Below are 141264 nucleotides of genomic sequence, written 5' to 3' on the forward strand. Positions count from 1 at the left end.
ACTCGCTACCTTTGTGGGAGGGACAGGGTGTCTCCAGCAACCGGAGTCAGGTGCCAAAGACACGGCGTCCAGGGGAGGGGAGATCCTATGGTTAAACCAAGAGATGCTCAGGAGTCTATTGCTTGGAGAAGACCGGCAGAGAGAGGCAGGAGGTCGTGTAAAGTTAGGAGAAGCAGACGGAACTGCTATTTTTCATCTCCAAATGGCAATACTGGTAAATGTCAGCTTCCAGTGAATTATGGCCAGGCCACAACCAAGTGCCCAACATGCAGCATCTCCCTTAACCATCACGCAGTTGGGTAGGATGAGCACCATTATTAGTCCCACTCTACAGATAAGGAAAATAGGCTCAGGGGAAGCCAGTCACTTATCTAACGTAAAATAAGGAACTTATCTACCAGACAACCAGTAAGCGGGAGAGACACAACAGGCCTCCAGGCATGCTGTCCCGGGGGACAGGGGCAGAAGCCCGTGCCGTCCCACGCAGCAGCCACGAGCTGCGTGTGGCCACCCAGCACTTGAACTGGTCCAAACTGAGATGTGCTATGAGTACAACACACAAAGTTCAGAGACTTGGCTGTATTTTTTAATTTTTTTAAGTTAAAAGATTATTTTCAACTGTAAAATATCTCAAATTTTTTAAGCTTCATTTTGAAATAATTAAATGTTCACAGGAAGTTCAAAGGCAGTACCCAGAGGCCCAAAGATGTAGTGACATCTTACATAATTATCGTGCAGTATCAAAACCAGGAAACTGCATGTGTGTGTGTGATAACTCCGTGTGCTTTTGTCACACGTGTGGATCCGTGTAACCACCACCACAGTCCAAGAACAGAACCAGCCCTCACCACAGGCATCTCCCTCCTGCCACCTCTTCATAATTTTAAAAGAGAGATGACATGTTGAAATAATATCTTGGCTATCTGAGGTTAATAAAATGTAGTATTGAGATTAATGTCACCCATTTCTTTGCCCTTTATAAGATTGAGAGTCATGTTTGGGGCTTTCCTCCTGTTCCCGCTGGACTGCCCTGGCCTGGAAGTGCAGCCCTGGCTCGGCCTTTGACACAGGTCACCTGACCTCCTGGAGCCTGGCTCCTCCGGAGTAGACGGGGCCTTCAGAGTCAGTGTGCAATTGTTCGTCCATTCAGTGCATCTATTGAGTGCCTGCTGTGTGCTGGGCATTGTGCTAAGGGCTAGGGTGCAGAAGCAAAGACTGCTGCTCAGAAACCTCAGTTGTCCGTGCTCCCAGAGCAGGGAAACCCGGCAGGGGACCCCAGAATCCTGCCCCCTTCCCAATACCTCCCCGAACCCACTCAGGGGCACACGGAAGGAAGGGACGGTGGCAGAAAAATTTAAAAAGTGCTGACACACGGAAGATGCTGATGCCTACAGCCATTGCTCCCAGTTAGAGAACTTGGGAGCCGGCCCTGGGACCTAACGTCCAGTTCATAAGTGTCCCCCATCCCCATCGTTCTGTCTGTCCTTCTGTCCATCTGTCTTTCCATCCATCCCAGAGGTACAGAAGGCTTTTTTAACATTTTTTATTAGGAAAATTTTCTAACAGAAGGAAAAGCAGACTAATAAAACCAACCCTCTTGTACCCACCACATAGATTTAATCAGTGTTAACATTTTTGCCATATTTCCTATTCATGGGACTATTTGGGGAAAAAAAAGATAGTCATCCTGACCTGTCAGCCTTACATCTGTCCGTCTGCATCTCTTGGTTAAAAAAAAGGCACTTTCTTACCCAACCACAATACCATTAACAGTCATTTTTTTATATAATCTGATCCTCAATCTCGGGCCTCTGGTTGGAAATGAGTCGCAGGCCTTTCCCAGACCCACTGAATCAGAGTCTGTGCCTCCTCAAGGTCCCAGAGTAGTTCAGGCTCACATCACAGTCTGAGAAGCAAACATTATACCCAGTCTGTTTGGGGTTGAATTCTGTCCCCCAAAATTCGAATGTTGAAGACCTAAACCCCAGGACCTCAGGACGTGACCTTATTTGGAAACAGGGCCATTGCAGACATCGTCGGTTCAGATGAGGTCATACGGGAGGAGGGCAGGCCCTAACCTGGTGTGACCGGGGTCCTTATTGTAAAATTTGGACATAGAGACACATGTGCATGGAGGGAGGACGATGTGAAAAGACAGAGAGAAGGCAGCCGTCTGCAAGCCAAGGAGAGAGGCCTGGAACGCGTCCCTCCCTCACAGCCCTCAGAGGGACCAGCCTGGCCGAGAGCCACCTTGGTTTTGGATGTCAGGCCTCCCGAGCTGGGAGAACACGTCTGTCGTTGTCAGCCACCCAGGTTGCGGTCCTGTGCTATGTCAGCCCCAGGATACTCATGCCCACAGCCTGCGCTCAGGCTCCCCCCAAAGCTGAGCCCACCCTGAAAGGTTCTGATGTAACCGGGCTGGGGTGGAGCTTAGGCGCCGATGCTCGTGACATTCCCGTGGGATTCTCGGCTGAGCACCGGTGGATCCCTGCTCCACTCTCCCGGTTAGCTGGGAAACAGCAGGCCGGGTGAAACCCCAGTGCTGCCTGGCGCTTTGTGGGGAAGGGCTGTAAGCTGTCCGGGGAGAGAAACACCAGCACTAGAGTGGGAACCCTCCAAGCTGTGGTCTTCAACGTGGAGTCCTGGACCAGCAGCGCCAGCATCCCTTGGGAGCTTTCGAGAAATACAGATGCTCAAGCCCCAGGCGGGCCTCTTGAATCAGAGACTGTGGGGTGGGGCCCTCCTGGCAATTCCGATGCCCGCTCAAGTGTGGGAACCAGAGCCTTAAAGGGGTGTGGGCCGCAAGCGCCCCGTGCATCTCATAGCCTCCATCCGTACCAGCCCACAGGGATTTTAAGAACGATTAGCTGTCTTTATGATGAGTTGTAAAGAAGCAAAATCCACTTGCATAGCCAAGCTTATGCCGGGTGTTTCCTTCCTGGACCTCCCAGCTAGCATCTGCATCCGACTGCGGTCCCCACACAGTCACTTTGTTAATCCACTTGTTTGTTGAAACATTAATAGAGGAACACAGTAACGACCTCAAACAGTCCCGAGAGGATTTAATGACAAGAGAATCTCTCCATCGCAGTCCGAGTCCTGCTCCCCAGAGGCGGCCACGGCCAGAACTCTTGTGGATTTTCCCAGAGCTCTTCTCTAAATCCATACTCAAGTCCACGAACATCCCTTGAACACGCACACCAGAAGCCGACCACAGCTTTACACAGTGTCTTTTTCCTGCACTTAGCAACATATCATGGAGCTCACACAGACCTCTGTTTTCGTAACCCGCTTGTCTGACTGTGTGTGATTAATTGAGCAAACCCCTACGGCTGAGTGCTTCGTGTGCTTCTCATCTTTTGCTTTTACGTGCAACAATCCTTGTGCATATATATCCTTACACAAATGGCCCAACGTTGGGGTTTCCAGATGTGTGAATTTCACAGGCCAATTAAAGTATCAAGGGGCTGGGGCCGGCCTGGTGGCACAGCGGTTAACTGCACACATTCGCTTCGGCAGCCCAGAGTTCACCGGTTCGGATCCCGGGTGCGGACATGGCACCACTTGGCAAGCCATGCTGTGGTAGGCGTCCCACATATAAAGTAGAGGAAAATGGGCATGGATGTTAGCTCAGGGCCAGTCTTCCTCAGCAAAAAGAGGAGGATTGGTGGCAGATGTTAGCTCAGGGCTAATCTTCCACAAAAAAAAAAGTTAATAAAAAAATATATATATCATTTAAAATATCAAGGGGCTGATCCAAAGCTGCCTGTTTATTTTAACAACTAAGGATAGTAAAAAAAAAAACAATAATGCCATTTATCATCTATTTTGTAAAGTAAAATAATTTAACACCTAAATCTTAGAAAGACAAGATTTTTTAAAAAGCAATAAATTAAACGCCTTGTCTTGTAGAACACTCGAGTTTCTTATGGTATTACAGATCTGCGGTGACTGGTTTTCAACAAGATTCTTCAAAGGATGAAGGGAGCTGGGATTATACACATGCACTCGCCCCGCCCTCCAAAATCCCAAGGGTGTCGTTTTGTAGCGGGCCTCCGCCAGCTTCTCCCCATTCTGCTTTTAATGACGCCGCCCTGCGGTCCCAGGTGTTCCCCGTGAAGAGCGAGCGCTTCCATTCTCGTTAGGTAGGGCGACTGATTTACTAGAAGGTAATTCCAAGCAGGTGCCTAATGAGATTAACGCGGCAACTGGACAGCTGCTTCACTTTCAAAGAAATCTGTTAGCAGGTGCTCGTGGGCTCTGCTCTATTAAAAGCCAATTGCTCTGTAATTCAATTGCGTGGCAGCCTCTATTATCCAGGAGTCCAAATGCCTGGAAAACAGGACGGCCCCTGCCTGCGGTCTGGCCCTGCCCCACTTCCCCAAGAGTGCCTGGTCTCTCATCCCTTCTGCGTATTTGCAGATGGCTCCTGCAGATGGCTCCTAAACTGAGCCTTGCGGAGGCCCTGTCTGAGGACGACGGCTTTGGCATCCCCCGGGAGCCAGAACCCACATTTTCACCAGGTGATTCACAGGCACGTTACAATCTGAGAAGGCCTGGCCTAAATAGAGCTAGCCCGAGACCCAGTGGCGGGGTGGGTGGGCAATGTGTTGTCAGACCGCTGGGTGGGGACCCGACTCTGCCAGATCTGCTTGTGGACATTGAATAAGAGGCTTGGCTCTCTGGGCCTCAGTTTGCTCACGTGTAAAGTGGGAGTAAGAATGGGAGGTGCCTCCAGGAGCTGTTTTGAGGATTAAATACACGAATGAACTGTAAGGCTCTCTCACAGGGCCTGGCACAGGAGAGGTGCTCCAACAGTGTGGGTGCTTTCTTCCCTGCCCCGATGAGAAAGGGACTCCGGGGCCACTGTCTCCCCAGCTCTGACCATCCCAGAAACCCACAGGGCCCTGTGGGCTCTAAATTCAGCGCTTGTCAGGCTGTCCTGGGGCAGTGGTCAAGGTGAGGTTCCAGGACTCGGTCCCAGAGAGTCTGTAGGTCAGGAGTGGTGCCCAGATGTTTGCACTCTTCCCTCTGCCTCCCAGGTGACCATGACACACGTGGTCCAGGGAGCACGCACAGAGAAACCATCCAGAGCCCTCGCTGCTCAGAGTGTGGTCTGCAGACCAGCAGCATCCCCTGGAGCCTGTTAGAAATGCGGGATGTCAGGCCTGCCCCGGACTGTCAGCCCAGGATCTGCATTTTAACCAGCTCCCCGGGAGACCAGGCATCGACCTAGGACTCAGTGCAGGCAAAATGCCAGCACACAGGAAGTGCGTGTGGCCTCTCAGGCTCAGCCTCCCAGCCCCCTCTTCTTCCGAGGACAAGGCTTAGCTGTCATCCTCCAATGTTGAAGCTTGATTTTTCTGGAAAGGGTCTCATACTATTTCCTGGCACTGCTGTAACAAAGTACCACAAACTGAGTGGCTCAAAACGACAGACATATATTCTCTCACAGTCCCAGAGGTCAGTGTCCAAACTCAGGTTCCCTCTGGGTACTCCAAGTGAGAATTCGCTCCAGGCCTCTCCCCCAGCTTCTGGTGGCGGCCAGCGACCCTCGGCGTCAGGACTTGTCGACGCATCACCCCCCTCTGCTCCATCGTCACACGGCCTTCCCTGTGTCTGTGACTTCTCCTCTTCTGTCTCTTATAAGCACATCAGACATCAGATTGAGGGCCCACCCTAATCCAGGATGATCTCCTCTCGAGATCCTTAATTACATCTGCAAAGACTATTTCCAAGGCAGGTCACATGCTCAGGCACCAGGAGTGAGGGCTTGGACGCATCTGTTTGGGGGGCCACCTTTCCACCCACCACAGGTCCACTTTGTGGCTTACACCTTTCAGTGTTTAAGTCGCTCTTCTCTGAGGGGCTTTACGTTTGTTAAATCTCTCATGTGGGCGGGAGAAAGGCCATGTCCTTTAAGAGATTTCAGTCCTCCGTAAGCCGGTGGGGGAGGCCTCATTCCGGTGACGGGTGCTGACGATCTCAATTACAGCACCACCAGCGGCTTTTGACACCCACCAGGGGCCAGAGAGGGGCAGCCAGGTGGCCATCAGGCCTGGCACCTCCACTGGGGGTGGGGATGTGGCCTTGAGGTGTGGCCCCACCCACCAGCCTACAAATGTCATGCAAGAAACTGGGGCACCAACTCCCAGGGGAGGCCACCAGGGAAGGATCCAGCCCCAGATAAAAGGATGTTTATCTGGTGGTGCTTCTAGAAACATCTAACACCCGCCAATAAAGGATCCCGGCGTGAGTTTAATGAGACCCCTGAATGGGAGTGTCCAAGTCCTTGGTGCCCAGCACTGGAGGTCCCCGGAGCTGGGACACAGGCACGGACACACACACTTGGACAGCACAGGCTGTTGGAGGCAATAGGAACGATCAAACTGCCCATCACTCTTGGTGTGGACGGGAGGCTCTCAGCCTGCTGCACGTGGGAATCTCGTTGGGAACTCACACAAGTCCTGGTGCCCAGCTGCTCCCAGACCAATGGGTCAGCAGCTCTGGGAGGCAGGCCTCAGCCACCCAGGGGATCCAACGCACAGCAGCACTGAGAACCGCGAGCGTGTGACCGCAAGCTGTTGCCACACCGACTGGGGCTTTGTGGGAAGATACGGGGCCTTGTGGCAGCCAGGGGCGTCTTAAGAACCCACAGGTGGAGGCAGTGGCAGGTGGAGGCAGTGGCCCACATGGCAGCCTGTCTGAAACCATGCTTCTGCTTCCATCCCATGGGGCCCCCGGGCCGTCATCCTGGGACCCTCCTTGCCTTCTACCCCTCACTCCCGCGGAGGACTTCTGCCGCCAGAACCCGCCCCCTTTGGGGCTGCTCTGTCCCTCCTCTCGAGTTTGTGGCCACTGTGGGGGTGCACTGCTCAGACCTCCCTCCTTTCTGTCCCCAGACAACAGTGGAGCAGGGCGGGGCTGCCAGAGCAGGCCATGCCGGCCCCAAGCCGGCTCCTCCAAAGGGTCATCTTCGCGCCGGGGCTCCCTGTCAGCTGGCCAAGACTTCCTGCTTGTTGCCCTGCAGGCTGAGCCTCTTTCTGCCCAACCCGCCTTCCTTCTGCTTCTCCTTTCTCGGGTGTCACATCCGCACTGTGGGCTGAAGCATCTCCCACCGCCTGCTCGGTCTCCCTCTCGTCCATCACAGGCATCATACCCAATAAGTCTCTTGCACATCTAATTCCAGCTGGGCCTCTGCTGCCCGTGGGACCTGAACTAGCTCAGGACTCAGCAGTGGGCGTGTCCCCATATACAGGAATGGGGTTCAGGAGACGTGGCTGGCCACAACATAAGTGTCCTCTGTGCTCGGACCTCTCCCCAAAGTCCCACCCCAAGCAGCAGCTGACCCAACCTCGCTCTCCCTAACAGCCCTTGCCCCCTCCTCTCTCCCCCCTTCCCTCGCCTTTAAGGTCTCTTCTCTTTGCTGCATGTTTTCACTGTGTCTTTGTCATGTAACTATAACCCATTCCCCTGACCAAAACTATAAAGATCGGAGAGCGTGTCAGTCAACCCATCCGTCCATCAACCCCGCTTAGAAGGGCAGAGAGGGACATGCATTGTTAATATTTTTTCCCTGTCCCATGGACCCCAACTTAATGATTATAACAGCTTAATAAGTTGCTTCTTGCTTCCCTTACTTGTATGTAAAGATGAAAGGCCGGAGAATTCCTGACCATTTGCAGGGAAGAACGTAAGGAAGGCCCCTCCTGACCAGCAGGTGGCCCCCAGGCCATGCTTTCAGGAGCTGTGCCTTAGAGGTGCCCCATTCCACCATTAGCCCTGGCCCCACCAACCCCTTTCTGGAGCCGGTCCTTGGAAACAAGACGGCAGCAGCAGGTGGGCAGGCCCCCGCCGCAGCCTGTGTGCAGAGGAGCATCTCCACGCCACGTGGCGGGAGGGTCCCTCCTGTGCTGCCATCCGCCCGCTCCTCCTCACCTCCCTGCAGCCTCCACAGCTCCGCTTCCATCCTTTGTTCGGCCGCGCCAGCCAACCTAAGAGCATAAGCAGATTCTGCGCAAATCCCCCTCACAAAGCACAATCCACCCTCGGCCAGTGCAGCCAAGACACCACCCAAGACGGTCCCTGATCCACGAGGAAGGGGGACTTTCCTCCAGCTCAGGCAAGTCATGTGACACTCCGGAACAGGGCCCCGGTATGTTTGTGATGGAGAGCACGGCCCTTGGAGAAGCACAGGCATATTGTTTTCTCTGTCGGGACCGAGAGCTCCCAACGCTCCTTCAATGCCGCCCCAGCCCCACTGTGGACAACACAGTTCCAGCCCCTCAGCGGCCCACGGTGGGAAACAGGAAAAGACAGTGAGGCTGTGTTATTAACGACTCCTCGGGCTTCTAATAGCGGCCTGTGCCGAGCTCAGAGAAACACGATCGCTGCCCTGATGTTCGATTGGCCTGTGTGGATCTTAGATTAATTGGCTGTAAAGAAGAGACTCAGGTTCAGCCACTTGAGCCAGGATTTCACTGAATGCTCACGGGAATCTCGTGAAGAAGGACCACAGCTGATTTCACACACATGTGAATTGGGGCTCAGAAAGATCCAGTAACTTTCCCCAAGTGACACAGCCAGTAAGGGCAGGGCCGAGGCTGGAGCTGGGGTCTCCTAGTTCTAAGCAGAGCGGACTGCTTGTTGGCCACCCAGGAACCGATTAAAAGAACTTTCCAACCAAAGTCTGTTCCTTGAGCAAATATGGTTTGTTGTTATTTGAAAATGCCAAGCACACAAGTTGCGCTTGCTCTGTGCCAGGCGCTGTTCTGAGCCCCTCCCGGCGTTGATTCACTTAATCATCTCCACAGTTCTGTGAGGCAGGTTCAGGCATCATCCAAGCTTACACTTGAGGAAACCGAGGCGCTGGGGGTTAACTGACTTGCTGGAAATCACACAAGAATGTCTGAGCTGGGATTTTCACTCGGCATTTGATTCTGGAGTCGCTGAACTTCACCACTGCCCCCTGCTACAGAGAAAAGAAAGGAAACGCAGAAAGGAGAAGTGCGTTTGGCTCATAAACAGGATCAAAACTCACTGAATTTAAGGGCAAAAATCCCCTTGGCCTGTTTCTTGGAACAGCTCATTGTGATGCGCCCACCATCAGCCAGAGACAGCAGAGGCTCCAGGTGAAGACAAAGAGCCACGCTCTGCAGATCCACTAGCTGTGCGACACGGGCCAGTTCTTCAGTTTCCCGTCTGTAAAGTGGGGGTGGCAATGCCTACCTCACATTCCAGGCATCAAACGAGTGGAGCTCCCAGAACCGCGCCTGGCTCCTCTTGAGTGGGGAACAAAGGTCACCCTTTGCTATTCCTGTTTTTCTGCTCAATTCCACACTCCCACCACCACCACCACCACCAGCACCATCACCTCACTGCTCTCTGAAAGTCGAGTGAATTTGCAGGAATAATGCAGCCACCCAGGCTAACTTAATGACATCCCGAGTGTGGGCCACATGGGCTTATGATTTATGACTATGACTTTTAAAAAGTCATAAAGGGGTCACACCCATGTCTATGGGTAATTTCTCCCATTTCAACACCAAAGCCCAGGACATGAACTCCCTCAAGGGGAATCCAGCGTCAGCTCCTCCCTGTGCTGACACGAGTTTTAAGTTTCAGGAGCTGGAGACTGAAGGGACCTATGGAGATCCTATCTCACTTACTCATTGGTTCATTCATTCATTCAGCAAATGTCCCTGGAGTGTCTGCTATATGCTAAGTACTGGCAGACAGTGGACATAGTTACTGACTCCTGGAACGTTCTAAGTCGACAAATACCAGCAAACAACATATCATGCACATAATCATTTAATTGCCAGCGCTGTGAAGGAAAATGCAACAGGGCCAGGACACGGTGTCACAGAAGGATGGGACCTGGTCAGGGAGGAAGTGGGAGTTAAGCTGAGACCTGAGAGATGCGTAGGAGGACATGGACGGGAGGGAGAGAGGAGGAATCAGTCCAGGCTACAGGAAGGCCCAGGGAAGGAGAGTGGGCTGAGTCTGGGGAATCGAAAGGAAACCAGTGGTAGTCGAGCAGAGCAGGCCAGGAGAGGCAGCCACAGATGTGAACAGCTGGCTCATGAGAGGCCTTTAGGACCACATTCTCAGAGCAATGGGAAGTGATTAAAAGCTTTCAACAGGACTGACATGCTAAGATTTGGGTTTCAAAAAGATCACCCTGGCAGCTGTATGGACAACAGATGGGAAGAGTGGAAAGCAGTGAGGAGGTGAAGGATGGCAGGGCTTGGACCAGAGTCATGAAAATGGAAGTGAGCTGCTTTTATGAAATCGACAGGACGTGGTGATGAGCAGGACATAGGGTGAAGGAATGGGGTCACGGATGCCTCCTGGGATTCTGGTATGTACACCTGGGAATGAGCTGGAGTCTTTCACTGAGGACAATGATGGGAACAAGCTGTGGAACAGACATTTTGCTGATTCTCCAACAGTCTTCACATAATATGCAGCCAAAGCCGCATAAAGTAACATTTTCATAGTCTCTGCATTTTATGTAAACCATCGAAATAGGGAGACAGTTGCCATGCTTCAGCATGGGGTGGTCATTCAGGGCTTGTTCAGGACTATATTATGAAGCTCCTGGAGGTCTTTTTATTTGGAAAAAAGGACTCCAGCTTGGGCTGCTGACACTTCCAGCCCAACTGCTATACCTTCAGCTCTTGGCATAAGAAAGGAAGCCTTTTTCTTTTCCCAAAGCTTCTGTCCTAATCAGCAGGGTTATTATAGGAAACAGGAATGTGCATTATTTTTTTCAATGTTTGGATAACTCTGGGAAAGTTACCATTACTCACCCCACTTTACAGTTACGGAAACCAAGGCTCAGAGATGGTAACTCTCTGGCCTGAGAGCACGCATCTAGTAAGCAGCAGATCTGTGATTCAAGGACATGCTGGTTATTCTCCAGATCCGCTCTCTGCCCTTCTCCTCTGTCCCAGGCCCAGGAAGCCGATCTCCATGCCCTTGTGCCTCTCCTGGTTTGGCCACTGGGAAGCACCAGCAGGAGATGAGAGCCTGGAAGGAGAGAGAGGCCAGGGTATTTATCACGCTCCCTACAGCTCCATCCACACTGGGCTTGCTTTTGGCAGTGGCTTCATTCTTTAGCCATGGCCACGGCTGCTGTTGGTCAGCATCTCTGTGATGCTGCCACGCTGGTAGAGTCCAGTGAAAGCCTTCTCTCACCTTCCCCGCTCAGCGTCCCTGCAGTGGCTCCCTGCTGTGGCTTCTGGGTGTCTTGCCATCCTGGTCTGGTTCCCTCCACTGCCCAAACCTCTGTCCAGAGCCCCTTAAAATGACACCCCCTTTGAGGAACACTTTGGGAACACCACCCTTTCCTGCCAATACCGACTCAAACAAATGCAGCTCACCTGCACACAACACTGCTTCATGACCCCCATTGTACCCCGAGTCTGCAAAACGCCCCCGCACCCATCCTCACCCACACACTCTGGGTCTACCATCAAAGCTTCACTGCATCCGCCCCCTTCCTATTCCCGCCCCTATTCCAGGACTGTATGACCTCCCACCCGAATTGCTTCAATAAGTTCCCGATCTGCACCCCTCTTCCATCCTCTTTGCATCAGATCCACGCTGCCCAATGCTGTCTGATTTATCTTCTTGTCATATGTCAACCAGAATGTCACCTGGCCACTGAGAAACCTTTAGCAGTACAAGAGAAAGAGCACGGCCTTTGGAGGCAGACACATCTGGGTTTCCTCACTGAACCTCTGTCTCCTCCTCTGTGCCATGGGCCCCGTAAGAGTTGCCTACCTTCTTGTCTTTCCAAGTGTGGTCATGGACCAGCAGCATCAGTGTGGTCTGAGGGTCTGTTAGACACATAGAATCTCAGCCCCCGCCCCCAGACCCGCTGAATCGGAATCCACATTTTCACAAGCTCCTCCGGGCGATTCGTGTGTACAGTAAATTTTGAAAAGCCCTGCCCTGCCTCAGCGGATTCTGGTTTGGAGGAAAGAAAAAGTCAATTTCCTGCTGGATTACTGACTGAGAGCAAGGATAGTGCCCTTCCTCGTCCTTCTTTTCTGCGGTAAGGAGGTAGAAGTCTGCCCTCCTCCAACGCTGGATCACCCCGCACCTGAGGGGCTAGCAGTTAGCACAGCACCTGCGCCCCTTACGCATAATCTCCTTTCCTCCTCGCAGTGCCCCTCTGAAGAAGAAACCATTGTCCCCATGGTACCGACGGGGAAACATGCTCAGGGAGGCCCTATGACTTGCCCAAGGTCGCTTTGCTCGAGGCAGGTGGGGGACCACGCCCGTCTGAGGCCCCCGCCCTTGTCTGACCTGCCATGCTTGCCCCCCTCTCTCAGCCTGCACCGCCGTGTGGGATCCTAGGTTTGGGGTCCTGCGTTTCTAAGAGCCACACCTGCTCCCGCTCTTATCCGTTTGCTCGTCCATCCACGACTTCCACAGGGGGAGGCAGCATCGTCCTGCGGACAAATTCTGAGTTCCCCTCCAGGGCCAGTCTGGAAACTCCTGACAAACACGTCCTCTGAGCAGACAGGCCAGAACCTGAACAAAGAAACACAGAAATGTTACCGACTTGCAAATTTATGGGCAATCCAGGCTGCCAGATTTGCATTTTTGGCCAACTGTCCTTTTGCTCACTCTGCTGAAATCACTCCGTTCCGGCTCCCTCATTCATGAGTGTAACCAGGAGGGCCGTCGGGACAGAGAGTGTGATGAAAGCAGTGACCTTTCCGGAACAGAATGGCCAGTGGCCCCAGCATTCCTGCGAGGAATGCCCCATTAGCAGCTGAGGGCCTTGGTGCTGTTTCTGGAAGCACCTTCTTCGGCAGCTGAAAATCTCATCTTTGTATCTGGCAGTTCTGGCTCTTCATTGCACGCACATTCGGTTCCCTCCCGGGGGCGAGGCCTTCCTCCGGGACACCCCAGCCGTTTCCTGCCTGCCACCAGCGGCTGAGGAGAGGTGGGGGTGAGTTCTGACAATCTCGTCATCGGGAGGGATGTTGGGGCCCTGGGGGCTGGGAGCAGGAAGGAAGCCACACAGCTGAGCAGCTGCCAGAAATTGTCGCTGCCGATACTGCGCAAAGAGCATGATCTTACTCCTGAAATAACGTCATGGCTGTGATTCATTCGACAAAATTTTAAAGCATATTTATTGTTCCTTATGAAAGTATTATAACTACCTTCCAGAAATGAAAAGCAAGAAATTACACACACACACACACACACACTCACAGACACACTCATTGTGTCAGGGGTCCCCAAGACCACCCCCATGTTCAGAGATTCCCTGGAAGGACTCACGGTTTTCAACATCTAGCTGTATCCGTGGCAAAGAGCGATTTCAGCCGTGGAGTCAGACACACCACTGCATCATAAGGGGAAAACCCACAGTGGGACGCAGCCGTCTGCAGGGCGCGAAACAGGCCCTCACCAGGAACCGAACCTGCCGGCACCTTTATCTCGTGCTTCCAGCCTCCAGAACTCTGAGAAGTAAATGTCTGTTGTTGAAAGCCCCGCGTCTGTGGTATTTCCTTACAGCAGCCTGAGCTGACTGAGACATGGAGTCTAGAAGAATCCGTACCCAGGCTTCCTGATGCTCCCTCTCCCAGGAAGGTGACACAGAGCACTCTCCTCCTGCAGCAGTGTCCCCGCCCCAGGCAGCCCGTGGGAGACTCCGTGCCCAAGGGTTTCCCTGGGGCTGGTCATGCAGGCATCCTCTGCCTGGCACGGACCAAAACACCAGATTCCCACAAAAAAAGCAAGGGTTCCGCATAAGCCGTACTGTTGTACAAACACACCAGGCACAGTGACGCGTCCTTGTCAGCTAGGGAATGCACAGAACGGGTCCAGTGCCCGGTTCCTGGATGCCACCCGTGAGCCAAGACGTAAGCAGGCCTTTCTAAGGAGAGCGTCTCCAGCCTGCCACGTCACCTCGGTTCTGCACCTCCACACACAAGCATAACACCACCGCTGCGAGCACTTCTACTCATTGCCATCTTCTCCACCCCGGGCAAGACTCTAGAATGGTTGACCCAGGAAACCCGGAAAAGAAGTAGTGTCTGCTAGGAACCCGTATGGAAGAACAATGACAGCAACGATAATAATAATCTGCCTCGCCACATGCCAGGTAACTCTACATTATCTCCTTTAATCCTCACGGCAACCTTGTGGGACAGGAAATATTATGATTCCCATTTTAAAGCTGAGGAAAACTGAGGTTCAGAGAGGTTACGTGACTTGCCAAGGTCACACAGCCCTTAAGTGGAGATGCTGTGATTCGAATCCAGACCTGTCCTCCACTAAGCCTGATCTCCAACCATTGCACTGGGAACGTCACGCCAGCTCACCTATTTCCTTTTCCGCCGGAATTCAGACAGTAAATCGGGAAAATGCAACAGACACGGTGAGGCTGGAGGTGAAAGAGATCTCTCACAACTTCCTGGACATTTAATCCACTCAGGTGGATTCCAAGTTGTTGCAGGATGGCCCTCAACGGGAACTGACTGATTCGTGGGCAGGACTGATGACCACTCGAGGGGGTGACACATCACAGGACTGTGGATGCAGCGTGGTCCTAGTCGGCTGATCCCCTGACCCCCTCGCACCCCGTCAGCAGCGGGCACAGTGCCTGGGATGTGTTGTGCACCCCAGGCAGCAGAGACGAGCTGGCTAAGGGAGGCCCCGTGACGGACACTGCCGACCTCTCCTGTCTGCTCCGAGCCCCAGGCTCGGGGCCACATGCAGGTGGGCCTCATCCAATCGGAAGAGCAAGGCGCGATAGTTCTTATGTTAACTGGAGATTTTACAAGGATCGGGTGGGAACATCAGAACCCACAGTGGAGAATAAGAACAGGACGCAGTCAGTTCCACGGTTAACTAAACGTAGCAATGGACACCAAAGGGCAGGTGTGCAGATATGCCCGGAGGGGCGCGGTGGTCTTCTGCAGCCCCCAGGCCCACGCCCCATACTGCTGATGGGCCGAGAGGAAGCTCTCGCTCTGCTCGGATCTGGTCCAGGCTCCCCTTCTCAGCTGTCATGCTCTTGTGCTAGTCCCCTCCGGGTTCTCGGGCTGCCCGGCCCTGCCCTGGGTGTGCCTTTTCTCTCATTTTAGTTAGTCATCCTGGACATTTTCTGTCCTCTACGTTTCCTTGGCCTGTGGCCACCCACTTTGATGCAATTCTAGAAAGAATTTTGAAATGCCTTTCCTTCCACTGGGGCAACCACCTTGCCAACAGAGTCTGTCTGTCTTGCTCAAAGTTCTTTGGGTTGCAGATAACACAAACCCAGGGCCGGCTCCGTGAGCACACAACCTGCCCAGTGGCAGAGGGCCCCGGCTTAGGAGGGGTCCCCACTTGGTTTCATGCTCTGCAGTTGCCACCTTAAAATTCCTAAAGGTGTTTGAAAAAGGGAACCCCCAGCTTCCTTTTGGGGCCAAGCCCCACACTGCATGTAGCTGGTCCTGCATAAAGCCATTCTGGAAATCTGAATTACCAAAGGAGACGACTGGAAGGACAAGCGGGCACCTCAGAGAACCCAGAGGCAAGGTTGCGATGGGGCCTCACAGAGCTGGAAGCAGGGCCTGGGGAACCTGAAGGAGCCCAGGAGGCCCCTCTCCTCCCCCCACCCCCCCCACCCCCCCCAGCTCTCACTTCTGCCCCCTGCCTTATTCTCCCTCTGAGCGAGACAACACGCTGCCGGCCCCTCCAAGATTCCCTCTCCTCTGTTCAGGGATCCTTCCTGGCAGCGACTTCACCGGACGGAGATCAGTGCCGGCCAAGGGGGCGGGCCCCACGGGACCGACACGGCTTCCCTCTGTTTGGGAAGCAGGAAACAGAGTCAGCTGTTGGCAGAGAGCGAGGCCGCCTTCCCGGGGAACACAGACCATGGCCCCCGGCCGCCGAGGCCCAGGATTTACGGCCTCGTCATCTCAGGCTCGCTCTCCCAGGAGCTGCCCTGCCTGGAATGAGGTCCACCGACGCGTGGGTGATGGATTAGGTGACCTTCGACCTTCAGTCCATTTCCAGCTGCGCTATTGATTCGGGGAAAAGCCTATGGCTTCTTTGTCATTTTCTTTCTCCTCCTGTTTAAAAACCAACCAACCAAAATAAACAGAACTTCACAAGGCGGCTGGGAGGGCAAACAATATACATATCTGTGAAGACGGCTGGTCTGGAAAGATGCTTCTCTCACACACACACACACACACACACACACACAACAGAATGAGCATTTTCTGACTCTGTAAGCAAGCTATATATCTTTGGCCCTTCATGGTCCGACCCTCAGTAGCTCCCTGCAAAGCATCCTCTGGGGGCAGTCGGAGTTCTGTGTGGGGCCCTCAGCAGCCTCGCCAAAGGCAGTTGATTAGACGCTGGGAGATAAATCTTCTTCGCTTCCTTCCTCTCCGAGATGATTACGAGGAAAGTGCTCCCACAGCCCCGCCGGGAACAAAGGCCCAGTGTCCGGCGGGGCACCCCGCCCCCGACCTCTCATGCATTATGAATCAAGACCTCATGATCGTTTCATAAAGCTTTCCACACTCTGAAACGGCCGCTGCCCCTCCTCGGGCTGCATGCTGCAGAAACCCCCTGGGCCCCTGCAGGCTGCTATCCCCCTGCTGTCCCCACGCCAGCCCCAGGGGACTGCCAGCCCCCAGCCACAAATGCCAGCCAGGCCTTCTGTGGATGCCACCCTGCCTGACGCCCGTGCCTGTTGGGTCCCTTCTCCACAGGGCTCTCCCGCTTCCCTGTCATGATCTTGGCCTGTCTGAGGGGGCCTGACCTGCAGCAGGGCTGGGGACCTTCAGGGAGTAATGAACACAGGCTTTAGGGTGGGCCCAGAAGCCTTCAAATTCACCCAGCACCCACTCCCCAGTGAGCCCTGGGAAGGCTGCTTCCAAGCTCCCTGCCTCTCCGCCTCCTTGTCTGCAAGAGGGATGTGATGACAATAAGGCGATTTCACAGGGGAGGTGAGAGGTTAACTGTGATCTCTGTGTAAAGTGCTTGGCAGAGGGCCTGGGCCACGGCGAGTGTGGGATCAGCTCTAGCCGGGTCTGTCTGTCTGTCTGTCTGTCTCTGTCTCACTCTGTCATGGTGTGTTTTTATTTTGTTATTTAACCACATGCTCCCATAGGCACAGGATACTCATGGGACGATGCTCATGGGGACCAGCAGTGGTTACCGTGGGGGGCAAGGGAGCAGGTGGCTGAAAATGCATTCTGGGAGGTAAGGAGGTAGCAGCAGGTGGGACCACCAAGCCCCTGGCACACGCTGCGTTGTCCCACGGCACTTCACTTCCAAAACACAAAAGCAAAGATAAAATTATCCAGAAGGTCCAGAAGGCCACTGCAGAGCGTTAATTCCCAGGCACAGGCCCGTGTGAGCACGAGGCCGTTCACCCGTGAGGCCAGCCCTGACTGCAGCTGGCGCTTCGATTTACCTGTCACCCTGATTCTCTGATTCGAGAAAGCCGCTCATTGAATATACATCTTCTACCCATTTGGGAGTATCTACCAGAGCTGAACACAGACACACGCCACAAGCCAGCAATTCCACTCCTCGGTGTACACCCAACAGGGCTGTGGGCACGTGCAAGAACTTGTACCAGAATGTTCTTAGCAACATTACTCACATTGGAAATGACCCAATGCCCACCAACAGTAGAATGGCTGGACAAAGGGGGCCCACGCATGTGATGGAAAACCACACAGAAGAAAGCTGGCTCACAGGTCCACACGACAACAAGGCTGGATCCCACGAATGCAACGCCGAGGGAGAGAAGCCAGACACAAACGAGCTCACGCATGTGGTTCCAAGCATAAAGGCAGGACGACGAATCTGTGCTGTTAGCAGTCAGGATAATGCTTACCCCTGGGCATGCGGGGGTCAAAGGGGACACAAGGCGGGCTAGGGGCTGGTAATGTGGGGTTTCTTGATCTCAATGCCGATCACGTGGTTGTGTTCAGAGTGTGAGCATTCGTGGAGCTGTGTGTTTCAAATTGTGCACTTCTCTGTATGTATTCTATCTCAATAGAAAGCGAAGTGTACAATAACTTTCCCAGGGACTAACCGAGGGGAAGATCGAGGGGGTGAAGGAGCCGACTCCGGCCCCTCCCCGGTGCAGCCCCGAGTCCTACGTTTCCTCTGCCCCTGCCGGTCTCCTTACACTAGATGTGATTTTGTGACACTCAGAACATTGCTTGAAGTCCAACAGAGATGACACGGAACCAGCAGGCTCAACGCCAGGAAATAGGGTTCCTCTGCATCCTCTTGGTTTTATTTATGAAAGATTGGCCCAAAGAGTGACAGAAAAGCAAGGGATGAGGGAATACTGCACAGCTGCCAGAAATAATGCTGGAGAAGGTCGTTGAGTGACTCTCAAGGCCCGTGAAGGAGAGAGGCTGCACCCTACGGGCAAGCCGACAAGTTAGCCTGCCACGGTTTCACAGCTGCTAGTAGAAGACACGAGTCTCCTGGATCAGAGACAAAGGACTTTATGACTCGCAGCACAGCAGGCAGCGTGAGCTTTAGCTTTGCATCAGTTCTCCTTTCCCCGAGTCCCAACGGGTCGATGTGATGGGACCCGGGTGGATGCCACACGCAGAGCATGTTCCTCCTCACTGAGGAATCCTGAGCTTAGGGAGCCCAGATCTCTCCTGCTGGGCAGGAAGCCTGCCTGACCTTTGTCCTGGAGGGAGATTCCATATTACATTGGGCAGAAAACTAACTGGCCCTTTGCTTGGTGGGAGACACTATGTCTAACCACCAAGGCCGTTTGCTACACAAACATCCTTGAAAAGACAGTCAATGCTTCTGCGTGCCAGACATGCAGAAACCTGAGACCCACGGAGAACAGTCTCCCCACAGCGACAGAGAAAGAAATTTGGGGATCACGGAGAAACAGGTTGCAAAACGGCCCATATCTTGAGTTCTGGGTCCACACACATGCATATCACATAAGCTAATACAAGCCTGGCGAAAGATACACACAAAGGCTCACGGGGCTTCTCTCTGAGTATTCTAAAGTTTCGATAGTCAACAAGCATTACTTTTATATGCAGAAAAATAAACATAAAAGATAGTTATCGTTGGGGCTAAGAATAAGTAGCTAGCCTTTGTCCTATGTTTCCAAAATGCCAAGCCGTCTTCTGAGCACGTTTTCTGTATCACCTCCTTTAACCTCACAACGACCTACGAGCCAGGTGCCGCTTACCATCCCCATTTTCCAGATGAGGCAAACCGAGGCCTGGAGAGGCCACACAGTGAGGAACCAGTCCAGCTGGACTCCGAGCCCACGGGGAGCGGCTGCCAACTTCAAGCTCTTAAAACCTCTTCCCTCTGCACCTCGCATAAAGCCTTACTATGACAGGAGAGAAAGCATCTTACCAGCAGCCTTTTATTTATAGACGTAATGATAAGTCTGAAAATAGACAAGAATTGTTTTCTCTCCACCCAGAAAATTAAAGGAATCTAAACCCCACCATAGTTGGATAGGAAGGCCGTGTAATAACACGCAGATGCTTATGATGAAGTCAGAAAGGCAGGGCAGATCATGTATGCTCACCAATACTGCAGATTTGTAAGAAAAAGACACGTAGACACACAAGGGGAAAAAAGAACCAGGATATGATATGCAAAGAAATTGCTGTGTTTGCTTTAGGGGGAAGAACTCCTGGGGATATTTTTTTCTTTTCTTCATTTTCTGAATTTTCTCCAACGTGGTTATAGTTCTTTTATATTGAAAAAGGTTATAAAATGCAAGAAGCGAGACAAACCACAAAGGAAGCGAATCATACGCTGTGAGGACTCCTGGAGAACGTCGGTTCATCAGCCAGAGCTGATGACCCGGCCGCCAGCAGCCAGCATCTGCCTGAGAATGTTTCACTTGGCTGAACCCTCGTTTAGACAAACACTCGTTGCTTTCTGTCTCTGTAAAATAGGGAGATTTCAGATAAAATCCATCTTTCTCTGAACACTTGCCTTCCTACGACCCAGCAATGCCACTCCTGGGATAGGTTCAATAGAAATGTGCATGTCCATACACCAAAGGCATCTTCTAGAATGTTCACAGCTGCTCTATTCACGATAGCCCCACACAAGAAACTCCCCAAATGCCCATCGTGGTAGATGAATAAATGAATTGCGGTACATTCGCGCCAGAAAACAAGGTACGGAAGCTGAGAGTGAACGATTTACAACGACGCCCAAAACTCGTATGCGTTACAGACACGATGTGAGGGAAGGAAGCCAGACAGAAAAGCACACCCTAGGGGCCAGCCTGGGGGTGCAGCGGTTGAGTGCACCCGTTCCGCTTCGGTGGCCCAGGGTTTACCGGTTCGGATCTCGAGCGCGGACATGGCACCGCTTGGCAAGCCACGCTGTGATAGGCGTCCCACATAGAAAGTGGAGGAAGATGGGCACGGATGTTAGCTCAGGGCCAGTCTTCCTCAAAAAAAAAAAAAGCACACCCTGTAGGTGAGGTATGAATATAGACCAGCACAGCTGATATCCGGCGTCAGCAGCTGGGACGGTGCTCAGCCCTGGGGACGGGGGTCATCAAGGCAGTGATGCTGGGGGGTGAGGGGGAAGGTGGGATTTTGGGGATGGACGTGCTCTTTCTTCATCTGGTTGCTGACCTGTGCGTTCAGTTTTCAAAAATCCATCCAGATGCACACTTTTGATTTGAACATCTTTTTTTGGCGTGAGTCCTATTTGTGGATCCCGACTCCTAGCGACCCTGTGGCCAGCACAGCGGGACCCTGCCCCGTCTTTTGCCCCATCCTCTCCCCTTCTGGCACCGCATCAGACAAGTTCTGCTGCTGTTCATAGGGTTTTCATGGCCAAGTTTTTTCAGAAGTGGGCCGAATCTTAACACTGGACCACCAGGACCAGCATGAATGTTATACTTTAATTAAAAGAAAGAAAGAAAACCTTAAAATGACAAAAGCAAGTATGATAAAATCTTGACATTAAAAAAAAAAATCCAGCGGCAGGCCCTGTGGCGCATTGGTTTAGTTCGTGTGCTCTGCTTTGGCAGCCCGGGGTTCACTGGTTCGGATCCCAGGTGCGGACCTATGCACAGCTTGTCAAGCCATGCTGTGGCAGGCGTCCCACATATAAAGTAGAGGAAGATGGGCACGGATGCCAGCTCAGGGCCAGTCTTCCTCAAAAAAAAAACAAAAAACAAAAAAAACTGAAGTTCTGGTGTCTCCTGAAAAATCAGAAGCTCTAGAAAGCTGAGTCCTCATGGGAAGCCAGCTTGGGTCTCCCACAACCTCATCCTGCTTCCCCCGCCCTCCGGCCCTGTGACACTGTGTCTGCAGTCTCCTGCTTCTGAGTGAAGGAAGCCAAGGCTCAGAGAGAGGCAGTGGCTTGCCTGGGTCCACACAGCAATGCGGGTGGCAGAGCAGTGGCTAGAACCAGGTTCCAAGGCCCTCAGGCTATCGCCCACTGCGGGTCAGGCTAACCTCATCTGGGCCAGACGTAGGACCTGTCACGCTCAAGGTTAAAGCTGACTTCTTGCCTTGACTTCAGCGCCTGGAGGCTGGCTGGCCCTTCCCTCTGGATTCTAAGTCCCTGGCTGCCTGGACGGGGCATTGTTTCAGGTCCTGCTGCCCTAGATTTTTCTCATTTTGAAAGCAACTGGGGCCCACTGGGAAAGGGGTGCTGACCCCTGGTGAGGCCGAGGGGTGACTTTGCAGAGAGCGGGAGCATTGGGGACCCTCCCAAGATCTGGAGACCCGCGGGGGTGAATGCAGGGGCGTGTCCCACGGACTAGTCCCAGTAAAACGGAAACGGGAAATCCTGAGTTCAACTCCTTCCACCGCCCAGATCCTCTTACTGCAGCCAGTTCTGGGGGGAGGGGGCAAGGAAAGTGGGGGCTTCAAGTATTCCCCCCAATTTGATGCCTGAAATTCCACCAGGAAGCTTCCCTCCCGTCATCACTTCCCTTCCCCTGGAAGGGCGCAGCTTCGCTCTCACCGGTCCTGCCACCTCACTGCGGCTTCCCGGGTGGCAGGAGCCCTCACAGAGGGCTAGCCCTGAGCGAGGAGGGCCGGGGGGCTGGGGAGCGGGGAGCAGGGAAGACACGAGTCCCCCGCACCCACGAACACGCCGTAAGCACCCTCTGTGTTCAGGTGATGTCCTTGCCCTCCAGCGAGGGCACCGGCTGGACAAAGAACCATAATGGAGCGGGGACAAATGTGCTGGGCAAACACACAGATGGAAGCGGGTCCAAGTCACTTCTTGTCATTAAGCCTCAGTTTCCTTGTCTGAAAAGCGGGGAAGATGCGAGCACCCACCCAGGAGGACTGTTGTGAAGCCTGGGTGAGTAGGTCAGGAAAGCTCTGAGCACAGTGCAGGCATGCAGCAGGTGCTCAATAAATGCCAGCGGCGCCACTGTCTCCCTTGGGGCCAGCCCGGCGCGGCAGTTCTCACCGACAGTCTTTCCCGCTGAGTCTTGTCGACCCAGATGCTGGCAGCTGGCTTCCCCTCATCCCCACCTGATGAATTCGGTTCCCGAGCCTGGCAGCTCTGGGAGGGGAGGGTGGCAACCTTGTTATTGAGCTCCGCCTGTATCCCCAGCAGCCAGAACAATGTCTGCACGCGGTTGACACTAAGTATCGGGTGACCGAATGAATGAATGAACGAATGCACCTTTCAAGGCCAGCTCAAACAGCGCCTCGTCTCTGACCTCTGACTGCTCCTTCCCCGGGCTCCTGCAGCCCCGGCACCCTGGCCCCCTCACACCACAGGGCTCTCTCAGCACCATGACGGCGGGTTTTCTCATCTGCCCAGTGCCCAGGGCTGAGTGTGGGCTTGGCAGTCCCTGCACGAACGAATCCATGAATGGCATGACTCAACGCTGATGTAGCGGGCGAGGCTGGGAGTGCGTGAGGAGCCAGCGGTAGAGGATGAGCCACGTGCTGCGCCTCCGGCTGGTGGCCACAGGGAAGCCTTGTTCCTATTTCCTCCCTTCCCCTCCTGTCCCCACTCCTGGCTCCTCACCCTGTTTAGGAGTCAGAGAAAACGAGAGGTGCGTCCTCCTTGCCTCTGGGCTTTGTGGGGATGAGTCCAGCTCAGAGGGGCCGTCTGAAAAGCTGACGGGACAACCTCTTCCTCTCCTGGGCCAGGGCAGGAGGGCGTCCCTCGGAGAGAGGCTGATAGGATGATGACAAAGCAAGCTGCCTGAGGCTTCCGTTCCTTAACTTCAGCCTGTGGGTGGGTCCTTGAAAGGGGTCTGCAAACCCACCAGCGAACAGAATTTAAAAACAGTTCCAGCATACATTTGCTATTTCACAAAGTCATGTAAACGCAGCTGTAAGGAATAAAACAGAGGCTCGACCACTGCTGTCTTAAAACTGCAGTAGCCTTTCATCCTTGGACATTTTCTGAATCACCAGATGATGGAAAGCACAGCTTGGGGCTCAGTCCTCGAGCCCACCCACCCCACCTCCCCAGGACTCTGCTCCCCTTCCTCCCAAGCAGGGACCCTGGCGGCCATATTTGCACCTGGCAAGTCAGCTGCTCTGACCAGAGCTGATGGGACCAGGGGTGGTCACCTGACTCGATCTGGGCCAATCAGATTCTTGCCCTGAGCACACGCCTCCACCAGGTTGTGTCCTGGGTTGGTGGCTCGTCATTTTAGACATTGAGGGGCAGCCGTCTACCACATGGACAGAGGAGAGCAAGCAGGTCGGCAGTGACAGAAGATGGAGAAAGGATATTTCCAGGGTCCCTGATGGCCTTCCCTCTGGTCGGACTCCCTCCTGAGGCCCTGCTGCCCTTGGTCAGCAGGAGTGACTGGTGCCTCTTCCAATAAGTACCCCATTGCCCGTTAAGCTCGCCCCGTTGCGGGGGTGGGTAGTTCTTAACAGCTCTAACAGCTCCCACACTTTCCGTTTTTGCATGAAGCAGAGGGCTTGCATTTGAAAGGACTCAGAACCAAGGGTGTAGGCTGCAGAGAATCCCAAACTTCTGTGATTAAAGTAATTGTGTGTTAAAGCAGCATCAGAGATCTGGCTTCTCTCCATAAGAGGCTTCTTGAAAAACAGACTAGGAAAAGGATATATTTACCCTCCTTCTCATGACAAGGTTTTACTAGCCTCCTTGTTTTGAAACAGAAGCCAGCCAGCAGCTTTCTTTAGTTGGGCCGGTCTCCCTAACAAAACCTCGAGAGCAGCTATGTGCCATGGCCTCTCCCACTCGACGGAGCATCTTGTTTCTTGTCAGTCCGTGGTGCCTGCGTTTGAGAAGAATCTGAGACCCTGCAATAGAAACAATGGATGCGGTGGCTAGGAGGAAGGGACCGCCCGCGTTTGGGCTGGGATGTGAGGGTCAGGGTCAGAAAAAGCTGGGATGGGTGACCTGTGGTGGTACACGGTTTGCTGTGTGGCCTCAGACAAGATTCTCCCATCTCTGTGCCTCTTTTGGGAAATGAGGACTTGGACTCGGGTGCCCAGCTCCCCTTCACCACGGGGGCTTTTAGACTCAGAGGCAGGCCGTCCTTGCCCTGTGGGCTCCCTCGTGGGCACCCAGAAGTGGCCCTGTCCCCCATCACACGCAGCCCGGAGGGCAAAATGTCAAAGGATGAATGGCTCTGCCCTGGGTCCTGTGTGCATCTTGCTCACCAAAGTTGTCACCTCTGACCTCTTTACGGGAGAAGCTGTCCCCATCACGCCCTGGACGCACACTATTGGGCCCACCCAGAGCTTTATAACTGTGGATTAATTCCAAACAACTAAATTTGGGAGATTTCACACAAAACCCAGGTTTCTGGCTCTTCTTAAAATATTAGATGATCTGGCAAAATCGAGCCACATTCGCAACATGACCAAGTTCACTCAGCAAGGTGGTGACTGTCACTTCAGAGGGAGCACCTGCTTTGCACGGTATCACGGTCCCCACTATAGGGGGGACCGACCACCCTGAATTACCTCGGATGTGTGGCTTTCAGTTTTAAAAGTGGACAGTCCTAGGGCAAAACAGACCGGTTGGTCACCCTGGTCCCCACCCAGACCATTTGCTCCTTTGTGATCCCCATCTGGCCCCAGAGCCTGAGTTTGTAACCCCCTTGTTAATCGTATGTTAATTGTATGTTAGCCACATGCCCCCCAGATCCTGTCTCTTTGCCTCTCTACGCCCCCCGACTCCCCTTGATCATGTGATGTCCCCCTGCCCTCCACCACCAGCACCCGTGTTTCTCTGCCTGGCAGCCCCTTTGGCCGGGACCCGCTTGGCCGTGGGAAGTGCTGAGGGCTGAGGTCCCTGAGCCGACATCTGAGGGAGCGGAGGGCAGCACTCAGCTGCCTGGATCTCGGGTGGGAAGACGCTCAAGTGTGTCCCGCAGGGCAGCCTCCCCAGGGGGACTGAGCCCCCGTTCCTGTGGGGGTCACTGACTCCACAACCGTGCCCGTTGTGGGCTGCTTCCCTCCCCTGTCGTCCCCCCCACCTCCACCCCGCACCCCTGCTTCCGTACCTCGGGCCACCTCCCAAATAAACCGCTCACATTCGAATACTTGCCTCGGGTTCTGCTGGTTGGGGGCCCAAACTAAGTCAGCCGCCACATCCCCAGCCCCCAGGGTCTGGCATGTAGGGCACTCAGAAACCATTTTGGAACCCGTGGGTGAAGCAGCAGTTTTCTAGGACGTCGAAGCTGCCCCCCTGCTGATCCACGGGCAGCACCCTGGGGGCTGAGAGTCGGGCTGTGGAGTCAGACCCGGATTCCAGTTGCATCTGTGTCACTTACCAGGGTCAGTTACTGCCCCCCGAGCCTCAGGCCCTCATCTGTGAAATGGGAACAACCGCCACTCGCCCCAGAGAGTGATGGTGAGGACGGCAGCAGAGGGAGGGCGGCTCACAGCAGTGTCGGGCCCAGGGCGAGGGCCCCCAAAAGGGGTGCGGTTCTTGGTGATGCTCCTGGTGTCTCCATCCGCCCAGAGCAGTCTCATGACAAGAGTGTCAGCACCTTGAGGGGCTGGGGCTCAGGCTGCCCCAGGACATGAGGCTAGAGCACATCCACCGGAATGAACCCGGATTCCTTTATGGTGAGACGTGCCTGGTGGACATCTGTCCGAAGCTGACTCAGTGTGAACATTTTCCAATGGCCAGAGCAGAAGCAGAGTTCTGAGAGGAGCCCAGGGAACATCCCCGGACAGTCTGGATCTCAGGGATGGGGCCAGGCAGGGAGGCGAGGGGGCCGTGTTTCATGGCCTGGTTCCAGAGGCCCCAGCTATCCATCTCCAGCAGGGCATGGCTGCCGGGGAAACTAGCCATCAGAGTCGGGTGACGAGTGCCCACCATGTCAGTGCTGGAGATGCTGTCCCTGTGTCCCCGTGGCTGGCAGACCCCCCCCCCCCAGCACTCTCTGTCTCCCAGCTACACTGACTTAGTGACAGCTGCCCGCCCATACCATGCCCTTCCTACCACGGGGCCTTTGCCCGGAACAGTGCTTTCCTGTTGCTGCTGCAAAGTTTGGGAGTCCCAAGACCACCTCCCCTCCTACACCAGCTGCACGTTTCCCAAGACCACCCTCAGGCTCGATCATTTGCTGGAAGGACTCACAGAACTCAGAAAAGCCAGCGTACTTACGGTTGCAGCTGACTAGAGGGCAGGGACGCAGGGTAACCTCAGCCACGGGAAGAGGTGCGTGGGGTGGAGTCTGGGCGACACCATGCCCTGGCCAGCGTCCGGGATCCCCTCCCAAAGGAGTCGTGTGGACAGCACTTATTTCTCCCAGCGCTGATGAGTGACAACACTCTCCGATACTGCCAAACAAGGAAGCTCCCCCCAGCCTTGATGTCCAGAGTCTTTACCAGGACTCAGTCCCGTAGACGTGGCTGACCAACCGCATGACTGACCTCAACCTCCAGCCCCTCCGGGGGTCCAGCTGACAGTGTAGGGCCCAGGCCCCCAGTGAAAGTCACATTGTTGGCATTGACCACACAGTGTGGCCAAGGCCCCAGGTAGACAAGGACACTCTTAGGCAGCGTATTCCAAGGGCTTTGAGGTCACCTCCCAGGACAAAGGGCAGGCAGGTCGAGGTTGATCCTTTACTGCACGCTGCTATAATGACCACAAATACAGTGGCTTTAAACAGCACAGATTTATTCTCAGCTCTGGAGCTCAGAAGCCTGAAATGAGTCTCACTCAGCTAAAATCAAGGTGTCGCAGGGCTGGTTCCTTCTGGAGGCTCCGGGAAGAATCGGCTCCTCACCTCTTCTGACTCCTTGCAGCTGACAACATCCCTTGGCTCGTGGCTGCATCATTCCAATCTCTTACATTCGTCATCACATCTACTTCCGTAGCCCAATATTGCTCTGCCTCCATTGGATAAGGGCACCTGCAATTACACATAGAGTCCACCTGGATAATCCAGGATAATGCCAAGCATCCCCCACGTCAAGAATCGCAACTTAATCACACCCACAAAGTCCCTTTGGCCATATAAAGTAACATTCACAGGTTCCAGACATTAGGATCTGGACATCTTAAGGGGCCATTATTCAGCCAGTCACATTTCTCCCCCAAATGCCCCAGATTTTCCGCGGAAAACGCCTCCTCAGCCTTCAGATTCTAGCCTAAACTTCATACCCACAGGGGCTTTTCAGGAATCTGAGGTCGGAGAGTCCCGATGGTGACTTCTGGATTTCTCTGTTATTTCTCTACTATTAGCTTCCCTGAGCCTCAGTCAGCAGACGTTTAATGCCTGTAATGTCATGTAAGCGATTAATGCCCACAAAGCGCCCAGCACCTCCAAGGCGTGCATTCAGCGCTAGGTCTGGTCCTGCTGTTCTGGTCCTGCTTTTACTTTCCCCACGAAAAGCCCACGGCCAGGTCCTCGCAAACCAGCAGCGCCGGCAGGACTCGGCCCACGGCATCTCACAGCCCTCTCCATTCAAGGCCTTCCTGACAGATTTTCCCACTGCCAGGCCCTACCTAGGGTGGATTTCTAAAATCTCCTTGGTTTTCCATTTTTACATTGATAAGATCTCAAAGGAATGTGCACAGATCCAAATTTTAGGACAAGTTTGAGCTTGCATCACTATTTAAAAGTCAAAGCCAGGGGCCAGCCCAGTGGCACAGCAGGTAAGCTCTCATGCTCTGCTTTGGCCGCCCGGGGTTCGCCATTTCGGATCCCGGGTGCAGACATGGCACCGCTTGTCAAGCCATGTTGTGTTAGGCATCCCACATATAAAGTGGAGGAAGATGGGCACGGATGTTAGCTCAGGGCCAGTCTTCTTCAACAAAAAGAGGAGGATTGGCGGCGAACATTAGCTCAGGGTTAGTCTTCCTCACACAAAAAAAGTCAAAGCCATAATGCTCATCTCATCTAGAAACATCATCTGAACTCATTGATCCTCAAGAGCCCCCTGCTTGTCGAGCACAGGCCTCTGCCACCAGCCCCGCTCATCCACGGGTGTGAACTCTCCCCACTGTGGAAGTGTTCTGGCTCCTTTTCTCCAAAGGAGGGCACGGCTTCCCTTATAAACAAGCCCGGGAAAGCCCACCTGCCATCTGAGCTAACTCTGTTGTCTGCAACACAGCAGTACTAATATTTAGTGCATATTTTTAAGAATCAACCCGCCGTGGTTTCTTTTTTCTTGGCCTTCCCAGAGGCAATATCCATGCAACAGGGTCCTGAGGAGCCGTGGAGCTCAGTCATTAATAACACACGCAGCAGGTCCAGAAGGTCCGGGCTCCTGAGTCCTCTACAGCTGTGTGACCCTGGGCAAGTTACTTAAACTTCCTGGGCCCCCGTTTCCACCTCTAGAACGGGAATAACGGTAGCATGGACTGCATAGGGTGGTCGAAAGGATAAAGTGAGCAGACATATGTGAAGTGCTTAGAACAGGCCTGGGCCCGCAGTGCGAGCTGGTAGATGGTTATCAGCTGGTTCTGAGGGGCGCCCCGATGGGCAGTCTTTGCCGATTTCCCACTTACCATGTAAATGCTTGCATCACGGCTGATTTCAAGCTATAAACGTGGAGCTGGGAAGGGACCAGTGCAAGTGGCTCCTGTAAGCCGGTTCTAGCTGGCTCCAGCACACCATTGAGCACACAGCAGCTGGGGAGTATGATGTTACCCAGCCATTTTCAAGGTGGGTCCCCAGACCAGCAGCATCAGCACCACCTGAGGCCTTGTGGGAAAGGCAGATCCTCGGGCCCCACCCAGCCCCACTGCATCAGAAGTGCTGGGAGGGGGCCCAGCAATCTGCATTTTGACACGCTTTCCAGGTGGTTCTGTGCTTAATCGTCAGAACTGCTGATGGAAGTGTTAGCCTCTGCTACTGTGTGTTTCAACACAGGAAAATGGTGACATAGCAATTAACATAACGACTGTTCCTCTGTGTGCCCTGAAGTCACCGCACAAACCGCCAGTCTCATACACGTCACCTTTGGGAAGATTGACCAAATCTCAGGGGACACTGAGAGCCCTAGAAGCAGGGGGACAGCCCCAGGGCCACACAGCTCGTCCACAGCAGAACCAGGACCGGAGCCAGGACCCTCACTTGGGCCGCGTTCTCTCCAGTGACCGCATGGGGTCCGTCTGACACCTGTGGCTTTCTGACTTTTCTTGTTTGGTGGGGCCTGTTGATTCTCAAAAGCCCCTCAGGTGAAGGGAACAGGATTTCACATGAGGAAGCACAGGTTTTGGGGTGCTGGGGTCCCCACCTGTTCAAGCATCAGTTCTACCACGTCCGGCTGTGTGACGGTGGCCCGGCGGCCTGGCCCTTCCCAGCGTGCACTCCTCAGCGGCAGATGGGGACGTGGGGCCACCTTGCTCGTCCATGACAGGCTGCACCAACCCCTGGCACCTGAAGGCCAAGGGGTCGCAGGGTCATCGCAGGGTTGAAATCACAGATCTGAAACCAGAACCCAGAGTGGGTTTCAGAGTGGAACCCGAGGATGCCGCAAAAATGGCCGCTGGTATTAGCTTTTCTTTTCTAAACTGAGATAAAGTGCGAATCATGAATAATTAAAAAGCTCTCTTGTCTGGTCCTCGTGGTGGATTCCCAGAGCATGTAGGGGATGTGTGGATTGGGTCGTCTCTGCTGGGGTCCCTGGGGGGACATCGATTACAAGCAGTGTTTGCACCATCCTCCCCGCCCCCCACCCCTTCAGGTTGATTAAAGCTCCTCTTCACCGCCGTACCAGGAACTAGTGAAGTCGCCGGTTTGGCCTTTGGGGAAATCTATACACAACCCATTTCAACTTTCCCCAGTTTTTGTGTCACAAACCTAAGCAAGAGACAGTTTGACATCGTTCCCACGCTCGCTCCCAGTCCCCGTGACACTGCTGATACTTCAGGACAGACCGTAGCCCTGTTTCCTGCCCATCTGCACCTGCTATGGCCCCGGTGCCCTCCCAGGTGCTGGGCCCCGAGAAGGGAAGGGGCGGACGGAGCCGCCACCCCAGACATTGGACAGGGAGGCAGACGGCGGGCAAGCTGGCCCAGGACCATCATTTCCCTGCAGCCTGAGATGCTCCCGGGAGGAGAGGAAAGCCGACTGACGGACAGAGAGGCCAGGGGGCCACACACACCTCCTCCCGCCCACCCATTCCAGGCCTTTCCTCTGGCGGAGTCCCAGAATCATTCTTTTTAATGAGCAAAAATAAAACTTTCTTTCTCTATAACTGCACGCCATTTGCGGGTGAGGTGGCAAGTAGAACATTCTCAATCTTGGCACTTCAGGATAATTAACCCTGCTACGGACTGAGTGCATGTATCTCCCCAGAATTCATACGCTGAAGCCCCGCCCCCACTGTATGTCTGTTTGGAGATGCAGCCTAGTAAAGGGGGTGATGAAGGTTAAATGAGGTCATGAAGTGGGGTCTCGATCTGAAAGGCCTGGTGTCCTTACGAGAAGGGACACCAGGAGCTCGCATGCGCGCTCTCTCCACGCGCACACACCGAGGAAGAGACCCATGGACAGAGTAAGACGGCGGCCGCCTGCAAGCCGGGAGAGAGCCCTCGCCAGGAAGCCCTGATCTTGGACCTCCCGCCTCCAGAGCTGCGAGAAGGAAACGCCTGTTCTTGAAGCTCCATCTCTGGTTTTCGTTCCGGCAACCCGAGCAGGACCACGACAGAGCTGACGCCGGGCTCGCAGACTCCGTGGGGGCGCCCCATAAAGCACTCGGTGTTTCCCCTACGGCGGGACATCTGGCTGCTTCCAGCTGTTCAGCTTTATAAATAATGCCAACAGCTGTCCTTAAAGGACCGACACAGGAAGAGCCCATGTTCGGGGAGCGCTAGCAGCCCGGAGGGTCTTTGTTAACAGTTACCAGTCATAACTAATTTCATCCCCAACACTCCTCGAGCTGGGACTGCTCTGATTAGCTAGACTTTACACATGGAGAAACTGAGGCACAGAGGGGGAAGCGGCTTGCCCAGCTCGCAGAGCTGATAAGTAGCAGAGCTGAGCTCTGTGCTCCCACAGAGAGGCGTGGGGAGGAGCTGGCCCCAAAAGGGAAAGAGCCAAAGTGGCCCCCTTGGCTCTGTTCTCGGCACAAGCCTCGTCTCCCTCCGGTGGGTGCACTGTGCCATGATTCCTCTAGAACAGGCGCGGACACGGGTGCCCGCAGCACAGGTGGGCATCGGTGCCCGCCCATGCTGGGCCAGATGTGCACTGGCACGACCTATGTGCAGGGCGACTTGGCAGGGCCCTCCCCATTGCAAAGGGGTGTGTCCTCCTTTGACCCTCTGCTCTTTCTCTGTCCTCAGGAGATACCTGCACAGGTGCCCAGGGAGGCCCGCACAAGACGCTCCCTGCAGTGTGGTTGACAGGGGTAAGGAACTGGAAATAGCCTCACCGTTCATCGGGATGCAAGTGTGACATAAATTATGGTACATTTATTCTGTGGACTGTGCTGTCATAGAGAAGAATGCCACATCTACATTAGGGCTTCTCAGTCTTGGCACTGGTGACATTCGGGGCTGGGTCATTCTTTGTGGTGGGCCTGGCCTGTGCACTGGAGGGGTTTAACAGCATCCCTGGCCTCCACCCGCCAGATGCCGAGTATCACCCCCTCCGTCGCCCGGCGAGATCATCACAGACGTCTCCTGACGTTGCCAGACGTCTCCTGGGGCACAAATCGCCTGCAGCTAAGAACTGCTGGTCTATCTACAAGGAAGCTAAGAGCCAGCACAGAGCAAGAGGTGAGACCGAGTTACAGAAGAGGGTGCATTTGTTTAAAACCACCCTAAGCTATTTATCTATATAGATACACATACAGACAGACACCCACACAGATACAGATACAGCAGAGAGACACAGACACAGAAACAGCTATAGAGACAGATATGGACACAGACAGATGCAGACGGAGACACGTTCACGAAGCAAGTTTCTGGAGCCCACTCTACAGCCAGAACTGCTCCTGGTGCCGGGGAACAGCATGAAGTCCCTACTCTCCTGGGGGTCCTCTCTGGAGGGGAGAGGCCGGCCACGAACAAACAAATACACAGCTGGTCAGGAGGTGATCAGTGCTCTGAAAACTCACTGGGCCTGGAGCCGAGAGGGGACACAGGGGGCTGAACAGAACAAGGGGCAGGGCAGGGCCCTCTGATAAGGCGACACTGAGCAGAAGGAGGTGTTTGAAGGAGGGAGTGAGCATGAGGACGTGGAGGAGAGGGTAATTGTTCTCCAGGCAGAGGGAGGGAGTCGTGCAAAGGCCCTGAGGCAGACTGTGCCACGTGAGTGTGAAGCACATGAAGGAGGCCTGTGTGCCCAGACCAGAGAGAGTGGGTGTGTGGCAGGTGATGAGGTCTTGAGACATCGGGGTCCCCATCACGGTTGGCCTTGCTGCCATTGTAATGACTCCTGGTTTTGCTCTGTGTGAACAGAAAGCCATGCAGGGTCTGAGCAGATGTAATCCGTCTTAGATCTTAAAAGCATCCCTTGGGCTGGTGGCTGAGAGGAAACAGACCATGGGGACAAGGAGGGAAGCCGCAGACTGTGACAATAATCCACACAAGGGCTGGTGGCAGCTCAGACCACCTCCACCAGTTAAGCTAGAGAGGCTGGTGGAATACCCAGCTTGGAATGTAAAGAGGCCATGAGATGGGTGATTCTGGAGGTGACGAGGAGGGAGGGAGGGAAAGACGTCAGCATGGACTTTGTTGCCAACAGACCTGGGCTCAAATCCCAGCTCTGCCACTTCCTAGCTTTGTGATCTTAGGTCAGTAGCTTCACCTCTCTGAGCCTCAGTTTCCTCATCTGTAAAATGGTTAACAGCATCGCCTCCCTCATAGATGAGAATGACGTATGCTTGTCACGTAGCAGGACCTCAATTAAAACGGTGGCTTCCCCTGCACGGGAGGGGTTCTTTCTCCCCTCCCCCAAACCACCCAGCCCACCTCTCAGCTCAGTCCAGAGGCTCCTGGGAGGCCCAGAGCTCAGCCTTCCCAGATGCAGATGAAACCTGAGACCCTGGGTTAATGTGGCTACGACCTTGGGGCCGATGGCTGTTGTCAAGAAGAGCCCTTTAGAAGAACTTCCAAGCAGGAGCCAGGTTTTAAGGCCCCTAAGGGCTTGTGGGAGCCAGCGTTCCCCCCACAGCCAAGCAGCCCTAGGGAGGGCCGCCTGCGCCCCCGGAACTCTCCAGCACTCCCCCGGCACCCACAGCCCGCCCCGACAGCTGGTGCATCCCCGGCCTGCCCCCAAGCCTGGGCCTTGTGGTTGGGGTTTTCTTTGTCTCTTTCTCTCAGCCGGTAATAGCCCAGCCCCCAACGCCACCTCAGCACAATTCCCGGGGTGGGAAGGGCAGAGCCTCCCACAGCATCTGCTCTGGGGGCTCGTAAATCCAGTGGAACCACCCCACCCGGGGCATCTCCGTGTCACACGGGTGGGGGTGCCGGGCCCACGGGGGACCTCAAGATGCTCCAGGAAAGTGACACACAGGCTTGCTTTTTCCCAGACTCTCTGCTGCACTAAGGGGAGAGCCGCGGTCACACAGGCAGCTGGAGAGAATGTTCTAGAGTCTTTAAAGGGCCTGGCAGGAGTACGCTGGGCCTGGAGGCAGAGCCGGGGGTGTCTGTCTGGGGCTTTTGAAGCCTCCAGCAAGCTGGGACCTGCTGTCCCCACACCTCTTGTTCTTTGGCAAAGGAGCCAGGCCCTGGGGCAAAATGGCTCTCTGCTGCACACCGCACCCTCCTGCACACCACCCCCTGCTCCAGGTTGCTCAGAGCAAGAATGTGCTTTCTGAATGGGATGCCCATCGCTTTCCTATAAATACCCAAAGCTGGGGCTTCTTTGGAAAATCAGAAGACCTGGGAACACGGCCACCACAGTGTGAGGTGAGAGCCGCCCTCTTTGGGAAGGACCGACCCTTCCCTTGGCCACACTCCCCACCTCTCCCTGCCGTCTCCTCCGCACTCAGCCCCGTCCCTGCACCCTGCCCAGAGAGGCCTCTGGGAGGCCAGCCCCGAGCCTGGGGGATGTCGGGGGGCAGGACAAGGCACAGGTGGCTTCCCCAGTTAGAATCAACAGACCTGGAACACGGAAGCGAGAGAAGACAGCTGAGGCCTGGGGCTGGAGAGGTGGGGCTGAGAGGAGACGGGGCTGACAGAGATGGGGAGCGCGGGCAGGTGGGGAGGGGCAAAGACGCCCCGTTTGTTTGTGCCTTGAGCCCCTCGCCACGGGGCTGGTCAGTCCGCACTCATACACACGCGTGTGAGCTGGAGTAGGGCACGGGAGCCCGTTGTAAGAGCAGCTTGAAATAAACACCCCTATTTGCACATCCGATTGGCAAGAATGAAAAGATTAATGATGAGGGACAGAAAGCAGATTGGTGGCTGCCGGGGGATGGGGGATGGAGGCTCAGGGAGAGACTGCTTCTGGATATGAGGTGTCCTTTTGTGGTGATGGAAAGTTCTGGAACTAGAGAGTGGTGATGGCCGCATAACACCACTGAATGGTTCACTTTAAAATGGTTAAAAGGGTAGATGCTATGCTCTGTGTGTTTCACCACAATAAAAAGAGGCAGATAACATCCAGCATTGGCGAGGACACAGGGAGACGGGGTGGAGCCTGTCAGCCCGGGGCTGCAGGAGGGCGGCTGGGTTGCTCGTGTCGCTGTTTAAACGATTCACCCAAAAATCTTTCAGAAGCCCTGGATTAAAGATGAGTGTGCAAAGAGGTTCAAGACAGAGAGGTTAACGGAAAACAAACAAAAGCTGGAAACAAGCTAAATACCACCTTTCTATTGTTGCCAAACAAACTGCCACCCACTTGGCAACTTACAACAAGCCCTCTCCCCTCCAAAGCCCCTCCTTATGATGTCACACGGGCATCTCTGCTCAGGGCATCAAGGCCGGAATCAAGACGTCAGCAAGCTGCAGTCCCACCTGGACCTCAGGCTCCTCTTCTAAGCTCGTTCAGGGTGGTGACGGAATTCATTTGCTTGTGGCGCTGTGACTGAGTCCTGCTTTCTTGCGGACCATCAGCCAGGAGTCGCTCTCAGTGCCTGGGGGCCTCTCTCAGGCCCTCACTCCTCTCACGCTTTGAATCTTTAAGGGATTTTTAAGGGATCGCCTGATTAGGTCAGGCCCACAGAGGATAATCTCCCTTTCTCACTGTCTTAATTCGACAGTGCCATATAACATCTCCTAGGCACAGGAGTGACACCCCATCACGTCCATATCTTCCTCCCACACTCAAGGGGAGGGGCTCTCCAAGGGTGTGGGTCCCTGGGGGTCATCATAGAATTCTGCCTGCCACAGTGCCCATGAGTGAGGGCCTGGTTCAGTAAACTGTGACACTTCCAGGATCTCAAAAACTAAAGAGAATTTAAATGAGATGTATCTACATGAACCGACGGGGAACATTTTCCTTGATGCATCGTTAAGTGAAAGTAGCACATTGCAAAACTATACATCTGTGCATTTTATGTGCATATATAATTTCACTTAGAAATAATTTCATTTTAATGTATGCACGCCTGTATGCGTGTGTGTGTGTGTGTGCTTGTGTGCACACAAAGAAAAGAAAAGTCTGGAAGAACACAGATTGAGGTACCCACTCTTTATAGTTTCGTTTGTATTCTTCCCGACTTTTCTTTTTATTTTATACACTTCTGTATTATTGGAATTAGTTACATTGGATATCTATTATTTTTGTAGCTGAAAAAGATGAAACATTAATAAGGAAAAGCTCACGACTTAGTCACTAAGTACCGAATTTTTAAGGCACATTAAACTGTCCGCCTCCACAGGCCTTTTCATGTAATGAGGCGGGGAGTCATTTTCAAGCCAGACCCCTCACGGTTAGTTTTGAAATATTCCTCAGCGACTCTTGAACTCACTCACTGCTGAACGAGAGCCCAGAACTCAGAGTGTAGTGCAAACCTGGAACAGCACCCCCGGTACGCTGTTCTTCTCCAGGAGGGGGCCCCAGTGCCTCCGTGCAGGTGAGCCACAGTCTGAAGCGGGTTGTCTACACTGCAGGTAAGCAGCACCCGCTGAGGTCTGAGTCAGGCTGAGAGCCAGACCCAGCCGGGGATGGAAGGTCAAGGTGGGCACACGTGCCGGGCAGCCAGCAGGGATGGAGCACCCAGGGAGGTGGCGTGAGTCAGGCTAGACACGGAAAGGAGAACCGACTCTAAGTATTTCTGGCCGAAAGCAATTCAGCACAAGGTACTGGGTGCCCACAAAGCCGATGGCTGGCTGGAGAGCAGCTCCAGGCCGAGCCCGAGATGCTGCAGAACTGACCCACCAGAGGAGATGCCACAGTCAGAGGAGGGAGAATCAGAAAGCGGCTGAGGGGCCTGTTGGGTCAAGAACACACCCGTGGAGACACAGTCAGGGGTCAGAGCCCCCACTGCTGTCCTGCACCTGCACGATCGACCCCACAGAGCTGGAGACTGGACGCCAGCATCACTTGCCAAGAGGAAACAGACTGCAGAGAGACAGCTCCCCCTCCTCCTGCCTTCCAGATTGCTCGTGAACGCATCTGACTGGCATCGCCAAACTTGCACCCGGAACCCCAGCTCCGAGAGGGTCCGAGGACTTCAGCCTCGGCAGCGTTAGAAGGAGGGAGCAGTGAAGGCTGAGTACCAGGGCTCCTCACCCAGGAGAGCGACGCTGCCACAGCAGGTCGAGGACACAGACGGGCCCTGGGAGCCAGCGCAGAACCCGCTCCAGGGCCCAACCGCACGTGCACGGTCCCAGCAGCCTTGACGTGGCCCCAGGCTGGGTTCCTTGGATGACCCAGTGGTCCTTAAACCTGGCAATGGGGGTCAGCTTTCTCTGTTTTAACCTCAATGTGGCTACACAGATTGAGTCCCGCTAAGCTCGCACTCTGATGGCTATTGATAATCAAAATCTTAGCGGCCACTCTGTGTGGAGGAGCCGCTGTGTCAGCCAAGCCCCGCGTGGAGGGCTTCACGCACGACCACGCATCGGATACTTTACAACAACCTTATGAGATGGGGACTGTTGTTGTTATTATTGTTACTTAAAAGTTGATAAAACTGAGTCTCAGAGGGGTTTGTAACTTGCCCAAGGTTGCACAGCAAGTGAACGGCAGAGCCAGGATTAGAGCCCATTTGCCTCGGCAGGGCATGGCACGGGGCTACCACTGTTCACCTCTGATTTTCTTCTTCAATGAGAAAATGAATCTGTGCTTCAGAAAGGCAGTTGGTCTGGCAGACATTCGCTCCAAGACGCGGTATTCGTGGGGAGGTAAACAATAGGAGGAATCGTTTGTCGGGGAGGCACGGGGATCACAGTGCCAGGTGGAACCGTGACCCTCTCAGGGCCAACAGTCAGCTCTAAAAGCGATCCTATCAGACAATGATCGCAACTACAGCCACGCTGGAAGTGGCTCCCCAGGGGGTCGCCGAGGGGTGGGGGGTGCTTCTTCTAGGAGCATCGTCTGTCATCATCCCTGAAGCAATCTACACTATGGTCCCAGCGTTGCCATAGCAACTCCCCATCTGGGCCATTTCAATGAAACAAGGGAAGCATCTTCTGTCTCTAAGCTTTGAAGAGTGACTCCTTCATTCAACAAATATTTAAAAGTGTCATCCAAGGGTGGCAACTCAAATGCTGTTAACATGAAGGAGTTCATGTCAAAGGATGGCAAGGGGATTCACTGGAGAGCGTGCCCCCCACCCCCCACCCCGTATCTCAGTCCCAGCCCCCATTGCTCTGCAGGAATGTAATCCTAGTGTTATTGGATATTCAGATTTGTCAAGAAAAGTTGAGATCTGGGTTTTTACGTGAAATCTTTCCACTTTTAAACATTGGCAACCATTCAAAATTTGGGATGGGGGCCTCTGAGTACTGTTGTACAGGTTGTGCACTGCACAACTCTGGGGGCAGCAGTCTCAAGTAAGTTCAAATGAACAGTGCCGTCTTGCAGTTGTGCGTTGGCAAATTGTGCAGCTATATACGTGCAGTCCAACAACATCAGGGGGCCAAATCTGGCTTGTGGGTCACCAGCTTGCCAATTCCAAGTCTAAATATCCAGCCATAGAGGTTTAGCTAAATTAATAATTGCCCAACCATCCAGTACAAGCTACAAAAAAATGACTACGGTAACACTCACTGGTGCGAAAAAGCGTTCACCATATATTGATAAGTGGAAAGAGCAGGTTACAAAAACACAAACAGAGCAGAATCTCAATTTTTTAAAATAAAAATGCATATGCTGCACGAAAAAGTCTAGAAGACTGCACCCCCAAAGGTGACAGTGGTTCCCTCTGGGAGGCAGAGTATTAGATCGTTTTTATCTTTATCTTCTTCGGCTGTTTTCTAAACATTTTTATGATGGCAAGTAATACTTATAAAGCGAAAAAATGTGTTTATTCTAAAACTTCTTCTAAAATGGAATCAAAGTTTCTTTTCTACCAAAAGAGAGGACAATGGGGCTGTGCTCAAAAACAGTGGTTCTGGAACTCACCTGCGTCTATATCCCCTGGGGGTCGTGTTTAAACGCAGACTTCCGTCCAGCCCCTGCGTGCGGCTCAGCAGGCCAGGGACCGGGCTGTGGAGTTGCCTGTCACCAGGTTCCCAGGCGATGCTGACGCAGACCTGGCCCAGCCCTTCAGAACCACTGGGGAAGAGCATCTTTAGGCTCTGCCCTCGGCAGCGGCCTTCTCATTCGAGCATCTAAGAATCACTGGATAAACTCGCTGAAAATGCAGATTCTGGGCTGATCCCTGAGGATCATGACTCCCTGGGTCTGCGATGGGGCCCTGGGGGGATCGGCATTTCAGCAAATATGCCAGGAGGTTCGTCTGGCGACACCCTTGGAGGAGCACAGCACCTCCTCGTGGTGCAAGCCCATTTAGTGGTGTCCATTAAGTGAGCATTAATTGGGCTCCTACTGTGTGCCGGGCACTGTGCCAGAAGCTGGAGGAGCCAGACAGACAAGGAAGACACGCCCTGCCGTCCAGGGGTGACAGTCGGGGCAGAGCCAGAAGCAGCCAGCACCGGTGGAAGGCTTCTGGGAATGCTGCTGAGACGGGGTGCAGGGACCCGGGAGGTGGGGGCCTGGGCGATGGGCGCCCCTGGTCCTGAGGGAGGAAGCCAGGAGGAGCATGCGGGGGCGTCTGGAGACACTCTTCCTCTTGATCTTCCACACCAACAACCTGGTTCTCAGCAGCCCCTGGCCCCATTTCCGTCGCTGTTTCAATCTTCACGCTGAGAACCCCGCCGTTGAGCAGCAGTCCGTCTGTTCCCTTCTCGGCTGCTCCTCCGTAAGATCGCGCTCGCTTTTCTTAGCTTCATCTCGACTCTTCCATCAGTTCAGACAAGTCACCTGTCCCAGGTGAGCAGACTGACACGCCTCTCTGCTGGCCGCGCTGTGTGAATTCTTGTTCGTTTTTAAAATTTTTCTAAAATTCTATATTAACCAAACAGACAGGAAAATGGAGAAAACCTGACAAATTCCACATGCCCATTACACTGATGCTTCCATTTTATTGTGTATATTTCTTTCCACTCTTTTAAAAATGAATGAGACCGGGGCCAGCCTGGTGGCTCAGCAGTTAAGTGTGCATGGTCTGCTTCTCAGCAGCCCCGGGTTCACCAGTTCGGATCCCTGGTGTGGACATGGTACTGCTTGTCAAGCCATGCTGTGGTAGGCGTCCCACATATAAAGGTGAGGAAGATGGGCATGGATGTTAGCTCAGGGCCAGTCTTCCTCAGCGAAAAGAGGAGGATTGGCAGTAGTGAGCTCAGGGCTAATCTTCCTCAAAGAAAAAATTAAATTAAAAACGAAAAATGAATGAGACCAACACACGCAGCTGGGGTCCCACTCGGACGCTTTCTCCCCCAACCCCACCCCCTTACAGGGCTCACGGCTCATTCTCACGCATCTGATGTGTTTCTGCTCACATGCACACATTCATGACCAATACGTCCTGTGATTTTGTCTGAATATTTAGCTCCAGTGTTAGCAATCTGTGCCTTTATCATTTTGCAAAGTGCCTTTTACACCCACCTTTATGCTTTGGGATTTATCGGAAGAATCGAAGTTTCTCTTGCCTCTGTGCGCCACCCGTGGCTTAGGATGTCCTCGGCCACGACACCAGACGCGGGAACTGCTGTGGGACGGGACAACGTGCGAAGAGCAATATGTGGATGTCTGCTCTAGTTCTCAGGGACTTAGCCATGGCAGACTGTTCACCCTCAGTTCAAAGGGGCCTCTTTGCTCCCTTTCCCCCAGCGGCAGGAAGCTCCCCAAACCAGGGACGGAGAGGGGCTCCCCGGCGCAGGTCCCCGGCACGGGCAGACAGAACAGACCCTCCCCAGGCTCCCACGGCAGCAGGTGCCACCATCTCAAGGGGATCTGTAAGCCCCGCAGGCCGAGTGGTCCCCAGAGCCTCAGACTCCCTGGTGTGGGTCTTGACCTCACGGCAACACCTGTCCCCCTGGTCCCAACCAGAGGGAGCCGAGATCCCACACCTGCCCCAGCCTTGGAAGCAGCCTTCCTGTGGTCCCTAAGGCTCCTCCAGAGACAATTAAAAGGGAGGAGCAGTCAGCGTAATGACTTCAAGCCTCTGGAGGTGGAGGAGCCAGACAGGTGCACGAGACAGGTGGACAGGTAGACAGGTACACAGGTACACGAGATACGAGCCTGCCTCCAGGGGCGGGATGGGGGCAGAGCCAGAGGTGGGAGCCAGCTCCCAGGTGGGGGAAGCCCAGGAGCCCCCAGCCCCTTTGCCTGGTTCAGCACCACACGGGGTTCCCTGTGCATCTTGGAGAGCAGGGCAGGGCCTCCTCACCCATTGTTCCCTGAGCACCTGCTCTGTGCGAGGCGATGGGGACACTGGCCCTGCTCTGGAGAGGTTCCCAGTGGGTGGCAGAGAGAGAAGCAAATGACAGAGGGGGGTGTCCTGGGGCTCCTGGAACCAATGACCACAAACTGGGGCCTTAGAACAGCAGAAACGTATTCTCTCGCGGTCCAAAATCACAGAGTCAGAAGGGCCTCGCTCCCTCCAGATGCTGGGGCTCTGGGGAGGGTCCTTCCTGCCTCTTCCAGCTTCCGTGGCTCCGGGCGCTCCTGGGCTTGTGGCCGCACCCCTCCATCGCTGCCTCTGCCTTCACACGGGCTCTCCTCTGTGTCTCTCAGAAGGGGCACCTGTCGTTAGCTCTGGGCTCACCCTAAACCCAGGATGATCTCATCTGGAGATCCTTAACTTAATTACACCTACAGAGACTATTTCCAAATAAGGTCACGGGCACAGGTTCCAGGGCACGGACGTATCTTTTGGGGGACCACCATTCAGCCCACTACACGGGGTGTGGGGGGACCTTCTAGAAGAAGCAGGTCGGGGCAGGGACCAGTCTTTCTCTCAAGGGAGGGAGCGGGGTCTTCAGGAAAGGGAAGGAAGGACGGAGATCAGGGGTCCGAGGAGGGAAGTGGACCAAGTCCCGGCCGGAGAGGCACACAGGCCCAGCCCCGCTGGGAAGCGTAAATGGATCACAGGGCAAAGAGGTGTTCCTGGGGGGTTAGCGAGGGGCTGGGACGGTGCAGCTGCCGTTTGGGGCGAAATTCTCTTCTAAATTTAGGATGAACTTTTCCAATGGGCAACAAAAGGCTCAGAATTAAAGAGTAATGTTGAAAAAAAAGTAAGTTCTAAATATGTTTCTCTCTTAGTTCCATGACTTAAGAATTCACTCAAACAAGAGCGATGTCAAGGGCCCCCGACTGTCAGGCTCTGGGAGGACGCGGGGAGCTGCCCCCACGAGGGCGCAGTCCAGCTTCGTGTGCCCTCGGGATTCCGCCTCCAAGTCGTGAGCGAGAACAGACAGACGCCATTCCTCTACTGGACACTCCGTGGGATCCCGCCGCCCGAGCACAGCAGCCTCGTCGCCCTCTGTCCCCGAGGCTGGAGCGCCCCTGAGGTTTTGGGGGAGCTATCGTGACCCGAACCCACTCACAGAGGAGCAGGGAAATGGCAGTCACCTCCTTTCCCTGAGTCCGAGCGCAGTCCTTGGAGGAGGCCTCAGATTCCGGACACGGCCGCGTCCGCTCCCAGGACTTCACGGCCCGTCTCCCCGGCTTCCTCGTGGACGGTCACCTGGAACCCGTTCGTTGTTTGGCTGGATTTGGGAGCGGCTTTCAGCCAAATGCGTGACTTCTCCTTCTCCAGGTTACGGTTTCTAAGGCTGACAACACATTCTGACCAAGACAAGGAGCGTGAGCATCTGGGCAGCTGCCCCACTGGACGAACTTCCGGGTCTGTGTTCGAGGGAAGTCCCACGTGTCCAGAGGCCCCGACCAAGGCCTCACGTGGTCGCTTCGAGCCGCCTTCAGTTTTGTCTCCAGCTGGAGAAACAGTGGTGACGGCTCCCTCATGTCAAGGCACCACGGCCATGGTGGGGTTTGGCTGCCTGGTGTCTGTCCCTCTTTCTTCGTATGGGAGCCCAACGGCCCGAATTCCTGCTCCAGCCTGCCTACACCCCGAGGGGCCGCCTGCCAAGGGGCCTTGTCCCGGCCAACGGGCAGCAGGGGACCCAGGTGAGGCTAAGCAGTCACTTCCTACTGGGCAGAATGTTGGAGCTCACTCATTCATTCATTCCTGCGGCAGACCCCACAGCATGGGCTAATGAAAAGATCCTCGTACCTGGGACTGCCTGGCTTAGCCAGTTACCAGGTGTGTGTGGCAGATTGTATTTCTGTTCACAAATATTTGGTGATACATCCCCGCCCCACTCACTTGGCATGGCTATGTGACCTAGCCTGGCTACTCCTCAGAGAGGTCAAGTCTCCCACCTGAGGTCACACAGCCTGTAAGTGGTGGAGTTGGGATTTGAACCCTTCCACCTCACACGGTGCTGGGTCCCAGTGCCAGCCCCTCTCCCCACCAGGGGGTCTGAGAGCCCCTCCCAAGCCTCATCCAGCCATCAGTTGGCTCTGGCAAAACTCATCCCAGAAGCGTCTGTGTTCTCCGTGTCTGCCCGACCCAGAGCTATAATGGTGGGCCCATGAGTGGTGGCGCCGACAAGCAGGGGTAGAAGGTTCTGGACGCTCTATCACTGCCTTGGTGTTAAGCCAGAGCAGCTGAGGGCCCAGCCCTTCCCCAGACCAAGAACGGTCTCCCAGGACTATACAGAGTGGCCGTCATAGCAGCAACAGGTGACCTTGTGACCAGCGGTGCACCTCATCTCGTTTATTCCTCCTGTAAATGCGCGAGGTGACAATGCATCTGAACGTTAATGTCCCCCAGACGCCCCTGTTGGAATCCTAGTCCCCACTCGTGTGGTATTAGGAGGTGGGGTCATCGGGAGGTGCTGAGGTCGTGAGGGCGGAGCCTGGAGGATGGGGTTGGTGCCCTGGCGAAGGAGACCCCGCAGAGCTCCCTGCCCCTTCCGAGTGAGGACACGGCAGGAAGTCTGCAGCCGGGAGAGGGCGCTCACCGGGCCCTGCCGGCACCCTGAGCTTGGACTTCCAGCCTCCAGAACTATAAGAAAGAAATTTCTGCTGTTCACCAGCCACCCAGCCTGTGGTGTTTGCGATCGCAGCCTGGCGCTCTAAGACAGGTGAAGGCTGTGATCCTGACCCTGGTTTATGGAGGGGGAAACTGAGGCTCAGAGTGAGGAGGGGCTGGCCCAGACCACCTGGCTGGTCACCTCAGACCTGACTCATCTGAGCGCAGAGCGGCCTCCTGTCCCGAGATGAGTCATCTCGTAGCTGACTTGGTTTTTAGCTCTTGTTTTCTCCCGTCTTCTGTGACTCACTGAGAACAGGGAACAGCAAGGAGCAGAGAGACTGTGAGGAGGGCACCCTAGCAGGGGATGGGGCGGCACCCTGGGCTGGCCCCCTCCAGCTCAGAGCCCTGGAGAGGAACCGCTCCTGGGGGGCTCCCGGGCAGGGCTGAGAACCAGCTCCCTCAGGGGCCCATCAGCAAGGACCAGCCACCTCTGGGAGGACCAGGAATTCCCACCACAATTATGGCTTACTTTGCCCATGGCCTCCGCCTACCCCCACGCCCACCCCCACCTCGCACAGTGTCCCGTCCCAGCAGGTGCAGTCCTTTGAAAAGAAGGAAAAGTCCTTTGAAAATGTCTTGACCCTGCTCCCAGGGAGAGGTGGGGTCGACATCCCCTTTCTTGAATTTAGGGGTCTTAGGACTACTTTCCCAGCAGAGTCCATCGGAAATGCTGCCGTGGGACTCCTGAGGCTTGGTCGGAAAAGGCCAGGCAGCTTCCTCTCGTCCCTGGGACGCTCGCTGGGGAGGAAGCCAGCCGCCAGACAAGGAGTCAACAACCCCGAGCCCGCCACGCAGGGTGCTCCCATCCATCGCCAGCCGAGCTCCCAGACCACCGCCAGCATCCGCTTCCGGTCACTTGAGAGGGCAGCTTGGCCGTCCAGCCCAGTCGATGTGCCCACCACCCAGTGAGGGACCCCAGCTAGCGAGGATCGCCCAGCTGAGCCCTTCCTGAACTCTGCCCGACAAGATCCGGGGCAGCACGGAACGGGGGTGGCTTGGCACCATTCGATGTGGGGTAACGTGGAGCAGCGGTTGATGCCCAGCGTGTGAAGTGCTCCGGAGCGTGTCTAAGCAAGAGGCTCGGGTCCCGGGCTCCACCCCAGCCCCTGCCAGGCCCTGATGCAGGCCAGATCAGGGCGTCCTGGCCTCGGGCAGAGACGGGGGCAGGTGCAGCCAGCTCCAGGCAACATTCCAGACGCCTACTGGGTGCTAGTTCCGGGGGATAAAGAGACGATAAAGGAGAGGCCTCTCTCCGCCCTTGAAGCCCTTGTCATCGGCCAGCCGCCCTCCGAAATCCCGGCAGAGGCCTGAGCTGCAGCTTTCGATAAAAATCAAGCTCCTTGACACACAAACCCAGCTCCACCCTCTTTGCGCTTTCCCTCAGGCAACATCCCCAGGGAGCCTTTGTCTTCCGTCCCCTTTGCCCGCTTCACTCCTCTCCTTCAGTTCTGAGCTCAGGTGTTGCCTCCTCAGGGAAGCCCTCCTTGGTGCCCCTGACCGGGCCCAGTGCCCTTGTAATTCTCTCATAGAGCCTGGCTCTCCTTCCAGAGAGGGCTTATTGTCTGCACCTGTCCCAAGTTCTCTAACGAGCTAAAAGCCCATAAGCCGGGAAGCTAGAGACCTAGCTTGCCTCCGGCTGCTTTAGGTGCAGGAAAAAACTGGGGCACGCGGAGCTCACAAGATCTAGTGGCAGGCGTGATGCAATGAGACCCGAGCCCCTACCGGACACCCACACAATCCTCCCTGCTCCTTAAGCCTTCCCACCTATGGCAGTAGGTAAGACTGTGGCCCATTTTGCAGATGAGGCAACTGAGGCCCAGAGAGGTTAACTAACTTGCCTAAAGCCACACAGCTGTGCACAGAGGCGCAGGTATTAGAACCCAGATGTGGCCGGCATGGAGCAGTGTGACCATGGCCTTGCCCACACCTCACAGTGTCCTTCCTGCTCTCATTGGGTTTCTGCCCTCTCCCCATGCCTCGTCCGCCCCTCACTGCACACTCAGCTCCTCCAAACCCGGCTGTCTCTGGCTCTGAAGCTCCTCCGACCCGCTTCTGAGTTCCCACAGGGCCTGGCATGCTGGAAGTCGTTTTTAAGCTCTAGGACAACCTCAGAGAGGGTGTCAGGGCCCAGCAGAGGAGGGCGCCCTCTCTCAGCTTTTCCTGAAAAGACAGAGTGGGGGGTTCTGGTGACTGGGGAGATGCCGCAATCCTGCTGTCATGTCACTCTCTCCAATCCAGGGCCTCTCTGTTCCCCTAAGACTGCAGTGCCAGAGACACCAGGAGACCTGGGTTCGAATCCCGGCTCTGCCACCTTCTAGCTGGGTGGCCTCAGGTGAATCACTTGGTCTCTCTGAGCCTCAGTTTCCACAAAATGGGGACGCAGACAGCACCTATTTCTTAAGGTTGTCATTAAAAATTAAACAAACTCCTGAATATCAATGTGCCTCGCCCCCAGGAGCTCTGTAAATGCCTATTAAATCTGAACACGACAATTGCCTTTGTTCTTACAGTACAGAAAGAAGCTTTATAACACAAAGCCGACAAACTTGTTTTTTGAAAAACAAAACAACATTTATTTCTGTAAACTGTTTGAGTGCAGATGTTCGTTGCAACCCCAATACAGCACAGACCTCCTCCCCCCAAATGAAATGAGCCAGGAAAAAAAGAACAAAACAATATAAAATGTGCTCATGAAGAACCAAGCCAATCTCATCTTTCTTTGAGAAAAAAAAAATCCTTTTGAATGCGTGGCGCAAACCTAGGGATGAGACCCGCAGATGCTCTGGTCCCAGGAGGGCACGGCTGCCGCTCCGCACACGGCCAGGGTCCTCGCTGGCGGCAGAGGACCGTCCTCAAAGTGAGGAATCTGCTCCCAGTTCTCCCTAAATCCCATCCTGCACCCCTTGCCTCTCTCCCTCGCGTCCTTGTCGCTTGGGGAGCCCCTGAAGTTAACCCTGAAAGAGTCTCTCGTCCAATCTGGACTCAGACCTTTGTCCCACTCCGGGCCACAGTGAGATTTCCATGACGAGGGTGGGAACGAACGAGCCGTTTCAGACCAGGTGGCAAAGCCACTGCCAGGCAACTGTTAAGGCGAATTTTCTCTCCTCTCTGGGTCTGAGTCAGGCCGACGGTCTCCCCACCGAGCACCGTCTCTGTTGGCCACGTAGCTTAGGCAACTCTGAATGGGGTGGGGCGAGGGGCGAGGGGGCACATTCTGGGAGGTCTGAGCCCGAGGAACGGGATGAACGTGTGTGCTCATGAAGGCGACGGGCGCAGCCCCTGGGCAGCTGCCCCCTCCGCGGTCAGCAGGCGGGCACGCCATGGAAAACCAAGATGGCAGCACTGGTCCAGGTTCCAGAAGCAGCATGAGGCCACGATGGGCTAGGTACGCGTCAGAGAAATGCCAGGGAAAGGGGTCACCACGGGAGGAGCCTCAGATCTGATGAGGCACGTGCCCTTGGCATCAAAATGATTTTTCTTGAGAACGAGAAAGAGGGGGAAGAAAGAAAAAAAGGATGAAAGAAAGATGTTCCATGAGCGTCGTGAGACAGGACGTGGTGACAGGGCCAGGGAGGGAAGCAGGGAAGGGGAGCGGGTGTGGGCAGGGTGGCGGGCGCTGCCTCTCATTGCGTCTCCTCTCCCTGGCGGGCTGGCGGGCTGGCGGGCTGGGAGCAGAGGCCGCGGTCCCCTCCCCAGGGGAGCAGGCAGATGACTTCAGCAAGGGGCGGGGGTGGGGCTGGGGTTACTCCGTCTGGGCGTCGTAGTTGGCTCCCCCCGCCTTCTTCAGCTCGCTCTTGATGAAATCTTCCTCCAGCTCCTTCCGATCGCTGATCACAAACTCTTTAGCGAAATTCTGCAAGAACAAAATAAAACACAGAGTTCCCGTGAAGAAGGAACAGGATCCAAGCGTTGCTCAGGCAACCCGCCAGGAAGTCTTGGCACCTAAAACACTAAGAAATGATCAAAACGAGAATTCTGTGGCAGAGTGGTTTGGCAAAAAAAAAAAAAAAAGAAAAGAAAAAAGCACGACTAGAGATGAGAAAATGGGTGAAGTCCGGGTACTGCGTAGTCCCAAAACCATAGAGATGGTCAAGGTCAGATGTGCGTTTGATTTCTGGCTCTGTCTTTTTTTGGCTGTGTTACCTTGGGCAAGTTCCTTCAACTCTCTGTGCCTCAGTTTCCTCATCTGTGAAAAACCAGCTTGTCAGGAGAATAATAGGAGATGAGATTGGAAAGAGGCTAGTGTGCTGGTAAATGTTTAACACCAGGTTCTCGGAAAAAAAGAGAAAAAGGGGAGAAGCTTCGTAGCTTTTGCCTGTTTCCATGGTATAAGTAGTCCCACAATGACTGGCTGGAGCTGGGAAGAGATACCTGGCTGGCTCTCCTAAGCTGGTACAAGCTAGCTTCAGGCCCCCCTGGTTGTAACGATACAGAGCTTCCGGTCCCAGGTCTGAGGGATCGGCCTGGGCACGGAACACACAAGAGGGGCTTTCCAGCCATACTCAGTTACTTGGGGGGGGTGGGGGGGGGGTTTGCTTGCATTCATTCAACAAACACCATGCCACATGATGGGGCCATAGTGATTAACAAAATGGAAGCAGTCACCGTCTCCTCTTGGGGTGCGCAGATTTCAGCCATAAAACCCCACAGGCCTGGCAGACATGAGGCGCTCAGTAAAAGCTTGTGGCATGAATGAGTGAAGCAGCTGATCTGGCTTATCAGATAGCCCTGAGCCACGAAGGGCAAACAACTGTTTTAATACATGGATCATAAGACTTCAATAAATAAGGGAAATTTCAGGACGGCAACAGATAAGAATATAGAAAAATTTACCAAAATACGAATAACAAGTCTGAAGGCCAGAAAATCATCCACATCAAAAAAAAGTCCACAAGGAAATAATATAAACAATGACCACCATTTATGAAGCACCTATGGGTACCGGACACTGCCACACATCAGCAAACTTAATTCTTAAAACCCTTTCCTGGGACCCAGCAATTCTACTCCTAGAATCCACTCAAAAGACATGAAAGCACACGGCCGCACAAACACTCGTACACAAATGTTCACAGCAGCATTATTCACGACAGCCAAAAAGCAGAAACAACCCAGCGTCCATCGACAGATGACGGATAAACAACACACAGTCCATCCGTACAGTGGAATATTATTCGGCCATGAAAAGGAATGCTGCACTATTACATACTACAACACGGGTGAACCTTGAAAACATCGTGCTAAGTGAAAGATGCCAGACAGGAAAGACCACAGACTATATGATTTCATTCATATGAAATGTCCAGAAAGGCAAATCCACAGAGACAGAAAGCAGATTATTGTTTCCAGGGGCTGGAGACAGAAACAGGAAATGATAGAAATGTTCTAAAATTAGATTGTGATGATGGTTGCAGAACTCTGTAAATTTACGAGGTCACTGAATTGTACACATAGGTGGAATTAATTTTGTGGTATGTAAATTATACTTCAACAAATCTGTTTTTTAAAAAATCATGTAAAATGACCAATATTATTTCCGTTTTAAAGATGAGAAAACAGAGGCTGAAAATTACAATATTTGCCCAAAGTCGCACAGCTAGAAGGTCCTGTTGACTCCAAAGCTGGCATTCTTAAAAGCGTCACCATCTCCTTTTGGGGATGATGTTAAAAATGTTTTGGAACTAGACAGAGGTGGTGGTTGCACAGCATTATGAACACACTAAATGCCACTGACTTGTATATTTTAAGATGGTTAATTTTATGTTATATGAATTTCACCTCAATTTAAAAAAAAAGAATACCAAAAAAAAAAGTCACCGTACCTCCCAAAAGCATAACTAAACCAGGAGAACCTCAAGGTCGAGTTTTACAGTATAAAGACAAACCGTCTGCCAAGCCACTAAGAATACTAACAGGGAGGGGAACGGACGTTAACATTTATCAAGAAACTAATATGTGCCAGGCGCAGCCTCACACATTTTCTCAGTTAATCCTCCCTCAGTATATTAGCTTTTTTTTTTATGATAAGACCCACAGGTGGGGCTTGGCGAGATTGTGTGACTATCCCAGAATGAGTAAACATCGTCTGACCCTTTCTGCTCCCTTCCTCCATACTGTGCTGCTAAGAGTCTTCATACGTCCTCAGGACAGAGAGCGAACACGAGCTGGATGTAAGAGCCAGAAAAGAGAACTAAGAATTAACGTGTTTCTCCGCCTGAGCCCCCGTGGCATGAGGAAGGGGTGGAGAGCACATCGGAGAGGAGGAAGCCAACAGCTCAAGACGCCTACAAAAGGAAGTCCAAAGGTCCTCTGTTCTGTGGTCGCCATATACGGCAATCTAAAGAAACAAGAACACCCCTGTTTGTATCTGTTAGCCATTAAAAGATTCAGATTAAGAAGACGTTTGATAAGATCTGAGCAATCAATGCTGGAACTGTCCATGGAGCCGTGCACAGTCCACTTTGAAACCACAAGTATAGGGGACATCAAATTATGGACAAAAGGAGGAGCAAACGAGGACAGCAGAATCTAGCAAAAACATAACAATAAATATAAATGAACAAGATTACCTTCAAAGAAAGCTATGTCTCAAACTATCAAAAGAAAGCAGCTCCAAACCCTCTGCTGTGTACTGGGGGTACATTTAAAACCAAAAGCTTAGCCAAAAAAAGGATTCTATCAAACGAAAGTAAACAACCTCACGAACCCTCCAGAGGCACAAGGGGCAGGCAGGGGCGGACGGCCACGGGGAGGCGGTCCTAGCAGCCTCGGCAGGGCCCCCCTCACACAGGATGCTCAGACATCCCCACGGGCTTCAGAGGTATGACAATGCTTCCCTCAAGGGTGGGGACTCCACAAAAAGTCCCCAGAAGGTCTGAGTCAACCTTAAAACCAACTCACAGAGCCCCCACGCTCCTCCACCTCCATTCCTTCCAACAGTCTTTGCCGAGTGTGCTTCGGCTTGGCAAGGGAGGTGCCAGCACCCTCGGGAAGCAGGCCTCATTGTGTGTTTTCAAAAAGAGGCAGAAACAGCAAAAATGGCTCTCTGGGCAGCCAGACCCTGACCGGTGGGCAGAAACACTGAGAACAGAAGGAGCCTGCGAGGACTTGCCTGCGGCTGAAAACCACAAAGAACAGGTCTGTGCAAAGCAGGGCCACCTCTTGGCCACACTCACACCTCCACACCGTCAACCACCGTCCTGGCACCCTCCACACAGCACGAATGCCTGGCTGGGGCCGAGGCAGGCGACACCGGGGGCAGCCAGAGCCAGCAGGCGGGTCCTCACGAGCAAGGAGACTTTCATGGCCCAGAGCAACGCTAACACAGACGGAATGTTTAATTTTCCAGCAGCCACAGTGAAAAAGTAACGACGAACCAGATGACATTAATTTTAATAGTATTTCATCTAATTCCACCTGTCCAAGTTATTGCCATTTTAACATGCAATCAATACACAAGATCATTAATGAGATCTTCTGCATTCTTTTTTCCACACGTAGGGTACAGAACAGCACGGACAAGCCAAACCTCAGGTGCCCAGCAGCCACACGTGGTGGTGACAGCACAGGTCTCGAGAGAACAGGAAAGAGTCTGAAAGCACAATGTGCTCAATCAAGGAGAACCATTAATCACAAATGTTAGAGCCGATCTGAGTGGGGGAGGGGGAGCCTTTGGTGAGGGGAGCAGGGGCTGGAAATGTTCCGCGTCTTGACCTGGGTGGTAGTTTCACAGGTGGGTATGAAAATTCAAAATTTTTAAATTCAAAAACTCATCAAGCTGTGCACCTTAGATTTGTATGTTTTCCTCTGTGCAAATTATACCTTTTCTTGGTTAAGAAAAGGGGGGAACGTGGAGCTGAAAGGAAAGAGCGTTTGAAACCCCAGCACTCACCCCCTTGTTGGATCAAGGAGCAGCGAGAGACTCAGAGAGGGGAGGCAACGCATCCCAGGGTGCACAGCAGCCTCCCAGCGGGGGCCCTGGGGGCCGGTCCTGGCCCCAGGTCTGTCCTGTCCTCTTTCGTCTGCATCGCACCTCATGGGCTGCTCCAGACGGCCCGTCCCTCCCGCATCAGCCTTTCTCACACCCTCAAGGCTGCCAAAGCCACGGGTCAAAGACTTCAGAGCAAAATGTGCCTGTCTGGGGCACGGTCACCTGGGGCTCTAGAAAGCTCTTCTTTGTCTTGTTGAGGAACACGTGTCCCTGGCTGAAAAGGTGCAGACACCAGTATCCAAGGGGCAACGGGGAAACAGGCACGGAAAAGTCACCTTTGAGATTAGAGCTCGGGTTTCCAAAGGAAGGCTGTGTGCCACCCGCAGGCCCGCCCGAACCCTCGCAATAAAGGTGCAGGGGACGGGGGTCTCTCCTCCCACGTGTGAGATGGGCAGGGGCCGGACAAGGCACACGCTGGCCACAATAATGCATCTTTTCCCCACACGGGTGAAGATGAATTATAAACCAAAGAGCTCAGCGTGCTGAAGGAAAGCCGCGGGTCCCCAGCAGGCTGCGTCTTGCTAAGAGAAGGGGCGCCCTCCGAGGAACGTGAGCCGGATGAAAACGCACAGCGTCCAACCCGCTAGGCATTCACCTGCCCGCCCACCCCGGGCCCCCCGCACTTCCCCTCCTACAACTGTTCTAAAGCGCTTCAAACAGCAAGGTTTTGAAAATCCTTCCCACAAGGTGTAATTCACTCAACGAGAACAGGTTCTTCCAACAGGCGTGAGTCACCACAGACCAGGGAAACAACAAACAGTGAAATGGCACGGCCGCGCGTCTGACGGCTTCAGGAACAAAGGCGCCTGCGTCACCGTCGCAGTCCAGGAATGACACGACACTGCCTCCCTAGGAAGAGGACAAAGGACAAGAGAGGCAGGGCGCCGCATTTCAGGTGGGCACAGGGTACTGTCCCGTGCAGATGGCTGGCAGGAAGTTGTCACATCCTTCAGCGTGCTGTGGGGAGCTGTGGGCCAAAACCAAGCAGGGCAGCGGTCCACACGCCTGGAACCGTGACCCCCGCAGGGCCAGCCCACTCTTTAGCATTTGGGTGGTTGCCTGGGTGCTGACCCGCTTTCCTGGCGGTGGACATTTACAGAAGCTCTAACTCCACTTTGCCTGATTTCTGACTCCAGCTACATCCGGAGCATGGACGGCAAAAATGTGGGAAACACATTCCCCTCTCACCTCCTGTATGCACGGCAGACATCCCACAGCCATCGTGGCACTTTCCCTGCTGAGTCCAGACTCACCCTCAGAATCCTTCTTAACCCAAGACTCCAACTAACACCTGCTATTGATCAACTGACAAGCAGTATTAAATCCAGGCATACGTCTCCAATTTCTATGGTTAAAACTGCGCCTAGCATTTCTTGTTCCTCAGCAACACCCACTTTGGGGAATTCTTCCCAAAGAAATAATGCAACAGATTTTTTTTTTACAATTACAATACAGTCATGCGTCACAAAATGACGTTTTGGTCAGTGACAAACTGCATAACAATGGTGGTCCCATCAGATTAGTACCACATAGCCTAGGTGTGCAGTAGGCTACACCATCTAGGCTTGTGTAGGTGCAGGCTGTGATGTTCGCACAATCACGAAATCGCCCAGTGACCCATTTCTCAGCATCACTGAACACATACCCACAGGTGTTCACGGTCAGTAAATCCCAGGCTGTTTCCACTTCTCAACAGAAGTTGAATAAATAAGTAAACAGTATCTACATTGAGCATTTCATATACATCAGACACTTATTATATACAGTATCTTATTTAATTTTTACGATTCCATGCGATACAGTATCTTATTTAATTTTTACAATTCTACCCGTTACGTATTATCATCCCTGATTTTCAGAGGAGGAAGCTGAAGCTCAGGGAAGGGAAGCAGCCAGCGAAAGGCCACAGCCCCGGCGAGGTGGGATGGGACTGAAACCCACATTTGACTCCACGCCGAGGTCTGTCGCAGGCGATTGAACTCACAGGTGCACACACACGCACGCCTTACACGACATGCACTGAACAGGTCAGTATCCAGCCACTGAAATTAGGAGAACTGCAAACATTTCTGAGCTGCTGAAAGGACACACGGTGGACCTCTGCTAAAATTAATCGTCTTTGTAAACACGCGTCCCAGGGGCGAGGGCTCCGCGGGAACCAGCGGAAACAGCCGTGCGAAGCGGAGGATCGCGGCTGATCGTTATTTAGTCCCTGAATTCTGTCTGAACTAATTTTAAAAACCACAACGCCTGGGATAAACCACCGTGAGGGAGAAAACGGAAAGCGTGGGGCTTTTTCTGGGAGGGAGGGTCAAAAGGCAGACCATCGAGGGACAAATAATGACAAGAGAAGGACAAGGGTGTGGAGAGACACACGGAAGGGAAGAGAAGGAGGGAGGAAGACTCTGAAAGAATGAGATGCAAAGGGAGCGGGCAGCCTTCAGCCGCCACGAGCAACGTGGGGCACGCGTTTCACCCACGCCACCTGTCTGGACCCGGCGCTCCGGGCTCCTCGGGTGAAGACCTGCACGTGTTCTAACCCGGTGTCCTCGCACCGTGGAAACCGGACGCTGGGGACAGTGTCGGAAACCACTGCATGAGGCGCCAGGAGGCCAGCTGCTGGTGGGTCGCCTGGCAGGTGCCGTGCCAAGGCCGACTGGCCCAGGGCTGCGACCCGTCGGGGGCTTAGTGAGAGGCACCCAGGCCACCGCCCACTGGGCAGAGCTCCTGGCTCGTAAAAGCGGCTCCCATTTCCGGGCCAGGCTCAGGGTGTGGGGGCTCCTCTTTCTCGGTCTCACCTCTAGGAGCTGGAGCGCAGAGCCTGCTACAGGGCTCCACTGCCCGCCCCACCGCTACTGTGGGCTGCAATCCCGCCATCGGGCTCCTGCCTCAACCCTCCCCTTAGCTTCAGGACTCGTCCCTCCAAGCCTCAGCTTCCTTATCTGGGTCTTGGGGGCATTGACAGCACCTGGCCAGACACCAGGCCCCACGGCTCCCAGGCTGCTCATGGCCTTCGCTGTGTAACCAGGTGGTTTGTGTCTTAAACGTAAACATGAGCAACGCAGGGCCCCCGTGCCCAAATCCAGGCCCGGGTGAAAAGCACCAGCACAGAAGCCCCTTTCTGCCTCTGAGAAGAAGAAAGGGCCTTTCCACGAGCCAGGGCCGGGAAGGGGCGCAAACACTCCCCGAGAAGACAAACAGCCGAAAGCCCCTGGAGAGCCACAGGTGTCTCCACTTGGTGCTGGAGTGCCAGGCCTTCTTTGCGAGGGGGAGCAGCGGCCCCGTAAATCTCCCACCAGGGAGGTGCAGGGCTCTCCCAGCTGACCCTCCCAGCTCTCGCTTCTGCTTTCTGTTGCGACAAAAGCAGAGCCTCTGGAAATTCCAACTCACCCCCAAACCCCTCCCTGAGTGCGACTGGCTTCCACAATTAAATCAACCCAAAGAACAGTTATTAAACGTTTACTAGCTTCTGTCCAGGAATACACAAAGAACAAGACACAGTCCAGAGCCTCTGTGAACAGATTTGTTTCTTCGCTTTTTAGCACCTGTTTTTCTTTTAGGCATGAGGAATACTACGCAATAAAGCAGCCACGGTCTCTGCTGTCAAGACTACTTTCCAGCATCACTTGATTATAATTTACGGAATCTGAAGATTAATAGAAACACAGATAAAGGAGCAATTCATTCCGATTCAGGCTGGCAGGAGAATGGGATAAAGAATCAGGGTTTTGAAGGATGAATAGGAGTTCATCAGTCACCAAAATGGAGAAACCCTTTTCATATTCTTTGCTTTTCTTTAATCCTTCCAACAGCTCTATGAAAATGTACACTCCCTTTTTCATAACTGAAAACAGATTCTAGAGATAAAGTTACTTGCTCTAGGTCCTAAAGCTACGAGTTGATGGAGCTGGAATATCAACTTGGGTCTTGCTCCCCCTAGGCCCATGGTCTTTTCCATTTGCCTCAGCTGTGATGATGTTCAGTTTCCAGTTTAACAAAAAGAAAAGGTTCTACCATCAAGGAAGATTGAGAACCAATAAGTTTAAAAATAAATGTAAAAGCTTTGCTTCCTGCAGAACTTCTCAGAGCCTTTAACATGCCCACTGCAACATGAATCTAGAAAAGTAGACTTTCCACAATAGAGGTGGCTCAGAACACTTTGCCTGGTGCTGGAGGACTTTGGGAAACGTGGAGAGGGGTGAAGAGACTGAGTCGGGGGCTGGACAGGCTGGGCTGCAGGCAGAGCAGCGCTGGGACCTGGAGCAAGTCACCCAACTTCCCCAGGCCCCAGGCCCTCATCTATAAAATGGGGCTGATGACAGAACTGGCCTGGTGGTGAAGAACAAATGATTTTAATATGCAGAAAGGGCTTAAAAGTGCCAGGCACACAGTGGGGGCACAAACTCCCGTTGCTGATATTAGTGCCACGTGGTACACGAGTGACCCTCCGGGAGGAGGGTTGGGTACATCTGGTCCCAGCTCTGGGGTGGGAGGAGGTCCAGGATGGAAGCTGCCCCGGCTCCTGGGGTTCAGAAGCCATCAGAAGGCACGCCGAGCTGGCCGTCCCACCCCATCACTGAAACGTGGGTCCTCCCCGCCTCCGCTGCCTCCTGGAGGAACACTCTGCCCTTCGCTGTCCCCAGGCTGAAAGCTGAGAGGTTCCCTCTGGCTACTTGGCTCTGTGACCATTCAGATGATGTTAAAAAATAAAAGGACCACGTGACCAGACCCATTCTGCAAGGCGAGCACAATGCACCCCTGGCTGAGTCTGCTCTAAATCAGGACGGCCCAGCCTGGTGCGGGCAGGTCTCCAGCGGGGGTGACTGCATTGTCGCCGTAATCCCGCAGAGGCGCCGGGACAAGGGGACGGGGGCTCTGTCCCAGGGAGCAGTCGGGCACCTCCGAGCGGCAGACGACGGCTGCCACGAAGCAGCCATGCGTGCTGTCCACTCGGCGCATTCCCTGGGCCCAGGTCCTCGGTCACCACCGCCCCGCCCCTGCCGCCCACCGCGTGCCGGCCTGGGGCTCCTTCCGTCTTGTTTCCCGCAGACGCAGCCACAGCCGCGGCTCAGTGTCTCAGCCTGGCTCTGGACCCAGACGATAGAGACCCAGCGTCGAAGCTCCTGACCCCTCCAGGTCCAGCCCCGGACCTGCTGCTTGTTAGCCAAGGGTTCAGGACAAGTCCTCTCCCTGCTCTGGGCCTCAGTTTCCCCAAATGCTCATGCACCTGGGAGGCAGGTGAGGGTACTTGTTGAAGTCGGCGCTGGCAAGGGCGGGGGCTGTGTTGCCGATGGGTGTGACTTGGTCCAGGGCACTTGCAAGACCATTAGGCAACGTGGATCTACAAGATTCACACCCGGTCACTCAACACGTGGACCAAGCACCTCCTAAGGAAATAGTCCACAGGCAAGAAAGCGGTGCATTGCGGTGCTGTCTACAGGGAAACCTGACCAGACCAACGACCAGACCCAGTTCTCTTCTAAGCCCTTCCTCTCAACTTGCTCATTCATCCCCACAACAACCCCAAGAAGCAGACACCACATTACCCCTGTTTTAGACCTCAGGGGACTGAGGCCCAGAGAGGGTAAGCAAGTGCCCAAGGCCACACAGTGAGCGCTGGAGCTGAAACCTGAACCCTCGCCATCTGGCTCAGAAGCTACACTCCACTGCATTGTACTGTCTCTTTGTCTGATAAAGAACAAGGTTTCTTTAAAGGTAAGATACCATCATAAACAAAGTACCCCATTTAAAAAACAAGAAAAAATATCATCACGTGTCAAAACAGAATATGACACAGCAAGTCAACTCACCGAACTTGTTTTATAAATGGGGAAACCGAGGCCCAGAAGGGGAGAGACTCGCCCACAGTCAGGGAGGCGGCGTAAAGAGCCACCCTTCTGGACTGCAGTGTCTCCACATCCATTTACATGCTCTACGTTTCACACAGAGTAAAGGATGTGGGTTATGTTGCTTTCATTGCCATAAAAGCTAAGAGTCTATTAACAGTCTGAAACCAGAAGTCAATCCACTTATTCTCCACGTGGAAACTGTAGTAAAAGGCAGCTGGAGAAGGGGTCCAGTGCCCAAGGCATGGAGCCCACAATGGCCCATCTGGAAGGCCCCATAACGAACATCTGGTCCAAGTCCTCGTTAAACGGAGGGAAAAGCTGACACAGGGCCAGGTTCAGCATGATTTTAGTGACTGTCAAAAGACACCGTTATGCCCTCATAATTGACCCTTTGTTACTGAAATGTATCTGTAGCTGTAGTATAAAGGTGAGGTCTTGTAACAGCTCCAGATAATAAACCTTTCTAAATGCAGAGGTAGAAAATGCAAAAGGTAATGGTCAAAATACTACCTTGCACCTGCAGTCCAAGATGGTGTCCCAGCCTTTTCACCTACCCGCATCCCTTTCTTTTAACAACTGGGATCACGCTGCAGCTGCCAATCACGAAGCCCCGCCTCCCTGCCCCATAGGATGTACACGTGACCTAAACTGGGCCAATCAGGGCCCTTGTAAGGGAATGACTGACTCAGGGAGGAGGGCTCTCTCCTCCCCGAGGATCAACACCCAGAAGAACCACCGGAGCCTGAACCATTTCTCCTGCTGCACAAAGAGGCCGCCTGAGGCCAAACCCACGAAAATGGAGATGAAAAGAAGATTCTGCTTGAGCCCTTGATCCAGCCACACCTAAAGCTGGAAACCCCTGTACTTTCCAGTTCAGAGATCCAGGCAATTCCTGTTTCTGTTTCAACGTTATTTGAGCTTGTAAACAAATGAATTATAACCGATACTCCCATGGAAGGTCCCCACCAAAGAATCATATTTCCCAAAGTCACCCTCAGTCACTGGCCCGCTTAACCAAATTGAGAAGAGTTCTAGATTTAAAAGGAACTCTGCAGACTGCTGACGGGTACAGGGTTTCCTTTGGGGGTGATGAAAAAGTGCTGGACCTGAACAAGCGGGATGATGGCACAACACTGTGGATGTGCTTCCGGCCATGGAACTGTACACTTTAAAATGGCTAAAGTGACAAATTTTATGTTATTGTGTTCTGCCAGAACTTTAAAAACGGAAAGGAAAAAGGAGCTTTGCAGAGATTTGAAAGGCTGGCCACCCCCACCAGACACATCCTGGCAAATATTCCCTCCCAATGTCCCCCTTTCTCCTGGCCACGTCCGGGCTGACCAGCAGAGGAGGACTAAGCGTGGACCGTAAAATTCAATAGGAGACCTTTGGCCATGGAACATGCATTCCTTTGCATTTTCCATTCTGCTGCCACAAGGGAGACCTCTAAAAGCTGGTTAACCATTAAAAGCCACACTGGCCTGGAGAAAAATAGCCCGCAGGGTTGAGGAGGTGGCCTCGCAAAGCCAGGGTGTCAGTGGTGACAGGGTGCAGACACAGAGCTGCCCGGTAATGCTGATGTCGATGGGAAGTGAATGACATCACTCAGCATTTGCTCTGTGCAGGCACTGGGCTTGGAAGGTAATCTGACACCCAGACCTCGTTAAACCGGTCACCACTCCGGTTAACTCTGGAACCCCACCTCTTCGAATGTATTCTAAAGAAATAAACCAGCAGAAAAGAGAGAGGAGCAGCAGAGAGTAAAATGTTGGTTGGAACATTATTTATAAAAATAAAACTTTGGGGCCAGCCCAATGGCATAGTGGTTAAGTTTGCATGCTCCACTTCAGCACCCCAGGGTTCGCAGGTTCAGATCCTGGGCATGGACCTACACACCGCTCATCAAGCCATGCTATGGCAGCATCCCACATACAAAATAGAGGAAGATTGGCACAGATGTTAGCTCAGTGACAATCTCCCTCAAGCAAAAAGAAGAAGACTGGCAAGATGTTAGCTCAGGGCCAATCTTCTTCAACAGAAAAAAAATAAAATAAAACCTGGCAGCAACTCAAGAGGCCAACAACGGGGGAACATTTAGGACATTACAGTGCACTTGTGAAATAGGACACTCAGCCACCAGCAAAACGTTTATCACAAAGACTCTGCAGCCACATAATTTATGAAATTATGCTAAGTAAAACAGAGAGAAACGAAGCCAAGCAGAGCGTGACTTGCAGGCTGTGGCTGCGGGAACGCTCAGAGGTGGGTGAGCTCGCCCACGGAGCTGGGAGGGAGGATGGAAAACAGGCTGTGATAATGGAATGATAGGAATTTTTTTCTTTCCTATTACTATTTTTTAAATAAAAGTTTTATCGGGAGACCGTTTTAGATTTACAGAAAAGGTGCAGAGACAGTAGCAAGAATTCCCACACACCCCACAGGCTGTCTTCACAATTGTTAACGCCGTACGATACTGTGGTACCTTTGTCACAACCAAGGAGCCAACGTGGGAACGTTACTGTTAACTAAACTCCAGATTTCACTGCGATTTCCCTAGTCTTTCCGTTCTAGGATTCAATCCAGGATTCCACGCTGCATTCAGGCTAGTTTTGTGTGTGTGCATTTTGTTTTAGTTTTTCATAGCGCGATGGCTTTGAGTATATTCACACATATGTGCGACCATCACCATGGTCAATTTTAGAGTATTTCCATCACCTTCAAGGAAACCCCGTACCCAGTAGCTGCCACCTTCCAACCCTGGGTTTTGCAAAATGGAGAACCTTTGACAAGGAGACAACTCTCCCTCACGTCCCTTCCCCTGGGTGATCTTTCTGGAATTCAGATTTTCTTTTCTCAGCATGACCCCATGCCGTAGCCCCAAAGGAACCACCTTGGAGATTTCTGACAGTGTCAATTTTTGTTGTCTAGGATGGAAAAAAGCCTTTAAAATAGAGAGGTCTACAAGTAGAAGTGTTCAGGAGCTCAGAGACGAAACCAAGGGTACACCCACCTTCCCCTCTTTCCTTCCAGTCTAATGGCGCTGGGGGAGAAGTCAGCCATGGCCAGTGCCCAGCTCCCCAGCCCAGGTGTCTGTGGCATTGGTGACACAGCCTTTGTCATTCTACAGCCACCAACATCATAACACCCCCACTGGCCCTCATAAAGTTGGACATAAGGTTGACATCTATTCATTCAACAAGCATTACGAGTACCTACTGTGTGCCAGGCACTGCTCACAGAGGGCACACGTGAATTCTTCCACTGGGTCCTCACGGCCACCATTGGAAGTCCATCATCGTTCAACCTTGTGTTGGCCGCCATTTTGGCCGTCCCTCCCGCCCCCTTCTCCATGAACTGCCTGCCTCCCCTCAAAGGGAGACTCCCAGCATCCCTCAGGTGACGGGCAGGACCACAGACACAGCTACCTGCTGCCCAGCCCACCCCTGAGAACAGTTCTACTAACAGGTCAGCAGCGGCTCTAGTGGTCCAGGGACGGAGCACATTCAAAGTCACATCTAAGTCACAGAGGCAGGAGTCGAGCCCAGCCCTCTCACCCTGCCGGATGGTGACCGTGCGTGACCCCGGATGGTGACCATGCGTGACCCCCGACCTAGGAGAACAGGACAGTCACCTGCACCACCTCTTTCACCAGCGTCTTGTCGGTGCCGGTTTTGGCTCGCTGCAGCCCGCTGACGTTCTCGCCGATCCACGTGATGAGGGCAAACTTGGACCTCTTGCTCATGGCGTCCCCGGTGGTGAAGCGCACGAAGGCAAACAGCCGGATGTCATCTGCAGCCAACAGCAAAGAGAGGGCGCGGTGCTCGGTTAAAACACCCCCAGACTGCGAGTCCCCGAGGAGGGGCCGGGGGCCGCGAGTGCGCCCGGAGGGCAGGGCAGGGGCGCAACCCTGACCTTGCCACGGTCCCTCCCTGAATCCCGACACCACCACCGCGGGCTCTCATGCCCGTGTCACAGATGGAGATGAGGTTCAGAGAGGTCACGGGACCCCCTCCAGGCCACACAGGCAGCTGGAGGCCATGTTGGGATTCGAACCCAGGCCTCTGGCTGCTCCACCTGTGACCCTCCCCTCCCCTCCCGTCACACGGTCAAGGCTCAAATTCTGGGTCTTAGTTAGGGAGCAGAAGTCTGTCACTTCTTATCCCCAATCGCTGAGGCCCTCCCTGGAACGCAAAAGCCACACAGAGGAGAGATGGGACCCAGGCTGGGGAAGGGTGGGGGGAGGAGAAGAGACCCGGCCCTTATTTGGGCCCGGGTACAGATCCACGCCCACGGGCACAATCAGCTTGTGGCTACACGGGCCAATAAGGAAGTCTGACTCTTTTTCCATTGAGCGTGTCATGCTTGTTATATTGTCATATATTCATTTTTATTAAAATGACGCTGGGGGCTATTTTGTTCCCTTGATCTATATTTAAGTCTGTTTGATGACCAACATCCTTGCTATCGTCACTTTAGAATCTCTCCCGCCATCTGCCATGCTGAGCTCCCCATCCTCCTCTGCTCTGCGTTACCAAAATGTCATGTGACATTCCTGAGTTTGTAAAGTGACCTGTGCGTCTGTGTGTGTGTGTGTGCATGCGTGCGTGTGTCCCACGAGGACAGAGGAGGGTTCCTCCGCCTCAGCACTCCTGACGTTTGGGGCTGGGTCACTCTTTGTGGGGCGGCCACCCTGTGTGTTGTAGGACGTTGAGCTGCATCCCTGGCCGCCACACACTAGATGCCAGCATCACACCCCCCGCCCCACTTATGACAACCAAAAAAGTCTCCAGACATTGCCCATTGTCCCTTCGGGGGCAGAATTGCCCCCCCACTGAGAGTCAATTTCTAGACATAGTTTGTATCCCCACTTTGTGTTTTCCACCAAAATTCTGTGCTCTCATTGAGGAAATCACATATCCTCACTCAGCCTAATTCCTAAATATCTCACATTCTAATTGCAACTATCAGTGAGATCTCATTGCAACCCCTAGCAGGTGATGGGTGGCGCACATGGACACGGCCGGATGGGGGTCATTCGTCTTGTACTTGCTGCTTTGCTCGGTTAGCTCTTACGGTCTCGACGGCCTTTGGGATTTCTCAGGTACCCAATGACACCGCAGGGCAGCACTTCGCAAACATTCCTGTGTATCTGAGTCGCTTGGGAATCCTGCTAAATGCAGATTCTGACTCAGCACGCCTAGGATGGGGCTCTGGGGTCTGCATTTCTAACTAGCTCCCAGGTGAGGCTGATGACGCTGCTCAAAGAACCACATTTTGAGGTTTTAAGATTTCTTTTTTTAAATCAAGGTGCCTTTCTTCCTAGAATCTTTCTAGGCGCCTCCATGCCAAAACCCATCCAATGTGGAAGTTTACACTGAGACCCCAGACCACCAGCCCAGTGAGTGTGACGGAGACACAGTGTGGAGCTGGTGAGGTCCACTGCCTGGCCAGGACCTCAAAGCCTGAGCACATCCTGGACGGCAAGCTCCAGCGTCTGATGGGCGACCATCTGTCCCAGGGGAGCGGAGAAACGGTTCTCAAACTCTACAGTCCAGGCCAGGGGACTCCCCACACGCATTTCTTAAAGGAAACAGACACTGACCACCATTCACACTGATACAGCACTCTCTTATAAAACATGTGTATCTTTGATGGTCTCATTTGGTCTTCACAAGGATGCTGTGAGGTGGGCAATGGGGGGCCACCATGGTGACCTTCATTAACGTCCAAATTGCCACTTGATAGAGGAGGCCAGAGGCTGTGTGATGTGCCCTAGGTTATGACAATGACAAAGCCAAGAGTGGGGACATCGTGGGTGTGTCTGCCCAGCCCCTCATGGTTTGGGGAACTGCCCCCACCCAGCCACGGGAGTCTGGTGGGCGTGCATCACGGGACCTGACCATGGGGTCAGTGGGTGACAGACAGTGGACACAGAGAAGAAACGATGGTCTCAGAGACGCTTCAGAACAAATCGACAGGGCTTGGTGACCGACTGGCATGGGAAGGACAGAAAGAGTCCAGGGGCCTTCCACACGGGGGTACAAACTCCATCTCTTACTCCCCAAGGACTCTGACTTAATCCCCAAACATCTGAGCCTCAGCTGCCTCATCTGTAAAATGGGGTGACTTTTTTTTGTCCTTCCCACTTTTTTTCTTTATTGAGGTAAAAGTCACATAACATAAAATTCACCATTTTAACTATTTTATAGAGTACAATTCAGTGGCATTTAGTACATTCACAATGTCGTGCAACCATCACCACTATCTAATTCCAGAACCTTTTCATCACCCCAGCCAGAAACCCCACACCCCACACCCCCCAGCATCACTCCCCACCCCCACCCCCCAGCCCTAAGCAGCCACTAATCTGCTCTCTGTCTCTGAATTTGCCTGTTCTGGACATTTCACACAGTTGGAGTCCCACACTATGTGGTCTTTTGTGTCTGACTTCTTCCACTCAGCATGTTTTCGAGGTTCACCCACATTGTAGCGTGATTAGGACCTCATTCCTTTTATGGCTGAAGAATATCCCATTGTGTGGATATGCCACATTCTGTCCATTCACTCATCTGCTGATGGACATTCGGGATGTTTCCAAACTGGGGAGAGTTTATATGTCCCTCACGAGTTGAAGGTGAGAATTAAATATGAACACCGTGAAACCCGCCTGGCCCATCCCGGTACACCCTTCTCCCCGAAGCTGCAGCCACAGGGCGGAGCCGCCAGGTGGGTGGTGAGCACAGGAAATGAGGTTGATGGGACGGAGGAACTGAAATTCACGGCGGGGGGGGCCAGGGCAGCTGGAGCGCTGGGGGAGAAGCTCTGTGGCTCAGAGCCCTCCCCAGCACTCAGGGCCGTGTCCGGGAAGCCAGAGCACTGTCTTGCATGGTGTCATTGGAGGAAAAGGAAAACCAGCACCAAAGTGTTTAATTAAATCGCTGCCTGGACCTGAGGGGGAGGCGGGGCCACACATCGGATGCCTCGCGACTTGAGGCAACACAAGCCCAAAAAAATAGCCATCTGTTTCCATGGCAACCACTCTACTTCCCATCTCCACATTGGTCAGTGTGGCATTTGGGTTCCTGTGATGGCATTTAGATCCCAAGCGCCCCAAGGCTGGCCAAAGCCCCCACGTGGGAAAGTTGCAAACCGTGTGTCCCAAGTACCGGCCCAGACCTGGCACAAGATAGATGCACGATAAGGCACACCCCCCACCTCCAAGGACACGGGGAGCCTGGCCCTTGGGGACCTTCCAGAACCGCACGCTGATGTCATCTAAGGTATCACGGCAGGAGGGCCTGTCTTCCCAGGTGGCTGTTTGGTGCTTATCTGACAATGGTCTGGCCAAGAAGATTGCTGACGTCTTTGAAAATCCAAGAGTCACGTTATGCTTACAAATGTTTACCGCTCGAGATTTGGCACGACATGGAAACGTCAGCTGAGTCTGAGACGAAAACCTTGTTAGTCTGGGCAACATTTTCATAGCTGCCCACGCAGACCTGAAGCCCCTCTCTCCCCGACTCGTCCCGACGGAGGTTCCAAGCCCATTTTGACCTCAAACCGGTCCGTGCAGGAGGGAGTTCTAGTTCTTACTGGCTGGTTGGGCTGCCTTCCCTCCCCAGAACCAACCAGACAGACCAAACACAAACGCACACGTGGGTGTATCCACCGAAAAGCACAGCCAGACCTCATCCGAGATGTACGCATGCGTATATGTATACACACACGTAAGCAGCGTGTGCATGTCGCGCATGTGTGTGCACGCGTCACTACGACAGCAACACTGGCCAGAAGAAGGTTGGTACGTGAGGTTGCTGTCACTCCATGGTTCTACTCGGTCCCCAATGGGGCCACGGCACATCTTTTCAGACCGCGACGGAGGCGCTGAGGGTGCCCTGTGGACGACCCCAGCCCCCTGGACCTTCCCCGAACGCTCGCACCAGGAGACAGACCCCGACCTCCTCTGAGAGGCCAGCCCAGCTGCTCCTTCGGCCCTTTGCCCTCAACCTTCTGCTCCACCACGTCCAGGTTAAAGTCCAAGTTCCAGAATCCATTAGAAGCTCAGCCCCACTGCGTCCCAGCTCTGTCACCTAGACCAGATTCCCAACTGTCTCTGAGCCTCAGTTTCCACATCTGCAAAATGGGTCCAATACCGACCTCACTGGGTGGTTGTGAGGATTAAATGAAAACATCACATGTGGAAGGCTTGGCTGATGGGGATGGTCGCTGTTTTCCTATCCTCATCTCTCCCATGAAGCTGCCCTCGGAGGTCCCCAGTGGCCTCCTAACAGCCAAACCCAAGGGACAGCCCCCCTGCCCTCTACCTTCCTTGCTGGCTTTCTGTGTCCACCAACCTTATGCTCACTCCTCAGTCATTTAGTCACTCGTTCCATGAGTATTTCTTGAGGACCTACTATGTGTCGAGCACATGGTCAGCACTGGGAGTACAGGTTAGACCAGCGAGGGACTTGATGATGACAGAGGCCGGTGGTTTTTGAGCGCTTACAATGTGCCAGGCACTTACACGCATCTGCACATTTCTTCATCCCAACCTCTCTGTGACGTCAGCTCTGCTCACGGTCCCATTTTACAGATGAAGAAACTGGGGCTCAGAGAGGCGCAGTGATGAGGAACCAGGCAACGTTTCCCTGCCCGGTGGAGAACTGGTCAAGTCTAGGGCAGCAGTTCTCAAAGTGCGGTCCTCGGGCCAGCAGCATGAGCGTCACCCAGGAACTCACGGGAATTCAGAGACTCTGGGAATGGGGCCTGGAAACCGAGTTTGAACAAGCCCCGAGGGCGATTCTGATGCCTCCAAAGCTTGAGAACCACTGACCGAGAGAAAGAGGCGAGAAGAAGAGGAAACGATGGGGCTTTCAGCACGGAAAGCTCGCTCCGCCCCTGGCAGGGAAAGGGCAAGACGAAAGGTCTCAGCAGAAAAGCTGAAGCGCTCAGGGCTCAGCCCCCACCCCTTCCTCCTCGCCCACACCCCTTTCATTTTAAGGAACTCATCATGTAGAGGGGCTTCCGGTATGGCCTGGCTTCTCAACAGTATAATTTACAGAATTCGAGGGATCTAGGTGTGGTTCCTGCGCATCTCACCACCAAAGACCACCGGGACTGGCCCCCAGGGGGTCTCCCTCCACCCAAAATCCCAGGGCCCAGGAAAGAGCAGAGCGGTATTTAGAAAAAGAGCTACTGAACTTGGCCCTGGCTTTCAGAGAGTTCTTTCTGTTGCCTCTAGATCATGTATTCGACATAAGCCAGCATTCACCAGGATTTCTAGTGCATCATAAAATGACGACGCAGGGCCCCATCCCAGGGGAGACGTCACCAATGACAAAGCAAAGTCAGGAGCGCCGTCCCTGAGGACGGGCAACACCTCTGTGCGTTGCCTTCTGGCCGGTGCCATGGGCTCAAAGCCCAGGTTGCCTGCACGCTAGGTGTTCCCGATTCAGGGACTGTGGACACCCTCTCCTTCCCGCCCACTGAGAGTCTTGTTCATGAAAAGACAGTCCTCACACGGTGTTAATAAAACGCCGTCCACAAATAAACTTGACCCTTTGGTTGACCTGTGAAGCGTCATCACAGGCCAATGGAGGTTTATCATGTGGAAAAGCCTCTGGACCAGCCCATCCCACCAGCCTTCAGGACCCCTCAGGACCTAGAAGCCCCAGGCAGGGCCCTTGGTTCAATGTCCTGTTCCTCTCTTCAGGGCTCCTCACCCGCATTTCCTAAGTCAGTGAATTCACAGCAATGAGTCATCACACGTGAAGTCCCGGGGATGTGCCCGGCACAGAGTAAGCGCTCAGAGACGCTGGCTGCGTCGTGTAGCGGTCTCTCCTCTGCAGCCCGTCCTCCTCTGGCTCTGCTCCTACACCCCTCTAACACCCGGCATTTCCCTCCTTCTCTCCCATCCATTGCCTTTGCCACCCTCCCCTCCTCCCCGTCTGCGTCTCTCCCTCCACCTCTCCTCTCCTCCGCGCGCTCCATCTCGGGCTAGAAAGGAAGGAAGGATTTAGGAAAAGAGAGAGGGAAGGCAGGAGGACCAAGGGGGCAATGCTGAGCAGTCATAGCAAGGGCACAAGGGAGGGAACAGAATGACACAGAGGGAGAGAGGACCACAAAAGGGCAGAGGGATAAAGGAAAAAGGGAGGATTCAGACTTCTCTAGAATCACCAAGCCCACCAGGACGAGCTGCTCTGATATTCTCCCAAAAACCACGAACAGCACGTAACCCCCCTGCCCGCCCCGTCCCTCCCACCCGGAACTGAAATCTGCCAAGGTTCACGTAACCACAGAGCGGCTGATTCTGACCAGGCCCGCCCAGCACTCTCCCCAGGGTGACCCAGCACAGGATCCACATTGCTCAGGGCCCCCACCTCCTCCCAGAAGGGATCCTAGTCTTCCCCACTGCCTGCCCCCAAAGCAGTCCTGGCTGGAGAAGGACCAAACCCTGAGGAGACTGAGGATCCACGACGGGCCAAGTAGCACACAACTGTCACACGCTTGTGCAAATGCCCTGAATAAGCAGAAATAATTGCTTCACCACCTAAGGAACCCTAAGTGAACACTCGAAGTCACACCTAAGTAAACTGTTGGGCACATGTCCCTCTAATGGTTTTAGCTACTTTCCTATCTATGCAGTTCTTGTTCCACCCCCAGCGCCAGACACAGAGTGGGCACCCGATGCCCATCTGCGGCAACAGAAAGAAAAAGGAGAGAGAGCTCAGCATTTCGTAACTTCTACCCAACACTGAACTTCAGAGCAAGACAAAAGAAAGGAGGAAGAGGAGGGGAGGAAATTGCCCCAGAGCAAGACATGATTGCAGCCCGCTAGAAGCTGACCTTACCTTATATAGACTCCCTAAGAAGTTATGCAAACAAGGGTCAGCAAGGAAGAAAACAACCACACACCAAAAAGCTGAGCTGTCAGCTTCCACTAGCGAGCTCGCTGAGCGAATGAAAGGAAATGGAAAGAATTCTAACATCCTGCCGCCAGCCTGGGGCAAGGGGACAACTGGACAGTGGCCACGGCAGGGCTGGCTCCCAGCGGGCTGCTAATGGGGGAGCCCAGGCAGCGACAAGACCAGGACTTTGGAAGGGGAAAATGTCCTCTCTCGGACACAGAGGACGGAGGCCTGTGGGGGGGTCCCGGGAGGGGCACGGAGGCCTGAGGCCAAAAGGAGGCGGGGTCCTCCCTTGAAGTGGGAGCTGTCCTCATTGAAAAGCCCGATGTCACTGGCTGTCTCTGTCTCAGTGACTTTTATTGCCTGCCCTGATTGGTAAGACAAACAACAAAGAACCCTCCTGTCCCACTCAAAACAATTTTAGCAAGTATTAAAAAGTATAAAAAATAAAGAAAACTCATCATGCCAGGAATGAAAGCCCTATCTACATTGTGGGTTCTTCCCCATAGAGGATGAATGCGTACGTATTTCTTGTATTTACATGATCTCGGCTGGATGGACACCTACGGACATGCACATCATCTCCATTTTCGATCCCACTGGAGATCCAGTTTGATACTCTGCTCCGCCCAGTCCTCAAAGTAGTGGAGTCTCAAATGATTAATGAATTTTCATTAAATGCCAAATGACCCAGCTTTCCTAGTTTGGCAGAGAACACAAGAAAATGGAGTACAGGACAGCCAGAGGAAAGAAGGTGAGTGACTATGACCGTGGGACCCCCAGGGACTGAGCAGGTCTGGATGCACAAATTATTAAGGACAGCTAAAGGTTTTCCCCCATGACAAAGCACCAGGATTTTTTTTAAATGGTTACTTTTACTTCCTTAAATGGCAGTCAGTGTGTTACACCCAACTCCATCTGACTCAGAGAACAGGGGAGACAACCAGTTCCTGGAGGTTCTGAGCACACTACCACGGCACCCACAATGAGATGCTCCGCAGCCACGGAGGACTCAGGACCCATTTGCCTGAGCACTGAATGCGCCCCTGGTATGCACTGCTCTGCATTCTTGTAGCTGCTTTTTATCGTTTTGCTGTTTCTTCTGTTGTTGTCAGTTAGTCATTTGACAAACACTTGTTGACAATCTGTGATTCAGGGACTTTGCTGAGTAAGACACAATCCCTACCCTCAAGAAATACACAATCCAGCCTGGCAAACAAAAACGAAGAGCGTGAACATAATGAAGTTAGTGATACAGCAGAGAGTTTATCACAGGGCCAATGGAAACGTCAAACAATGCAGGAAATTAACTCTGCCTGGAGGGTGGTGATCAAGGCAGGCTTCACAGAGGAGGTGATGCTTGCTCTTGGTCTTGAAGGATGACTCAGAGTTCTTCCAGCGAACAGGGTACAGACAAAGGGGGCTCCTGTTAACAACTTGAGGGATAGATTCTGGCAGAACTCCACAGACAAAAGCAACAGCTTCTGCAGGCAACTTCAAAATGCCTCCCTCCACCAGACCTTCTCTCTGTTTCTGACTTGCCACAGGCCAGAGGGGCATATAATTGACTTATTATTATTTTGCATAAAATAAGAGTTTAAAGGCTCAGAATGAGTTCCCGAGGGCTGCTCCAGCCTGCTCCTCCCTGCTCCAGGAGGCAGGAATCTTGTTCTCCATTCTATCTCAAGCGGGAATGAAGGGCCCCTGGCCACCTGTCTCAGCCGCTCGGAGGCTTTTCAGGCCCCAAGTCTCAGCTATGTTCTGTTCCGTGGGTGATGCTATCTCTTAAGAATAAAACCAATGCCCTTCCCGGATTTTCAAGGTGTGGCTTCCTCCCACAGGGAGCAGGAATGAATAGACAGGCAGAAATGATCAGATGCAGGCAGATAACGACCGACTGGTCCGCACAGACCTGCCCTTTAAGTAAAAGCATGTGGGAAGGGCAGACCCACAGCCCGAGGCTGCTCAGCCAGCGCCACCTCCATACTGTGGGGGGATGGGGGGGGTGTGCTCTTCTCTGCACGTTCCCATCACCAAGGGCAGCACCGCAGAGGAGCAGAGCCAGCTCAACCTCAGTGGCCCGAGAGAGCCAGGAGGCCGGGGCCACAGCCAGCTCGGCCTCTCTCCACCGTGTGACCACAGCCAAGTGGCTTCCCCCTCTCTGCCCCAGAGCCCCTGGCGGGGGGTGGGGGGGGGACAGAACCACAGGTGGTCTCCATGCCTGTGGCTGTTAACACGCTGACAGCTGACTCATTTTCCTCTTTAAGTGATTTCCTTACTCATTAACCCACCAGAACATCCAAGACAGAATCTCCACTCTTCTTAAGTACTCACGTCTGACACAAGGGTTTAGGGCAATGAAATACATCCTGGGCACCAGCTCCATGCCAGGCTCTGCCCTGAGAGAGGGCAGCACAGCCGTGACCACGGCGCTGGGTCTCTGGATGTCGATCCCCATCAGGATGCGCTGGCGGGTGAGAGCCCTGAGCACTGGCCCGGCACAAAGCGGCACTGAGAAGCGATCGCTGACCCCAAGGCCCAGGACCGCACAAACGTTACAGAGCATGTGGAGGTAGCGGGGAAATGGGAGCACGCATGACCAAGTCCACGCGGGAGCATGCGGGGCAGGCGGGCCCAGTGCATCTGCGGGCCAGTGGTCGGGGAGGGGAAAGGCAGGTCTGACATGGAGGGAAAAGGGACAGAACTAAAACACTGGCCTGGGAATTGGCCACAAAAAGGGCCAAGGTCCTATTCTAGAAGGTGGCAGAACCAAAGAGTGGATATAAAACGCATGCTGTTCAAGTCAAATCCAGAGTCCCCACCACGGCCCGCGAGGCCCGCCCGCCGACTCTGGGCCCTGCCCGCCACCGGCCCCGCCTCCCCGCACACAGGTGCATTTCTGTCCTCCCGCTCGCCCCTTTTCTTCTTCACATTTTAAAAACTGAGACAGCATTAACATACCGGACAGTGTTCCCTCTTTAAGTATACAACTCATTGGTTTTAAGTATATTCACAAGGTTGTGCACCCACCACCACTGTCTCATTCCAGAACATCTGCTCACCCCAAAAGGAGGCCTCATACCCACCAGCAGTCACTCCTCATCCGCTGTCCACACTCCTGACAACCACTCATCCGCTTTCCACTTTCGAGGATTTGCTTGTTCTGGAAACGTCATATGAATGGAATCACACAATACAGGGCCTTTTCATAACTGGCTTCTCTCACGGGGCACAATATTTTCAAGGCTCATCCATGCTGTGGCATGTGTCAGTATTTCGTTCCTTTTCACAACTAAATACTATTCCACTGTAGGGCTAGACCACATTTTCTCTCTCCCTTCATCACTTGATAGACATCTGGGTGATTTCCACTTTTTAGCTGTTACGAATAATGCTGAATGTGAACATTCGTGTACAAATTTTTGTGTGGACATGTGTTTTCATTTCTCTTGGGATTGCGAAGCTTAACCTCTCCAGGAACTACCTGTTTTCCACAGCGGCTGCCCCATTTTCCTTTCCCACCAGCAGTGCGCGAGGGTTCTGACTCCACATCCTCACCAGCCCCTGTCATCACAGCCTCTTAGTGTGTTGAAGTGATATCTCACTGTCGTTTGAGCTGTGTCTCCCTAATGGCTAATGATGTTGAGCATCTTTTCATGTGTTTCTTGGCCATTTGTATATCTTCTTTGAAGAAATGTCCATTCAACCCCCTTGCCCATTTTTTAATTGGGTTGTCTTGCTATTATTGAGTTGAAAGAGCTCTTTATATATTCTGGACACTAGACCATTATCAGATACCCACCTTGAGAGCCTTCCCATTGGCTGGGCCCACTCCTCACCCAGGTACCCGCACGTCCGGCTCCTCGTTCAGGTCTTGGTTGGGGTCACCTCCTTTTAGGCCTCCCCTGAGCCCCCTGGCTAACGGCAGCCTCCCTGCAGCCCATGCCCAGCCCACTGCTTCGTTTTATTCTCTTCACGGCCCTCATCTCGGTCTGAAACGATCGATTTGCTGGCTCGTCTGTCACCTGTCCCCACACTCCCGCAGAATGGAGGCTCTGCCACTCGGCTCCCTCGACTTCCCCATGTCCAGAGCGCCTGGCACATCATGGGTCCTCGATGTATATGTGTTGGATGAACGAGTAATTACGAGTCACTGAAGAAGAAAGCAAGTTACTCTCCCAGAATCAGACACGCCGCCAAATCAAGAGCAGAGTGAGCGGCATCCCGGTTCAGGGCTGCAAGAGCTCGCGGGAGTGAACACAGACCCCCCTCTGTGGGGCAGGGGCTCACCCAGGGCCGCCCGGAGCCTGGCTCCCGCCCTTCCCCCCAGAAGCCGCAGCGTGACCCACAGGGGCCCCTGGCCTGCCCCGGGCAGCAGCCTCCTTTCTTTGCAAACCATGAACAATACACTCCAATCTACAGTCAGGGGAGAATTATAGCCAAAAAAGGGAAGAAAACTACTTCCAGGTCAGATCGGATGACCTCCAAGGGACATCCTTTCAGACAAAAGTAACAAAACCAGAATTTCACCCTGGGAAGGACAGAGGCGTCTGAATTACGGTGTCGCTCCCTGGAGACCAGCACAGGTTTTCCACTTCAGCGAAGGCAGAAAACTCGCTCTGAGCTGCGCACTCCCACAACGTGTCACCCGCCAGAGGCACGGGCCTTAGTCTGTCCCTTAGCATTCAAGAACAGAGCTTGTGGAAAGTTCTTAAGACAGGAGTTCTCATGACCAGGAAAATTTTTTTTTTTCCTTTTTATCGTCTCTAGATCAGATGGTGGGTGTTAACTAACCCTACGGTGGTAGTCATTTCACAATTCACACAAATCAAACCACATGCCGTACACCTTAAACTTATACAGGGATGTACATCAATTATTTCTCAATAAAACTGGGGGGAAGAAAGACAGAGGAGCTTGCCTGTGATCTTCCTACCTTTCAAAGGAATTTCAGTTCTAAGGGTGGGGAAGCAGCAGTGTCAAGAGTCGGGGCCAGGAGGGCAGGCTCCAGGCAAGGAACACAGCTCAGCCTCTGTGCAACCTTGGGCCAGTGCCTTCACGTCTCTGAGCCTCAGTTTCCCCATCTATAAAATGGGAATAACAGGGCCGACCACACTGGGTCACAGTGTAGATTAAATGAAGTCACGATTAGATGTCTATGGCAGACAAAACAAAGGCCCTGAAAGATGTCTGCGCCCTAATCTGTGGAACCTGGGAATATGTGACCTGACACGGCAAAAGGGACTTTGCAGGTGTGATTAAATTAAGGATCCCGACGTGGGGAGATGATCCTGGATGATGCTGGTGGGTCCAATGTCATCACAAGCATCCTCAAAGGGGGCAGTGGGAGACGGGAGAGCCAGAAGCAGAGATGCACCGTGAGAAGGACTCAACCTGCCATTGCTGGCCTCGAAGATGCAGGAAGGGGCCGTGAGCCAAGGGATGCAGGGGTCTCTAGAAGCCGGAAAAGGCAAGGAACAGACCTCCCCTGGAGCCTCTAGAAGGAACCAGCCCTGCCGACACCTGGATTTCAGCCCCATGAGACTGATTTTGGACTTCTGGCCTCCAGACTGTAAGACAATAACATTATGTTGTTTTAAGGCATTTAAGGTCCAAGTTCGTGGTCACTTGTTACAGCAGCCACAGGAAATTCACACGATGACCTCAGCACAATGCCCGGCACAATAAAGGCCCAGTGGTCACCATTATTTTTTTGAAGTGCTATTATTACCTATTATGGGCAAGGAAGCTTACAGAAATGCATAGAAGATAAATGCACAGGGAAAAATGAGATAAACTACGTCCAGAATGAAAACAGGATCTAAGGCAGGTTAATCTCAAAATGCACTGATGAAATAAAATACGAAATGCGGAGGTGCATCCCGACCTGCAGACACAGGCCTCCGGGGATCTGCCCCTGCTGAGGCCACGGAACCGAATCTGAAAAGCCACACAGCCAAGCAGGGGCTCCGGGGCGGGAGACCTGGGTCAGAGGCCCGTGGGGGCAGGGGCATCGGCCAGGGAGCCTGGGGGCCTGCAGACCCTCTGCACAGGCCGGCAGAGGGGAGAGCGGGCCTTCCAGGGGAAAGCTCAGCTCCCAGACATCTGGGGACTGTGGTTTGTGCATCTGCTCCACCATCGTCTGAACGGCAGGTGCTGCCCCAGGTGCTGACGGAACAGCAGAGACTCAGAGCAGAACTCTGCCCCCGTGGAGCTCAGCCTCCAGCAGGGGAGGCAGACGACAAACCGACACGTGAATGCTCCTGCACATAATAACTTGGGGAACCCGTAGGTGATACAGCCCACGACTTGGGCCCACACAAGGGAGTGACACACCCAAGGGACCGGCTGACCATGAGAGTCGGGGATTCTCCACCCAGGATACCACCTCCAGAGAGTCAAAGACCCTCTTTCCAGGACCTCACCATGGAATGGAAGAAACAGACACGCACACAACCACCGCACCGTGTGGTGAGCATCACAAAGGCGAGGAGGGCATCTGAGCGGAGGGGACATTCACAGTGGGCCTTGACGGATGTATAGAAGTCCTCCAGGAATTCAGCACGGATGAGGACAGTGCAGGAAGAGGGGAGACTGTCCACAAGTCAGGAAGAAGGGGGAGGGCAGGGCAGCGCCGTGCAGAGAACAAGCGGGGAGCCTCCCACACAGGTCTGGGTTCCAAGTCCAGTTTTTCCGCTTACTGTGCCATCTCAAGCAAGTGGCTTTTGACTCTCCAAAGAAACCATCAGATGCCTCATCAGTAAAATGGGGATAATTCCTATTGCAGGTGTCACTGTGCTCATGACTGCCTCCCGGAGAAGGAAATTTAGAGGAGCCGACACACGCCAAGCACCACACGGTGCCTGGCACTTGGGCAGCCACGAGGTCAGAATCATCCATGTTGGGACACGCATCGGAGGGGTTAGCTGGCGAGCATCCATCCTAAAGGGCAGCCCAGGTCATCTCTGAGCTTCTGGACCTGATGGGCAAAAGCTCCCAAAGGTTCCTAAGGGGAGACGGGCTGATGCAACCTGGTGCAAAGCTCAGAAGCCACCTGTGGCCTGGACTACAAGTTCACCGGGGCCACGGAAAGGGCCCACTCAGCCCTGGCGAAGGGTTTGGCGCACAGTAGGCCCTCAAGAAAGAGGGAGAGGGAAAGCTGAGGTCAAGAGCGGAGCCCTAGGAAACACCCACACTTATGGGGCAGGAAGGGAAAGCAGAACCGGCAGCAGGAAGCGAGAACGAGAGATGAGAGACATAAAAGGAGAAGTGAGTGAGCCTGGCGGGGCAGAAGCAGGGGGAGGGGAAACCATTTTCCAGTAAGCGGAGGTCACTGACAAACGCTGGGGGGAGGCAAAGCGGAATCAAGACAAAGACACAGCCACTAGATTTGGCACCCAGAAGATTACTAAAGACCCATGGATGCGGTTCCACGCTCGGGGTGTGGGGGGAGAGCAGCACGGAAGGGGGTGAAGAAAGGATGGAGATGAGGAGGTGGAGAGAACATCTCTGCAATCCACAAGCAACACTTTTTTTTTTTTTCTGAGGAAGATTAGCCCTGAGCTAACATCTTCTGCCATCCTCCTTTTTTTTTGCTGAGGAAGAATGGCCCTGAGCTAACATCTGTGCCCATCTTCCTCTACTTTATATGTGGGACGCCTACCACAGCATGACTTGCCAAGTGGTGCCATGTCCGCACCCGGGATCCAAACTGGAGAACCCTGGGCCGCTGAAGCGGAATGTGTGCACTTTGCTGCACCACCGGGCTGGCAACACTTTCAAACAGCGTGCGTTAACTCCGAAGGATTTTCAAGGAGCACATACTCAATTCAATTAACTACTTGAACACTTTTTCTGAACAAGAGGCACCCTTCTCACCAGGAAGATGGACGTCCAGTAAGCTTCCCATGGGAGACGTGGCCACAAACTCAAACGCAAACACCAACATCAAGAGGCAGTCCAAAACATCTGTCACAAAGCCCGTGCATCTTATGACACAAAGAAGCCACGCGATGCGACTCAGGACCTCCAGCAAGAGATGTGCAGGAAAAGAAGGCCCGGGGAGACTGGAGACTGCACAACACTGTGAAGGGGATGGCTCAACAGCCCTTCAGGGTACCACTTACAAACCATAACCCAACATTGCTCCTGGAGCAAAGCAGATGCTCAATTAATGTTTGTTGATTGCATGACTGACAGACTGTTCAGCAGTTTACATTGTACAAAGCACTGTTACAGATTTAAAGCTTCTTTCTGACCCTCATATTCCCTGAGACACACTACACAATTTCTTTCTCTTTCTTATCACTCAAATTTCTGAAATCCATACGTGTTTGTGCAGGTAGAAGAAAAAATCCACGCACAGAAGGGCATGATAATAGACTGCCAATTGCGTGTGTGTCGTAAAGCTACCCACACAGAGGCCACGGACAGCAAGTGTGTTTGTCTCTTCTGCATCCCATCCCTCTTCGCCTGATAATGGCAAACATTCTCTCCTTGAACTAACTCTCCTCAGGCTCTTCTCAGCTCGCTTTCAACTAGGTCTCAACTTTTGGGCTTCCGTGTTCATCTCTGCATTATCCGATTTAGCAAGAATCCTGCTAAGTCAGTTTAGCCACCATCCCTCATGCTCCGTGTCTGATCGCCCTCGATAGCTGATCGGGTTCCTCATCCTCCGCCCTCCTCCAGGTGACGTCTGAACCCCTGGCCCGCCGTCAGCAAGAACCCTGTGAGGTCAGCGTACCAGAAGCCCCCTTGCCCCGACACGTCCTCTTGTAATTTCCATGCACTGACCCCTCCCCTTGCTCCTTGACCGTAAATGCCCCCTTTTCCCTGTTGTATTCAGAGTTGAGCCCAATCTCTCTCCCCTGTTGCAAAACCCCATTGTTTGGCCCTACACCTGTCATGACAGTTCCCCTGAATAAAGCCTGCCTTACCATTCTTTGACAAGTGTCAGGATGAATAACTTTTTCCTCAACAGTAAACACACCCCCATTTTCCCTAGGAACCATCCCAGTGCCACCCTCAGTCCCTGGTAGGGCTGACCTCAGCCCAGGCCTCTGCTGATGCATTTTGTCATGCATCCTGGAGCAGAACAGACCAGAGAAGGGAGTTGTGAGAGAGAAGGCGAGTACACAGTCAAGGAGGGCCTCTTTCCATCCCTTTCTTAAACATCTATGCCAAGTGGTTGGGCAGCCTCTCCTGACATACCTCTTATGATGGGGGTCTCACTACCTCTAGTGACAGGCCATCCTAACTTGAGGACAGCTCTTCCTCAGGTGAACCCAAGTCTATCCCTAAAATTTCTACTGTTTAGTCTCCTGCCGCGTGGGGTCGGGGTTGGGGTAGGAACACTGAAGAAGTCCACACCCTCCACGACAGCCCTTCGAACATCTGAAGACAACACTCATGTCCCCCTTGGGGGGAGGCGTCTCTCTAAGTTAAGTACGCTCAATTTCCTCAGTCAGTTCTCACAGGAGAGGTTTTGAATTCCTTTCCCAACGTGGATTCTCCTCTCTTAGCCTGTCCCAGCTGTTTACCCTGAGGCCTATGGCCAGGATTCTTTTAGATGGAAGCGATAACGAACCCGCTTAAGCTGGCTTAAAAAAAAATTTTTTTAATTGGTTCATGAAAGCAAACAGCCTAAAGAGAGAGCTTCAGGCGTGGCTGGATCCAAGAGTTTAAGTCATGTCATCTGGTCTCCAGCCCCATCTTTGGCTCTGTTCCTGAGTTCTCAGACAGGTGCTCTCTCCAAATGGGAGACAGGTCCACAAGCTCCAAGCCTTCATTATGCTTACAGGTCTTAATCCCAGAGAAGGACAAAAGGACCCTTTCCCAACGACTCCATCCAAAGTCTCAGGGATACAGGTGATTGGCTTGACTTGAGTCACATGGGTGCAACCCTGAACCAATCAGCTAACAGAGGGGATGGCTTACTCTGATTGGCCAGGTTTGGGTCATGTGCCCTTCCAGTGGGAGGGGCAGAGTCAGCCCCACTGGAAGTACATTGGCTGAGCAGCACTATTAGAAAGGAGAGGAAGTTCCCCCAAAGGATGGATGCTGAACAGACAAGAACATCAAACCCCACATCTCTCTGTGAGTGATGTTTTGAGCTGAACACTCCAGGCTCACCAGAGCATCATGGGAATATCATCTGCACCCAGACCATCATTCAGCCAACATCACGGGGCATCTACCCCAAATCAAGCTTCATGCTGACACTGCCCTCAGTGAATGCATCTTTTCTGGTAACCACCCCACACATCAAGTTTATTTCAACCTATGCACTGACGTGCAACACCTGCCAAGAAGGTGCTACATTAACAATAACCACATGTATTGAGCACTGACACTACACCAGGCACGGCCCCACAGGTTTATACGCATCACGTCAATTTATCCTCACAACAACCCTGTGCATTATGTGCAATCCTTATCCGCATCTTACAGACAAGGAAACAGAGAACCTGGGAGACTTGCCCAAGGTCACACAGCACAGCACAGCTACAAGTCAAGGCAGACACCCTGGCTCCGCCATCAATACTTATAACTGGACAGCTCCAAAATCTGTACCGACGGAAAACTGGATTCATTCCCAGATGCCTGGATTCTTCCCAAAATAAAAGTGCTTGCAACAGAGTACTTTGGGGTCCATCAATAAATGATCGGTGAAACAATGTTACATTTATATGAGAGAACGTCATGTAGTCATTCTAAAAGCTGGGCGATGACAATAAAACATCAGCTCCATGAGGACAGGGGCCTTCGCGGCTTCTAGATTCACCCTCCATGCCCAGATCAGTACCCTGCAGAGTAGCCATTCGCATACACTGGAGGAAGGCAGGAAAGAGAATGAAGGAACAAACTTCTCAGCGGGAAAACTCTATCTGAACTGGATCCGGTTTTGATTCTCTCCTTTTTGCTTAGTCTTCCTTTCTGAATATCCTACAAGGAACACGTATTACTTGTAAGGTGCAAAAACAAAACATGATGTCACAGGCAGCCCGAGCCACCACCTCGTCACATGGACCTGATCTGGTAGCCTTTCTGCTGCGATCAGAGAGATCCATGTCACATCAGTCTGGCAAACGGCTCCTTCCCCGTGGCCTCTGCCAGCTGAGCCCTGGCTCCTCCTGCCCCTACCCCACCCCCGGCTCTGTCGGGGGAACCAGAGATGCTCCAGCACCACTCGGTACCAATTTTCTCCCCATCATCTCTTCACCCTCCCACCTACCTGGCACTCTGGGACCACACACTCTACTTCTGCATCTTGGAATTACATCCCACCAATGAGATGGCCACCACGGTAACTAACATTTACAGAGCGCTTACTTCATCCTTGGCCCCGTGGACTTGCTTCCTTAATCCTCCTAATGACCACGTTATAGTGGAAGGATGAGCAGGTGGGTAAATCACCTGCTCCAGGTCACATGACCGGCGAGTATTGAACTCGGGCCGTCCGATGCCGCCCAAACCTTCAACCACTGTGCTAACAACCTCTCACCATGTACTGATCACCTACTGCATGCAGACCTGGGCCAAGGGTCTAACGCGTGCCCACATGGGGCCAAATGCCTAATGCGTGCCAGCCTGGGGTTGAGCACACCCTGTGGGCTAACCTGAGGTTGAGTGCCTACTGTGTGCTGAGCTGGGGCACACACTGAAAGCTGCAAAACAGAAAGCATGCTGTCATCACAGGCACTCTAAGAAAGTAATGATATGAAAGCAACAGGAACGACAGCCAACGTGCATGGGGCCCGTGCTCTCATTTTAGACGGATTAGCTCAGTCAGCCCTCCCACTCACCCTCAGAGGTAGCGCTGTCGGGATCCCCACTTTACAAACCAGAAAACGGCGGCACAGAGGAAGGGACGTCCTTGCCCAAGGCCACACAGCGAGCAAGAGGCAGAGTTGGGAGGTGAACCTAGAGCTTTTCTGATTCCAAAGTGCCCTGGCTGTTGACATAAGGGATCACAGGAGGCTGGGCGGGTGGCTGACTCCTGGATGGGCTAAGATGGGGAAGAGGAATTCCACCTGGAGGGAACCTCCAAAGTGAAGGCCCCAAGGCCGAGAGTGTTACAGTGTCAGGGTGTGGGGAGCCACTGGGAGGAGATGTGGGTGGGGACAAACTCACTGGAACGCCAATCAGACAGGCTGTGCTTAATTCAGTGGGCAGAGGGGAGCCATGGAAGGTTAATGAGCAGAGAAGGCACTTGATTAGAGATGTGCTTTAGCAGGAGTTACTCCAGCAACGGGGGGTAGAATGGATGTAAGACAAGCAACGTCAAGGGCTAAGAGACCTGCAATAAAGGGCTAGGGGATGCTAGGCAAGGGACCTGTTTTTGGTTTGCCCCTCTTCTGGAAGCAGCATGCCCCCCCACCCTTCTCTCAGAAAGCCACCCTCCCCTACTCTGTCTCCTCCTTTGGGTGGGGCTGCCCGTCCCCCACTCCAGGGTGGGCACTGGTCCAGGCCTAGCCAGCCGGAGTCCCAGTGACCAGTTCAGGACGGGCACATGAGCCCAGCCAGGCCAAGGAGTGTCTGTCAGTCTGCAGACTTCCACTGAAATCACCGGCAGAGGATCCCTCTCTCCATCGGGATGGCTCTGCCCACGTCCTGGAAGCCGGGGCGGTCAGTGGCCATCTGTATCACCACTCAGGGAGAACCTGCCCTCTGGCCCCAGAACTGCGAGAGCGGAGGAAGGCAGAGCCAGGAGACAGAGGAGGGGCCTTCGAGTGTGGGCAGCCTCACCAGGGGAGCGACAGGCTGATTGTTTGCTTAAGCTAATCTGCACTGGGCTCCTCCCACTGCACCTGCAAGATCGCTGACATCCCACTGGGACGGAGTAAAGGGCAGGAAGGGAGAGTGGAGGCGGTGATGGAGCAGTCAGCCCCTAAAGAGTGAAGCCAGGTGCGTCCCACACCAGAAGAGGCGGGGGCAGGGGCCGAGGGCTCCAGGTCCTACCAGCAGAAAGAAGCAGGAAGAAGAGGGCACAGCGATTTCCAGATCCGCGACCTTCTAGAACACAGCTGCAGTGGACAAGGAGAGGCCAGGCCTGGGGCCCCAAGAGAGAAGAGAGACGGGAGGCTGGATGGGCAGATTCCATTCTGGGAAGCACTGACAGTAGCCAGAGGGCAGAGGAAAGGGTGTTTCAGAGAGAGAACCCCCGAGGAGGGGCTGTGGGGGAGGAGAGAAAGCCCAGGAGGAACTCCTGCCCCTCACCCCCGGGGGTGATGGAGGAAGAGACCAGTGCTGTTTCAGGCTCCAAGTGCTCTGCACACCTTGCGAGATGATGTTTGGAAATAGGGAGGCTGAGCCAGAGTGGGCGTCTGTCTTCACAGCACGGGACCCTCAGGCCCGTTAGGACACCTGGCCACAAATTAAGGCCACTAAGCCTTCCTGCACCATGCAAGTGGGCAAACACGTCTTTTGTAACCTGCAAACCACCCCACATCCCTGAGCAGAACCTGCTGGGGCACTGAAGAGGTCTCATGGCTCGCAGATGAGAATCAAAACCACTTCCTTAGAGAGAAGAGGCCAAGAGCATGGGCCTCGGAGCCAGCCTGCCCGGGTTCAAGTCCCACCTTGGCCACGTCCTAGCTGTGTGATCTCAGGCAACTCACTTAACCCCTCTGGGCCTTGGTTTACTCATGTGTGGAAGGGGAACAATCTCAGTAACGGAGACAAGGCAGGCCAGGTGCAGTGACTCGCATCTAGAAAGTTGCTATTCGGTGTTCTGATTCCTTTGTCACTGGGTTTCGGGGACACGGCAGTGGGAAGGAACAAGCTTTTCCGAGCGGAACAAGAGCAGACACGGGAACCATAGCTCGCCTGTGCATTTGTCCAACAGATGGCTGGGGAAGGAAGGCAGACTTCCAGCCAAAGCAGACGGAGCCTTCAGATCCCACGGCCCATCCATAAGATCAACAAGCAGCAGGCAGAGCGTTTTCAGTTCCCCCTCCAGGCACTCCCCACTCCCACCCCTGTCGTCGGGGAAGGGTCAGGGTAGAAACCCGAAAGCCCCCAGGGAGGAAGGAAGTGTTCTCTGACCACACCGAGCCCTCGCCCGATGGCCAGGAGCATCTGTTCGAAATCTATTGACAGGATGCTCTTTCTTCCCCGTCACCTTCTCCTGCTCGGTGGAGAGAACAATAGCTTCAAAGGGGGACGCAGTCCAGTGGGGGCTGGGGTGATGGATGGCCAGCAGGAGGAAAGAAACTGCTAGTGGACTGTCCAGGGAGGAGGGAAGCTGGCCTGTGAGACAAAGCCTCAGAGCTGGCAAGGCAGAAAAATGCCGCTGAACCTCCTAGCTGTGCACCCGAGCGCGGAAAAGTCAATAGTCGGCACTTTTCTACTTGCAGAAGCATTCACCACTGTGGCAGCGGGACAGACAGAGTGGAGACACAGAGGCTGAGCAGGGGCGTGGGTTCAAATCCTGGCCCATGAACTCCCAACAAGGGGCCCTGGGCACCTTAGTCAACACGAATTTTTATAGTACTTAACGCATCTGATATTTTGAACCAATTCCTTACAAAAGCAACTAGCGACTATCCAGAGGCAGCTCTCAGACAGACATTTTAGTTGAGAGAACATCTTTAAAAAAAAAAAAACCTTAGTGCCACCCAGTATACTGCCCGTAGCAGATACTTCAAAAATATTCTTTGACTTAAACTAACTTGCAAAATATCATGTGATTCAGGAAGCAGCTAAGGATCGGAGCAGCCACATGATCCTGGGCACAATTTTGTATTTTTTATTTATTTCACAAATGGCCATGTAGCTTGGATGGGCACGGTCCCAAGCATTTCACACACATGGACTCACTTATCCTCAGGAGCCTTCCAAAATCACAGATGAGGAAACCGAGGCCCCAAGAGGTTAAGTAACTTGCCCCAAACCACAGAGCTAGGAAGTGGCCACCCCAGGATTCAGACGCACCGGACTGGCGCAGAGTCCCTGCCCTAACCTCCAGGCTGCACTGCCTTTGTCTGAATCTACCTGCTTCTGAGCCAGAGACCAGAGCCTGGGAGAGGGCCCCGGAGAGAGCGCGTTCTCCAGTCTCAGCTGGAAAGGGTCCTATTACCAATGAGGCTGAGCCTTTGCCTCTACTGAGAGGTCAACGGTGATACACACCACGTGCTCTTTCCTTTTAGTGGTTCCACACACCCCAGGGAAGGGCACAAAGTTTACAAATCTTAAGTATTTTGCTTGATGCTTTCTTACATATGTACGCACCTGTGTAACCACCTCCCAGATCAAAACACGGGACATTTCCACCCCACCCCACCCCACCCGACCCAGCCTTCTGTGTGCCCCCTCCCTGTCAGTGGCTATCTATCCCAAAATGGGACCACTCTTCTGACTTTTCACACCATAGATTAGCTTTGCCTTTTCTACAATTTTATGTAAATGGAATCATACGCTGTGTACCCTTTTGTACCTGGCTTTACAGTCTTCAAATAAAATACACGTATATAAGCAGCACAGGGACAATGATCGTGAGAGAAAGGAGGGTGCAGCTGGCAGTTTCCTTCTCCTGCTCTTAGCTCCAGGATTTTTATTTTGGCTCACTGGCCGATCAAAGGGGAGGTGGGAGGGCTGAGCACCAGAGTTTGGAACCTCATGAGTTGACCATGGAAAACCAGTGACCCGCAGAGGGCAAAGGAGCTGTCTCATCTGCAGAGGGTCCTACGGGAGCAAGGAAGCCAGCTGGTCACCTCTGACTGCTCTGGATGTCCAGAAGGGAAAATACTTTATGAGGTTTTAAAAGGGTCAGATCTGGTTCCTCCAGCGCCAGAGGCGCCCAGAAAGGCCACGTTACTGTCGCTCCTCCCCGGGCGTTGACAATTTCCCAAAAGATCAGGAATTCCCCCAAAAGGTGCGTCTCCCTACCTGTGCACTGTTGGATGAAGTCCTGATATTCCGCTCCTTGCTCGCCGGGAACGATGGTGGAGCCGTCATATTTAAAAGTCACCCTTTGGATGGAGAAAACACACACACACACACATACACACACACACATCAGCGTTGGTGGCTGCACGGTGCCGAGCTTCCAGCAGGACCATCTAAGAGATGCTCTGGCTGGGGAGAAGCCAGCGCGCTGGCTTCCCACGCTGTCCTGGGTCAGGGCTGCGGAAGACAGCACGGATGCCCCTTAATCCGTCCCGTCTGGAAGCCGGCTCAGCGCACCAGGCCCCCCGCGAGCCGGGGAGCGGGGCTCGGAGAGCAATGGGAAGTTCTCACCAGATGACGGCCGAGCCGTCGTCGCGCACCAGGTTGTACGCCGCCCGGCAAGCTTCTTTGTCGATCTTGGTGGCCATGGCCGCGGGGCCGCAGGGGGGACAAGCTGCCCGGAGGACGGAGCGCACCCCGGGCCGGCCGCAGGGATCGGAGCGCGGCGGGGACGCGCGGAGGGCGGGCGGGCGCGGCGGCGGCGAGAGCCACGCGGGCTGCGGGCTGCGGGCTCCGAGCGCGGCGGCGGCTCCGAGGGCGCCCAGAGCGCGCGCCGGGACCCAGGCCGCGCCGCCCCGCCCCCCCCGCCCATTGGCCGCCCGGGCCGCGGCCCGCCCCGCCCCCCACTCGCCATTGGCTGCCGGCCCGAGGGGGCGGGGCGTCTCTACTCGTCGGCAGCCAATCCCAGCCCGGGCGGGTTGCGCAACTCCGCGGTGGGGGCTGGAGAAGGGGCTTTTTCCTCCTCCTCCTCCCTCCTCCTTCCTTTCTCCTCTCCTCTCCTCTCCCTCCTCCTCCTCGTCCTCCCAACCCCCTCCTCGTTCTTCCGCTCCCCCAGCTCCTCCTTTCCATTTCCTCCTCCCCAATCCCTGTCACCTCTCCCTCTCCTCTGTTCCCTCTCCGTCCTCCCTATTCCCTCCTCCTCAAGCTCTCTTCTTCCCCCTTCTCACTCCTCCCTTCCCTCTTCCCTCCATCCTCCTCCTCCCCCTCCTTGCATCTCCCTCCTCCTCCTCTCTGCTCCGTCCTCACTCCCCGCCCCCACGTCCCCCCATGCCTCCCCGCTGCCCTGCTGCAGAGCTCCACAGCCCCACAGGGGACCTCCAAGTGGGTGACTCAGTGCGCCAAACCGAAGGAGGCTGCCCCCACGCAGTGTTCCGCTCGAGGTTTCCAGGTGAGGCGGACCTGGAAAGAAGGTCTCCATTTCCAATTGGAGAGGAAAGAAGTGGGTTGCTTCCAAAACGCTGGGGCATCACTGTTTACTTTGTATTCTGGTTATTTGCCTTCAGGTCCCATCTCCCGCTTTGGGTTCCTCTGAGAGCAAGAGCTGACTCATTCTGTCTTCCTCACTCCCTCTCTCACTCACTCATTCATTCCCTCGTCCCTGCGGGCCACAAAGACCAGTTGCAGTGTGGAGGCGGGTGAAGAGGCCGGACCCTGGAGACCCGACGTTTGAATTGCAGCCGGCGCTGCCACTTTCTACCTGTGGGCCCTCGGACAAACCTCAGAAACTCTCTGAGATTACTTCCCCCCAATGGAATAATAATAGTCCTGACATTGTAGGTTTGTTTTATGGTTTAACTGAAATGATACAGGTAAACAAATATGTTAGATATTCAAGAAAAGGTCACTGTTGTTGGTTATTAAGCAATTAAAATAAATCCTAAACAGAAACCCAAAAGGTCAGGGACGATGTCCAATTAACAATAAAATTCTCAGTGGCAAACAAAAAACAAAATCAGTCAATCAGTCAGTGGATGGGTAAATGAGTGGGTGGATGGGACCACATTTTCAGGAAAATAGGAGCAGGTGTTGCTCTAAATAAAAAGACAAAAACAAAGAAATTCTGGTTTGATGCAGCCCAAAGCAGTTCCTCCCTTACTCCTTGATAAAGGTTATGAGAAAATTGGCCATTAGAAAGAAAAACAGCAAAGATGGATCCACACCTCACACCATTGATCAGGATAAATTCCGAAAGGATCAAAGATTTAACTCTAAATAAAGAAAACCCCAAAGTTCCAGAAGAAAACCTGGGAATCTCCTTCCGTCAGTCTGGAATGGGAAAGACCTTTCTAACCATGACTCAAAATCCAGAAGCCATAAAAGAGATGGATACATTCAAATACATAGAAAGTCTTCTTCAAGGAGAAAAAAAACATATCGCCCCACGTGCAGTGTCAAAACAAGAGAGGAAGCATTGAAAAAATATTTGCAACTCAAATCACAACGAATTAGTCTTGCTAACTTATAGAGAAACTAACCTAAAAAACAGAAAAGTAAAACGGGCACAAGATGGGACCAGACAGATCAAATGGCTCTTAAACACTTGAAAAGACGCTCGACTGCAACCTCTAATAAGGGAAATGAAAATTAAAGCAGGACTGAGATACCTTTTAAAAAATTTAGCAGGTTGGGGAAAAAAAATCAAAGTTTGATAAGTCTGCTTTGTTGGTGAAGCTATGAAGACCCGGCCCTCTCATACAGCGAGGGTGGGAGTGCAAATTGGCACAACCCCCCTGGAGGCCATTCGGCAGGATCTAGCAAATTCACAAATCTGTGTGCTCCTGACCACTCAGTTTCCCGTAGAGGTCAGTGGTGCCCAGCGCCAGCTAGACGCTGAATCACCAGGATACGGGGGCCCGACACCCAGAGAGGCTGATGCAAGTGATCCGAGGCGTGGCCTGGGTGTTGGGATTTTTAATGGCCCCCCCCCCCGTGATTCTCATGGGCAGCTGGGGCTGACATCAACTGCTGTAGACACAACCACATGTGTGCAAAATATATTCAAGGTTATTCATTGAGCTTTATTTCTAGCAGCGGAAAGTTGGGTATAACCTGAATGCCCATCAACAAGGAGCTGGGTGAATAGGTAATGATACAGGTATGCCATGGAGAACTAGGCAGCTGTGAAAGAAAACGCGAGCGAGAGGACCGTCTAAATACTGATGTGGAGCATTCTACAAACTACATCGTGAGCAAACAAAGCAAGGTAGCAAGCTGTGTGTTCAGAGCACCTTCTGGTGTTGCTACCTTTTGGGTAAACTGTAGGGGAGGGTTAAATAGATATCTTTATTTATTTATAAGTGCATAAAGACCTTTGGAAGAGCACCCAAGAAAAAATAAGTCATATCTGTGATGGCGGTGAGGTAGAGAGCCAGGTACAGGGGGAAGGAGAAGAGGGGATTTCACCATTCATTTCTATTCTATTCTATTCTATTCTATTCCATTTTTGAACCATGTGAATGTGCTATCTATTCAGAATATTAAAGAACAACAACAACAACAAAGTGCCTCCCATCCTGAATTTGACTCCCGGGTTCAGCACAGCCGGGGGAAGACCTTGAAAGTATTTCGCCCTTAACTGTCCTTCTCTTTGTATCCATTGTTGCTGTCGCCCTCTACTGGACTGAAAATGTAAAGGTTTGGTTTTAAAGAGAACCCCGATTTTGAGCACCCTGAAGTCAGCTTGCCCAGCTAAGGCAGAAAAGTAAACTGCACCAGAAATAAAGCCTGTGTGTAAATATTTGTTTAAATTGAAATCCACATAATATAAAAAGCAATCTAATTCAATTCATGTTTCTTTAGAAGAGAAATCACATCAAAATATTTGATACATGTGCTACCTACTGTGTCAAGAATTGGGGGAGTAGTATAAATTCATTCATTCATTGTTCGTTCTTTCATTCGTTCATTCATTCATTCATTCATTCATTCCTGGCACTGAGCCCATGATGTGTCCAAGGGAATCACAAACTTATTTGCCTGTAGGGGGCAGGAACGTAATAGAAATGAGCCAAGCACACAGCCTGTAAGAAAAACGTTTCTGGAGGTGATTGTCTGGTCTGCCCTCCACGGGATGGCCGTTTCGTCTTCAGAACTGACATCTAAAGGGGACCACTGGTTCTCAGCTCTGCCCTGGCTGCTATGCAGGAATCTTAGCATGATGGTGCCAAGCTTTGCAACTGTCTAAGAAAAGCAAGAAATCTGCACCTCTTTGTGAAATCTCTTGATTCTCAAACTTTGGCGTTAAAAATGTTACATACAAGAGCTGCCTGTGTGCAAATTTGAACTAGACAAATACTCCCTGCCCTCATGGGGCTTACAGTCCAGGAGGGGGGACCAGCAGTTAGTTTAGTGTAGATATTATTGGTTGCTAACAACAGAAAACTCGAGTCAAATAGGCTTAAACAGTGAAGGGGAAACGATGGCTCAGTGACTGACAAGCCCAGAGCTAAGCGGAATTCAGGCACGTCTGAATCAGGGCTCTGCCGCTATCTTTCTACCTGTTTCTATTTTGCCCTCTTTCGTCCATCAGTTTCATCTTCAGGCATATTCTGCCCCTCTGCCTGGCACACCCTTCCCCAAATTCTGCATGGCTGATTTCTCACTCAGACCTCAAATGTTACCCCTCAGAGAGACCTTCCCCAGCATCTCAATGTAAAGTAGCCCCCTCTGTATCTCCGCTGGTCACTCCCTGTCGCATAATCTTCTTTTGTTTTCCATTGCACTAGTTGTTATCTGAAATCACCTTTATCATTTGTCTCTTTACTCGTATATTGCCTGTCTACTCCCAGATGAATGTCAGGTCTCTGAGGGCAGGGACAGTGTCCATCTGACTCACCATTGTATGTCCATCTCCAAGCACAGTGCCAGTCCCAGACAGACACACAATTCATTGTCACTGAGAGGACGGATGCAGGACAAGGGAGAGAGAAGAGTCAAGGGAGGATGTCCTTGCATAGGGTAGACATATAGATCAACGGACCACAATTGAGAGACCGGAAATCCACTCTTCCATTTATGGTTAACAGATTTTTGACAAGAGTGCCAAGATAATTCCATGGGGAAGGAACAGTCCTTTTAACAAACAGTGCTGGAACGAATAAAATCGGACCCGTACCTCACACTGTATTCCGAAATTAACTCGGGGCTGGCCCCGTAGCCGAGTGGTTAAAGGTCTGTGCACTCCATTTCGGCAGCCTGGCTTCACAAGTTCAGATCCCAGGTGTGGACCTACTCCACTCATCAGCCATGCTGTGGAGGCATCCCACATACAAAAAATAGAGGAAGATTGACACAGATGTTAGCTCAGGGCAAATCTTCCTCACTAAAAACATTAAAATTAAAAAAAAAAATCTCAAGGAGCCAGCCCCATGGTGGAGTGGTTAAGTTCACACGCTCCACTTCAGCAGCCCAGGGTTTCGCTCATTCGGATCCTGGGCGTTGACATGGTACCACTCATCAGGCCATGCTGAGGTGGCATCCCACACAGCACAACCAGAAGGACCTACAACTAGAATATACAACTATGTACTGCGGGGCTTTGGAGAGAAGAAGAAAAAAAACAGATTGGCAACAGATGTTAGCTCAGGTGCCAATCTTTAAAAAAAAAAATCTCAAAATGGATCACAGGCATAAGCATAAGAGTTACTCGTAAAAGAAAGCTAGGCATAAGTCTTCGTGACTGTGGATTAAGCAATTATTTCTTAGATGTGACACAAAAAAGCAGAAGCAACAAAAGAAAAAATTAGATAAGTTGATCTTTAGCAAAATTTTAAAATTTTGTGATTCAAAGGTCCTCATCAAGAAAGCGAAAAGACATGAATAGAATGGGATAAAATATGTGCAAATCACATATCTGATAAGGATCCAGTATCCAGAATATATAAAGAACTCTTACAACTCAAAAATAAAAGGCAGGTAACTCAATTAAAAAATATGCAAAGGGTTCAAATAGACATTTCTCTAAAGAAGATATACAAAGGGCCAACAAGTATGTGAAAAGACACTCAATAAGATTAGTCATTAGGGAAATGCAAATCAAAACCATGTTGAGATACCACTTCACACACCCTAGGGTGGCTAAAATTAAAAAGACAGACAATAACAAGTGTTGGTGAGGATGTGGGGAAATTGGAACCTTCATGCATTGCTAGTGGGAATGTAAAATGTATCCGCTTTGGAAAACAGTTTAGTAGTTTCTCCAAATATTAAACATAGAGTTATATGACCCAGCAATTCCATTCCTAGGACTAGACCAGAGAGAAATAAAAATGCTAAGTCTACGTAAACAGCTGTATGTGAATGTTCACAGCAGTGTTATTCGTAATAGCCAACAAGTGAAAACCTAAATGCCCATCAACTGATGAATGGATAAACAAAATGTGGTCTAGCCACACAGTGGAATATTACTCAGCCATAAAAAGGAATGAGGTAGGAATTCATTCTACAACATGGATGAACCTCAAAAGCATCACGCTGAGTGAAAGAAGCCAGTCACAAAAGACCACATAGTATAGGATCCCATCTAAATGAAATGTCCAGAATAGGCAAATCCATAGAGACAGAAAGTAGATTTGTGGCTGCAGGGGCTGGGGAAGGCGGGGGGCGTGGACAGCGACTGCTAATGAGTATGGAGTTCCTTTTGGGGATTGATGAACATGTTCTGGAATTAGATAGTGATGATGGTCGCACAATTTGTGAACGTACTAAAATTACTAAACTGTACACGTGAAAAAAATGGTCAATGAAATTTTTAAAAAGAATGAAGGAAGGCTCCTGGGTTGGGGGCCTGAGCATCTGGGTGGGTGGGGGAGATGCGTCCAGTTTGGGACAGGTGGCATTTGAGCTGCTCGTGGGACATCACAGTGGAGACATCCAGCAGAGCCACGGGTCTGCGACTCGGGGCGGAGACGGGGTGGGAGATGCGGGCCGGGAGGCCCTGGGTCTCCGGGCGATGACTAGGCCAGGGGTGTTTGCGATGGCCCAGGGAGGGTGCTTAGGTGGGAGGTCTGCAGCGGAGCCCCACAGATCAGCAGCAGTGAAGGGAAAAGGAGCCTGCCAGGAAGACTGAGGACCTTCCAGAGACGGGGAGAAGCTCAGGAGAGGTGGTGTTTCAGGAAAGGGGAGCGGCCAGCATCGGACAAGCTCGGACCCATCCCTGTAAATAAGGCGGAGGAGAAGAAAGCGGACAGCGAGGGGGGAGGGCCATAAGACAGTGCACAAAGAAATTCTTAAGTCTGTTTTTGACCCAGGAAACGGACAAAGGACAGAGATTAGTGTGTGCGAGCTCCTCAGTGACTTCCCCGTATGGCCTCTTTCCAGCCCCCCTTCCATGCCCCCTGGGCAAGTGATGTAGCATGTCTGGATGGATGATAATATTACATGTAATTAGCAATAGTAATTATGTAGCATATACATTACATAGTAGCTATATCATGCAGTATTAGTAATAGCAACGTCCCCCTGCGGATTGTATGCCAGGCACCACGCTAAGTGCTTGACAACCGTTTTCTCAGTTAATTCTCACATCTCCTGGAGGAGACGCTGTTGCTCAGACCTGACTTAGATGAGGGAACTGAGGCACGGAGGCGGAAGCCCTCTCCCGAGGTTGCACAGCTCGAACATTACAGAGAAAGTATCTGAACCCAGGCAGTCTGACCACAGGCGTCTGAGCCTCCCCACCAGGAAGCAGAGTTTGGAGACCTTGACATTGACCCCAGCTAGCTCAGCTACATGAGCTCTGAGACAACAAGGGAAATCTGGGCTGGCTTTTTCAGACCATCATTTTTGCATGAGCTTTACCGCTTTCATTGCAAAAAGCTTGCAGACTCTGAGAGGTCAGTGTCTTGATTTCCACGTTTTCCTTAGGGCTACAAATTTAAAAGTAAGAAATCCCACCTCAGCTGTAATTAGAGATGGGAATGAAGCATAACCCTGAAACTTGCTGTCCTCAGCAAGGTAGTTGTGATTCTGAAGCAGGTGCCTTACACGGAATGGATATTAATAGAAAATGATATTTATAGACTCGGTGCTGAGCTCACCGACTGTCAAGTCTCTGAAAAGAGGCTCCCAGGAACATTTGAAAAATGAAGATGCTGACCCACCGACTGAGGGAGCATAAAACGGAGCTCCTGAATGGTCTTTCTCAGGAACTGAGTCGCTCCGAGAGACTCCACTCAGGTTCCAGAAATCGGGCGGGAAGACACCAGAAGCAACAATGTGACCTAGGATTTTAGCTGCCAGTGAAGAAGGGCAGCGTGGGTCCAGGTCACCAAGTGGGGCAGTGTGGTCTAATGGTCAAGGGTTTGGACGACCACTCCCCCAAATCCTGGCTGTACCACATACCCTTCCTGAGCCTCAGTTTCCTTTTCTGTGAAATGGGTACCCTACCCCCCCACAGAGGAACTGTTGGAGGATCACATGTGGAAAATGCACGTAAAAGGATATAACAGCAGCTGGTATTCCAAGTGCCAGCCCCCCAAATCTGGATACAGTCTTAAACTGTGTCACTAGAAGTAGCACGCTGAACTCGAGTCCACAGGGAAACAGAAACTATGTAAGCATATGTATGTCCACTTGTAGAGAGTCAAGTATATAAGCAGGAAGAATTGCATGCAGGGTATTGGCTGCACAAGGGGTGGGAGAGCTGAGAACTTGAGCAGGTTGGTGAAGCAGCTGGGAAATTAGCCACAGCACACAGACTGGCGACCAGCCCTGGGCTGGGGGGATGGGGAGGGGAGAAGGGAGTACTGGAGTCCTGGGGCCGGGGTCCCCAGGGGAAGCTGGAGCAGCAAGGAGCTGTGGCTGCTGGAGATTTGCTCAGAGAGGGGTGGAAGGACCTCAGCCCGTTCTTCCCTCCCACCCTCCCATCTCTCACCAGGGTCTCCCACTGACCAGGGAGCCTGGAAAACACAGCCTGCAGGGGCAGACCCTGTCCCCACTCTGCCCCCACCCCCAGGGACTCCGAGCAGAGGAGGGCAAGGCAGGGAGCAGACGGGACAGGTTCCAGAGTAACAGAATGCCCAGAAGAAGGGAAGAAAAAACCTGCTCTACCGTGAGCTGGCCAGACCACACTTGAGGATTGTGTTCTGATGCGGGGGTCGCGCGTAAAGGAGGACCCCAGCTGTCCCAGGGCAGTGCTCAGGACTGGGAGGGGACGGGAAGACACAGATGTGGTCTATCCTGCAGGAGAGCAGTCACATGGAGGACGTGGGGACTGCCTCTCCATTTGGAGGGACTCTCTCTTGCTACAGGTGATGGTCTTCTTATATGAACCTCCCAAGGGCAGATCATTATAGGAAGACCAAGTTGGATTCAACATGAAGAAGTTCTTTCCAATGGAAAAAGAATGGGCTCCTCTGTGAGGTAGGGAGCTCTGTCACAGCAAAGGAATTATGAGAGTTAATTCTTTTTTTTTTTTTTTTCGGTGTGGAAGATTGGCCTGAGCTAACATCTGTGCCAATCTTTCTTTATTTTGTATATGGGACACCTGCCACAGTGCGGCTTGATGAGTTGGGTGTACGTCCACACCAGGGAGCCAAACCTGCAAACCCTGGGCCACTGAAGCAGAGTGTGTGAACCTAAACGCTATGCCACCAGACTGGCCCTGAGAGTTAGTTCTTGATCTGGTAACTGTTGCCGTTCTGAGCTAGTTTCTACTTTCCACATGTCAAAGAAGTTTCTGTAACACAGGGGATCTTGTATCATCAGTTAAACTTTTAAGCTTGCTTTGTAAAAACTCTCCGTCTGTCCTGTTCCCCTCCACAGGCTGTAAATTCCTCCCAGCCAGGAACATGTTTGCAGATCTGCCTGACTTTACGCAAACACAATGCACGAAAATCTTGGTTCTTGGTTATACTAAAAACAAAGCAAAAAAAAGAAAAAAAATGACCACAAGAGTCTTTTAAACAGTAATTTTCCCTAGAACATTTAAAATACACTTTCAGGTTCTTTTGAGATTTTTTCTGAAATGTTTATTACATGCTGGAGAAGGGAAACTATTTTACTGAGGAGGTCCACAGAGAGGAAGAAATTAATGTGGACGATATGCAACTAAAAAGCCACAGTTGTCTGCAGGATTTGTTGAAGTGAGTGTCCCTTTGGCTGGAAGTGGCCCACGACAGCAGCATGCAGCGGGTAAAGAAATACTGTTTAAGTCCATTAACCGAGAATACTCCATTTAGTTCCATAAATATAATAAACCAAAAATCTCCAGTGCCATATTTGGACATTCATAGATAGAGAAAAAAGAAGAGAAAATAGAGAAAAGAGAAACTAGAAGAAAAGAGGAAAAAAGAGGAGACAGACAGGGAACTTCAGAAAGAAGAGGAACCTTTCTTGTCCTGCAGAATCAGGAGTTTGGCCAATCAGCTAATTGTGAATCTAAGAAGTCAGTTGTCACCGGGCGTCACCGTAAATTCATCCAGCCCGTGTGCTTTTAACTTGACTGACGTACACGAGTGTACATCCCCTCTTGGAGCACAGGCTGGCTGAAGGGGACCTTGTGTCTTCTTCCTGCATAGACCACACCTACAAATTTCTGTTACAATCCCCCGTTTCCTCCTGCTGACAGTGGCTGGAGAACCTAAAGATGCTCACAGAGTAATCCACGCGCAGACTCGTTCCCCTGCATCTGGTCCTCCCGGTTCCCACTCCCGCCTCAGTATCGGTTTCCTTAGTCGCTCACGCCTCACGTCTTCCCAAGTTTCATCTTAGTTTTCCCTGAGACAACATTCCTTCTTTTTATCCTCACGTTCCCACAATTACATAACATTTAATTAAATCAGTTAATGACAATAATAGACACAACTGCCATCAGCAAGTCTGGGGGCAAACACAGCCGACTCTAGACGGTCAGATAGGCCAAGCGGAAGGGGAAGAAGGATGGAGGGGAGGGTCAGCATGCTGGGGTGTTCCCGGAAGCAATGGGACACGTCCGTTCATCTACGGAGTCAGTTAAGCGGACGCTGGTTAACGGAGCATCTTAAAAAAAGATAAGTGTTTAAAAATTAAGACTTGATTAGCTGTTAGAAGTTAGAGGTGCCTTTTGTGCATTAGCTCATTTTGTCCAGTAGTCCACTCATTCTCTCGTTCAGTAAATATTCCTTCGCTGACCTCGCAATCGTAGGCACAGTGCTTGGCACAGGCTGAGTGGCAGGGTCAGGATTGTTGTGCCCGTTTTATTGTTGGGGAGACTGAGGCTCGGCCGTTCGTGCATTGTCACACATATGGCAAGTAGGGGTGCCAGGCCTCAAACCGAGGTCTCCTGGCTGTGGATCCTCATGTGCTTCCTGCCATGCCATGTGTGGTTCAGATTATCTTCCCCTTACAACAGAAACTCAGGTTCTCCATGTTGACAGTGGGAGGTGGAAAGCAGACAACTCTAGAAGCCGTTTTGGAAACTGCCAGACACATGAATTGAAAGGCATATTTCCCCAGTGTAATCAGACGGAATTCTGAAGAGAATGCAAAGAAGGGACTATTTAGAGAACCGAGTTAGAAGAACCAACAAGGGCTGTGGAGGCAGCCAGGGCTCCCAGAACCGAGCTGTCACCACCCTGGCCTGAGGACGCAGAGGCGGGAGAACCTGTTACTGGAGGCTGGGGCTGGAGCAGGGAGGAGGGGCTGCAAAGGCTCCTCCTGGACAGAACTTCAGTCCGGCTCCTCTGAGCCTTTCCTTGATGAGGGCTCAAGCTTGGCCCCCATCTGCCTTTGGCCCACTGAGCCCAATTTTAGCAAAGAATCCTGCCAAGTCAGTTTAGGGAGAGTCCCCCCACCCTTGATATCTGGTCAAATTGTTTATCTCCCACCCTTGACATCAAAGTCTTTGGCTTGTCTTTAGCAAGAATCCTATTAAGTCAGTTTAGCAAGAATCTCCCTTAATATCTCCTCTTGGTAATTTTCCATCCGCTGACCCCCTGACTCTGCTCTGAACCTGAAGCTGACTCTGCTATATTCGGAGGTGAGCTCAGCTTCTCTCCCCTATTGCCACAGTCTTGAATGAAGTCCGTCTTGCATCTTGGACAAGTGTCAGAATAATTTCTCTGTAGCAGGATCTCCTGGCAGAAGCTGCGGTCACGGAAGGAAGCGGCCCCTCACGGAAGCTCAGCCCGAGGCAGGGAACGTGCAGACACATGAATTGAAAGGGGAAGAGATGCCCCACCTCTCTACTCCTGCCCTCCACTCTCCTGCTGGTCCCTCCCATCGGCCGAAACCAACAGAAAGTCACAGGGAAGGGAGCCAGGTGATGCCATCCATCAGGGTCAGACTTCCGGGACACAGTGAAGATGGAGAATGGATCTAGGGAGCGCGCAAATGGGGAATAACCAGCCCACCTTCTCGCCCGTGGGTGGCATAAGCTGTATTTAATTAATAGGGTGGGAATTCTTTTTTCCTTTAAAATGTTAAGAATTCTCTGAGACTGACCCAAGAGGAGGTGGCTGGGGGGGGACACGCCTACCAGGGCAGCATTGGTGCCAACCCACCAAGGGGGTCAGAGGGAACTGATACTCAGACCCAGGCCCACCAGACCTCTTGATGCCCAGAAGGTGACAGCTAGACCAGAAAAGGGACTTTGCAGGACATTGAAGGTCAACAAGGCAGACAAGGAGTGTGGCAGAGACGACTCTACAGTTTTCATCCTGATTCAAGAAAGTCCCAGGAAGGGTGGACTGTGCTCTTCCATCTGCTAGATGAGAAATGGTCACTTTGTGAGGCGCAGGCCCTTCCGATCCTCTGTCCCTTCCTCTTACTCCTGTCACGGCACAGCCATCAGTTCTGTACTGGCCTCGGGTGTTTTGAGCAAGAGCAAAATGACGGGGGACCCCGGCCAGGACCACCTACCTCCCACCTGCAGCCCCCAGACTTCTCAGACACCATGGCATGCAATACCACACAGCCCATAGGGACTCATGCTTGCACAACCCAGAAGATGGCAGTGGGGTCAACTCCCATGGGCCACCCTTGAACCATGAGGGTGTGGAAACTGATAAACAAATGTGTCCTCCTTCTGTCTCCTAGGTGGACAGTCTGAGGTGCATTTCATGGGCTCCCCAGGAGGTCCCACGGGATCAACCACACGGTCGCCCCAGCATCAGCTGACTTGAGGGTATGTCCCGGGACTGGCCACCTCTGACTCCCTGTTCCACACCCCCGTCCTGCATTCCTACTTCCTGGAATCACACTTATTATGTAACTTGGAAAAGAAAACTATGAAGCTTTCCAGTTGAGCTCAGCCTTCCGGGAGCCAAGAGCTTGGGAATGGCCTGGCCTCGAGTACACAGACTCATAATCCAAGATTCTCGGTCGACAAATGTGTCTTCATCCCTGAAATGCTGCCACTTCTGAGTCGGAGGGATTAAAATATAAAGAGACTCTGCATTAATTAGGACTTGGTTATTGCAAGGGAGAGAAACAGAAATCACACCAGGTTAAGCCAATAGTTTTGGGGGAAAAAGATGAGGAATTGACTGGTACATGTAACCACCCAGAGAAAATAGAGGTACAAGGGGTCCAGGGGTTCAACATCACCATCTTCATCTTCTCTCTCCCTCTGTCTCTCTCATCTCTCAATTCTGTTTCTCTGCGTGTCAGCCACATACACTTCCAGGGCATACAAGCTACTTCCACACAGAGAATTTTGAGCTTACATCCTCTCCAGCTAACGGCAGAGAAAAGAGAGAACTTCTCTCTCCCAGCAACGGTATAAAAATCCCAGGGAACGAATCTGATTGGCCCTGCTTGGATGACACGTTCACCCCTTGAACCAATCACTGCAGCCAAGGAATCAGCTGCTGTGATTGGCTAGACTTGGGTCACGTGCCCACACTTGTGGATGGGGCTGTGTGGGGGCCTCAGATTGGCAGCTTCAACAGAGGTTTTCGGAAAGGACTTTGGGGGGAGGAATAGTTCCCTAAAGGAAGGTGCAGCGGTTGCTGTCTGTGTTCCAAACATATTCCTCGGGCCTTACTTCTGCTGCTGATGCGGGGTCGGTGAGCCGAGGAGTCGAAAGAAAGATTTCTTGGACTCTCAACATCTGGCAGTAGTGCTCTTTTATTTAGAGAATAGTGTGGAATAGCGTGGGGACAGGACCCACGGGCAGGCAGAGCTGCTGCTGCTGCCCCGAGTTGAGGGTTAGGGCTAATTTTATAAGGCATGGGTATGTGAGTCATCTCTTTACAAGACAAAGGAAAGAACATGAAAAAAAAGTTAAAATGGTATCAGTGCAGGTGGGGTCTGGTCATTGGGTGATCCCATGACTTTTAGACAAGAATCAAATCGGATTAGGTAAAGGTTAGAAAGGTTAGAAGCCACCACCCTAAATCAGTTACATGAGATTGCCAGACAGCAACCAACTTAAGTTCTTGCCTTCCCCATTAAGAGTTTCTAGGGATAAGGTCATCTCTCCTCTTCTTCCTGGTACAGAGAGGGAGGCACCTTTTACAGATAGAGATTTACCTTACAAATGTAAATGTGTCCCAACAAGGGCAAGTTCCATTCCCCAGAGCCTCCTTCCCTGTCCCAGTTTATCAAAAGCAATCAGCCCCAAACAATCCCGATGCCAGAGACATATCCTGGGGTGGCCAATTTCAGGTCCCTACAAGGTCATCCCCCCTTCCTTCACAAATGCAAATGTCTCTCAAAGAGCAAGCAAATTCCAGTCCTCAGAGCCTGCTTCTCATCTGCAGTTTTAAAAGTAACCAGCCTAAAATCCTCATCACTGCTGCCAGTATCTGCAGCTGCAGGTCTGAGAGCTTTGTCCCGGATTCTCAGGAGATGCTCTGCCCACTGGCCCAGCAGGCTGGAAGCAGGCCAGTTAACCCCGATGGGCAGCCATCAGCCAATACACGCCAGCAATGACGTGTAACACCCCATCGCCCCCATCCCTCCGGTGGGATACCTCTAAGGGGTGTTTCCCACTATTTGCAAAGCTCCCCCGTGTATAAAGTTCCAGCCACCCTCAGAAGTGGCTGGCTTCCTCTGTGCCATTGGGATCCCCTCCCTTTGCTGTCTTACTTCCCCTCCCAATCGGTGCTTCCTGCACTTTCCAAATTAGCTACTGGAACTTGAATCCTAGCCTCAGGGTCTGCTTCCAGGGGAACCTAGACCAAGAGAAAAAGGATTGGTAGGGGGCAGGGGCTATTGTTTCATGAAAAGGACAAAAACAGCAGTTGTCACCCGCAGCCCTGCGCCGTCATTCTCTGGTTCATCTGTGGGTCTCAGGTCTGGGAGTCCAAGAAGCGGACCGTGAGACCCGGGTTCTCCTGCAGCCGTCTATGGCAGGAGAGCTCTCAGAAGAAACCTAGAAGAAGCTGAGGAAGCAGGGCAGGGCAGGGAGAAAGCCCAGCAAAGGCTCATCACAGCTTGATCCCAGGAGGAGCCCTGGAGCATGAATAGAACCACAAAATTGTCCCCTCGACCTTGAGGCAAGGGGCCGGATCTTTATACCCCGCTGTTGGCCAGCCGGTGTTTGCAGGCTGCCCTCCTGGAGAGGGGCCGAAACCTTGCAGGCATTCCAGATATTCACAGCAGGCGGGACCCCGTGGGGCTCTGGCAGCATCTTCTACTTGCAGAGTGCAGGTTATAGGAAAAGGAGCGTCAAAGCGGCTGAAATTTTGACACAGACAACAAATATATATTGGGTGTGGCAAAGAGCCAGGATACACGAACTTCGCCTTCCCAAAGTTCAACATGTACTTGTGGAATTTAAAATACAGTCAGCCTGTGCCAGACCCCCAGCTCAGTGCCGAAGGATTTCCATCCGATGGAGTTCAAGGTCTTTCTCGTCGGCCCCATTTCCCGCTGTTCCCTGCAAGCACCCCGTGTTCCAGCCAGCCTGGGCTCTGCCTAGACCCCATCTGCTGCTTCATTCCTACAGCCTTTGCACACGCTGTTCCCACTGCCTGGGACCCCCTTTCCTCCCGTCTGCCTGGTGATCTCCCACTGACCCTTTCAGACGCAGCTCGAACGTCACTGCCCCATAGATGTAGTTTATGAGCAGAGAAATTTTATCCCTGGGTGCCCGGAAAGCTTAGCATTTGGAAAAAAAAATAGTTCATGGATTTCACCATGCCAACAGAGTAAGAGAGAAAAATCTCCAGGGATCCGGCACACGTATATGACTGACAGCCGCAGTGAGCCAGGATTGGGCACTTATGACAGTGGCCCAGAGTCCTGTGATGCCCTCTCCATGCAAAACTCACTAAATCCTCCCTATGACCCTTGACCCCCAGGGGTAAGCTCTATGGTAAACCCCATTTCGCAAAGGAGGCATACAAGGCACAGCGAGGCTAGATAATGTGCCCGAGGTCACACAGCTGGTAAGTGGCCGAAGTAAGAGTTGAACTCAGACCCTTTATACCCTGTGTCATTACCGCATGCTGTGCTGAGTGAATGATTGAATGAACGCAACTAGCAAAACCAAAATGACACAAGATCCAGAGAGAAGACAGCCATGCTGAGTCAGGTCGGCCGTCCTGGTCAGTCCCTGCCCTGGGGGACAGAGTGGGCTAGGACAAGCAGTTCTGAGGGTCTGGCTGCTGATGGAGGAGACGGCGGTCCAGGATGGGCACCTCCTTCATGAAGCGGACTCCCGGGGCTCCAGTGTTCCTCCCTCCCCTGGGTCCCACGGCCACAGCCAGCCCCCGCCAGCCCCCTTATCTCACCAGATTGCAACTGCGTGTTCCCGTGTCTGTCTCCCCCACTCAGACATAAGGCCAGGCTTCACTCAGCCCTTTTTGGCCAGGACCGTTTGCCCAGGCTAGAAACAATCCATTTTTCTTGACTAGAGGAGAGGTACAGGATTCGAGACCCCGGCAGCCCTGGTGAGATCACAGCCAGATCCCACTCCCAGAGGCAGCACAGCAAGAAGCCAGCTCCTGGCACGAGGTCAGAACAGGACCAGCTACTCAGCTGATGAGGTACTGACCGGGCGTTCGCTTTTTCTCCAAAAGAGGGGCCGGCCTGGGGCTGGAGTCGGAGCTTCCTCAGGACCTAAGGGGTCCCAGCATCCAGGTATGGGGGGCCAGGCAGTGTGTAGGGAACTCAGAGGTGATGCTGAAGAGGATGCCTGTGAGTTCTCAGGGAATGTGTCTGAGTGCTGCCTGGTACTTTACTCCGAGAATCCCACAGGTACCTCTGGGCTCAGTGGGAAAGTATGCTGTGATTGATTAGCAATGTCTGCCATGGGTGCGGGATGGCAAGTGTGGGAACGTATGTTATGTGTTTACCATCCCAGGTGACAGGACTGTGGGAGAAGGGAGCTGGGAAGATAAACAGCATCTGACATTTATTAAGCACCTAGAGCATGCCAGGCACCACATTAAATGCTTTTCCTGCTCTATTTCATTTAATCCTTAAACCAGCTCTAGGAGACGAGTGCTGTTTTCGTCCCTTCTCTAGAAGGTCAGCTCCTTGGGGGCCATGATTTTGTCTACCTGTGTTCAGAGCCATATCCCCAGCACCTAAAGGAATACCTGGCATATGGCCAGAACTCAAGAAGTATTTGATGTTGAATAGATGAACTCCCATTTTGCAGATGAGGAAACTGAGGCTCAGGGAGATGAGTAACTTGCTCAAAGTCCTGCAGTGCTGGGTGTGTAGTAAGTGCTGCCATAGGAACTCTGTGGAACTTTCTGCGATGATGGAAATGTTCTGCAATCTGTGCTGTCCAACATGGCAGCCACTAGCCGCACGTGGCCACTGAGGACTGGAAATGTGGCTCGGGCAGCTGAGAAAGCCAATGTTTCATTTTATGTAGTTTTAACTGATTGAAATGGAAATGGCCACATTTGGCCGGTAGGGACCGTTTTGCACAGCATAGCTCTAGAGCCTGAGGGCTTGACCACCCAAGGCTGACACCAAATGCCGGAGTCAGAGAACACAACCCAGGTCCTCCACAGTCTCATACGAGGGCACTGAGACTTTTAAGTTAGAATTTCAGGGGCCGGCCTGGTGGCGCAGCGGTTAAGTGCGCACGTTCCGCTTCTCAGAGGTCTGGGGTTCTCAATGGACCCGGGGTGTGGACGTGGCACCACTTGTCAAGCCATGCTGTGGGAGGCGTCCCACATATAAAGTAGAGGAAGATGGGCACAGATGTTAGCTCAGGGCCAGTCTTCCTCAGCAAAAAGAGGAGGATTGGTGACAGATGTTAGCTCAGGGCTAATCTTCCTCAAAAAAAAAAAAGAAGAATTTCATCGGGGAGGGCAGGCAGTAACCGGTGAATGAACCGACAAGTAATTGCATTTGTGTCCAACAATTCTGTGAAGGCTTTTATCCGTGTCGTCTAGTTTTACACAGGAGAGACTTGAAGATTCCAGAGACACAGCTCACTCAGGCTTACCTGCTGCCTCGGACCCAAGCCGGGTTTGCAACTCTGAAATCGCAAGCCCCTCATTGTAACATTTGGCGAAAAGAGAAGCAGGTGAGGGCCGGCCCAGTGGCACAGTGGTTAACTTCGTGTACTCCCAGGGTTTGCCGGTCCGGATGCCCAGTACAGACCTATGCACCGCTTATCATGCCCTGCTGTGGCAGCATCCCACATATAAAATAGAGGAAGATGGTCATGGATGTTAGCTCAGGGCTAATCTTCCTCAAGAAAAAAAAAAGAGAGAGAGAGAGAGAGAGAAGCACATGGTTGGTCCGGTGTGGTGTGGAGGAGTCAGGCAGTGGGCAACGCGAGCTTAGTGCGGAACGTCAGTGGTGACAGCGGTTCTGACCTGACAGGCCCCAAGACAGTCTGCTCCAGGTGAAACCATGACATACAGGGAGCCTCCTCCGGTCCATCCTATACCTGTACCTGCTTCCCTCCCTCTTCTGTACCTCTGTCCTTTCCCTCCAGTCACAGGGGAACTTGAGCAAGTGCCCGAAGCTGATGAATGGTAAAGTACAAATGACTAGTAGAAAAGTGCCCATTTCCAAACGACCTCCATCTTAACAGGAAGCCAAGCCTTCAGCCAGAGAATAGCTCTCCAACTGGTAGCGTGTCAGGCACCATCAGCAAAGGCCGGGAGTCATGGAGCTTTATGTACTGGGCACTGCTGGAAGCGGTAGGCATGTATTAATCCATGTAACTCTCCATCGACACTGCAAGAGAGAAGCAAGTGGGGAAACTGAGGCAGCAGAGACCTAAGTAGCTGGTCCAGTTCACACAGCTGGGGGAGTAGCCAGGCCAGGGCTCCCATCCAGGCAGGGCTGGGGAGAAAAGTATTGGGGAGGAGAGAGAAGGAGGAAGGGGGAGGGGTGAGAATGGAGGGGCAGGTGCCAATTTTTCTTTAATCTGAGATTAAGGACGACCCAAGGACTGGGGCCTGACTCCCGCTATGGCTCCACCCGTTTGCTGGTCTGGTGCGCAGGAGGCATCTGTTGCTTCTTGTTCTCTGGTCTAAACAGTTACAAACTTAGAGGAGTGAGCGGCCAAGAATTCTGCCTGTGGACGTGATCTGGGTTGGCCCCTGGGCCCGCTCGTTTTTGCTGGGCTGCGATTTTTCTAGATTACTCAGCCTTCGGGAGGGAAGCTGGCCAAGAACAAACCTCTGGCGAGAAGAACAGGGTGTTTAGAGAACCGGTCCCACCTCCTCCTCCCTCCTCCAGGAGGCTCCGGAACCTGGAAATTCCCTGGCTGGGGAGAGCTGGCTGCAAGTAGCTGTTCTCACAGGGTCCCGCCCATTCCAGGCCCAGCTATTCTGGGGGGCCTGGCTGACACCTCTCCCTGTCTCCCCTCAGTGCTGGCCGAGACCTCCTGGGCACCAGGCAGGTCAGACCCAACTCAGCAGCATCAAAGAAAAGCAGCTTGCAGCCCTGCCAGGGGAAGCTTCCAGCATGCTGGTTAACTGGTTAACTCGGCACTGGCATATGATGGCCATGGTCCCTCGTCCTGGTTCCTGCACTTGCCAGCTGTGTGATATTCAATGTGCCATGCAGTGGGTCAGAACCTCAGTCTCCTCATCCGTAAGGTGGGGATAATATCGCATCGACCCATCGGGTTATGGTGCATTACCCACGATTAACAGAGGCCCCCTCCCCCGCCCTTCTTTGGCCATTCCGACTGTCCAGATGGTGTGCTTTTTGCACGGGCACTCTGCTGTGACATGTGCTTTTGAACTGAGGCATTGAGGATGAAAATAATGTGAGCCTCTCAGGTTCCTCTTTGGTGAGAGTTCCAGTCATTCCATCTGGGGCCAACAGTCACACAGGGACCCACATCAGACAGGCCTGCCCTTGGGGTTTAATGCTCTGGGTTTGTCCTGAGATTCTTAATAATTTCATCTTTTGCATTTGTGTTGTGGGAGCGAAAGTGAATGGAACAATGGAGCGTGTGCTGGGGGTCTTGCAGCCTTGGGTCACATGGGGTCGCACCTCCTCTCACCCCCCTGGTCACCCAGGATGGTTCTTGGCCACTTGCGCCCTCGTCCCTGCCCAGCAATCACCGTCTCCCCATGGGGGCCTGGGCACATGCACCCTGCCCACCAAATCACACGGTCCCAGGCACCTGTGAGGGTCTGCGTGTGTCCCATGAGTATCCCTGTGCCCAGGGAGCAGCATGAAACAGGCAAAAAAAGCACCAGGACTGGTCACAAGGGAGACCACAGAAGAAAGGAGAAAGCTTTTGTCCTGCTTTTCGAACAAGGGGCCCCACGTTTTCCTTTTGCACCGGACCCTGCAAATTGTGGAGCCGCCCCTGGTTCCACCTAGCAGTGCCTGAGTCTCAGAAGTGACAGGTGCAGAGCCACAGACAGGGGTACCCGCTAGCACTGCCTTTGAGCGCTTGGTTAGAGCCTTACCAGTGTGCGCTCCTCTGACCCAGCAACTCCACCTTACCCTCTGAGATGTACACAAAGCTGTGTGTGCAGGAGTGTTCACCCGGCACCGTCTATCAGAGTGCAACCAGCCGGATGCCCAGCAGTGATGGCGGGTCAAACGCACACACCAAATCCGGGGATCGGATGCCGCCGTTCAAATCACACCGAGGAAGAAAACTTACTGACATGGGAAAGACTCAAGGGGAAAAAATGGTGGTCACCAAGGGGGCCACATCACCTGACCGCCTCTGCGTAGATACATGGGAAATATAGGCATGGGGAAAATTCTGGGCCGATTGACACGAAGTACCGACAGCTGTTCTCCTCGGGCGGGTGACGTTTTCCCCTTTCGTGTGTGTTTGTGCTTTCCGAGTTCTCTGCACAGCGGGTGCACCCCCTTTATCACGATACAGAGGCAGGAGGGGGCAGGGGCCAGGGGCAGGCCTGCAGGAAGCAGACTTTGAGCCCAACTGCCTGGTTCTGTGACCTTGGGCAAGTGATTTAACTTCTTTGGGCCTCAGTTTCCCCATCCGTAAACAGGGAAAGTAATACTACCTCCCTCCAAGGGTCAAGGAGCTGAAACGAGTTAACACATGCAGGGAGCTAAGAGCAACGTCTAGCACGTAGTAAGCTGTATGTAAGCGGTGGCGATATTACTGTGAAGAAATTATATAAGGGAACATGATGGAGAGACGACAACATTGACAATTATTATTTTTGCATGGGGCAGAAGTAAGGGGTTTATTTTTCCTTTCGGACTTTTATTTCCCAAGTTAAGCATGCACTCCTTTTATAATTTGAGAAAAATGTTCCTTAAAGAAAAAAGGAAAGTGAAAGGATAGTTCACGAAGCGGTCTTGGGGAAAACTAGGTGAAGTCAAGTGAGCCACGTCTGCATATTTTCCAGTTCAAGGTCACGTGTGGATTCCTGAGCGTGTCCCAAGCCCTCACTGCAGGTTGTCCATCTCCTAAGATGTCACTGCCGAGTTATAGGCCCTTAAAATAAAATATCTACCTATTTATTATCTACATCTAATATCTGCCATCTACAGCTAAATCTCAATAGATATAGATATATTCATATATACATAGAGATCCAAATAAATAACTTTATCTATATCTACCCATCTCTATCCATATCCATATCCATCTATCTAGAGAGAGACTCTTTAACTGTAGCTACAAAAAAGAATACGTCCCACACACAGCACTCTGAATATAACCCGAGCACAAAACTAACCATGATACGGTAATTACCGATTTATTTGTTTGCCTCCCTCCTTAAAATCCCTGAAAGTTTCTTCTTTCTATCCCCGGCCCCCACCACAGTGCCTGGCACATTGTAGAAATTCTCTAAAAGTCTGCTGCATGAATTAGTGAATGAAGGCATGTGCCAATTCACATAAGAGCAGAGATTCGCTTGTCAAGACAGAGACATAGAGCCAGATGTGGGATCAGCTTCTTTGGGGTGGAGATGGGTCAAGGAAGGGCTGAAGATGAGCGAGTAAGGCTTCGGAGCAAAGACGATGCTTAAGAAAGTACTGAAGGGTGAACGTGTATTTGTCCCCATAGAGAAGGGGAGAGAGATGGAGCGTCAGCAATCCGGGCAGTGAGAACATCATTGAAAGGGCCCTCGAGGGGGTTTCAGGGCTGGTTTTACTCTGACTCCCTTTAATTTAAAAAGACCCTTTCTATACTTTGGTTTCTGAACAAATTAATGATATTTAATACTAATTCCAGTCACAAAAAATTTTTTTAAAATAAAGGCCTATAAATGTAATGCTTTTCAGGGAGAATCAGGGTGTGAGTGGGTAGTGGAGTGAACTAGGAATGAGAAGCCCAGGGAGACCAGAGGCTCTTATTGACCCCATTTCACAGACCAGGAAACTGAGCTCGGGTGGCGGAGCTCCCTCAGAAGAGAGCATGGAGCTTACTCCCCCACGCCAATCTGCCCCACCAGTAAGGCTGAGAACGCAGTCATTCGATCACTGCACAAATCCTTCTGCATCCTTACTTTGCATCAGAGGTGACTGAGACCCAGCCCTTCACACACCCCCAGGTGGCAGCCGCTGGTGAGACGTGCTATGGCAAGGGTGGGACAGAGCCGGGACCAGGCTGCTCAGGGGCCACGACCTGACGGAAGGGGCCCAAGTGGAGTGTTGTGTCTAGAACAGAAGAACATAGAAAGGCCTTGAGGATGCGCCTGGTCATGCTGACTCCCCACCCCTATTTTGCCTTCTCTTCTGGCCCACCTTCAGGGGTTGCGTCTAGCCCTGCTTACGCAACCTTGAAAGATGCTCTGACTCCTTTCCAGAGGAGACAGAGACTAGAAAAACAGGAGAGAGAGAAGTTTTTTATTTGGTTTTGATGTTGAAACAGCTTTATTGAGATATAATTCACATACTATCAATTCACCCTTTTATTTTATTCATTTCTTTTTAAGACTGGCACCTGAGCTGACATCTGTTGCCAATCTTCTTCTTTCTTCTTCTCCCCAAAGCCCCCCAGTACGTAGTTGTATATTCTAGTTGTGGGTCCTTCTAGTTGTGGCCTGTGGGACGCCGCCTCAGCGTGGCCTGATGAGCGGTGCCATGTCCCCGCCCAGGATCCGAACCGGCGAAACCCTGGGCCACCGAAGTGGGGCACGCAAACTTAACCACTCGGCCACGGGGCCGGCCCTTTTAAATGGCACAATCCATTGATTTTTAGTATATTCACTGTGTTATGCAATCATCAATACTATCTAATTTCAGGACGTTTTCACCACCCCCAAAAGAAATCCCTTATTCTTTAACAGCCACATACCCCCAATCCCCCTCTTCCCCTGGCCCCTGGCAACCACAATCTGCTTTCTGTCTCTATGGATCTGCCTATTCTGGACACTTCATATGAATGGAATCATATACTATGTGTCTTTTTGTGTCTGGCTTCTTTCATTCAGCATGTTTTCAAGGTCCATCCATCTTATAGCATGAGATAAGTTTGACAATGGATAGACTGATGGGTGAAGGTTAAATTCATTCATTCCACAAATATTTAATGAACGCCTATTGTGTGCCAGCCCTGAGGGCCCAGCCAGGAATAAAACCGACAATAAACCCTGCCCTGGAGGGTTTCTAGTGGGGGAGCGGAGACAGTAAACCAAATGCATAAATTATTTAGAGTATTAGACAGTGGCAAGAGCTACTGTGAAGCGTAAAGCAGGAAGTGGGGTGAAGAGAGAAGGGATGTGAGTTTAAATAGAGGGGTCTGTGAAGGCCTCACCGTGGGGTGAACGCAGGGCCCGATCGAGCTAAGACTGGAAGGAGGTGAGGGAGCGAAGATGCCATGGCGATGCCCCTCCCAGGACTCAGGTCCCCGCAAGCTTGTCCGTCCCCTCGGCCGGGACCTTGCCTGTCCGTCCACGCTGTGTCGCCGCGCCTGGGACGGCGGGAGACACCAGCAGGTACTTGGCGATGCGCGCTGGGGCATGCCCCTGCCGGGCGGGACGGGGCCGTCGTGGGGCGCGAGCCGACGGGGTTCACCCTGCGCCCCTCGGCCCGCAAGGCGCAGGCCCCGCCCCGGCGCCACGGAGCCCCCGCCTCCCGGCCGCCGCCATTGGCCGCGCGCGCCTCCGCCCTCGGCCTCGCACTTCCTGGCGGAGCCATGGCCGCGCACCCGGCCGGCCCCGGGGCCCCGGCGCCCGCGCCCCGCCGCCCTACCCGCCGCGCCCGTCCGGCCCCTCCGCCGGGGCCCCCAGCGCCGCGCCGCTAGCGCGCCCTGCAGGTGGGCCTCCGCGCCCCGGCCCCGCGCCCGGGACCCCCGCACGCCCTGCAGGTGGGCCTCCGCGCCCCGGGCCCCCGCGCGCCGTGCAGGTGGGCCTCCGCGCCCCCGCCCGGGACCCCCCGCGCGCCCTGCAGGTGGGCCTCCGCGCCCCGGGCCCCCGCGCGCCCTGCAGGTGGGCCTCCGCGCCCCGGGCCCCCGCGCGCCCTGCAGGTGGGCCTCCGCGCCCTGGGCCCCCGCGCGCTCTCCGGGCGCCAGCTTGCCCCGAGCGTCCGGCCGCGTCCCTCCGAGCCGCCCCGCAGGTGCCCGCGCGGCCAGGGGAGGTGTCCGGGCGCAGCCCCCGCCGCTCCTCGCCGCCGTCTCGAGCTGCCCGGCGGCCGTTGCGCCGGCGGTTCCGCCAGGGGCTGCCGGGTCCGAGCGAGCGACAGCGGCGTCTCCGGAGACCCAGCCGGCCAGCCCCGGGACGGGTGAGTGCTGCGGGCCCCGTGTCCGTCTGGGCACCGTTGTGTTTCCCCGAGCGCGGAGCTCGGGCGGGTTCGGGGTCGAAGCCTGGGGGAGGAGGAGGAGAGGAGCTCTCTGGGGACCCTCCTGTCCGGACGCGGCCTCGGTTCCCGCGTTTACTCAAAGACTCTTTCCGCGCACAGGCCCTGGGGATGGCCGTGACCCCCTCACCTGCTCCCGGGCAGCACAGGAGGCAGCTGACGCCCAACACTCCCGTGGAACTCGGCCCCAAACCACTTGCCCGGAGACAAAAGGGCGCCTCCGCCAGAGAAAACTCTCTCTAGAAATCTTGGCCTAGAAAAGACAGCCTTGAGCCCCGAGGGCCGACTGAGCCCTGGCTGGCTGCCCGCGGGGGTGGAGAGAGGGGCCAGCTGCTCGCTGTTGTGTGACCTTGGGTGGGCCCCTCTGCCGCCGGAGCCCGGGTGTCAGAAGTGATGGTGGCACCTGTCTCAGAGGGTGAAGGGGAAGCAAGGACGTCAGGGCTGTGCAGCAGGCAGGGCATGAATGCTGTTTTCCTTCCCTTCCCCGAGGGGGCACTTGGGACAGGGCTGGGGTACAACTGGTCTTTGTCACAAAGTTGCTAGTTTGTCAAGAGAAATCTAGTTGTCCCTTCCTTCCCCCGGGAGCTGGACAGGATGGAGTGTGCCCGAATTTATTGCTCCCGTGGGAATGCTGTCTCCAGTTTTGAAACAGTAATGACTTTTTGTCACGTTGTTCCTTATTAGCAAAGCCTGTTTGTTCAATAGGTAACAAATTGATCTTCTGATCTCAGCTAGGGGGTGGGACATTCCTCCTTAAACCTGCAGTCCCAGGATATGACTTGTGCCCCTGTTGCTGGCCTCGACCTTCCTCTGTGTGCTCCCCCACAGCCTGACTTGATGCTTGGCATTTGAAAGCCGGAAGAAAGCTTAACATCTGATACACCAGCCCATTGCATAGATGCCACCGTGAGGTCTAGAAAGGGTAACATGTTTGTTCAAGTTTATACCAAATATTCCAGATGGGGCGTAAAACCCATCAGAGGTTTCCTGCCTGCGGGCTTTTTTATTTTTAAGGCCGGGCAGACAAGCCGAGGGGTCGAGAGCGCAGAAGCCACCCGGGGTTGGAATCCCAGCGCTGCCGCGTCTTCCTAACTAGGGGACGCTGGGCAAGTTACTTCCCCTCGCGGCTGTCAGCTTCCTCCTCCGTAAACAGGATGATGATAGTGCTGGCCTCATGGAGTTGTTGTGGGGATTAAGTCAGTTAAGACACAGGAAAGCCCTTCAGACAGTGCCGTTTGTCTAGAACGTTCTGTACTGGGTAGACATCAGTGCACCACATCCTTCCCTTCATCATGGTATTTAGAAAGTAAGATAGTCTCAAAGAAGACTGGGCCCCCCAGCAGCAGAGCATCACGGTGAGGGGCCCAGCTTTGATTCCTGGCCACTGGCCAGCTTTGTGTCCTTGAGCTCAACATCCTCATCTGTAAAATGGGATCAGTGACATCAGCCTGTGGGGCTAGCTCGTGAGGGTCCTTTAGCTTGGATCCAGGGTTGCAGTCTGGGCTCTGAAATGATAACCATCGTCCTTAGAACCTTGATCTGGCCCAAAGGCCTCGTTGAGATCAAGCATCAAAAAGTAGGTATTTGTAGGAGGTGGGCTAAGAGACATGAGGTCGGCTTTTAGGTGACAGAGGAACACTTGTTAAATGTTCTGATTCTAACGACTTGATGTTTTCAACTCACAGTGCAGAAGAGTTCTTTGTCGTATGCTGGTTTCCCTCCCTCTTTTCCTTCATGTGACTGTTTTTGCTCTTGTTGTCAGTGACATCTGCCAGCAGAGCCTGCAATTAATGAATGACCGCGAGTTGTTACTGCATAATCAGAAACCGTCTTCTTGTCGCAGGGCTGCAGCCCCTTTCGCGATGGAGGGAAGCCGGCAGACGCGAGTGTCTCGGCCATACAAGATCAGCGAGTCTTCAAAGGTCTGTGTGTGGTCGCCCACCCCCTGTGCATGTTGCCTCGGACGTGTGACGTTTTTCTGATGAGCTCATTCTTCACGTGCTGGCCGATTTTGTGTTCTTGGTGGCGCTGTTAGTCTCCTTAATGATGAGAAGAGATAGACATCGGGCCAGGAGTCAGAGAGAGCTGGGGCGCAAGGGAGGGTAGAGACACAGCTTGGCTCGTTTATTCTGCGCCTCAACCCCAAGAGGTGATGGGGCGGGATAAAGGCCGTGGGATTTCCGTCCACACTTGGGGGCTCCAAAGCTCCAAGGATGTGTCCGTTGAGCAGCCAGCGCCTGACCTTATGGCGGGGGTGATACGTTGTGTCCCTGGGTGTTAGAGGCCCAGAGTCCTTACTTTCTGGGACCCTGAGAGCCAGCAAGGGTGGGTTCCCCAGGGCCAGGCTACCAGCCTGTGTCGCACTGGCTGCATCAGAAGCTCCCTGAGAGAAGGTGTGGAGGAGCTGTCTCATTAGAAATACGTCTGCCGGGCGCCACCCCGGACCTGCTAAATTAAAATCTGAGAGCGGGCGCTGGAAACCTACACCTCGGGGGACTCAGAGCAGCGTCTGTCCCTGAAGCTGCTATAGATAAGGATCGGGGGACCGAATCGCGGAGTGGTCCCCGTTTACACCTGTCTCTTTATAAATATTAGTAACACCCTGTTTTCTTTAAAATTGGCCCCTTTTCGAGATTAAATTTTATGCTTACCTTAGATCATGCATTCTCAATGGGGCCGATATTGCCCCCAGGGGGGTGATGCTGGTTCGTGGGGGTGCAGAAAGAATTTTACTCTCTTTATGTCTAAAGCACGCTGTACATAGGTACTTGCCCAGACATACAGAACATATGTGGTGTTAAAAGTTCATGAGGGGCTATTAGGAAAAAATATCTTAAAAGAGGATTGGAAAAGAAGATTGAAAAATACCACTTTAGATGAAGGGGGTTGTGAGCAGCCTGTAGATTTGAGGGAAAAAAAAAGAGAGAATGGGATTCTACAGATGTGCATGAAAGAGAAATGGGATGTGATTTTCAGGAGAGCTTGGTTCTCCTGAGAAACGGTCTCCTGTTTCCATTCTAGTCACTGAGGAGGCTCTTGCCAAGCCCAGCTTTATCCGCCGTGAAGGCCCGCAGAGGTCTTGCTGCCGTCTCAAAGGGGCTTTGTTTCAGAGCTTGCCTGCAGAGACAGTGTAGCTTTCTAAGTTCGATAGCACTAGAAATCTTTGTCCCTTACAGCCAGATACTGCACTTGTTTCTTTCTGAATCAAAGGTTTTAGGAATAGGGTGCTCTCTCCCTTGGCTGATTATATTTAGGTTCCAAACATTTCCCTTTTTTCTTTCTTTCTTTCTTTTTTTTTTTTTTTTGCTGAGGAAGATTGGCCCTGAGCTAACATATGTTGCCAGTCTTCCTCTGTTTTTTGGATGTGGGATGCTGCCACAGCATGGCTTGATGAGTGGTGTGTCAGTCTGTGGCTGGGATCCGAACTCACAAACCCCAGGCCGCTGAATTAACCATTATGCCACCAGGCCAGCCCCAATTCCTAACTTTTTATATTAAAAAAGTGCCCAAATCATAAGTGTACCCTTATTTTCCATGTAGCCAGCACCCAAATAAATTAAAGAGCATTACCAACCCCTCCAGTCAAGAGAGCCATTCTCCCCGCTTCCAGCACCAGAGCTTTGCTGCCCTAAACTTGCTGTAAATGGACTCAGAGCGTGGTACCTGCTCCTGTCACTCCTCATTGCGCTTCTGAGCTCCACCCCACTTGCCACCCGTGGTGGGAACTTGTTCCTTCTCAGTGCGATGGAGTCTTCCATTGTGTGACGGCCCCTGTTGGTTCATCGGTTCTAAGATGGGTTGATCCATTTTGATGCTGCATTCTTTTTTCACATGAAATACCCCAGAACCTGCCGCCTCCTGTCCAGGGTTGGCACCTGAGTCCCTGCGCGTCTTCAGCCACCTTGCCTCTGAGTAAGGCACCAAAATAGGAAATGCGGGAATGAACAGGGTTAATACCATCAGAGAATGTTGGGGATCGGGGCTTCTCAGTTATGAGAAGTGCTGCCACTCCATTACTGACGTCCCTTTAAAATCGGGAACTCACACTTGTCTGCTTTTTGAAAGTTCTCATCTCTCTGGCTACAACTATCAAATAACCAGAAACGGGCTTGCCCGAGACCCCGGTAAAAAATGGAACGTGCCTGCTTAGCATGGAGACCCAGTTTTAGAAACAGCGGCAGGCTTTTTCTCTGCCCTGCCTCACGGGAGCAGATGGCTCCCTCGGCAGCTGTTGTCTGAGGCTTTCCCTGGTCCCTGCCCCCGGGCTTCTTTCCCTTTTTACTCCGCAGGCTGGGGTCATACGTGCCCCCCCTTTAAGTGTATAGTACCGACACACACACCAGCTTAGAGACAACCGGGGGCCCAGGGTGGGCAGACAGCCCACCTGACGCCCCTCACCTGCTTCTCCCAGGACACTAAGCCTTTCCTATCACTCTAGGGGTGCTGTGGTGCTTTTTAGTTCCCTTCCTTCAGTCCACACCCGAGAGGACCTCCGAGCCAGTGTGTGTCGGAGCCCAGACCATCCCTGCTTAATTAGAAACCAAAACCAGCCGGCCTGGCTCTCTCTGTGAGTAACCAGAACAGATGGAGATGCCCATGAGTGGGCCTGTGAGGAGCCACCCTGTGATGGAGGAGCACAGAGCCTGGCTCTCCCAACTTGGGAGGGAAGGAAGCTTCAGGTCACATCTGGTGTCCTCATGAGGACGTCGCCCGCGCCTGTAATACAGACGGAACGACTGACGTTGGAATTGGCCGGCCGAGGCAGGAGCGCAGGGGAATACAGTCCCCCGCTTACAAACATGTCGGAGGCAGTGAAGAGCACATCTGGAGGGGAAGAAAGAGATGAAAGCCACACCTGTAGGACGCATGTTGAGAAGTCACCTGTAAGAATTGCGGGACTCGTAAGCCAGTCGCACAGCTGCTCCCACCTGCTAACCAGGCCCTCACTCCCTCTTCCCTTCCTCCATTTCTGCTTTTCAGCCTTAACGCCTGGCCGGCCCTTTCCCTCAGTCGCCCCCACGTAGACCAGCTGCTTGCTGACAGTTCTGAATGGTCTGTTTTTCCCTCTGTTGAATTTTCCGATTTTCTGGCGAATGAATAAAGCGGTGTGCGGTTTCCTCAATGCCTCATGCGTGACTAGTCCTCCGAGACTTAGAAACTGTCGTCTCGGTCTGACGTGTCTGCATATCCTCAAAAGCACGTGGCGGGCGTGTAGCACTCCGTGAATGTCTGCCAACCTGAATTTATTGAGTTTAGTTCGGATTAATTATTCGTATTGATTGACTTGTTGATTCCAGGGGAGCATGGTGACTAAAGGTTTGGGTCTGGAATCAGACCTGTGTTCACATCTCAGCCCTGCCCCTCCGTCACTATTAGTCTCCGAACCTCAGTTTTCGTCTATGCACCCAACACAGAAGCACCAAGTACATAAAGCGACTATTAACAAACCTAAAAGATGATATTAATAATAACATAATAACAGGCGTTCCCGTGGAAGGTTTTTGTGCTGCTCGAAGGAAAGAGTGCACAGCATGGCGCACGGTACATGTACGCCCCCGAGAAGAGATGGCCTTCCTGCCTTTGACATTGAAGCTATTTCCTTTAGCCCTGGTGGTGGCTGGTGAAGCCACCTTTCTGAAAGACGGATGCCCAGAGCACCTTAGTCTGGATACATTGCTGAGTCTTCGGGACCTGCCACATCCCTCGACCGATCAGTAGAAATGAGGTCTCTGTAGCATGACCATGTGCCAAGCGCTTTCTAAGACACTGAGAAAGCCGTCTCCTCAGCACCAGCCTCGGTGGGCACCGACGATCACAACAGCTAACGTTTCTCCAGCTCATTGCCACGTCCTGTCTCATTAACTCCTTGAACCGGAGTGGTAAATACCCTCAGCCCCACTTGTGAGCCGAGGAATTCTCACCACTTACCCCAGACCGTCCAGCTCGTAGGTGGCAGATCTGGGATTCAAACCCAGAGTCTGTCCGACCTGGGAGGCTCTGCCCCAAGCAGCTTCTCCCCCAGCATTTTTCAAACCTGTTCGCTCGTGACCCACAATAAGAAAGATAGAGGGGGAGGGGGGGAAGAAAGAAAACTTAGGAATTCTATTTATAGAGAAGGAAGGAAGGAGAAGAGAGAGGGAAAGAGAGAAAGTTTTTAGGAATTGTGTTGATAAGGAAGGAAGGGAACCTGCGATACATACACACACAGAGAAACACCCTAATTTCCTGCGATGCACTGAGATTTCATCTCCTGTTCTCTTTCGTTCCACTGTATTTAAATGCCAGTCGTGATGCGCATTGGTTCCAGGACCCATGGCCGTGGGGCGGGTGGGCGTGCTCCCCTCCGCAGCCCGGTGCCCACAGAGCCCTGACGTGCACTCTCTGCCGCAGGTGTACCGCTGGGCCGACCACTCGAGCACCGTGCTGCAGCGGCTGAACGAGCAGCGCCTCCGCGGCCTGTTCTGCGACATCGTCCTGGTGGCCGACGAGCAGCGTGTGCCGGCGCACCGCAACCTGCTGGCCGTGTGCAGTGACTACTTCAACTCCATGTTCACCATTGGCATGCGCGAGGCTTTCCAGAAGGAGGTGGAGCTGATCGGCGCGTCCTACATCGGCCTCAAGGCCGTGGTGGACTTCCTGTACGGCGGGGAGCTGGCCCTGGACGGCGGCAACATCGACTACATCCTGGAGACGGCCCACCTGCTGCAGATCTGGACCGTGGTGGACTTCTGCTGCCAGTACCTGGAGCAGGAGGTGAGCGAGGACAACTACCTGTACCTCCAGGAGCTGGCCTCCATCTACAGCCTCAAGCGGCTCGACGCCTTCATCGACGGCTTCATCCTGAGCCACTTCGGCACGCTGTCCTTCACGCCCGACTTCCTGCAGAACATCTCCATGCAGAAGCTGTGCGTGTACCTGAGCAGCAGCGAGGTGCAGCGCGAGTGCGAGCACGACCTCCTGCAGGCCGCCCTGCAGTGGCTCACGCAGCAGCCCGAGCGCGAGGCGCACGCCTACCAGGTGCTGGAGAACATCCACTTCCCGCTCATCCCCAAGAACGACCTGCTGCACCGCGTCAAGCCGGCCGTGTGCTCGCTGCTGCCGCGGGAGGCCAACTGCGAGGGCTTCATCGAGGAGGCCGTGCGCTACCACAACAGCCTGGCGGCCCAGCCGGTCATGCAGACCAAGCGCACGGCGCTCCGCACCAACGAGGAGCGCCTGCTGTTTGTGGGCGGCGAGGTCTCGGAGCGGTGTCTGGAGCTCAGCGACGACACCTGCTACCTGGACGCCAAGAGCGAGCAGTGGGTCAAGGAGACGCCCCTGCCGGCCCGGCGGAGCCACCACTGTGTCGCCGTGCTGGGGGGGTTCATCTTCATCGCCGGTGGCAGCTTCTCACGGGACAACGGAGGGGATGCAGCGTCCAATCTTCTTTATAGGTATGACCCCCGCTGTAAACAGTGGATCAAGGTGAGACTAAAGCCAGATTATTTCTTTACTCTTGAGGGCTTTCCATCTCCTTAACCAAGCCTCGACTGCCCCTCCCTTCTCTCAGACCTTGAATTGGGGTCCCGCTTCTGAACGAGATGTGACGATAAACCGATGAGCCATGTAATTCCCACCCTCCCCCGCACCCAGACCCTGGCTCGGGGCCGTGAGGGCTGGCCGTCTGCCTCCTGCAGGGTCAGCCGTTGTCCAGAGCAGCGCTCTCCAATAGAACTTTCTGCGCCAATAGAAATATTCTACGTGTGCACTGCCCAGTACAGTAGCCACCAGCCAGATGTGGTGATTGAGCCCTTGAAATGTGGCCAGTGGGACGGAATTTTCTATTTTATTTCATTTTTAACTAGTTTACACTAGAGTGTAAATGGCCACACGAGACTAGTGACTACCATAATGGATAGCTCCCGTCTAGAGATTTGACCCACACTTCCAACAATCTTCCCGTCTTAGAATCTCCGCCAAGCTCCTCTTTTGGAAAGGTTTGGAGCTAGTTAAGGAAGCTACGATGTTCACGCCCGGTAGGAATTATGGCCCTCTGGCCAGTGTGGCGGCCTAATTCTGGGAAGAGTGTGGGTCTTCGTGTTAGACTTGACTTCACATCCCAACTTGGCTGAATCGCTGGGGATTTCAGACTGGTTCCTTGCCCTCTCTGAATTTCAGCTTCGCCTTCTGCAAATGGGTTGGGGGACATTGACCTTCCAGTGTCAGGGGGATTGTAGCTCACTTTGAGTGGCAAGCACCTGGGTAGGGAAGGCGTTCCCTTCTCCCACGGACACCTCTCCAGGCCCCCACCCACGAAAGCTGGTCTCAGTCTTCTTTTTTTTTTAATGAAAGTGTTACTTTATTATTTTTTTTCTTCTTCTTCTCCCCAAAGCCCCCCAGTGCATACTTGTATATTCTAGTTGTAGGTCCTTCTAGTTGTGGCATGTGGGATGCCACCTCAGCGTGGCCTGGTGGCGGTGCCAGGTCTGCGCCCAAGATCCGAACCAGTGAAACCCTGGGCTGACAAAGTGGAGCATGTGAACTTAACCTCGGCCACGGGGCCGGCCCCGGTCTCAGTCTTTATATTTACACCTCAGTGTTTTTACTTAACTCGGTGTTTTTCTGAGCTCAAAACTCAGAACAGATTCCAATGACCTTTCAGTTTTATTCTGAAAAATCTAAAACTAGGGGCCAGCCCGGTGGCGCAGCAGTTAAGTGCGCACGTTCCACTTCTCAGCGGCCCGGGGTTCACCGGTTCGGATCCCGGGTACAGACACGGCACCACTTGGCAAAAGCCATGCTGTGGCAGACGTCCCACGTATAAAGTAGAGGAAGATGGGCATGGATGTTAGCTCAGGGCCAGTCTTCCTCAGCAAGAAGAGGAGGATTGGCAGCAGTTAGCTCAGGGCTAATCTTCCTCAAAAAAAAAAAAATCTAAAACTACCCACCACGGTGCCCCTCTTGCCACCAGGAAGAGGCTCCCAGCCTTGGAGCCCATCCTCCAAAGTTTTTGTAGCAGTGGCAGCCTGAATGTAGGGTCTCCCTTGGGACTCCGTTTGTGTGTTCTGCTTGGGTTATTTAAAAAAAGAGTTGACTCTTCTGCTTTTTAATTTCCCGTTGAGTGCCACCTTCTGCCTGTTAACACAGCTGGCAATCAGTGTTAATTTAAAAAATATCTGAACGGGGGAGGGGGCGCGGCGAGAGGAAAGATGAATTTTTATTCCAGGAAACCACGAAATCAGCAATTGTGAACTGACTGTGTGTCCTGCAGAATTTGAGTCCACAAGGTCGGCCACGTGGCCAAACAAGTTTGGGGAACCATGTTCTCCATCCCTCTCTTGGGAGTTTGCGATGTCGGAGGGGTTCTTGGGGGCTCTGAGAAGTCCCACCTGAGAAACCCCTCTTTCTTCCAGTTTGACTCCCTTCCCCCAAACTCACCCAACCACCGCCTGGCCTTCCCGGGCCGCGTGTCCCCTAGAGCACCTCTGGGGACTCGGTGCAGATGTTGACGCTGTCCGGGATGGGGAAGGGAAGGTACGAGTGTCTCGCCTCCGCAGGTGGCCTCCATGAACCAGCGCCGCGTGGATTTCTACCTGGCCTCCGTGGACGACATGCTGGTGGCCGTCGGGGGCCGGAACGAGAATGGAGCTCTCTCTTCGGTTGAGACTTACAGCCCCAAGACCGACTCCTGGTCCTACGTGGCCGGCCTGCCAAGGTGATTGGGGCGTTTTGTGGCGGACTCTTCAAACATGGCAACTTGGGTTACGGTTCAGTGCGCGTCACCTCCTGGATGGCCCGGCCTCCAATTCCGGAAAGAATCTCCCCGCTTGTAAATAGCGGTCGGGAGACCCCGAGGGGCGGAGGGTCTGCTGGTGACACATCAGGGCTCCTGTTCTGGGCCGTCTGGGTGCACGTGTCAGCTCTGCCACTAGGCAAGCGTCCCTCAGTTTCCAAGTCGGTTTGCTTCCTGAGTCTCAGGGAGTATGAAGTTCAGACACTGAGGGCTTCACCTGAAATCTCTCTGAGTTTGGGCAGGAGTTTGTTCAGAGAGGTGGAGGCATCAGTACCAGATCTCTGACACCAGCATGCGTCTTCACCCCGCTCTCTCTGTTCCTCGTCTGTAAAGCAGGCACGCTGAGATCCCCTGCCCCAAGGGTTGTCAGGAGGAAGGACGGACCACTTAGGCGTCCCCACACAGCACCCAGCGCCCAGGAGATGCTCCAGGCCTCCGGGCCCTCCTCATTCTCTTCAGTCTCCCGGCGTTGAGGCGTGCGTTTGTTGAGCACTGATTACAGCACAGGTTTAGCAGAAAGGGCATGCCCTCCGTTTCACCGGCTCCCTGTCGATGAAGCTGCAAAGCGCCCTTTCTGAACCAGGCTCGTGTCAAGCGTGTTCAGGCATCTCGGGGACTTTGTCCCTGGGAGTTAGGAGACTGTAGGGGGTAAGCCTTTGGGTGTGAACCCCAGCTCCTCCAGGCCCCTGTCACTTTGATGGAGGTCCCCAGACGCCCGGGGAGTAACACCGGGCACCTGTGATCAGACAATCTGACATCCATGATCGTAGCTGCTGATTACTACCTGCCACCTCCAGGCCGGGTGCTTCATGTGACGAGTCCCTGGACATCTCAGTAACCTGTGGGGTGGAGGTTGGCGCCTGTCTAATTTATCGTCCAAGCCAGGATGAACAGGGCAGGTCGTGTGGTCTCCGTAGGGTTAGGGGCTTTATTTACTGTCCCGTTTTACAGAGGAAGAAGTGAGGCCTGATAACAGTGCTGAGAGCGTCTGCTGCCGTTGTCTCTGTGGGCTGCTGTGTGCTTCGTGCACCTCTAAGCCTGCAACCACCTGATTACTGCTTTTTCTTTCTCAGTGGGCCTTCGGTGTACAGAGTTGGAATAAACATAATCCACGAGGCTGTCCTCCTTACTGCATGCAGGCCCCACATTTATTTCATTGACTTACACTTTGTTCATTCATTGACCTGTTTGTATAACGGGACCGCCGTGAACCCACAGCCCAGCCTGGGAGCCAGGACGCTGAGCGGTGCTCCCGTCTCTCCGACGCTGGGTCACCCCAATCCTTTCTCTCCCATCCACCTGCCTCCTGCCGGGAGCCGCTGTCCTGAATTTTGTGACGTTGTTCCCTTTTTGTTTCACCTTCATGCTTCGTTTTGTGTTTTTCTTCTTTGTCTTTATAGAGGCTTCATTTCTTAGAGCAATTCTAGGTGTACAGAAAATTGAGCGGAAAGTACAGAGTTCCCACGTGCCCTCTCCCCCAAGCACACACATTCTCTATTTTTGACATCTTGCCATAGTGCATAGCGCAATACATTTGTTCCAACTGATGCCCCAGAGTTGACACACTGTCATTAACTAAGGCCCACGGTGTGCTTTAGGGTTCCTTCTGTGTTGTACATTCCGTGGTTTCGACAAATGTATAATGTCCTGTGTCTCCCATCACGGTAGCGGACAGAATAGTTTCCCCACTGTAAGAATTCCGTGTGTTCTGCGCACTCCTCCCTGCCCACCGTAGTCCCAACCGCTGGCAGCCGCTGGTCCGTTACTGTCCCCATCATCTCGACTTTTCCCAAATGTCACGTAGTTGGAATTGCACTCGATTTCCCTTCCCCGTCAGGTGTGTAATCTGATCGGGTCCATATTTGTGCCTTGATAGCACGTTGTTGTTTTCAGTTTTTACAGGAAGGATCACAGTCTTGTGATTATCTGCTCTTCTTTTTTTTTTTTTCAGTATTTTTTTTTCCTTGCTTCGTCTCCCCCAACCCCCCCAGTACATAGTTGCACATTTGTAGCTGTGGGTCCTTCTAGTTGTGGCATGTGGGACGCCACCTCAATGTGGCTTGATGAATGGTGCCATGTCCGCGCCCAGGATCTGAACTGGCAAAACCCTGGGCCACCGAAGGCGGAGCGCACAAACTTAACCACTCGGCCACGGGGCGGCCCCTTATCCGCTCTTCTCAGATGGGGAAACAGAGGGGCCGAGCTGGGGTTCTCACCCAGCGGTCTGCCTGCTTCTTCCTGTCCAGCGACAGCTGCCTTCTGTGACGTGTGCACGGGGTCCCTGCTCCCTGTGTTATACTCTCAAATCCTCACTGCCCCCGCCTTCCCCCCCCACGGGCAGGTTGTCCCCATTTTGTAGAGGAGAAGACAGAGGCCCCAGCTCGTGGAGGTTCAGCCCGGCAAGGCGCTGAGCTCCCTCTCCGTCTCCGTCCGTCCATCCGTCTGTCTGTCTCTCCGCAGGTTCACGTACGGCCACGCGGGCACCATCTACAAAGACTTTGTGTACATCTCGGGGGGCCACGACTACCAGATCGGCCCCTACCGCAAGAACCTGCTGTGCTACGACCACCGGACGGACGTGTGGGAGGAGCGGCGGCCCATGACCACGGCGCGCGGCTGGCACAGCATGTGCAGCCTGGAGGACAGCATCTACTCCATCGGGGGCAGCGACGACAGCATCGAGTCCATGGAACGCTTCGACGTGCTGGGCGTCGAGGCCTACAGCCCGCAGTGCAACCAGTGGACCCGCGTGGCGCCGCTGCTGCACGCCAACAGCGAGTCGGGCGTGGCCGTGTGGGAGGGCCGCATCTACATCCTGGGCGGCTACAGCTGGGAGAACACGGCCTTCTCCAAGACGGTGCAGGTGTACGACCGCGAGAAGGACAGGTGGAGCCGAGGCACCGACCTGCCCAAGGCCATCGCCGGCGTGTCGGCCTGCGTGTGCGCCCTGAAGCCGCGGCTGGAGGACAAGAAGAAGAAGGGCAAGGGCAAGAGGCCCCAGGACCGGGGCCAGTGACCCCGCCTGCGCCTGGCCGCGACCCCGACCTCGTCCCCACCGCCGGCTCCCAGAGTGTCTGTAGACCAGCAGCGCCTTCGTAGAACCCTGGAACCGCCCCGTACTTCTTAGCAGCTTTTTTTACTTTTATGATTCTTGGTATTTCTATGATATCACAGTAACCGATTAAATCTTCTATATAACTTTACATATTATCTTGCTCGAGTAGTTAAACCTGGGCCCAGGCAGGAGCTGTCCCCTTCTGTCTGTGCAGCCTTCTTGCCACATTACGAGTCCCCGTGGGTGCCCCCAGCCGTCCCCCGGAGAGTAGCTGGCACACAGGGGTCACGCCGAAATTTTCGTGGTGAAACCAGAGGCTTCGGTGGGACGTTTTGGACCCTCTAGTCCTTGCCTCCCCAAACCTGGCTGAGCTTTTAAAAATACAGATTCTTGGGCCCCATCTCAGAATGATCACGTCTAAAACTACCCGGAGCGAAGGGGTGTCGCATGGGGGGTGCCTGGAAATTGTGTTTTAACGTGTTCCTGGAAGGGCTGAGCAGCAGCCGCCTCTGGGAACCGCTGCGAGGTCAAGCGCATTCATTCTATGAGTGCAACACAGAGACTCTGAGAGGGTGAGTGAGTGACCAAGGGTCACCAGCTCGCTGGACAGGCTGGCCCAGGACTTCTCACCAGGGGCGTGTTCCCGCTCCTTGTTTCTGAATAGTCCCCCTTTCCCTGGTTAGTGATCTTCCCGAATTCTAAAAGGGTATAGGTAATCAAGGAGGGAAGGAAAAAAGCCCTGAAGCTTTTTATAAACATTATTCTGTGATTTGTGCTTTTTTTTTTTACTTTGTCTCTTTTTTTTTTCTGAATCCACCGTTTCTTTTATTACCGACATCCTTGAGCACCACCCCCACCAAATCTGCATTTATTTCTCAGGAAAGGAAAAGGGAGCACCCTAGCATTTGCCCTTCTTTTCTGTGACTGCAGCTCTGAGAAACCATTGAAAGCTCCTGCACGAATGAGCAGGTGTTGATGCCTAAGGGGCTGTGAGCGTCTCCCCGAGCCGAAGCGACGGATCCTGGTCTCAGACGTGAAGTAGTCTGTGCAGCTGGGCAAATTCTGTGACGAGTCTCGAGCTGTTTGCTCATTCATTAAGCGACAGGGGTAGATGAAATACTCGCCAGACTCCCCCTCCCAGGGGTCAGGCCCCTTCAGTCTTATAAGCTGTTGAACTACGTTCAGCTCCTGAGATGCGCAGCCGCCCAGCGCTGATTCCGCAGTTACCGGAGCAGGCATTGAGAGCGTGCCCTGGAAGGAGCATGGGGACTCCTGCCCGAGCCACTGTGTGACAGGAGGGTGACAGGAGGAGAGGGTGAGATGGGCGGTACCCGTGAGCCGAGGGGGACGTTATTGCTCTGTGCCTTGGCTGAGGTCTGAGTACAGAGATGAGGACAATTCAGGATTTATTAGCATTGATACTAGAACCCGTTAACTTAGTTTCTTTTTTTGTCTCTTCACTGTACTTCCTTTCTTTTTCCTTCAAGGTTTACTGTGTTTTAGATTGGCCTGTTTCTATAGTAACCAGGAAACCTCGGAGCGACTTGGGTGTCGAAAGCTTCGGTACCCACAGTATTGCCCTCCAGTGCGAGCTGGGTGAGCCGTCTGCGCATTTAGCTAGCTCCCTGCATATGGAAGTCCCTAGAGGCTTACAGACTGTTGAGAGGTTCTGCAAGGCACGCACTAGAACCAAAAAACTGTACGCTCTTCTCAGAGCTCCCCAACGCTTGTGTGTGTTCAAGGCTCTGAGAAGTCCTGCATTAACTATGAACTTTCCATCGACCCAGCGTCTCCACCTGGAACGCTTCTTTGTCTCACACCTGGTCCTGCCCTCCACAAAGCGTGTTTTGCAGAACTTCCACCAACTTTGAGATGGCTTGCCCCCTTCTTGTTGCAGGAAAGGTTTCGTCACTTGAAGACCCGTTATGAGGCATGGAACCTGTGTGGTCTCTTCTCAGCTCAGCCCGGGTCAAGAACAAAGAGGTGGTCGTTCAGCCAGAATCCAGGGGCAGGTGGGGAGGAGCGCATAGGACGGCGCTGTGCGTGCTGTGGGGAGAGAGATGGCTTGGACCTTGAGAGGACAGCCATCAATTTTCAGCCTAAGCCAACTGTTTTATTTTTGACGACCACGGTGCGTCCCAGGAAAAGGGTGCGGTGCTGGCCTCTGTGCTGGTTTTCTTGTGCCTCGTGAGTTATGTACGATGTCCCGCCCCTAATATTTTGTGATGTCTCTCCTGCCGCTGGGAAGGCAGCTCATGATCCACTTGGCTTAGAATCTGATATTCTCGGGGTTGGGAGGGTTCCTTTAGAGGCAGGGTGGATAAGTAAGTTTCCGCTTGTGAACCAGTTTCCAAAAACTGGTGGCTCCATTGTGCTCAGAAAGGTTTCCCAGCTTGTTGGGGTCGACGGGAAGGAACACCATGACCAATGGGGAGTGTCTGCCTGGTCGCAGGAAAGCACAGAGGGGGTCCCATGGCAGCTTTTTGCTATCCGTGTTTTTAAGGTGGAAATCACTCCGCTGTGCAGTCCAACTAAGAAAGGAAGAAAGTGGCTTTTAACTCAGATGGCCAGAGCTTGGGGATGCACTTAGGCAGGTGGCCGTCTGAACTGGAGAATCACGATGGTGTGGCTTCAAAGCAAAGTGCCGCAAGCCCGGGCCGTGGCAGTGTGCAACTGGCAGGGCTCCCAGCTGTCCTGCTTGAACTTTGAGAACATCCGCGTCGTTCTTTTAATCTTTGCAAATAAGCATGGCGGGCTTTTATTCAGGTTTTGGGTTTTTTCTCACTTTTAAAGAATTAGAGTTTTAACTTCCTGTTGGTTGTACATTTTGGGTTTGGTCATCCCCCAGGTCGGAACCCAGTTTGCTTAAGACATAAAACAAAAGGACAGAAGGGAAGGAGAGAGAAAAGCTGAAGAGCCCTTGCTACTCCCAGTGGTCTTTCTGCTGTGCGAGATACGCAGAGATTGTCTTTGCAGCCTGCTGGTACATGGGGCCCAAACGGTGTTTTTAACATTCTGGCATTCTGGAAAGACCTCCCGGAAGGACTTCTAGTTCTTGATCTGAGCAGGAAACCTCATGTGTGTATTTATACTCTCAGTGCCCCCCGGCCCCTGGCTGATAAGGTGACCTCACGGTGATGCAGTAGGAGCCCCAGAAGCCGACCCTAAGGGGTGTCAGTGTCAGTGGGAACCCAAACACCAAAGCGGAGCGGAGCCCCTCCTCAGGTCCAGGGTCCCACCCCATGAGTTCAGGTGAGTTGACCTGTGGTTCGAAGTACCTGGTCGCTAAGCCAGCAGTGAGCTTTCGGTGGTCTGCAGCAATGTGGGAAGTGAGGGGACCCTCCCACACCTGCCGCCCTTGTAGCATTGTCAGCCTTCATCTTGACCCTGGTCCTCCGTGGCGTGCGGGCAGCACCAGCCTGAGCAGCGAGCGCCTCACAGGCTCTTGGCTCCAATCTCAGATGGCTGTTCCCAAACCTGGAGGGGCAGTTCTGACCGTGGCCTGCCTGGACATCCTCACCGTCTCTGGATTCTGAGTGTCTTCCCAGGAGGGCAGGGGTGGGGGCCCAGCCTCCAGGACGAGCCTCTGGAGGGACAGGGCAGCTCCACGGCGACTCAGAGATCCTGCCCTGTGCGTCTGCCAAGCCTGGCAGTTTTTAAAGTTTTTTGAAATGTTTTGATACTTTTTGATACATTTACTAATGACAATTTTGTAGGTTGTCTGCTGGGGTTTTCCACCTCACCCCCTACCCCCAACCCCCTTGAGCTTGCACTAGACAGCAAATGTCCTGTGGTCAGCACCAGGATCTCGGCCACCTCGTGTGGCTATCTTGGATCTTGCTCTCCTCCGTGGCTGCAATCTGACACAACGCTTGCGTTTTGTAAGGTCCCACGTGGCCGCTGACTGGGACCATCTTAGGCCCCCAACTGAGCAAGAGGGCACTGATTTGCCATGAGGACACTGACTCCCTTAAGATGGTCTGCCATTCTTCCGAAGCTCCTACCTCAGCAGTGTGCACAGGGTCAAGAAGATCCCTGAGAACTGATCCACATACCACCTTTCTCATGTGGGTCCTTTCTTGACCCAGGGCATGGCTGGGGTCCTGAGCCTCTCCCGTCCACCCCTTCTTTTAAAGACATTTTAACATGAAATCCACAAAAGCTGTAACAGTGAACTGACCTGCTGTTTATGGAATCATTGTCCTCAGCTCTGGAGCTTGTCCTCTTCTGTTCTTTCCTTTTTTTCTTACGTGGATGGAATCTGTAGCTTCTGAGGTCATTTGGGGTCTCAAGAAATTGTCTTTTGGTTGCCTTAGTTAAAAGAGTTGAATGAATGTACACATTTTGCTGGTGGAGGGGGGCAGATGGGGTAAACACTTTTATGTCAGTTTTCTTTGAAAAAAGGAACTCCATTTTTTCAAAGTTACTTGAAGCCGTCTTTACAGGTTTGCTTGCAATGGAGGGAAAAGTCAAGTCCCTGGATCAATAAGTTCATTGTCACCACCAGCCCCCTTTGAAAATTAGTAAGATATTTGACAATGACATAATTCAGTGGGTATGTGCCGGCTACTAATGTTACTGAAATCTGTAACTGTACCTGTGTGTATTTAATTTGTTGCTTTTGTATTTGTAATTTTATGGCACTCGAAGCTTTTCTATGTCTTACCTCTTTTTAATTAATTTTCTGCACGTTGATTTTTTTTTCTTTGTTTTTAATTCCACACAGAGTATTCAGTTCTTGAAACACATTAAAATGATTTGCCTGCTAGGGGATATTTCATTTTATAATGACACTCCGAGTCTTGTGTGGTTATTGTCGTGATCTTCAGTCCTATTTTCTCTGCCCGAATGAAAAAGAGCCCCTGGCATGTGGAACCCAAATATCATTTGGAAATTAACCAGCCTGCCTGTTGGTGTTGTGAGAGGCTGGGCCGTTTCAAGTCTGCTTTCATTGTGCTTCTAATTACTGTATTTTGCCAGGAATTTCATTCAGATCCTTGATCACAGCACTGAGTCCTGTGACCTGAAATGAAACTGTTTGCCGCAATTTGTGTCCACTGGGGTAATTTGCTTGGGGGAAAAAAAAAATAGAAACCAGAGGAAACACAGCTTATGACCAGGAATTTATTATCTGTGTCAGAAAGATACAATAACATTTCTATAAGAACAGAGTCTGCTTTATTTCCCTTAGGGCCCGAGAAGAGGATGATGGCTCCCTGCCCTGCTGGGCTTCCACCAGGCCGCCAGGAGTCAAGCCCAGTCACGGCTGGAGCCTCTTCCCTGAATCTTTAGCAATTCAGCTTTGGGGGGATGATGGGCGGTGCCTGCTGTGCCCATCACACCTGGAAACTGGATTTGAATTTGCCTCTGAGCCAATGAGCTGCCCCGGACACCGGCTGCCAGATGCTAAGTTCACCTGGATTCTTCCATTTCAACCTCAGAAGCATCCTGGGTTAGAAATGATACTCTTGCCATTTTCCAGATGAAGCTCCCACAGCTCGGGGCGACCCTCCGACCCGAGCTGCATCCCCTGCCCACCCGGCCGGTCGTGGATGGCTTGGTCGGGTTCCCGTGAATGCAGAACTTGAGGCCTTGAGGGCAGGTGGTTTGTCTGGGGAGGTGGTCCCCAGGAAGCCAGAGCCAGACACGGATGGCGGAAAAGCTGAGGAGAAGCTGCTTTGTCCATGGCTGAGTAGTAAGTCACCCCCAAGCAGTGGCTTCAAACAATAATAATAATTTTTGCTGACAAATCTGGGGTGGACCGGGCTCAGCTCAGCAGCTCTCACCCTGGTCTCCCCTACGGTCGTGGTCAGGCGCTGGTTCCTGCAGGCTCGCGGCCACGGGTCCTGGGGGGGGGGGGGGGCCCATCCCCCAGCCCCCTCTCTCCGTCCCCCCATCTCTCCCTCTGTCTCTCTCCCCTCCCTCCCTCCTCTCCTCTTTAGCCTCTCTCTCTCTTTCTGGTCTCTCCACCCAAACTTCTCACATGGCAGCCAGAAGCTCCCAGAGTGAGTGTCCCAAGTGTGGGTGGCAGCAACCACATGGCCTTTTCTAAGGCAACCTGGGAAGCCGTGGAGCATCCCTTTGCTGCATCCAGCTCCCTGAGGCCACCACGAAGGCCTCCCAGGTTGGCAGGGGCAGAGACAGAGATGGCACCTCTTGCTGGGTGAGTGAGCGAATGGTGGCAGCACGTGTGTCCCCACGCATTTTCGAAGGAAGGAGAGCGGACTGTTTCCTGGCCCCTGCCTCCTTGGTCAGCGCTGCTGCCGCCGGGGGGCCACAGCACCCTCCTCGCGGCCTGCTCTGTGTGCACCCAGCCGGCTAGTCGGTGTCTGAGAAGCCTTGGGGCAGAAAGAAGCAAAGTGTGTGAGAGGGTGACAGTGGCCGCGTGTGGCCTGCGGAGCCCACCCTGAGCAGCCACTGCCCTACGATAGAACCAGAGGAGGGCGGAGGGCCTGTGTTGGACACCAGGGGCGCCTGCCATGCCTGGGGCTGGATTTCAACCCGGGTCTGCCAGCTCAGACCCCGCTCTTGCAACTACTCAAAAACAACCACCACTTAAAGTCCCCATGTGGGGTTTTGTGTCCCCAGAAGGCCCCCCTAGGATGCAAATATGTGAGCTGAGGGGCTAAGCAGGGGATCCCTTAGCTCTGACTCAGCCATCAGCAAAGGTTGCTGTCCCCTCACTCAGCAGGTCCGGGACACGTAAGTCTGCGTGGGGCTGGGCAGAGGGCAGGGTGAGGACCCACGCCATTTCCCCAGAGCCCCACACAGACAAGGTCCTCACCACATGGCAGCTGAGGCCCCCCCCCATGGTCGCAAGGACCTGCCCACATCCTTGAATTAAGACCAGCTCATATCTCACCTTCGTGGAGCTGGACAGCTGTGTTCAAGAGGGCGACACATTCACTAGGCAAGCGCTCTGTGCCAGGCAGGCACCGTGAAGAGGCTGGGGGGACAGTGGTGAACGAGGCAGCAAGATGCCTGTCCCACCGGCTGACATCTTCCCGGGCAGGAACAGAGCAGCCAGCACAGGTCAGGTAGGGAAGGCGACAGGAATGTGCGAAAACCCACCCAGCTGGACTCTTCCAATGGGCACGTTTTGTGTATGGGAATTGTATCACAACAAACTCTTTTTTTTCAAACTCTGCGTGGGGAGTATGCGTGGCAGGTTAGAGGAGGAGCAAAAGGCAGAGAGAGAGAGGAGGAGAGAGAGGGGAGAAAGGGGAGCTGGGGGCAAATCTCAGAGGGTCTGAGCGGAGCAGGGAAGTGACCGACTCCCATTTTCAAAGGAATGCGTTGGCTGCCAGAGAAGACAGAGAGAAAGGAAGGGTGGAAGGAGGGAGACTGACCTTCCGGGGGCCCCTGCTGGTCCACCTGTGGGCGAGGGTGGCGGGAGCAGAGACTCCCAGATACATCCCTCTGGGGAACGCACCACCGCCGCCCCAGGCGCCGTCGCTGCAAAGCAAACCGCACCTGGCCTTGGTGTCTTAAAACAACAACAACTTAATTACATCTTACGATTCTGTGGGCCGGGAATTTGGGTGGGGCTCAGCTAGGAGCATCTACCGCTCCTTGTGGCTTCTGCCCGGGTCTCTCGGTGGTCCGGCTTCCCTTGCATGTCTGCTTTGGAGGCAAAGGCTGCCTCACCTGGGACTGTTGACAGGACACCTGGCCTTCCCCGAGCGGCGGTCTCAGAGAAGTCTGAGGCGTTCTCACCTGGCAGCTCAGGGCAACCCTCTTCCAAGAGAAGCTGCCTATGTCCTTTTTCTAAAAATTAACATACAGTAAAATTTACTCTGTGTGCGTGTACAGTTCTATGAATTTTAACAGATAATCAGTTATTCGCTGCAAAAATGAAAGCCCGACAATAGACGAATAGATAAACAAAGTGTGGTCTATCCATACAATGGAATATTACTCGGTCAAGAACTGGAATGAAGCCCTGACACAGGCTACGACATGGAAGAACCTTGAAAAACTATGCTAAGTCAAAGAAGCCTGACACAAGGACCACATGGTGTATGATTGCCTTTGTATGCAATGGCTAGAATAGGCGAATTTACAGAGAGAGTAGATGAGTGGCTGCTTAGGGCTGGGATGGGCATGAGAGGACAGGGGAACAATAGCTAAAGGGTACAGGGTTTCTCTTTGTGGTGATGAAAATGTCCTAAAATTGACTGTGGTTGTGGTTGCACATATCTCTGACTATACGAAAAGTCATTGAATCGTGCGGTATGTGAATTATATCTCAATAAGCTAGTTAAAACATTAAAGCAAGAATTCACCCCATTCTCTGAGTTCTGTGTGTTGGTATCCCAGGTAGCTGCAAGCTGAGAGCCAGGATACAAACCTCCCTGCTTGGGTTCTAGAACTGGGGACAAAATGGTGAGAATAGAGGCCGCCTTCATTTCAGGCCTGCCAGGGAGCAATTCTGCGTGCATGGACCTCAGGGCATCCTCCAGAGGGCGCTCCAGAGCAGTGGTCCGCAGACAGTGGTCCCCGGACCAGCAACATCCGTGTCACAGGGAAGTTGGAAAGCAGACTCTCAGCCCCGACTCCAGATCTGCTGGATCAGCCACTCCGGGCATGGGGCCTAGCAATATGTGTTTCCACAAGCCCTCCTGGTGAGTCTAATGCATGCCCAGTTGAGAACCACTGCTCCTTTTTGCACCCACAGGCCTTCCTGGGCTATGAGTTTCTGCCAGATCACCAACAGCTGTGCCCAGTTTGTGCCAGCCAAAACCTGAACCACAGGCTTCTCTCTGGTTAAGTACAGTATGGTCTAGGGGTAGCTGAAGCTTCCAGCTGGAGAAGGCTGGAGAAGATCTTGGAGCAAACCCCTGCAGGGGCCACACACCTGCTGCATCCTGGAGAAAGTGAATGTCGCCTGTGGACTTCCTGTTGACGGAGGCAGGAAGCTCTGGGGTGCAGCCCAGCCCTTTGAATGGTCTCCAGCATCCGCTGGCTCTGGGACTTCACGCTCTGCTCAATAGAATCACTTTACCGGGCATGCCACAATGGTGATTCATCTCACCCGGGAGTCACAGCCCCGCTCCTGCGGCCGTCTAAAGGTGCTGAAATGCACAACTCCTGTGTGCACTTACGAACTTCTCAGTGCACTGGTGCTGCGGGCCTCTTTCGTTCCAGGCAGAAATTCAAGAGACCTGGATTCCAATCAGATACTCGTCACTAACCGGCCTCGAGCAAGGCTTCGTTCGGTGTCTCCTGTTTTTAGAACGGGGACTAGATCCCATCTCTGTGATGTGGACGGAGCACAGGGCTGTGCGACAGGAATGGGGGTTTCAGCTTTGGCTCTGTCACCTGCCACCTGGGCAAGGCATTCACTTATGTCTCAGTGCCTCACGCTGTGGGATGACATGGCTGGAGATGATTCGTGTCCTTCAGGGTGTGACCTGAAGAACCCTTGTCCCCTAAGCAGCTATCGAAAGAAGTCCTGGGAAAGGTTTGGGGAACTCTGGAGGCAAGGTTCCCTTCTCGGGAAGTCACATCAGGGTACACATTTGTATATTGCAGCCTCTGAAAGTCCCCTCAGAGACACCCATCTAACTTTGCTTGAACCAGGATTTCTCAACCTTGTCCGCCCCCGTCCCCCCTCCTTTTTCCTCTGTTCGTGACCACAGAGACTGCGTCAGTACAACGCCCTTTGGGAAATGGGAAGCTAAAAGATTTCTGTGTCCCATCGACTCTGACAGTCAAAGATTCAGTGAATGTCCTGTCACCCCCCCCGGGAAGATGCCATGAAGAGATCAAAGAGGATGGTCGGCTGATGTCTACGGGTTGGAAGTAGATATGGCCCCGAGTGATGCAACTCCCAGTGACCCTGTAAGGGGTGTCCTTACTCCTTGCAACTTCTGGCTCTGTGGGTCTGGGGGTGCAGGTTCCCAGAGGAGTTAACATTCTACCTGGCACCTTGAAAATTCAGGCTCTGACTTCCCCCTGATAGAATAGGTTAAAACGGTGCGTTTTATGGTATGTAAATTATACCTCAACAAAGCTGTGAAATAAATGAGCAACCCTGAGTACCGTCTGCATGCCCGTCCTTTTCCCTTTGTGCCATGGTGTGAAGTATAATTCGAACCTGCAGGTGGGTGTGTGAAAGCTCTTTGCTCTCTTTCTGACTTGCTTTGTCACCACAGTGAAACTGCAGCAACCTTTGGAAAGTCACATGTATTGGGGGATTTTTTTGTATTATTTTTGTAATAATACAGTTTCACTATAGAAATCTTGGAAAATGCAGAAAAGGACAAAGTAGAAATTCACAACACCCAAAATCTCAATAGCCAAAGACAATTACGTTCTGCTATATGTCTTTTCGATATGGTGCGCTCACATTTTACTTTTTGCCCTTTAATTTAGCAACGATGATTTTAATTCATTTGGTCCTTATTGTATGCCAAGGACCATGCTAAATGTTTGACACACTTTCACCTCTCAAAGCAACCCTACGAGGCAGACGCTGTCATGCCCATATTACAGATGAATGAACAGAGGCTCCGTGGGGTTAAGGGACTGGCCCCGGGTCCCTTACACAGCCAGGAAGTGGCAGAGCCAAGATCCAAACGTAGGTCTGTCTAATCCCAAAACCAGTGGCTAGTTAGGTGACATTTTCCTTATGTCAAGAAATGTTTTTCTACAAGATAATTTTCAATAGTTTCCTAGTCCCCCGTGATATGGATATATCACAATTTACACATCTTTTCCCTGTTGTTGAGATGTGGGCCGTTCCCATTGTTTGATGCCGTAAACAGTTATACAACGAACCCCCGTGTGCGCGCACTGCTTTCCTAGATGGAGCGCCCAGCAGGGCAGGGGGGGTGGACCTTTGTTGCTTTTGCTGACTCAGCATCCATTTCCCTGGCCTTTGGAGGCAGAGCCTGCACTGCTGCTGTCGGTCAGAACTGCACTCACTCCATGGATGCAAGCCCGGGCAATGAAAGAATCAACATCCTCCTGGCAGGAGTCACTGGTGTCGGCATGGAGACATGACCCAGGACCATGCAAGTGAGCCTGTGTTCTGGGTCTTTTGTTTGTACAGTTGGTGAAAAGAAATGCTGGTTCCACTGGGCGTGCTAAGAAAAGGATGCAATTAGGGAGCTTCTGGTACTACCTTATCACCAGGGGAAAAGAGCTGGCCTAAGAATGGAGCCAACCCAAAGGAAAGCAAGGATGGGAGATGGAGAAAGCAACACGGAGCCCTAATGGCATCATTTGAACCCTAGATCCAGCCATGCCTGAAACCCTAGACTTCCAGTTCCAACAAACAGTAATTTTTTTTTCCTAATGCTACAGATGAATTTCTGTTACTGGTAACGAAAAGAGTATCATCCAGACTATTTTGTGAAAATGCTTTTGGAAATCCATTGTCAAACTCCTAGGAGAAAGGTGATACAAGTGCGTACTTCCACCAGAGTGCCCATTTCCCCACAGTTGGGCAGATGTTGAGTCCTGTATCCGTGACACCTTTCCAACCAGATTTTCATAGAAGATCTTTGTAGAATCCTCAGACTTATAACTGGACGTGAGTGCAAAAAGGCCTGAGTGTGGTGGTTAATTTTATGTGTCAAGATGACTGGACCATGGGGTGCCCAGGTATCTGGATGAACATTATTCTGGGTGTTTCTGTGAAGGTGTTTCTGAATGATTAACACTTGAATCCATAGCCTGAGAACAGCAGATGATGCTCCCCAATAGGGCTGGGCCCCATCCAATCCGGTGGAGGCCTGAATAGAACACAAGCTGGGAGGAGGGAGAATTTGCTCTCTGCCTCACTGTTTTCAAGCTGGGACATTTGTCTTCTCCTGCTTTTAGACTGGAATGACCCCATCGGCTCTCCTGGGTCTCCAGCCTCCAGATGCAGATCGTGGAACTTCCCAGCCTCCGTAAGCACGTGAGCCAGTCCCTCATAATAAATCTCCATAGATCTATGTATCTACGTCTATCTATTATCTACCTATAATCTCTCTGTCTGTCTGTCTGTCTATCTATCATCTATCTAACGTCTCCTGTTGGTTGTGTTTCACTGGAGAACTCTAATACAATGTGATCACCTGAGATGCAGAGAAGACCTTATGCATAAATATGTTCATTAATATTCCTAAGAGGGGACAATTAGAAACAATTTTTATACATGAAATGTGCACAGGACAGAATACCATACAATCACTTAAAATAGTGTTTATGAGTTTTTTGTTTTTTTTTAATAATGAGTTGGAAAGTTTTAATGGTTCCACATTAGTTTTTTTGGTGAGGAAGACTGGCCCTGAGCTAACATCTGTTGCCAATCTTCCTCTCTTTTACATGGGACACCAACATACTGTGGTTTCATGAGTGGTGTATAGGTCTCCACCCGAGATGCGAACCCACAAACCCTGGGCCACCAAAGCAGAACATGCGAGCTTAACCACTATGCCACCGGGCCAGCCCCATGAGTTTTTTCTTTTTAATAAAATAGAAGAATACTTCCATAAGTGTCATGGGCAACACGAGAATACAAAATCAGGTATCCAGTAATAATAACAGTAACACTCTTGTTTCTTGAGCCGTAACTAAGTGTCAGGCACCATCCTGGGTGTTTCATATGTGTCATTGAACTAAGTGAAATTCTCACCGCTATGTTAAAAATATATTTAAAAAAAAAAAAGACTCAGAAGAAGCCAACAGTGTTTGTCTTTGAAGAGTGTTTTCTTCTTTCCTCTTTGCTTTACCTTCTTTGGACATCGAGCTTGTGTTGCCTTGTTAATTGGATAGAATTAAAGCAAACAGAATTTTTTCAAGAGGCCTGGAGCCTCGTTCTCCTGCCTGACCCTTCATCTGACTTACCTGCAATCGCGGTACCGGTGGGACAGCAATGACAGGTGGCGGGGTGCCCTCTCCCTTTCCTGGGGGGCCTCCATCCCCAGAATCTGCCCATGGAGTTAAGCTCAAAATTACCGTATAAGCAATGTATCAACCGTGCTGACAGCAGCAACACTATCTTCTATGCAAATCACTGTAATTGTAGAGCGAGCACAGCATAGTAACAATCTATCACAGGGTAATTACACTTTTGTTATTCTTTTAAACTTCCATTAAAAGAAAGCATCTTAAATTGGAAAGAAACAATCCATGTCACAAGCCAGTTAGTCAAAAAATGTCTGTCTGTTTGGAGGTCCCAGAATGATCATCATAACATCCACCCCTTATGAAACACTTACCACGGACCCACCGGCGTGAAAAGCGCTTCGCGTTGGATGTCTCAAGATGCGCCCCTCGCTGCCGTGCTGGAGGTCCATCTTGTGATCACAAGATCACAGGTGAAAAAACAGAGACCGAGAAAGATTCAAATGGCTTGTTGAGGGGACAGAGCTAGAATCTAAGCCTAGGAGCTTCTAACTCAGGAGCGAGGCGGTCTCAACCACCAGGCTATGCTGCCAGTAGAGACGTGTTCTCAACCTCTGCTGTGGCGTTCTCAAAGGATCGTGAATGGAAAGGAAGAGAAAGACAAGACGTGTATACTATGCCCCAGAGGAGCTCTGGCCTTCCCTTGGCTTGTCTTTCTCTCTCCCATCAGGTGGACAGCCACCAGAGAGGCTCTATGTGTAAACAGCTCCTCCGGGACTGCCCCAGGTACCCAGTCCAAAAAATCAGAAATATGGCATTAGGATAACTTCACCTGTCTCTCACCTTTCATATCAGTTGACGAATCCCATTATCTGAATACCTTTCGCTTCTTTTGCCTGTGACCCAGCTCCTCTGCAGCATCCTACTCAGGATGGCTTAATTGGGAAGTCTATGAATTATTTCTAGCTTCAGGCATGGCTGTATCCAGGAGCTCACACTGTGTCTTGAGCCTGGGATTCAGTTACAGCCTCTTAACTAGCCACACATCCTCCTATCTCTTGCGCTCCTCCAACTTCACCACCTTCCCATCCCCACTGGTTTACATGCCGATGCCTGAGATGTCTTTCTAAAGTGAAAGTCTGGTCACTATTCCTGTGCCAAAAGCTTTTGATGGCAGGATAATAGCTTAACTTCCTGCCTTGACACAATCTGCCATCTGCCCAGCTCCCCAATCTCACCTCCCAACATTTTTCCTCACGTGCCATATAAAGAAAAATTATGCTGACCTTGGGACGCTCAATGCCCTTCAGATGTCATCCCAGACTACTAGAGCAGAGGCCTCAAGGCTGCTGGAGGACCATCGACCTCTGAAAGGCACCAGGACCACCTTGGAAGGCCTGCTCCTGCACTTTCTTGTTCAGCAGCTCTGAACTCAGGTGGATCCCGAGTGTTTACATTTCTAACAATTCCCAGGGGCGGCTGCTGGTCCCGCGACCACATGTTAGGAACCACAGCTCTAGGGCAAAGGTCAGGAGGCTTTTACCGGAAGGGGCAGATCGTAAAGATTTTAGACTGTGTGGGCCAGAGGGTCTCTGTTGCAGCTCCTAAACTCCGCAGTTGTAGCAGGAAAGTGGCCACAGACGCAATGTACACACATGGGCGTGACTGTGTTCTGATAAAACTTTATTTACATGAACAAGCAGTGGGCCTTCTTGGCCCGCAGTTTGCCTCTCGAGGGAATGGTCATTTTGTTTGACTTCTTACTTACTGTTAGGGCCTACACCTTGTGAAGTTAGATGCTAACTTGCAGAGTAGTCGTGAGTCACAAATGATGTCTGTCCCATGGAGAGGAAGATGATTTACGTGTGGAGGAGAAGACGGCCCCGAATGTTACCACTGTCTCGCCGTGCAGGGCATTCCCCTTGTGTCGGGCTTTCCAGTCCTGTGCCAGCGGTCTCCCTTCCACTCCCTACGCAGCGGCCTCCAGCAGCCTCCCCCGAGCCCGCTTCCCCTCCTGCTGCCTCCCTCCTTAACCAGCCAAGGGAGCCTCCGACTGAGGCTCTCCATACATTTACCCGAGGTCATGGTTTTCACTTTTTGAAAGGATACTTGCACAACAATAACACAATAAGGTATTTATGACCCTCATAAGGTTGCAAGTGACAAAATCCCAATGCAAAGTGGCAAAGTTTAAAGAGGGGAGAGAGAGGTGGGTGTCTCAGTCCATGTGGAAATCGGAGTTATCTCTAGTCTCAGGCTGGCGGTGTCCCGGGGACCGGGGAACATCATCAGGTCTCTCTCCGCCTCTGTCTCCGTCTCCCTCAGTCTCTGGGTCTCTGTCTTTCTCTCTATCTCCCTCTTCCTCCCTCCATCACCCCCTCTCTCTCTCTTTCCCTCTGTCTCTCTCTTCCTCCCTCCATCACCCCCCCCATCTCTCTCTACCTCCCTCCCTTCCTCTCTCTCTGTCTCTCTCTCCCTCCCTCTCTCCACCTTTCACCTCTGCTGGCATCCGCTTGGCTTCTTCTAAAGCAGGTCCTCTCATGTGACCACAGAGTGTCCCCAGAGGCCCCAGCAATGAGCAGTGGCCCATCCCGGTGCCCATCTTGCTCAGTGGCTCGGCTGCATCCTGGGAGGAGACTGAGTGACCGGCCGGGTCGGGTGCCCCCCAGGAGCGGAGCACGGAGCCCAGCTGTTGAGAATCACCCCCCAGTCAGCTGAGTCCAGCCCCAGGCCTGTCCCCGGGGGAGGAGCACGGGCGCCGGCCCTGGAAGGAGCAAGATTACCCTGGAGTGGGAGTGGGGTACGGGGCAGACCAGCACATTTCTTCTGCTACTACAGACTATTACTACTGTTACTGCTGTGACTACAACAATAACAAAAACTAATAATACTAATAAAAACATCTTGTGTTTGGTGAGTTCTCGCTGAGCACCCAGCACTCCACCTAATTGCTGGATGTGCATAACCTGTTTCCCCTCACCCACAGCCCCACATGATGCCTACTGGCACGAGCGCCATGGATGGAGACACCGAGGCCCCCAGAAAGCCAAGTGTTTCCCCCAGGTCCACACAGCTAACAAGCGGTAGGGATTGTGACCAAGTCCATCCAAATCCAAAGCTTGTGTGGTCTCCAGTAATGCAAGATGTGTAAATAGGAGTTTGCCAGGCTAGACTGGAGGGAATAGGGAAGGGTGTGGTAGACAGAGGGAAGGGCACTGATAAGCTATGGAGCTGTGAGAGATCACGTTGCCTCTAGAGGATGGCAAGCCGGAGAGGGTATGGCGAGGCCGGAGAGCACAGGCTGTGGCTCTCTTTCTGGGCTGCATGTTAGAACAGCTGGGGGGGGGGGGGGCGTTCACAAAACACCTGTGCCCGGGCCCACGCGCAGAGATTTTGTCAAAGAGATGGCTCCGGGCTGTTAACTCAGGAAGAAATCTCCACGGTGCCTTTGAGAAGGTGCAGCTACAGGCTAGCATGCTCTAGAGAACATTAAAAAAAAAAAAAAAAAAGAATGTTTTGGAACCAATGGAAGAGTAGTCAAAATCTTGATGTTTGCAAGTAATGGTTGTCAGAGGTAAAACAATCTTAGAGATGTGGCTCCATCCTCGATGTGTCACTAGAGAAGCCCTCAGATAAAGAAGTGACCTGTCCTGGCTCTCTGGAGACCCTCAGTCTGGTCCGTTAATTAACTCCTTAATTAATTCAGTGCATTTTGTGGAGCACTTATGTGACAGATGCTGTTCCACGCTCTGAGGATACTATAGTGAACAGATAAACATCTCTGCTTTCCTGGTGCTTCCATTTTAGGGAGCAAGACAGACATTAAAGGAAATAAATTAAATGTGTGGCACATCAGTGATAAGTTCTAAGGAGAAAAAAGGAAACAAAGAAGAGGATAAACAGTGTCGGGGAGGATGTTCCCATTTTATCCAGGACAGCCAGGGAAGTCCTCGTGAGAGGGTGACCCTGGAGAAAGTGGAGGAGCGGCCTTGGCCATGTGGGGAGGACATTCCAGGCAGAGGGACCCGCAAGTGCAAATGTCCTGGGGCAGGAACATCCTGGCCTGTTTGAGGAACAGCAAGGAGGCCAGCGTGCAGGAGCACAGAGAGCAGGGAGGAGAGGAGTAGGAGATGAGGGGAGGCTGGACAAGATCACGGAGGGCCTGAGAGGTCATAACATGGACTTCTACTCAGGGCAATGGAGCCCGTGGAGGGTTCTGAGCACAGGAGGGACAGGATCAAATTTGAGTTTTAACAGGATCTCTCTGGCTGCTGTGTGAAAGAGACAAGGGTGGAGGAGTAGGATATTGTGTTAGTAGGGTATTGCCATCATCCGGGCAAGGTGTGAGGGGCTAATCTTTCTGTCTCTAACTAGCTGGGTCACCTTGTCAAGGTTGAAAAATCTAGTTTGTCCTGCACTGGGAGAAAGCAAATCTCAGGAGAAAAACGTGAGGATGGGTTTCGAAGGCTTGAAGCTGTTGCACCTCGCTACCATTCGAATGTTCTCTGGGGCCCCCGTTCTTCATTAATTCATCAAGTATTGATGGAGCACTCACCATGTGTCAGGGATTATGCCTCGTGTCGAGGCTCCTGTGGAAAGCAAGGTGTGCGTGGCCCCCCCCCCCCCCCCCACCCAGAGCACAATCATGCTGTTGGAGCAGAACCAGGAAATCTCGTGGCTTTTGCTCACCAGTGTGCAACGGGGCGAAACAAGCCGTCTCCTGCTCAGGGCCCTGGGCAGGAAGTGGCCTCCTTTATGAGGACTCACAGCTGTCAGGAAAACCTTGGGTCATCCCCCACCTAAAATGTGCTCACGGGCCACCAAGTCATTGCTTATTTGGTTACTTAATAATCAAAAATAGGGGCCGGCCCGGTGGTGCAGCGGTTAAGTGCACACGTTCTGCTTCTCGGCGGCTGGGGGTTCGCCAGTTCGGATCCCAGGGGCGGACATGGCACCACTTGTCAAGCCATGCTGTGGTAGGTGTCCCACACATAAAGTGGAAGAAGATGGGCATGGATGTGAGCTCAGGGCCAGTCCTCCTCAGCAAAAAGATGAGGATTGGCAGTAGTTAGCTCAGGGCCAATCTTTCTCAAAAAAAAAAAAATAATAATCAAAGATAAAGTCAGGAGAAGACAAGTTAAGCCACACGCATTTCATGGCAGAGTCATCAGTGATGGTGAAGTGTGGAAACAACGCACATGTTGGACAACGTCAGCTGAGAATGTGTGCATCTGCGTGCACCGTCCGCAGACCGACACATTCTGTGTATACATTTTGTTGGACTTACCCTTGTATCTCCAGCACCTAGATTAACGCTTGCGTGCAGAGGGGCTTAATACGTTTTTGTCAAATGAACAAATACACGAATAAACGATTGGCTGACACATATAAAGGATTTAACGAAGTGCCCAGTGCACAGCCCTCAGTAAACGATAGATGTTAGTATACGACCTGCCGGTTTCTCCAACATCTCCGCCGAGACTCCCTCCCTCCCTCCCCTGAGACTTGGCTGCTCGTCTGGCCCTGTGCTTAGAGGCACCGGGTGGGCTCCTCTAGTCTCTCCTGGACTCACTCCTCTCCACTCCCTCACGCCCACCGCACCCCTCGGAGGGTTGGTTGGTATCAGCTTCTCAGGTCGCCTCGGCTGACTTCTCTTCGTTCCTCAGCTTACTCTACTCCAGATAGTGTGTATGATCTCCTTTAGTCCCCACCGCGACCCTGTGAGAAAGGCATCGGACAAGGAAACCGAGGCTCCCGCAGTGGACTCGCCCCCTCCACCCGCTGCTGAGTGGGGTAGGGGGAGCCGAGCTCGGGCCTCCGGGACTCCAAAGTCTGCTTTGTAGAGGCCCATGACATCCTAACAACGAGCTCAGGGGGAAAAATCAATCATAGTGTTTGTGGCAGCGTTCTGGGGTCACAGATTTTTTTTCTTCAAAATCTCTTGATTTTGTCATAATAATTAATCTTGGCTTTAGCTTCGAAAAAATACTTATTTTGTGGGCTAAAGGAAATGGGAAGAATGCTTTTTTTCCCCTCATGCTGTCTGTCTGGCAGAAAGGAAAAACCTAAGTTAGATGAAAA

General features: G+C 52.8%; 2 protein-coding genes and 3 long non-coding RNA genes across 9 annotated transcripts; 1 reads left to right on the forward strand and 4 right to left on the reverse strand.

Annotated features, from left to right (window-relative positions):
• Positions 1–509: 509 nt before the first annotated feature.
• On the reverse strand, positions 510–15633 carry LOC139042341 (uncharacterized). 3 transcript variants are annotated; one of them, XR_011498977.1, is made up of 4 exons: positions 13306–15633; positions 12401–12546; positions 9229–11034; positions 510–8971 (listed from the first exon to the last, which is right to left on the reverse strand). It is a non-coding gene; the product is annotated as an uncharacterized lncRNA (long non-coding RNA). The 3 variants fall into 3 exon arrangements; XR_011498979.1 differs by lacking the exon at positions 13306–15633 and adding an exon at positions 12822–13241; XR_011498978.1 differs by lacking the exon at positions 13306–15633 and adding an exon at positions 12643–13241.
• Positions 15634–15653: 20 nt separating this feature from the next.
• On the reverse strand, positions 15654–29863 carry LOC139042342 (uncharacterized). Its single transcript, XR_011498980.1, has 3 exons — positions 29676–29863; positions 26593–27343; positions 15654–24269 (listed from the first exon to the last, which is right to left on the reverse strand). It is a non-coding gene; the product is annotated as an uncharacterized lncRNA (long non-coding RNA).
• Positions 29864–38216: 8353 nt separating this feature from the next.
• On the reverse strand, positions 38217–43147 carry LOC139042343 (uncharacterized). The gene is made up of 3 exons (XR_011498981.1): positions 42419–43147; positions 40451–40553; positions 38217–39850 (listed from the first exon to the last, which is right to left on the reverse strand). It is a non-coding gene; the product is annotated as an uncharacterized lncRNA (long non-coding RNA).
• A 3345-nt stretch (positions 43148–46492) lies between these two features.
• COTL1 (coactosin like F-actin binding protein 1) lies at positions 46493–85220 on the reverse strand. The gene is made up of 4 exons (XM_014840357.3): positions 84932–85220; positions 84581–84663; positions 61417–61574; positions 46493–47799 (listed from the first exon to the last, which is right to left on the reverse strand). Exons 1-4 carry the CDS (start codon positions 85006–85008, stop codon positions 47689–47691), a joined length of 429 nt encoding a protein of 142 aa, XP_014695843.1. The 5' UTR covers positions 85009–85220; the 3' UTR covers positions 46493–47688.
• A 22838-nt stretch (positions 85221–108058) lies between these two features.
• KLHL36 (kelch like family member 36) lies at positions 108059–127136 on the forward strand. Of its 3 annotated transcripts, none has more exons than XM_070500294.1 (6): positions 108059–108977; positions 109112–109441; positions 111279–111438; positions 115907–116980; positions 119053–119210; positions 121749–127136. In XM_070500294.1, the coding sequence occupies exons 1-6, from the start codon at positions 108535–108537 to the stop codon at positions 122302–122304; spliced, it is 2721 nt and encodes a 906-aa protein (XP_070356395.1). In that variant the 5' UTR covers positions 108059–108534; the 3' UTR covers positions 122305–127136. The 3 variants fall into 3 exon arrangements, with proteins under 3 accessions (XP_070356395.1, XP_070356396.1, XP_014695639.1); XM_070500295.1 differs by having other exon boundaries at positions 108061–108977; positions 111360–111438; XM_014840153.3 differs by lacking the exon at positions 108059–108977 and having other exon boundaries at positions 109099–109441; positions 111360–111438.
• Positions 127137–141264: the final 14128 nt, after the last annotated feature.

The sequence above is a fragment of the Equus asinus genome, chromosome 28 (genome assembly GCF_041296235.1).
Source record: "Equus asinus isolate D_3611 breed Donkey chromosome 28, EquAss-T2T_v2, whole genome shotgun sequence".
NCBI classification, from domain to species: domain Eukaryota; kingdom Metazoa; phylum Chordata; class Mammalia; order Perissodactyla; family Equidae; genus Equus; species Equus asinus.

Bases quoted from the DNA above. Each gene is read 5' to 3' on its own strand.
- COTL1 (XM_014840357.3), bottom strand. From the start codon at position 85,008: ATGGCCACCAAGATCGACAAAGAAGCTTGCCGGGCGGCGTACAACCTG. The intron at 84,664-84,931 runs GTGAGAACTTCC...CTCCATCCAAAG, and splicing joins GACGGCTCGGCCGTCATCTG to GGTGACTTTTAAATATGACG. The intron at 61,575-84,580 runs GTAGGGAGACGC...TGTTGGCTGCAG, and splicing joins CTTCATCCAACAGTGCACAG to ATGACATCCGGCTGTTTGCC.
- KLHL36 (XM_070500294.1), top strand. From the start codon at position 108,535: ATGCCATGGCGATGCCCCTCCCAGGACTCAGGTCCCCGCAAGCTTGTC. The intron at 109,442-111,278 runs GTGAGTGCTGCG...TCTTGTTGTCAG, and splicing joins GCCGGCCAGCCCCGGGACGG to TGACATCTGCCAGCAGAGCC. The intron at 111,439-115,906 runs GTCTGTGTGTGG...TCTCTGCCGCAG, and splicing joins AGATCAGCGAGTCTTCAAAG to GTGTACCGCTGGGCCGACCA.